Source organism: Macaca thibetana, chromosome 7, assembly GCF_024542745.1.
Source record: "Macaca thibetana thibetana isolate TM-01 chromosome 7, ASM2454274v1, whole genome shotgun sequence".
NCBI classification, from domain to species: domain Eukaryota; kingdom Metazoa; phylum Chordata; class Mammalia; order Primates; family Cercopithecidae; genus Macaca; species Macaca thibetana.
This window is the reverse complement of record NC_065584.1, coordinates 89,128,705-89,260,057: the sequence shown is the minus strand read 5'-3', so window position 1 is coordinate 89,260,057 and position 131,353 is coordinate 89,128,705. Positions and strand designations below refer to the sequence as shown.

The 131,353-nt window shown below is 44.8% G+C and overlaps 1 protein-coding gene across 1 annotated transcript; it reads right to left on the bottom strand.

The window, feature by feature from the left end:
* Positions 1 to 52,603: 52,603 nt before the first annotated feature.
* Positions 52,604 to 127,527, bottom strand: CHSY1 (chondroitin sulfate synthase 1). The gene is made up of 3 exons (XM_050795802.1): positions 127,200 to 127,527; positions 111,433 to 111,928; positions 52,604 to 55,978 (listed from the first exon to the last, which is right to left on the bottom strand). Exons 1-3 carry the CDS (start codon positions 127,517 to 127,519, stop codon positions 54,386 to 54,388), a joined length of 2,409 nt encoding a protein of 802 aa, XP_050651759.1. The 5' UTR covers positions 127,520 to 127,527; the 3' UTR covers positions 52,604 to 54,385.
* Between the last annotated feature and the right edge of the window lie 3,826 nt (positions 127,528 to 131,353).

Below are 131,353 nucleotides of genomic sequence, written 5' to 3'. Positions count from 1 at the left end.
CTGCCCCAGGACCTTTGCACGTGCTCTTCCTCTTGATATGAATACTCTCCCCCATGTCGCATTCCCTCTCTTCATTCAGGCCTCTATTAAATGTCCTCTCCTCTGAAGATGCTTACTTTACAACCGTGTGTGACTATCCAGGAAAATTCTCCTGTTCTTAGGAAATACTTTGGCATGTTCAGAGATCGCAGTGAATGAAAACGCCAGAGATTCTTTGCAGATTCTTTCCAACTTCTCCTATCAAGAGGCACAGGCCAGCTCCCCACCCCTCTAATCTGGCCAAGCCTTGCGACTTGCTGTGACTCAGAGAGAGTGGCACAAGAGACACCAAGTGACTCCAAGTAAGGCCTCAAGGGGCCTTCCAGCTTCTGCTCTCATCCTTCTGGAACTCAGGTCCCTGTGAGAAGCCCGAGCCAGCCTGCTGGGGGGCACATGGAGGAGAACCAAGGCCCTACAGGCCAATTGCCCCAGCTAACTGCTGGGGATGTGAGGAGGACACTTGGGGCCAGTCACAAAGTTTAGGGTGACTTTTTAGGAAGGAATGTCGAACTGTAACAAGAGGGAAAAACAAAAGCCTGCCACTTAAATTTTTTAAAATAAGAAGTTGAGGGAAAACAGAAATAAAACTTCAAGTAGCTACATCTATGGTTCATTGATTTGCAAGAAGGGTGTCAAGATAAGTTGATGAAGGAAGAATCATCTTTTCAAAAGATAGTGCTGAGACAAAAGGATGAATTTGGACTACTATCTCACACCACATTAAAAATTTTACTCAAAATGGATCAAAGAGTTAAATGTAAGACCTAAAACTTAAAAACATCTCAGAAGCAAACAGACATCAATCTCCTTGACCTTGGATTAGGCAATGGTTTCTTTAGAATTAGATACTATCAGCAACAAAAGAAAGCGAACCATCCAGAAAGTGAAAGAACAATACAAATAATGAGATAAAATACTTGCAAGTAATGTATCTGATAAAGACTTCTTTCTAATATGTATAAAGAATTCTTAAACTCAGTAATAAAAAGACAAAATAACCCAATTCAAAAATGACGGAAGGATTTGAATAGACATTTCTCCAAAGAAGACCCCAAAAAAATGGCCAATAATCACATCAAAAGTCATTGGAAAGGCAAATCAAAACCACAGTAAGGCTGGGTACAGTGGTTCACACCTGTAATCCCAGCACTTTGGGAGGCCGAGGCGAGCAGATCACTTGAGGTCAGGAGTTCAAGACCAGCCTGGCCAACATGGCAAGAGCCCATCTCTACTAAAAATACAAAAAAAAAAAAAATAGTTGAATGTGGTGGCGCGTGCCTGTAGTCCCAGCTACTCAGGAGGTTGAGGCAGGAGAATCGCTTGAACCCAGGAGTGGGGGATTGCAGTGAGCCGAGATTGCACCACTGCATGCCAGCCTGCGTGACAGAGTGGAACTCTGTCTCGAAAAAAAAAAAAAAAAAAGAACCACAGTGAGACACCATTTCACACCTACTAGAATGACTGTAATTTTTAAAGGGCAGCTAAGTATTAGTGAGGATGTGGAGAAATTGATTGCTGGGACTGGATATATACTCACAAAAGGACAAATCCCTTGGTGGTTGCTGAAAACGTTAAACACAGTTTCCATATGACCAGCAATTCCACTCCTAGCTCTATACCCAGGAAAAATGAAAACATCCATTCACACAAAACCTTCGACATGAATCTTCATGGGAGCATGATTCACAATGGCCAAAAGGTGAAAACAACCCAAATGCTTAGCAGCTGATGAATGGAGAAGAAAATCTGATATAGCCATATAAGGGAATATTATTCAGGAAGGAAAGCAAAAGGAAGGGAATTCTGACATGCTACAATATGGAAGAACCTTGAAAACATTATGCTAAGGGAAAGAAACCAAATGCAGAAAGTCACCTATTATATGATTTCACTTCTGTTAAATTCTGAGAATAGGCAAATCCTTGAAGACATAGATTAGTGGCTGCCCAGGGCTCAGGGAAGTGAAGAGTGACTGTTCGTGGTATGGGGTTTCTTTTTCAGGTGACGAAGATATTCTAGAATTAGATAGCAGTGATAGTTGCACAACCTTGTGAGTACAGTTAAAGAAAAAAAAACACTGAATTGTATACTTTAAAACAGTGAATTTTATGGTATATGAATTATATTTCAGTAAATGAGCCAAAACATCTGCAAAAGATAAAACTTGGGCACCTACTATATTTTCTCCAATATTTAATTTTCTTGATTTGTTCCTTAGTTTTAAATTAATAATTTAAAAAGAACATGTTTCCAATTTTAAATATATCATTCCAATGTAGTAAAACATTTCATATATGAACTAAAATGTCCCCTCACCTTGTAGTTCATGCTCTTATACTGTTTTGGGGGGTTGTTTATTTGTTTGTTTGTTTTGAGACTGAGTTTCCACTGTCACCCAGCCTGGAGTGCAATGGCGTAATCTCGGCTCACTGCAACCTCTGCCTCCCAGGTTCAAGGGATTCTCCTGCCTCAGACTCCCGAGTAGCTGGGATTACAGGCAGCCGCCACCACGCCCAGCTAATTTTTTGTATTTTTAGTAGAGACGGGGTTTCACCATGTTGGTCTGGCTGGTCTTGAACTCCTGACCTCGTGATCCACCCGCTTCGGCCTCCCAAAGTGCTGGGATTACAGGCAGGCATGAGCCACCACTTCCGGCCTCTTATACTGTTTTAAATGTTAAACACAAACAAGACTTAAGCGGCCACATAGAATGACAGAATCGAAGTCACTCAAGTTCCGAATCTTCCTCTTTCCAATCACTGTGCTATTGTTGCTTTGCCAAATCTGCTGTTTAAATGTGGGAATTCACAGTACCCTGGGGCACTCGAGACATGAATTATGTCCAAAGTGGCTTCAGAGTGCCCACAACTTACTTTCAAAAAGTATATTTCTGGACCAACTTTATACCTGGGAGTTCTGAAATTAACTTTCACGTAGAATACAAAGCTTATTAAAGGATAATAAATAAAATCAAGTTGATTTGTGTGTATACATATAAACCCTCACAATTGTTTAGAATTTAGATCAACAAAATATTTTCCCTGGCAGGAGTATTTAATCATGCCTGGTGATTAAAAAACAAAAAAACAAAACAACAACAAAACAAACAGTAATCTAAGTAGATTTTATTACTGTCACTTCAGTGATAGTGCGTCACCTCCTTGCCTGAACCCAGGCGCACAGCTCCCACTACCTCACTCTCACTTTCTATTTCCCTAGTGCTTTGAAGATTCCACTTTACCCACCGCAGGAGAACATTATGAGGCTAGGTAGTATAATCCCCACTTGACAGATGAGGAGGCGGGGGCCCAGAGAGGTGAGAGGCTTATCCAAGGGCCAGCAGGAGGGGACAGACCTGGAAGCCAGTTCTGCAGGGCTCAGCTCCCACGTCTCAGGGCCTGGTCCCCACTAGCCCCTCTTATTAGTGACGTGGGTGGGTCTACTCCCCACAGTTCTGGCTGTCAGACTTACCCAGGCTGTGCCTCATCCTCGCAGTACCTGCTCTCAGCTTGGAAAGAATCTGGAAATTCATTCACAACCAGGTGCTGAGAGCTGCTAATAGGCTCCTTTCCAAAGAGGTAATTGCCTTTATCAAAGAGGGTGCTCTTTAATTAGCTGAAAGATGCCTCTGCAAGTGTGATGTCGGGCCTCCTCCCTAGGCTGCTGGGATCACATCTGTCCTCCCCCACCTCACCTCAGGAGTAGTTTGCTCCCCAGAGAGGAGCCCTGTCTGAGAGTAAATCCAAAGAGATGTCCCACAGTGAACTCAGCCTCAAAATGCATTTGGAGTTGCAAATTAAATGACATAGTCTCATGACCTGTGTCTGATTCTGTGGAACTAAGAAAATCCAGTTTCTCCCGAACTAACACGAGTATCCTACAGCCTAGCCTTTGCCTGGTGAACACAGACAGCCTCTCCGGGGCCTGGGAGAAGGCGCTGTAAGAGGACAGGGCCTCACAAACTCTAGAAGGAGCTCTAAGAAGATGGGGCCTCACAAACCCTAGAAGTGTGTCTCGCCCTTCTCAGCTCACTCAGATGCTTTGTCTCCAGAATTCTCACATTTACAAAGCTTAATGAGTGCCAGTTTACTCATCATTGTCCTCCCAGGCCTCACAACGCATTAAAATCCTTCTGCACAGACAGATTAGGAGACAAGCCTAAGGAAAATGTACATCTGCTTTTAAAAAAAAAAAAAATACAGTTTCAGGTTCCACTTTACATCAGCCAAGGTTTAGTTACAGGAAACAGAAACCACGCTAACAATTTTAAGCAAAAAGGGGTTTAGACAGGAAATTAGGGGCTTACTATTTTATTGAGAGGCATGGGCCGGGCCTATTGGAGTGGTGCCCAGAAAAAGGCCTGGGGACCAGCCGGCTGGGCTCTGCTAGCTTGGCTCCACTCAGCCAGGTGGGGGTCGGGAGGCTACCAGTACTGTAGCATACCTGCCTCTTGACCCCAAAAAGGGACTGAATGGACCCTGGAACGCTGCCACAGGAAAACAACCACCACAACTTTGCTTGCCAGCAGAAACGGCCAAAAGCAGCAGGAGGAGAGTCTTGGCCTCTGAATCATAGTGGCGTGCAAAGAATTGGCAGGACTAGGGATGTGCTGGAGCTGGCTCAGCCTAGTGACAGCCAGCGGCGCACAGCAATTCCAATTCCGGGTCCAGGGACACCATGGGATAGCAAGATTGAAATTGACCACAGTGGATATATTTACACCATGGAAATCAGCAAGCACTAACAGCCAGGTTGCCTTTTTAAAATTTAATTTAATTTAATTTATTCTTTTTTTTGAGAGCTGGTTGTTAAACATTCACCACTGGGCATAACCCATTTCACATTTAGAACTCTAGCGGCAAGGGAAGCGGGAAAAGCAGTGGTTCACCTTCCAGCCTTTGAAAGAACAGAGAGAAGAGCATACCGAATACTAGCTGCCAAGCCATCTTCCATTACACATACTCCTAGGAATGTATCCTGCAGTAAACTTGCACATGTGTGAGGTGATGAATGGCTGCTGATGCTGCACTTTGCTGGTAATTGCGTGGAAACAACATTTCTTAACACAATTGCTCTTGAGCATATGTGAAGTTTATTAACCCTGGAGCTAAGGAATTGGCAAGGTGACAGAATAGTGGGTTGGTTCAAAGATGGCTTGGAAATTGTTGATTTGTATCTACGGGGGGTGGGGGGAAGAATGCTTGCATAAGCAGCTAATTAAGAAGAGGCAGCTAATAAGGTCAAGCATACAGTTTCATTTAACATGATTGTTAAGACGTAATTTCCTTATCAGCTGGAACAAGTGAGGTTTGAGGCACAGTAATCTTGGGGGTGATTTCCAGAGAGGCCAACTGTTCATCAGAAATAATAAGAAACACATTCAAGGTGCACTTTATCTGTGGCTCTTCATTAAACAAAGTTACAAGATTTTATGCCCCAGCTGATCTGGAGAGAGCCCATCAGCTCCAAGGCAGCAAGCATGTCAAGCAGAGGTTACAGCAAAGCACCTGGCAAGCAGGATCTGCACTGGCCTCTGGGATGCTCAAGCTTCTGGTTCTAAGGGGCTGAATGTGCAGGTCACCTAGCCCTCTGTGTTGTTTTTATTTGACAATAGCCAAATATGGCAATAAGTTGCTGTGCACTGAATTGTGTCCTCTCTAAATCCGTATGTTGAAGCCTGAACCCTACAGTGTGACAGTATTTGGAGACAGGGCCATTAGGAGGCAATCAGGGTTAGAAGAGGTCAGAAGGAGGTAGCCCTGATTCTCTAGGGCTGGTGTCCTCTTAAAAACAGGAGAGATGCTGGGTGCAGTGGCTCACACTTGTAATCCCAGCACTTTGGGAGGCCTAGGAGGGCAGATCCCAAGGTCAAGAGATCGAGACCATCCTGGCCAACATGGTGAAACCCCATCTTTACTAACAAAAATTAGCCAGGTGTGGTGGCACACACCTGTATAGTCCCAGCTACTTGGGAAGCTGAGGCAGGAGAATCACTTGAACCTGGGAGGCAGGGTTGCAGTGAGCCGAGATCCCACCATTGCACTCCAGCCTGTGACAGAGCCAGACTGTCTCGGAAAAAAAAAAAATCATAGAGGCAGAAAAAGTAGGGAGAGACAGTGTTCTCTGTCTGCCTTTGAGGATACAGCAAGAAGGCAGCCACCTGTGAGCCAGAAAGAGAGCTCTCACCAGGAAGCAGCTCTGATGGCACCTTGATCTTGGACTTCCAACCTCCAGAACTGTGAGAAAATAAATGTCTGTTGTTTAAGCGCCCCAGGTGGTGGTATTTGTTACAGCAGCCGGAGCTGACTAGCATACAAGCTAAATGTCCATTAATAGGGAACTAGTTGCAGTAAAGGGACAAGTCACAGAATGGAAGAAAATTTTGTAAATAATATATCTGATATGGGATTAATATCCAGGATATATGGAGAACTCCTAAAACTCAACAATAACAACAAACAACAAAACCCAATTTGAAAATGGGCAAAGGACTTGAATAGATGTTTCCCCAAAGAAGATGGCCAACAAGCACATGAAAAGATGCTCAACTCACCAATCATTAGGGAAATGCAAATCAAAACTATGAGATACCACTGCATACCCATTATCATGGCTACTATTTTTAAAAAAAAAAACAGACAATAGCAAGTGTTGGCAAGGATGTGAAGAAATTGGAATTCTTGTGATGTTGGGAATGTAAAACTTTGCAGCTGTGTGGAAAATAGTATGGCAGTTCCTTAGAAAGTTAAAAATTGAATTACAATATGATCTAACAATTTCACTTCTCTGTACATAGCCAAAAGAATTGAAAGCAGCATCTCAAAGAGAAACTTGTACACCAATGTTCATAGAAACATTATTCACAATAGCTGAAATGTGTAAGCAAGCTAAGCATGCATGGATGAATGAATGGATAAACAACATGATGAATACAGACAATGAATTATACTCAGCCTTCAAAAGGAACAAAAGTCTGAGACATACTGCAGGAGGCATGAACCTTGAAGACATAATGCTAAGTGAAATAAGAAAGGACTATGTGATTCCACTTGTATGAGATAACTGGAGGAGTCAAAATCATAGAGACAGAAAGAATGGTGGTTGCCAGAGGCTGGGCAAGGGACAAGTGGTATGGGGAGTTAGTATTTAATGCTTACAGAGTTTTTGGTTCTATAAGATGAGAGTTCTGTGGATGAATAGTGGTGATGGTTGCACGACAATGGGAATATACTTAATATCACTGAACTGCACACCTAAAAATGGTTGATATGTGTTATAGTTTGGCTTTGCGTCCCCACGCAAATCTCATGTTGAATTGTTATCCCCAGTGTTTGAGGAGGGTCCTGGTGGAAGGTGATTGCATCACAGGGGTGGATTTCCCCCTTGCTGTTCTTGTGACAGTAAATGAGTTCTCACAAGACCTGGTTGTTTAAAAGTGTGTGACACCTCCACCTTCACTCTCTTCCTCCTGCTCCAGCCATGTAAGACATGCCTCCTTCCTCTTTACCTTCTGCCATGATTGATTGTAAGTTTCCTGAGGTCTCCCCAGCCATGCTTCCTGTACAGCCTGCAGAACCATGAGCCAATTAAACCTCTTTTCTTTATAAATTACCCAGTCTCAGATATTTCTTTATAGCAATGTGAAAATGTACTAATACAATATGGTAAATTTTATGCTGTGTATATTTTACCACAGTAAAAATTTTTTAATAGACAGCTGGTTAAATATAGTGCATCTATCCAGTGCCTCATTGAATACCATGTGAAAGGTACTGCCTAGAGTTGTGCAAACAGCCATATTGACTCCGATGATGAAATACCATGCCACCATTAACACAAGAGGTAGCACTATATGCATAACGAATGAGCTCCATAACATGTTAAGTCAAAAGAAAAGAAAGGAAGAAATCATATATATAGTATGCTGCCATTCAGGTTAAAAGTGGTAAAAGAAGTCTATAAATGTATTTGCCTGACTAAGCAAAAATATCTCTAGAAAGATACTCAAGAAAATGACCCCACTGGTTGTCTCCAGAGAAGAGTAGCTAGACGCAGGAGTAGAAAAGGAGATTTTTACCAGATGCTTTTTGGTTCATTTTTAATTTTGTACTAATTTACAACTATTGCCAACTCAAAAATATTTAATTTTAAAAAATGGTTTCAGGAGTGAAAATACACCAGCCATTGAAGCATGCTATGTGGCCCTGGAAACCATGGGTTGGAGTGGATGCCTTAGGTATCTGCTTTGGGGCAGGGACTAACACTGGACTTCAGGGCTTGCAGGGGGCTGGAGTCCTGGGTCTTACCTTGAGTGAGTCAATGACCCCTTTGGCCTCCCCTCTGCCCTCAAGGTCCTCATCTGTGGCCACCCTGCGACAGGAATAGACATAGCCTATGCGTCTACAAATCTGGGCATGAGGTGGGCTTCTCCTCCTAGGCAAGGCAGGGGCTCAGGTGCTCGCTGCAGCATAGCCCAGGTCTGCTTCCACAGCCAATACATCTGCCAGTCTCCACTAAGGCACCCCAGGAAGAGCTACCTCCATCCTCACATGGAGAGCAGTCTGGTCAGGGACGCCAACTGGTCCTTGGGCTCCGGAGGCACAGCCTGGCTGGAGTCCTGGAGTCATTGCGTCCCTGAGTCCTCACCATCAGTGGCCATGTCGGCTCCTGGCCCAAGGGACAAGCCTGGTGCACTCTGAGTGACACTGTGGGGATTGGAGAGGGTGTGGCCTGTGGGGCCAGTGGCACAGGACTTTGCAGAGGCTCAGAGATGCTGACCTGTGCTCTTTCCTGAGGCCTAGCTCCAGCCCAGAGAGGCCACCAGAACTGCTTCATGGCATCCAATGACTGAAATTTTCCTACCTGAAGGCGGTTCAAAGAAACAGCTGGCTCAGCAGTTAGACGTGGGCAAGGTCTCCGCAGAGCATGTGTACGTGCTCAGCTGTCCCTGCTCGGCCCAGAGGCGAGGACTGCTGTGCTGCAGCCCTCTCTGGCCCCCTCTTCCCTTCCTCCCATCCTTCCCCACCAGGAGGCTTCCCTTCCCCCACAGGCCTCCACTCCACACTCGAGGGGAGCACCTTTGCTCACACCTTCTGTAGCTGTCTGCGGAGTGGAGGGGGTGAATGTGCTGGGAGCAGGAGGAAAGGGACTGCCATGTGCTCGTTGTCGCCTGTTCGAGGAGATGCGTCCACTCTGGCCCTTCCCCTGCACTGGGCATGTCACTGTCACCTAACCACTGCCCCTCTTGTGGAGGGACTTGTGAGGTCCATTGTCCCGGGGAGCAGGGTCTCAGAGGCAGAGCCCAGCACCCCGCCTCTCTCATCAAGCACCTTCTCCTCAAACTCCCCTTGAGATGGGGTGAAGGGATGAGGTCACAGCTTCCGGGATCTGGCTGACTGAATGACCCCCTCCACAGCACGAAGCGAGGGGGCCGTGGTTCCTCACCTGCACCATGCACCAGGCCTGCCAGCTCCTCTCCCACCTCACCTAGCCCCCACCCCATGAGGTGAACAATAAGGACACAGAGACTCAGGGACATGAGTCCAAGTGACATGAGGACCACAGACCCCCACACCTGGAGCTGACATAGGGAGTGACCATTCACATTCCAGAATCCCAGAAACCCCAAACTTGGTCATTGTCACCTAGAAAAAGGCTCTGGTCAGCCCCACAGGCCTCTTCAGGGCCAGGCCAGCCATGGGCAGCTGTGTGAGGAAGCGGCTGGTCAGCCTCTGCCCATGCCTTCCTGGTTGGCCAGCAGCAACTCTTCTGTACATGAAAGAGTCTCCATCCGCTCTTGAAAAAGTCTCCCTGTCACCCACCTTTCCCCTCCTGACCTCTGACCCTCCTGCACCCCAGTCCCACGCTCCTTTGCCAGGCCCCAGATGCTTAAGAGGACCCCAGGGTCTGAGGACCTGGGTCTGGCCAGGGCACAGCTGCCAGGTACCTCTGACACCTCCCATCTGTCAGGGCCACTCTCAGTCATATGTTCCTAATTCCCTGACACTCAGTTCCATATGAGCGGTGAAGTGGGAGGGGCGGCTCCACTGCTGAACAACTGCAGCCCCCCAGGCGCCTTGGCTGGAACCACGAGGGGCTGCAGCTCAGGCATGGCCTTGCCCCAGGAAGTTCCTGCCAGGTGGCCCAGAGCCAACCAGGAGCCAGGAATGGCCAGCAGGGCTGGGACTGAAAGCCTTTCTGTAGGCTTGATGTTTCTGGAACCTGTCCTTGAAAGGTTTCAGCAGAATCCCTCCTCAGAGATTGTACTGCCTAAGACCCCTTTAAGCGAATCAAGAAGACAAAGCCATTTCCTGGAGAACCAGGGGGGTGGAGCTAGGCCCAGTGTCTCAGCCTTTAAACCAGGCTTCTCTGTGGGGGCAATCATTTCCTTCCCGTCTCTCACCTGCAGCCACCTGCTGTCCAGGATATTTGTGCCAAAGATGGCTATTGGATGGCATGGCCTAAGGTGTGATCAAGGGGTGAGGTGCATCCCTTTGGGCTGAATTATTTTTTAATCAAATTTATTGCTATAATTTGTATGCAGTTAATTTCACCCTTTTTGGGTATGCAATGTGATGAATTTTGACAAATGTATACTTTCATGTAAGCACCACCATCAAGATAAAGAATATTCCCACCACCTCAAAAGGTTTCCCCATGTCCCTTTTGGTCAATATCCATCCGTCACCCCAAGACCTGGCAACTACTGATCTCTTGTCCATAGGGATATGGTTTTGCTTTTTCCAGATTGTCATATAATTGAAATCATATATGTAGGCTTTTGGGTCTGGTTTTTGTGACTTGAGTTTCATCCATGTTGTTGAATAAATCAGGCATTCATTCCATGTATTGCTCAGTAATATTCCATAGCATGGATGTTCCACAGTCTGCTTATCCATTCCCTAGTTAATGGGCATTTGGGTTGTTTTTATTTTTCAACTGTTATGAATAGTGCTGCTATCGACACTCATGTACAAGGTTTTATGTAGACACATGTTTTCATTTCTCTTGGATAAATACCTAGGAGTGGGATTGCTGGTTATATGGTAGGTATAGTTTAACTTTGTGAAAAGAAACAGCCAAACTGTTTTCTAAATGCTCATACCATTTTACATCACACCACAATGTATGGTAGGTCCTCTCCAGCATGGTAGTTCCTCTCCAGCACTTAGTGTTGTCAGTCTTTTTAATTTTAGCTTTTATGTATTTTATTTTATTTTATTTTTTAGTAGGTGTTTCACACTTGATGCCCAGGCTGGAGTGCGATGGCATGATCTTGGCTCACTGCAACCTCCATCTCCTGGGTTCAAGTAGTTCTACTGCCTCAGCCTCCGAAGTAGCTAGGATTACAGGCATGTGCCACCATGCCCAGCTAATTTTGTATTTTTAGTAGAGATGGGGTTTCACCATGTTGGTCAGGCTGGTCTCGAACTCCTGAGCTCATGTGAGCCACCTGCCTCGGCCTCCCAAAGTGCTGGGATTACAGGCATGAACCACCTCACCTGGTCAATTTTAGCTATTTCAATAGATGTATGGTGGCACCTTATCATGGATTTGATTTGCATTTCCCTAATGATTAATAATGGTAAGCACCTTTTCATATGCCTGTTGGCTATCTGTATATCTGCTTTGGTGAAGTGTCTATTCATTTCTCTCCATCCCTTTCTTTAACAGGCTTGTAATTGCTTTGAAACATGTGTCTTGAACATTGCTCTGATCACTGACCAAGGAAGAGCCCGTTCATTCAGCAATGGCTCTCAGCTCTCAGATGCAACTGTTTACAAGTCATGCCCTCTCCTGACCCCTAGACTCACTTCAGAGGCTACACTAAAGTGAAAGCCACAGACCAGACAAGGGGAAGCCCTACCTTGGGCGGTAGGCAGGACAAGTCACGGCACCCCCCTGCACTTCCGGTGGGCAACTCCCATGGGGGCCCAGAGAGAAAAGATGTGTGAGTCCGCAGAGGTCCCTGAGAGGGTAAAATAATAGTTCAGCCACATATCTCTCAATGATAGGGATACGTTCTGAGAAAGAAGGCTTTGTTAGGCAAGTTTGTCACTGTGTGAACATCCTAGTGTGTTCTTACACAAGCCTAGGTGGTATAGCCTACCATATGGGACAGCCTGCTGTTCCTAGGCTACAAACCTGTACATCATGTTACTATACTGAATACCGTAGGCGAATATAACATGATGGTAAGTAGGTGTGTATCTAAACATAGGAATGGCACAGTAAAAATATGGTATTTTAATCTTATGGGACACAATTGTATATGCAGTCCATCATTGACCAAAACATCATTATGCGGTGCACAGTTGTACCCAGTTAAGATAAACCAGAAAATATACGTAAAGCACTCAGTCAGTGCCCAGAAAACAGTAAGCACTCATTAAACATTAGCTACTGTCATTATTATAATCTCATCATTCCCAAGTTGATAAAAATTGTCTTCAGTTGGGAACATGATGTCCACATCCAGAAACAGCCCCTGCAGTGGAGACCCAGGCAGGGCTTCAAGAGGATCTAGAGGCTGTCACAAGCCCCCGAAGTCCCTCCATCCCTGTGAAGATGAGTTCAGTTCCTACCTGCTGCCCAAGCAGAACTCTGCGGGTTTCTGTTGGCATCACCAGCTGTCCCCTGCCCTCTCTTTTCTAGCAGCCCCCGGCAGTCTTGCATCTCACATGCACACAGGCACACCCCTTCATGCCTTTTGTTCCTCCATCAAGGACGCCTCATCCCTCCAGCCTCCTCTTCCAGGAAGAGGTCTCGGCCACTCCCATTCCTCTGAACCTCTACAACCAATATCTCCTGAACAGTGACTGTGGGCGAGGACTGTATGAGCAGAGACCCACTCCCACATATTTGAGGAGTGGGGAACTGGCACCAGGCGGTGCACTGAGGAAGGCACCGAGAGAGAGAGGAGCTGGGACAATGGAAAGGGCTCACAGAACTGCTAAGCAAGGACTCACGTTTCACTCTAGGTCAATGGGAGGCACTGAAGGTTGAGGACATGAGAAAATATGGTCAGGAAGCCAAACAGAGGTATGGCCAGGAGAAGGGCAGCCGGAGCCTGGGTGGGTTGTGAAAAGAATGAGGGTTCAGGAGAAGTCGTTCCTCACTGTGCAACCGTGGACAATTCCCCAAGGCTCTCCAAGCCTTGATTTTCTCCTCTGTGAAATGGGCTAACAATAACAAGCCAGCCTGCCTCTGAGAGGGGCTAGGGGCAGGTAGCTCAGAGGAGTGGACATCCTTCACAAACCACGAACATGACACCACAGGTTGTGCCTTTGCACGGGTGGGTGTGGCAGGCAACACGGTGGGACTGAGGTAGACCACATGGATGTGATGGGGACTGAGCAGGGAGGGACATCTAACATCCAGGCACATGCAGTACCCTCTTCATACGCCTGTGTTCCAGGGGCCACTTCCCCTTCCACACACATGCACAGCCAACTAACAGATCTGCCTTCTAAGTCCACAAGTAGCTACGAGGACAGACCAAGCCATGCACACATCCTGCACTCTGCTCCTACCCCACCACCCTAACAGTGTGGGCAGGGCCCTTCCTGTTCCTCCATGTTTAGCACACATACACTCGATACCCTGTGTGTGGGGGATGGGGGGCAGTGTCTGCGTTGTGTGTACTTGTGTTTGTGTTGCATGCATGTGTTGCGTGTATCTTGTAAGCATGTGCATGCATGTGCATGTGTGAATGGTTTCTTAGCATACGTTTTGTTCTGACTTGCTTTAACACCAGGACTTGGGGACCTTGGCTTCAGGACATCCTCTGTGGGCAGTGCAGAATTGCAGAGCCACCAGCCGCTGCACAGTGTTTGGGTTATCTCAGACCTCACTTAGCCAAAGAAAGGCAAGGAACAATAGTGACAGATTTCTGAAGTGCGGTTATTTCATAAACTGCAGAGTTGGCGGGGCTGTTGATCTGTGCATGCCAGATTTTTCAGGTGAGGATTCTGAGAGGTCCAGAGGCTGCCCCAAGCCAGTGTGCAGAGGACAGAGTTAGACTCCCAGGGCCATGCTCAGAGGAAGGTGGCACTAAGGGATCTGCTCCCAAAGATGTGGTCTGCTCCTGTCTCTTGGGACCTATGAGTGATCAGACTCTCTACCTGGCATTCCTGAGGACGTCCAGAAGGAGCCCAAAAGACTGGGACTGGAACCTTTGCCCTTTCCAAAAAAGGACATTGAACCACTGCCTGCCAGGGAAGCTCCGGCCCAGTGGGAGCAGAGGCAAGGGAGGGGCCCAGCCCAGGAGCCCCAGATCTTTACCCTAAAGGGCTTTTCCACTTTGCAATCAGCAGATTATCTCGGGGTGGTACTTCAGTGTCCAGTGAACACCCGAGTCCTCCGTGACCTTCCACTGCGTGGGAGTAGCCCCATAGACTGGCTTGGCCTGAACCGGCTATTCACTGAGGGTGTAGATCAGCGATTTTCTACTTTTCTCCTTCCTTCTCCATTAGCAGATGTTCTTCTGTAAAGAGGAGCTTCCCAGGTTCCCTGGGAGGAACAGGTGCTCCTCCCGTGAAGCTCCCCGCAAGTGGGGATCGATGGGCTTTCCTCTTGTCTTCTCTCTCTTTGCTTTGTCTTTTCCTGTTTTGTCACAATGGGCCCATGGACTGAACACACAATGCTTTATGCTCACGTATAGGCACCATGCTTTTTGAAGTTCCAGTTGTCCCGGAAATCTCTGGGCACTTCCTGCTTTCTGGCACGGGATGTCCAGGCCTACCTCAAACCATTCCTGCCCAGACCCGGAACCAGCCAGTCTCCCAAAGAGCCCTGGTCCCTCGGGGTGGGACTGGGATTCAGAATCTAAGATCCAACTATTGTGTTCATGGCTATGTGGTGACCTGCTTCTCCTTACAGAAAAAAGATCTGACTCCCCAAAGAGGGGCTGGAGGTCCCCCAGTCCCACAGGCAGCCAGGGCACAGTGGGGCTGAACTGCAAGACTCTGCCCCGGCTCTTTGGGTGGGGAGAGGTTTCTAGGTTGGTCTCTACTAGCTCGTGGCTCTCCAGAGGGAGGCCTACCCAGGGTCCTTTGCGTATATTTGATCTGACCCCTGTGGTCAGGGCCTGAAACACGGACGATGAGTAATTTCCAGAGTACTGAAAAGGCCAGCCACGGAAATAGAGCTGCCCACCCACTGGCTGATGTCTCAAATTCCACCATTCCTTCCTAAATATGGAGATTCAAATCCCGATCTAAATGCAACATCCCTGAAGATTTCACTGTACGTGTTCAGGTGTTTCTAAGAGCAGATACCACTGATAGGGCAGACATGACCCTGAGGCCCCTGGCCCTGAGGTTGGAGGGAGGGGCTGCCCTGTATTGGAGAAGAGCCTGGGGACCTAAGCAGGCTTTGAAGACTTCACACACACATGTGTCACAGTCTGCCAGCTCCAGCCCCCTGCTCACCCACTGTTTTAGGAAAAAAAATACATCATCCCCGCAACCTCCAGACCCCCAGGGGGCTCCCGGGGCTGGCTGCAGAAAGCCCAGCTTCTGCTGGGGCACAGTGGACCTTTATGGCTGAAACCCGTCGAACCTCATGTGAGTCAGCAAGGAAACACGTGTGCTCTCTTTTCCTTTAGAACCCCTGTGGTCTCCAGGGCCTAACAAGGTACAAATGGAAATGTTATTCTTGCCAGAGTTGAGAGACATGGAGTGGAAATACGAAACCAAGAGCAGCGGTAGGCAGTGTGTGTGTGTGTGTGTGTATGTGTGTGTATGTATGTGTGTGTGTATGTGTGTGTGTATGTGTGTGTGTATGTGTGTGTGTATGTGTGTGTGTGTGTGTGTGTGTGTGTGTGTGTGTGTGTGTATGTGGCAGGGGGTGGGGTGGGCTTGACTCTGGCTGGCATCTGTTTTGAGGGGTGAGCCCCAAAAGACTTTAAAGGGGCTACACCCTTTCAGACAAATTCACCCCACCCCACCCCTCCACTCTGCGCTTCCCCACCTGTCCCCCCATGGGATCCAAATACCTTTCAGGCCAAGAAGCATCTACCCCATTAACAGAAAGACCCCATTTCAGAATTCAAGGTTTGTTGTCAGCTCACAGGGAGCTACTTCTCTTTGTGGCAGAATAATATAATAATTTAACATGTTGACAAAGTGCTTTGCTTTGGGTTTGGGGGATCTTTTGGTACTTTATGCTGCCCCATCACTTAGGCCGTTCAGGTAGAGGTTATTTCAGACTCGTTGTCCCCAGGGTGGGGCCACACAGTAGGGAACAGGGCGTGCACTGTACATTTTCGACTTCCACTGATGGCTACAGAGACTCTGGGAAGTGAAACTACATTAAGAGCCGAGGCCTAAAATTGCAAGAGCCAGGCTTTATAACAGATCAACGTTTTTGGGTTTTTGGTTTTATGTTTTGGTTTTTAGTTCCAAAAGGCTCCGAAGATAAAGTTTGGACCATAAACAATAGGATAGGAGGACCTGTATAACAAGCCAGTGTCCCACCTGGAGAGAGAGAGTCTGCCCCAGCTGGAGGAGAGGCTGGAAAGGAAGCAGGGGAGGCGGATGCTGTCTGAGAAGCTGGGCCGGGCCCCTCAGCGCCTGCCAGGACCACGTGCCAGAGAAGAAAGCCCAGGACCCTGCAGAGCGCAGGAGAGGACAGAAGAGAGCCAGGCCTGGTAAACCTCAGCCCCCCAGGGCTCCTACCCAGGGCAGATGAGCTGGCTGGGCTTGAATATGAAGCTGAGGCTCCCGCCAGCTTTCCTGCCCATAGCCCAGGCTGTCTCCTGGTCCTCACAGCTAAAGGTGCACTCTGGTCCTTGCCTCTGCTCCGAGGAGCAGGATGGAGGAAAGGGAAGATAGGCAGAGGCCATGCCCAGATGGGTCTTCTGGATATTTCCCAGTCACTGCCTACTGGCATTTCTGCTTTCATCCTTATCTCAGGAAAGAGGTCACCTGGTCACACCCAGAGGCAAGGGAGGCTGAGACCTGTGATCTTCATTCCAAGGGGCCCGGCTCAGAGTCAGGAGGTCTGGGAGACAGTGAAAGGACATGGGGCAGAGGACCAGTAACCTCTCTGCAGTGTGTCCAGCCACCAGATGCTCCTGCCTCTGCTGACAGCACAGGGTGCCTGAGTCCCCAACAGCTGTGTCTCCAACACTCCTCCAGAAAGACGACCCTCCATGGCTCTATTTTGGGTTCTCAGGTTTAGGAGTCAGGGGGCTCCCTTTCCTAGGAACCCCCGCTTGGATGAGGCGATTTTACAAATAAGAGTTAGCCCAGCCCACCAGAGCTGTGCTGCCCAAAATGGTAGCCACTACTTATCTGCCACTATCGAAATATAAATTCAAACTAACTAAAATTAAGTATAGTTTGGAAGTCATCTCCTCTGCCACATGAGCCACACTTCAAGTGTTCCATGGCCACCCAGGGCTAATGGTTCCCATATTGCATGGCACAGACCCAGAACCTTCCGCCATCACAGAAAGTTGTATTGGCAGTGCTACCCCAAAGGCACAAGGAACCAGAGGCCTAGGGCTCCGTGTGGGGAGCTGCAGGAGTGACCCCAGCCAGTGCACCTGATTCTTTCTTACCACAGTCCCTGCTGCTGGTGGTGACTGGCACCACCCCATGGACCCATCACTGCTGAGGGGCAGAATGGACACTCAGCTTGATCCCAAAATCCAGCCACATTGTACGCCCCCAGTGTGGGAGGAGAGACCAACAGGCATGGCCAAAGATAAGGAGAAAGACAGGGAGCTGAGGGTGAGAAGGACTGGAGTGCTGTGCCTCTGTGATAGCTGACTGGGCAACTGGAGGCAAATCCCCTCTGCCCTCAACCTCCTCATCCATCCGCCCGCCCACCCACCCCTCTATCCATCTATCCATGTACACGTACATTCATTTACCCATCCACTCATCCATTTATCTACCCACCATCTACCCTTTCACCCACCCATCTGCCTATCCACCTATCTACCCATCCACTCAACCATCTATCCACCTACACCCATCCACCCATCCACATCCATATACCCATACACCCAAACATCCATCCACCCACTCATCTACCCATCCACTCACATATCTATCCATCCGCCCAGCTATCTATCTACTCACACATTCATCCACCCATCTACCAATCCACACACCCATATATCCATCAACCCATGCACCCATCAGTCACCTATTTACCCATCCACTCATCTATCCACCTATCCACTCATCTACCTGCCCACCCAACCACCTATCTACCCCACCATCCACCGATCCACCCACCTATTCACCCATCTATCCATCCATACACCCATCTATCCACTTGGGTACCCATAAACCCAAGTACCCATCTATCCACCCATCTATCCATCCACCCACCTATCCACCCATCAACTCAACCATCTATCCACTCACACATCCATCCACACATCTACCAATCAATACACCCATATGTCATCCACCCATGCACTTATCCACCCATCTATCCATGTACCCATGCATCCATTTACCCATCCACCCATCTGTCCATCCAACCATCCATCCCTCCACTCATCTACCCACCCCTCCACCCACCTATTCACTCATCCAGCTGTCTACCCAACCACCTATTCACCCTCCCATCCACCCAACCACCTATTCACTCAACCATCCACCCATCCACCCAATCATCCACCCATCCACCCACTTAGCCTTCCAACCATCCAACCACCTATCTACTCATCCATCCACCCATTCACTCATTCATCCATCTGCTCCATACTCCTGTCTTCCAGGCATTGTGTCATTGTGGGTACAAAAATGAATGACCCATAGTCTCCCACCTCAATATGAAAATAATTAGCAGAATAATAATAATAATAGCAACAAGAACAATAATTGGTATAGTGGTGTAATACGTGTTCTGATAGATGTGGAGTGAGTGCCCCTTGCAGACACAGTGAGTGGTAAATGCTGGCAAGTGCTGAGGAGCCCTCCCAGGTCCCTCTCCCTCTAAGAGTCTATGCTTCCCTGGGTGGGCTGAGTCTGTCAATCCAAATGCTGGGCCTGACCCAGACCCCCTGAGGGAGGCTTGTGGGAGGCCAAGCTACATCCCCCACACCTGCTCTGGCCAGACCACTCAGCCAAGGTGGGATCCAGGCCAGGCCCCCACCTGCTTGCTCCGTGGCCCCACATTCCCAGGCTGCCAAGTCTCCACCTCTGCAACAAGAAAAGAAACCAGGAACCCCCAAGATGTAACCTCACCTGCAGGGGAACCTGGCAAAGGCCGCCTTCACAGCTCCAACTCTGGAGGAGTTGGAAAAGGTGCAGGCAGGGGCAGGGGGCTTGGCTGCAGTCTTTCTCAGTCTTGAGCTGCACAGACCCACTTACTTGCAGAGCCATGTGAGGATTGAAGATGACGTCAATAAAGACCTAGCTGGGGGCTGGCATGTAGCTGGTGCCTAAGATATGCGACTCACAATTACAATGTGTGAAGAGTTCCCATTCCTCTCTCACAGGCTCTGAAGCTATAAACTAGAGATATGAGGTGCACAGGATCATTCCTATATAACTTGACGAGCCTGAACAAAACTGTCTTGCACACGGGTTCCAGCTTGTACTCAAAAGGAAAGGACAACACATCGTAAATCAAGCCACCTTTGACCTGCCTGGGAGATCTGCTCCCCACACACTTCACCTGAGGCTTTGGAGAATTATCATGGCACATGTCAACAGGCCGGGCAGCCAGGAGGCCTGAGGCCTTTGGGGAGCAAGCGTGTGGATGGCCACAGAGCATCAGTTCATGGCTGGCGGTGATCAGGGCCTGGACCCACCTGCAGGTGAGCTAGTTGGCTGCATTGCACTTCTGGTTATTAATAGGTTTAAGATCAGATTGATTCATTTTAAACGCAACTTGAGAGCTGAATGGGCCATGGGGTTTGCAAAACCATCTCTCCCCCACAAAAACATATCCTACAGGCAACATTTCCTCAGGTGTTCAGGCCAGAAGAGTCAAAAATTTTTGAAGTACCAGATGCTGAGATAAATTTGAGAGATAGTCAAATCATTCAAATATTTCTCTTTTATTTCTTTTTTTTTTTTTTTTTGAGACGGAGTCTCTGTCACCCAGGCTGGAATGCAGTGGCACGATCTTGACTCACTGCAACCTCCACCTCCCGGGTTCAAGCAATTCTCCTGCCTCAGCTCCCTGAGTAGCTGGGACTACAGGTGCACACTGCCATGCCCGGCTAATTTTTTGTGTTTTAGTAGAGACAGGGTTTCACCGTGTTGCCCAGGCTGGTCATGAACTCCTGAGCTCAGGCAATCCATCCATCCGCCTCAGCCTCCCAAAGTGCTGGGATTAAAGGTGTGAGCCGCCACACCTAGCCTCTGTTTTATTAAAAGAGACAGGGTCTCGCTTTGTCATCAGGTTGGAGTGCAGTGGTGCAATCATAGCTCAGCACAGCCTCAAACATCTGGGTTCAAGCAAATCTCTCACCTCAGCCTCCCAAATTGCTGGAATTACAGGCATGAGCCACCACACCTGGCTTCAAATATTTCTTTATAGAGTGTCTACTCTTCCCACTACTAGTCAGTGACTAACACAGGGATGGTCCCTGTCCTCATGGGCCTGGTATTGAAGGTGGGGAGCAGATAAGGAAACAGACAAATAACGTGATTGCAAATTAAACAAGTGTAAGACTATAGTTTCAGGGATCATTTCTATAGTTCATTACAAATCAAACAAGTGTTCAAGTGCTATGAGGAAAATGAAGAAAGGGCTGAAATGATAGTAACACAGGGCCCTCAGAGCCTTTTTGATAGCATGACACTGAAACTGAGACTGGGAGGATGGAGAACGAGCCAGTCACAGAAAAAGTACGAGGAAAAGCATTATACACAGGGAGTCGTGCATGCAAATGGCCTGAGGCAGGACAGCAGTAGCCACATTCGAACCCCTGAAAGACTAAGGCAGTTAGAGCACAGTGAGTGAGCCAGGAGCAGCTGGCACGGGCCAGGTAAGCTATAGCAGAGGGTGTGGATTTTATTCTCATTTAAATGGGAAGCTGTGGGAAGATGGGAAACAGAGAAGCCACGTGCTTCAATTTATACTTTAGGAATACCACTCTTCTGATGCTGTTTGGAGAAAGAACGAGAAGAAACAAAAGTGGAAGCAGAGAGACCTCTGGAAGCAGGAGGCCTCTGGAGCAATCCAGGTAAAAACTGATGGTTACTTGGATGACAGTGCTGATAGTAGAAATAGGAAGATATGGGGAGAAATGGGGTACATTCGAAGACAGAGCCCAATGTCGCTTGCTGCTGGATTGTATAATACATGGGGTGAGAAGGAAAGAAGGAAAATCAAGAATTTCTCATATACTGCTGGTCCAAAAATAGTGGTAGCTGTTGTGAAAATGGGGTACACTGGTTGAGGGTGGTTAGGCAGATTAAAAAGGGAAATCAGGAATTCTGCGTTGAACATATGAAGTTTGAGATGGCTGTGGAAAAACCAAACACAAATATCAGGTGAACTAAGAGCATTAGGAACTCAGAGATCTGACCTGCAGCTAGAAATGAGGCCATCAATTTATAGAGGAAATCACTGAGGTGGAGCAGAACCCTCAGATCTAGGAGAGGGAGGAGGAATAGGAGGAGCAAGTTGAGAAGACAGAAAAAGTGGCCAGAGGAATCGGAGGAAAAAGGGCAAATGGAGTGGACTGCAGCAAGGAGAGGTGAGGAGGTGGAAATAGCATGCTCAATGGATCCTCCCACCCCAGCCTCCCAATACAGATGCAGACTACCGCAACTGGCTAATTTTTTTGTATTTCTTGTAGGTACAGGGTTTTAGCATGTTGCCCAGGCTGGACTCAAACTCCTGGGCTCAAGTGATCTGTCCACCTTGGCCTCCCAAAGTGCTAGGATTGTAGGCATGAGCCACCATGCCTGGCCCCCCTCATGTTTTCTGGCTGCCTCATATCTTTAGAACACACTAGCTCTGTTTTGGGGGCATTTCCCATCTTGAAAGTCCCATGTCCCTGAAGTAGAACAGAGAAAACTTCCCTCCCAGCCTCCTTTGCAGCCAGGGCACAGGCATGTGACCTGACTCCACCAATCAGATTCAACCTCAGGAGACATCATTTGAAAATGAGACTCCAGAGGACAGCAGGGGTCACAAGTAGACCTCCAACCACCAAAAAGAGGCTGCTACCGGAACTGACCACAAAAATAAATACATAAAATTAGAAGACTGTAAGCCAGCCAAGTTTTTGAGTAAATGTGTTCTCCAAAAGAATGCAAGGTTGGTGAGTAATAGCCAATACTTGAAGCCACCCCCAGGACCCCAGACTCACACCAACAGGAAGCCATGTGGCCCCTAGAAATGGTGTGTCCCCTCAAGACCCACCTCATGGAGAATAATGAATAAGGAGAATAGGGCAGAGTTGAGTCTGCAGATGGCAATGGCTCTGGCACATCTTCCTGAGGGCAGAGCAGGGTGCTAGATGGTACCCAAGAAGCCAGGCATCCTCAATCAGCAGGACTTCAGCTGCCTGCTCCAGTGACTGTTGTGTGCATCCCATTCCGTTTTCCTGGATGGAAGCTGTATTGCCGTTTTCCTGTTTCTAACCAACCACTGATCCTGAGTATGTAGGGGCAGATAACTTGTCTTTTAGTTTCAAGGTCACAGGACCACAGGGAGCCCCACCTGCACCTTATGAAGAAGCCTGCCCTGGAAGTAGCAAGATGGGATTTTGGCTGTTTGCCTTGGGAGACACTGATGTTTTCTGTGTCTGAGGGAAGGACTGCATGAGTGTTGGACAGCAAAGGGACAGACTGTGTGGAGTTACTGCTAGCTGCCTATCCAGGACCCATCCCCGCTTTCTTCCTAACAGAGCCCTGATTTGGGAGGGAATAAAAATATTTCCTTCTAAAGTACTTACCTTCTCAGTTAGAGGTGACCATGTGACCCAGGTCTGGCCAAGGAAATGTGGGTGAAAAGCTCAAAGAGAATGTTTTCTCTAGATAAAAAGTCAAAGCTTTATTGGAAGAAAGATCACCTTTGTCCTGTCTCTTCCTCCTTCCTCTTCTTCCTGCCTGGAAAGGAAATGCGATGCAGGTGGGGAGCGGCTGTCTTGTGACTATGTGGAGTGAAAAGATGTCATCCACCAGCAGAAGGGAGCTGGAGGGGTGAGGGAGGTTAGGAAAAAGGGAAGAGTCATGTAATGATGCAGCTCGGGAGAGCAAGCTCACCTGGGAAGTCAGACCTGGCCCCGCCACACAGGCACCAAGGCAGGGCGTGCTGAGAGAGAAGCACACAGCCCTAAGGGAATGTAGAAGGAAGGAGGACAAGGAGGAGAAGGAGATTGGTCTTTCCGAAGAGGGTAGTAGCTCAGAGAAACAGACGGCCTTGAAGGCGCTTTCTTTTCTTTTTTTTTCTCTCTTTTTTTTTTTTTTTTTTTTTTTTTTGGAGTTCTGTTCTCTCACCCAGGCGGAGTGCAGTGGCCCGATCTTGGCTCACTGCAACCTCTGCCTCTCAGGTTCCAGTGATTCTCCTGCCTGAGCCTCCCAAGTAACGGGGATTACAGGCACCGGCCACCAAGCCCAGCTAATTTTTGTATTTTTAGTAGAGACGGGGTTTTACTATGTTAGCCAGGCTGGTCTTGAACTCCTGACCTCAAGCAATCTGCCTGCCTCGGCCTCCCAAAGTACTGGGGTTACAGGCGTGAGCCACCACGCCCGGCCGAAGGTGCTTTCTAATACCACCCATCATCTATTAATAGAACAGGAAAACACCACCTTTACTGACAGTCCCAGTGCAAGGAGCGACACACTTGCAAGTCGCCAGGTCTATTTAAATGGGGTCCAAAAATAAAACTGAAATCTGAATCAGCATTACATTCCTATGACGTTAACCAATATTTCACTATTGCTTTGGCCAGGCAGGCTGACTTTCCCATAGAACATGGAAGTCATGAAGATGATGATGTTCCCATTTTGGAATTCAGAGGTGAATCCAGAGGGGAAACTGATTACTGACTCAGGTAACGTGCCCTGGGCTTGCAGGCTGGATAGTCCCCGGGGCCATCTGAGAGCGGAACATCAGGCAGTGGTGATCGCAGGTGTGAGCGGAATTGCAGGGCTCCGCGGTGCACAGGAAAGAGTAAGGAGAGCATTATTTTTCCCCCTAGTTTCACATCTTCTGAGAGGCCATACACAGAGCATCAGCCTTTTGCAGCACAGTCTTCTGCTATTTCATCCACTTGCATCTTCCAAGAGGCTCCTGTAGCCGGATGAATAGAATCATCACTGTTTTCCAAATGCTGTCCCTGCACCCAGGACAATTACGGGACTTTCTGAGATTATCTGGGAAGGAGGAGGACTGGGGATGGGAACTCACACTTCCTGCATGTCTACCATGGCTGGAGAGGCCACAGTGCCACACATGTTCGAGAATGTGAATGATCTCCTTTCATTCTCACAGCTCCTATAGGGTTTGTTCTCCTGTTTCACAGATGAAGTAACAAGTGAATAGAAGTAATGAGCTGGGCGCAACGCTCACAACTGTAGTCCCAGCATTTTGGGAAGCTGAGGTGGGAGGATCACTTGAGGCCAGGAGTTCAAGACAAGCCTGAACAACACAGTGAGATCCTACTCTACAAAAAGTTTTAAAACTTAGCCAGGCGTGGTTTGCAACTGTAGTCCTAGCTACCTGGGAGGCTGAGGTGGGAGGATCACTTGAGCCCAGGAGGTCAAGGCTGCAGTGAGCTATGATCGCATCGCTGCACTCCAGCCTGGACAACAGTGTGAGATCCTGTCTCTAAAGATAAAAAATAATCAACCAAAGGCACCTGTCTGGGGATCAGCAGTGCTAGGATGCAGTCCTAGGTCTGCTGGCTTTGGAGCCCCGGTCTGCCCGCAGCTCCAGCCTCTGGGTTTCTTTTGTGTGTGTGTGTGTGTGTGTATTTGTCATCTCACAACATGAAAAGCCTGTACAGTGTGCTGATTAAATTCTGGCTCTGGAGTCAGACTGTCTCCCTCTGAGCCTTGGTTCCACTGCTCACTGGCTGTGTGACCTAGAGCAGGTTCCTTGACCTCTCTGTGCTTCAGTTGCCTCATCTGTAAAATGGGAGTAGTGAGAGTAGCATCTACCACAGAGCTGGGATGGGAAAAGTCCTATGTGAGCTATTTTGTTGTTGTTGTTGTTGTTGAGGATGCAGGAGGGGGTAGAGGAGCCTGTGAGCCTGCACAGCTGTGAGGGGCAGTCCCAGGGGAAGCGTCCTGAGCCCTGTTGACCCTAGGAGCCCCCAGAACCCACTTCAGTGGAGGCAGGCATGGAGGGCAGCGGTGTTGGGCTCTGACACCCTAGACACTGTCCTCCCAGGAAGTGGTTTTGGTTTTATTCCACCTTTGTTCTGAGTGAGCAGACAGGCCCTTTTGGGCTCCTGTCCCCAGATAGCCTCCCACCCTGTTATCTGAGGGAAAGTGAAACTGTCCATCCTCAGGTCCTGAGCAGGCCCCTGCTGAGACCCTGACCTCCCTCTGAGGTGGTCGGAAGAATGGGCTTGGATTCCGGCCAAGCACCCAGAGAAAGGTCAGCTGCACTTGCTGGATGCAAGCGGGTATGAGGCCCTGCTAGTGTGGGGACAACTGATCCCTCAGCCCCGGGCCGTGGGGCTCTATCTGCCCATGGAAAGGCCCAGCTCCCAGTGGGAAGGGTTCTGGGCTGGCGGCGTTGGGGGGCCTTGGGGCTTTACTGCCACTGGGCTGGGCATTTCTGTCGTTTGCCTGAGGACACCATTCTATCTACACCTCCAGCCCTCAGGGCCTGACCACCCTAGCTGGGCTGCCAGCCTGAACTGAGAGGTCCACCTTCCCACGGCACCCTCTGGGCTTGACCAAGCCAGTCTTGCCTGCAACCCCTGAGAGGCCAAAGCAAGGCCCTGGGTACATGAGGCTTCCCGACTCTGGTTAGAGAGCACCAGTTGCTTCACTCCCCCGCACCTGAAGTGTGAGCTCTGAGATGGCAGAGGCAGGATCTGAGACAGTCAGAGCCCCCATAGCTCTGTGCCGGGCCCCTAGACCCAAGCCCACAGCAATAAGCACAGAAACTGGTGGTATAGAAACAGTCCCCAGACAACCTTATCAGTCAGATAGCATAAGCCTTCCTGTCTGCTCCAGCCTGGCCCCGTAAAAATAGAGCTGCTGATTAGAGCCTTCCAGACACCAAGGCTGGAGCCTTTCAAGGCCTGGAGAGACCTTCTGGTGAGCTTTTCCTGCCCCCTCTGTCTTTAAAAATTACAAGGGGTCAGGCACTGTGGCTCACGCCTGTGGTACCAGCACTTGGGGAGGCCAAAGCAAGAGGACTGCTTGAAGCCAGGAGTTGAAGACTAGCCTGGGCAATACAGCAAGACGCCATCTCTAATACATACATATATTTCAGGTTTTGCAAATTAGCACCTGTCCTTGAAAAGAAATCTGATGCTGTCTTTTAAAAACCATAAAAATATTCATCATCTACCCAGAAATTTCATTCCTGAGAATGTAGCTTAAGGAAATAACGGAAAGGAAGGAATAAAGTACTAGTTAAAGCTACCCACTGCTGGGTGTGCCTAGAACATCTAACCTGACCCTGGAAATGACCACATGTCCAACGTCAAAAGGATGGCTAGATTAGTGCGTGGCTGCGCACCCGACGGTGCATGGACGGCTGCTAAGGATGGCTATATTGGTAAATGGCTGTATTATGCACTCAGTGGTGTCCTGGATGGCTGTTAAGAATATACGTGATAAAGGTACACAAGCAGCCTGTGCCCAGCGGGTGGGCAATGTGCCTGCACGTGACCAGGCATGAGGGCATATGTCGGGATGCTGGGATTGCAGCTCACACTCCCTCCTGGCCCCTTTTCTTGCTTTCATTCTTTTCTTTCTCCCTTCTTTCCTTTAACTGAGGCCACAAGGTCTTCTGCCTGTCCTCAAGAGGCTGGGAAGACAGCCTCTGAGTGGCACCTTCTGGCACGTGCAGAGGAGGAAATGCATGAAACCACTTCCCAGCTTTCTTCCTCATTTGCAAACCCCTGCTCTTCCTCTTAGCTCCTGTGAACCCCAAAACAACAACAAAATAGTTTCATCATCATCATCACCATCGTCATTGTCATCAAACCCAGAGCCAAGCTAAACTTCCTCCTTAGTAAGTCCGTGCTTTCCTGCAGGCCCTGCCCTGAGACTCCAGCTCCTGAGAGACCTGTCACTGGAAAGTGTCTCAGAAGCGATCTCCACCACTCACTGGGGCTCTCCTTCCCCTTCTCAGGGGAGCAGAGGAGCTAATTGTCCAAAGGCCAAGCCGCTGCTGGGTTGCCCAAGGAATACAGGCCAGTCCAACTGGGGGTAAGCACGTTAGACAGAAAAATAAAACTCCAGACCCAAAGGGGAAGCTGACGGCAGTGCATCAGGGGCACACCCACCCGGGGTGGGCAGCAAAGTAGGCATGGGGGAGCTCCAGGGCAAGTCAGAGCTGAGTGTTCCTGGCAGGTATGGTCAGGGACAGGCATCTCCCAGGGAGGAGACTGGGTGCCAGTCCTTGACCCAGAGCTCACTACTTGAGCTCACTACCTCAAGCCTGCTCTGGATGACGGGGTGTTCAGGACCACAGCTGGGGGAGGATCCTCGAGCACAAAACCAAAAAGCACCAACCCTAAGGACAAGATCGACCAGCCTGACCACGTTACATTTATGAACTTCTGTTATCAAATGACACCATAAAGGCCGGGCGCTACGGCTCATGCCTTTACTCCCAGCACTTTGGGAGGCCAAAGTGAAGGGATCACTTCAGGCCAGGAGTTCAAGATCATCCTGGCCAAGATGGTGAAATCCCATCTCTACTAAAAAATAAAAAATAATAATAATAAATAAAAAATAAAAGTTAAAAAAGACATCATAAAGAGGGAAAAGACAAGTCACAAGCTGACAATATTTCAACAATTATGAGCAACACAGAATTTATATTCAAAATACAGAAAGAACCCCTCCAATCTAATAAGGAAAAGACAAACAAAACACAATAGGAAAATGAGCAAAAGACTCAGAGGGGCATTTACAAATGAGGAAACTCAAATTGCAAAGACATGAAAAGCTGCTTAGCCTGAAATGCAAAAGAAAGTCAAGAGGAGAATGGGAAGCAACAGGAAATACACACCTGTCCTGAGAGGAAGCCCATCCGCTGTCAGGTGTAACCACAGTGAAAATGCCTGCACATGGGCACGAAGGACAGAGAGTGCCTGTACAGCACGGTCCAAAACACAGAACACTGGCCGTGGTCCAAAGAACCCTCAAAAGTAAACTCAATTATTTTTTAAACTGTACAGTCATTCAATGGAATCTAACATTCATTCAATGGTTAAATGTCAAAAACATAATTTTGAGCAACAGTCAGGAGAATACAGAATGTAAAAAGAATATCTGAAGCCAGAGCAAACACCCAAAAGAGGCCTGCAGTCTCAGCAATTTGGGAGGCTGAGGCGGGAGGATCACTTGAGCCCAGGAATTTGAGACCAGCCTGGTCAACATACTGAGACCCCATCTCTACAGAAAAAAAAAAAAAAAAAGAAGACTTAGAGGGCATGGTGGTACATGGCCGTAGTCCCAGCTACTCGAGAGGCTGAGACAGGAGGATCACTTGAGCCCAGGAGTTCAAGGTTGCAGTGAGCCAAGATTGTGCCCCTGCACTCCAGCCTGGGTGACAGAGAAAGATCCCAAATCAAAAAATAGCAAAAGAAAAGAAAAATAAACAAAAATAATACCTTGAATCTGATCTTATTTATATAAAGTACAGAAATAAGAAAAACTATATATTGCATTAATTTGAGATGCATATGTTCACAGATGGTAAAGGCATAAGTGTTCATTTCATGACTACCACACTACTACTATTTATTTATTTAATTTTTTTGAGATGGAGTCTCAGTCTGCTGCCCAGGCTGGAGTGCAATGGCGTGACCTCAGCTCACTGCAACCTCTGCCTCCTGGGTTCAAGCAATCCTCCTGCCTCAGCCTCCCGAGTAGCTGGGACTACAGGCACACACCACCACACCCAGCTAATTTTTGTATTTTTAGTAGATACGGGGTTTCACCATGTTGGCCAGGCTGGTCTCGAACTCCTGATCTCAGGTGATTCACCCACCTCGGCCTCCCAAAGTACTGGGATTACAGGCGTGAGTCACCGCACCCGGCCTACACTACTACCTTAATGGACCTAAAATGATGTCTGTGCAGTATAAAACACCATTGTTTGTGATTGAAAAGACTGAAATGACTTGTGTCCATCTGTAGGAACTGGCTCAATAAACAAAGATGCATTAAGGTTCATTGCGTAAAAGTTAAACAAAAACAACCACTCAGTAGAGGCTCTCTGCATAAACAGATCCCTAGGCATATTGATAAGTGGGAGAAATAAAACCAAGCGTAGAACAGGCCAGGTGACATGCTTTCCTCTTCTATAGGCAATGAGGAAAATAACACTTGTTTGTCTTTGCCTGTTTTTGCTCACAAACCTAGGGTGACCGTTTGTCCCATCTCAGTTGGTGCCTACCTTTCTGGCACAACTTGATCACACCCTTCACTCTTAGCAAGGTCCTGGTTTGAAGGATAAGTTACACGGGCCACCCTAATCAAAATCCATTTCACCTCCATCCCAAGCACACAGCTAGCCTGCATTTCCCCATCTGTCCTGCAGGGGGTCTGGCCATGAGCGTCAGCCCTAGGCAATGGCGCCGCAGTGGAAGTTACACCATGGCTCTCCGGCCTGGACCGTAGAGCAGTGCCCTGTGAGATCCTTCCTCCTCCAACTGGCTGGGCGCCAAGGCCCAGGGCAGCCTCGGAAGCCGTGAGCTGAAGCTGGCAGAGTCCCTGACAGCCGGGTCCCGGAATGACTGTAGGGAGCCCAGCCTCCAGTCCTCCTGGCCTGCCTCTGCTGGTCTGCACTGTCTAGGATTGTTCAGGCAGGTAGAAATCAACTTCAATTGTTTTTGAGCCATCAGGCATTTGGGGGGTCTATTTGTTACAACAGTCACCCTAACTAATACAACTAATTTTATTGTGTTTATTTTATTTTGTATTTATTTTATTTATTTATTTTGTATTCTTACTAAAACACAAAATAAATGTACAAACTTTTCAATATACTAATTTGTAGGATTTATGTATTAATTTGTAGGGTATATTTTACAGGAGCTGGCCAGGACCAGGCTCAAGGCCACAGTGGAAGCTCCGTCCAGGCTCCTCAGGGACCAGGATAGCTGCCTTGATTCATTAGGCTTAGGGTCCCTGGGTTTTCTCTCTGTACCCAGGAGACCATGGGGCTGGAACACTCTGCAGAGGGGGATTGAGAGACTACGAGAGAGGTGCCCACATCTTACGAGAAGAAACTGAGCCTTGCTAGCCAACAGACAGAGAAGTTGCAGGGAGCTGTGGTCTCATATATACACGTATATGCACATACACACACATGCACCTGGTGCACATGTAGACCTGATGCATCCACATGTGAGCTTTCATCTACACATGCGCCTGTGCACCCATACACAAGCCCCTGCACCCACACACAGCTGTACACCCCCACATACACCTGTATATCCCCACACACACCTGTACACCCCCACATACTGTGCACACATACACCTGTGCAACGTGCACCCACACACACCCCTGAAGTCACACACTCTTTTGCATTCACACATGTCTCTGCACACACACATCTGTGCACCCCCACACACCCCTGCACCCACATGCACTCCTGTTCCCACATGCACATCTGTGCACCCACGCGCACACACACCCTGTGCACCTACACACACGCCTCTACACACACATACCTGTGCAACCACATACATATATGTCCATGATATACGTATGTGCACTCAAACACCTGTGCACTCAAACACAAGCACGCACACACACACCCCTGCACCCACACATTCCCATGAACTCACACACACACAGATGTGCACTCACACATACCTGTGCACCTACACACACACTTGCACACATACGCGTGACTCTGCACCCACACGCGCACCCACACATACCCCCTGCCCCATGACTACAGAGGTGACTTGGGCCATTCCTACAGCCCCAGGTGGGAAGCACCGATTGGATCAGCCTGACGAGTCCAGCTTTGGCAGTTGGTCCCCCCTAATTTGAGCTGCTTGCAAACAGGAGCTAGTTATCTCTTCTGGGGTTGGTGAGGAGTGCAGATGAGGGATGTGCAGAAGGAGCCCAGCCCATCTTCATAGGCCTTTCTGGAAGCTGCAGGGACCCAGGTGCTGGCTTTCCTTGGCAGCAGACCCATCAGGGTTGGGCTGGGTGGGAAAGAACCTGCCAGGTCTTCCTCCGGCAGGAAGTGCACCTCCGCTTGGCCCCCCAGTGTCTCCGCCCACCTAGAGGAGACCTGGGCCTTCTGAGGAAGAAGGATGAACTCTGACAACTAACCGCCCGACTCCCACCCTTCTCATTTTCTTTAAAACTCTCAACAGGCCTCCTGCCCGACTCCCCCACTATGAAAGTAATAGGTGTTTTTTGAAGGACATTGGGAAACATTAAGGTTCAAGGAAGAGCATGAAGATATCCAGCATCTCATCCCCAGAAGCAACTAGGGCACTTCCCAGGGAGGCCAAACCCTGAGGGGCAGGCCATTGCAATGCTGGGGTTCTTTTTTTTTTTTTTTTTTTAAAGCAGAGTCTTGCTTTGTTGCCCAGGCTGGAGTGCAGTGGTGCAATTTTGGCTCACTGCAGCCTCCGCCTCCTGGGTTCAAAGGATTATCCTACCTCAGCCTCCTGAGTAGCTGGTATTACAGGCTCGCACCACCACCCCTGGCTAATTTTTGTATTTTTAGTAGAAAGGGGGTTTCACCATGTTGGCCAGGCTGGTCTCAAACTCCTGACCTCAGGTGATCCTCCGGCCTCAGCCTGCCAAAGTGCTGGGATTACAGGCGTGAGGCATTGTGCCAAGCCTATTGCTGAGGTTCTTTTTGGGGGTTTGTGTTTTGTTTTTGTTTCTGTGATGAGAGATATAGAGCACAAAATGTGTCACCATAACTTCTTTAGCTGTGCAGAACCATGGCCTTGAAGTCCATGCACGCTGTTGTGCTGCTGTCACCACCATCCATTCCAGACAGAGCCCTTTCATCTTACCCAGCTGAAACTCCGAGCCCATCAAACACCAAAGCCCCATGCCTCTCCCCCAGCCCCTGGCAGCCTCCACTCTACTTCTGTCTCTGGGACTCTGACTACTCCAGTGGAATCACACGCTATTTGTCCTTCATGCCTGGCTTTTCTCACTCAGCACGATGTCCTCCAGGTCCGTCCATGTGGTAGAGCGCGTCAGAATCTCCTTCTTGTGTAAGGCTGAATACTATTCCATTATATGTATCACTGCATTTTGCTTGTTCTTCATCAAAGCTGGTTTTTTTGGCTGGGCGAGGTGGCTCACGCCTATAATCCCAGCACTTTGGGAGGCCGAGGTGGGTGGATCGCCTAAGGTCAGGAGTTCAAGACTAGGCCTGGCCAACATGGCGAACCCTGTCTCTACTAAAAATACAAAAATTAGTCTGGCAAGGTGGCACATGCCCATAATGCCAGCTACTTGGGAAGCTGAGGCAGGAGAATTTTTGAACCCAGGAGGCGGAAGTTGCAGTAAACCCAGATCATGCCACTGCACTCCAGCCTAGGCAACAGAACGAGACCCTGTCTAAAAAAAACACACACACACGGCCGGGCGCGGTGGCTCAAGCCTGTAATCCCAGCACTTTGGGAGGCCGAGACGGGCGGATCACGAGGTCAGGAGTTCGAGACCATCCTGGCTAACACGGTGAAACCCCGTCTCTACTAAAAAATACAAAAAACTAGCCGGGCGAGGTGGTGGGCGCCTGTAGTCCCGGCTACTCGGGAGGCTGAGGCAGGAGAATGGCGTAAAAACCCGGGAGGCGGAGCTTGCAGTGAGCTGAGATCCGGCCACTGCATTCCACCCTGGGCGACATGGCGAGACTCCGTCTCACAAAAAAAAAAAAAAAAAAAAAAAAAAACACACACACACAACAACAACAAAAAAGCTGGGTTTTTAAATGTGTTTATGTGGAATTTCCTCCCCTCTGACACTTACCCATGCCCTGACCACTGTGTTCCTCTCTTACCTCACAATAAAGTCTTGAAGAAGGTGCAAGACCAAGAAATAGAATAACTTGAATATGTGTTTGCAGGGCCAGGTGAGGCAAAGAGGAGAAGGGAGAGGTGAAGATCTGCAGAGGGGAAGAGGTGGGAGCTGGAGTCAGTCGTCAGGGGAGCAGCATGGAGGTGGTTGGGGGACCTGGCAGGGTCATGGGTGGATTCTCCAGTGACCTGGGCCTGCAGACTACCCACTGCCCAACAGTCTTGGACACCTGGAAGGGACTGGGGTGAAGGCAAGACCTTACCCCTAATCGAGGGTACCAGAACAAACAAACCAGGGAATTTCTCGGGAGTCTCCCTAAGAAAGGACACGTGGACACTATTAAACACTCATATATCTATGGTCAAAACCTCTGGCCGACGGCAGCTGGGTTCACTGGAAAAGACAGTTAAAGTGGCAATCATAAAATGAAACTTCTCTGATAATTTAAAGCTTTTAACTGGAAACACACTTAGTGCCTACACTTGGATGTAGGTTTGAGGCCCAGGAATATTGGGAAGGAGCCACTCAGTGGGATTCTACATTAACTTTTTTGCATAAATCATCTTCGTAATGTATATTCATGATTTCCAGCTTGGTTCTCTTTAAGGTGGAGCCAGAACTTAAAGACTGGTGTGACGTGAGCAACCTGGTCCCCTGGGACTGGGCTTCCCCAGAACTTGCACAGTTGTCTTGACCCCATCTAATTTGACAACGATTTTTGTAAAATGACTCACCTTGAGAAAGGTTTCCAAGGCATTCACTTATATGTCTTAGAAACAACAGTTCATTCTTATTACCCTCATATCTCATTGGTTTACACTAAATTTAATTAGATGACATCACGATTATAGCAAGTACAACTGGCAAGAACAAGCTTAAGAGTAAACCCACAGACTGTCGGGGGTGCCTCTGTGTGCTCTGCAGGTGAGCTGGTGAAGAAGCGTTTGTCACGGCCTGTGCACAGCTGCATAGGTTACCAAACGAGGATTGCTCTCAATAACAACTTACAATAAATTTAAATCTTACCATTGTTTCTTGTTTTTTGTTTTTGTTTTGTTTTTTTTTTTTTGAAACGGAGTCTCGCTCTGTCCCACAGGCTGGAGTGCAGTGGCGCAATCTCAGCTCACTGCAACCTCCGCCTCTCAGGTTCAAGTGATTCTCCTGCCTCAGCCTCCCAAGTAGCTGGGACTACAGGTGCATGCCACCACACCTGGCTAAGTTTTTGTATTTTTAGTAGAGACAGGGTTTCACCGTGTTAGCCAGGATGGTCTCGATCTCTCGACCTCGTGATCCATCTGCCTCAGCTTCCCAAAGTGCTGGGATTATAGGCATGAGCCACCGCACCCCGCCGGGTTTTTGTTTTGTTTTTGTTTGTTTGTTTGTTTTTTAAAGCAAACCACATAAAAGGATATATACCAAAAAGTCAGTCTCTCCCATCCATGGCCCCCAGTTCCTTTCCTGAAGGCACTCAACCGCAGCCACGGGGTTCCATGCAGACTGTGTAGAGAATCATAGATGTCAACACCACCTTAGCATGGTGTTGTAAGTATTTTCCCTGAAGCCATTCCTTGCTTGGAGGAGAAGGCAGCATTTTATTTTCTGCTTGTCCATGGGGTTCACCCAGCATCCCGAGATCACCTCCAAAGCTGTGCTGTCATCTGATACAGTTCTGGGTTTCCCATGAGACCAGGAGTCCTGGGGGCAGCAGCTGGGTCTTATCCATCTTTGTTCCCTGGCTCCAAGCACAAGGAAGGTGCTCAGGAGGGGCAGCACTGGAGGGAGCCAGGCATGTGGGTAACAGGGGTGAAATGAGGGGTGCTAGCCCCCCAAGTACCCAGAGGCATGGGGACTCCTCAGCATCAACACTGAGTATGGCCCAGTGCCTGGTGCAGCAAGGGCTCAGGCACGGGGTCTCCCCAGTGCCAAGTGTGGCCCAGTGCCTGGCACAGCGAGGGCTCAGGCTGAGGCCCCCAGGCCTTATGACCCTACTCTTCACCAGCCAAGGGAGAGGGGAAGGCCCCGATGTGACCCAAACTGGAAAATGCAGCATTGATCTAGCCCCCAGTGCAAAGCTCTCTCCCCAACAATTCCATTCATTTTTCCCAACTATAAAGTATAGCTCTTCCCATTTCACAGCTGGGGAAACTGAGGCTCACAGAAAAGAGGTGCTTGCTCAAGGCTCCCCACATCTGACCAGGTCTGCCTAGAGCGCATGCTCCTCCCCACCCCGCAAAATGCCACTGGACATGAAATGAACAAAGTCAAGGTCACGGTTGGCAGGCATCCGCACCCACCTGCGATCAGGCATCTGGGACCAGGCCTCTGGCCACCATGCTGTCCTGCTGCTCAGAACTATTCCTCCCATTGTTCAGCCTTGTCCCCACTGCTAGAACCCACTGAGCCTCACTCAGTCCTCTGACCCTCACCTAGAAAATGGGGACAATAGTAGTTTCGAACTCACACAGTTGTTGAGATGAGATGAAGTAATACTGTGAAAGTGCTGAGAGTAGTGCCTGATTCTGACTAAGCCGTCTCTAAGGTTAGCTGTTTGTTCAGCATCAATTTCACACCTTCTGAGCATCTCTCCCAGGCTGAGCTCCGGAGTCTGCAGGCAGTTTGAAGCTGCAGAAGTGGCCCTGTAAGAACACAGCTGGGGAATCGGGACATGCATGTACCCAAAACTAACATGGCAACGGCTGACAGAGTAACACGGGGCACGCAACTTCCTGTGCAACACCTGGGTGCGCGAAACATTTGTTTTTCAAATAAACATTTCTAAACTTTAAAAAATTTGTCTCGGACTGAGTAAGTAGTACCAGAATGCATTTCCTCAGTGCAAGGCCAGCTCTGCACAAGTATGGGGAGTCGGTCTCCCCGCACTGCCCCTTCCCTGCCATCCTAGAAGGGGTGCTGTTCACAGTTGTCTTCGTCACCATCCACACACCCCTCCCCAGCTGTGAGCCAGTTCAGCCTCAGTCATGTTCAGGGTCACGCGGGAACTGGGGGCTGATTTTTTCTGTACAGTTTAGGAAGGGTCTGAGTCTTTGTCCACTGCAGCTGCCACTCCAGGCTGTGCCACAGGCGAAGGGGTCCAGCCTTTGGGTATATCATGCACGCCCCCTCTTGGCCCACAAACTGAGGCACCGCGCTTGCACACTGAACTGCACCCCTGAGCAATGCCCAGCCCCTTCCCCTGTCTCAAGTGTCTCCATTCCAGGGCCAGCCGTTCCCCTATATGCACCCCCAACAAAGCGCGCATCATCCTGTTCTCTGTTCCAGTGATCCACCCCCACACCCACCACCCCACCAAGAGACTGAACCACCAGGGCCAGTGGCTCCCCATGGACACCCGGAGGCGGCTTCCCCTTCCTGGGCTGGGGGTGGAAAACCCTCTAGAGAGATCACAGCTGCAAAAGAATAAAGCCACACACTCAAAACCAACAACAAGGAAACACCAAGTCATTTTTTCCATCACCACTCACCTTTTCACACCCTCTCTCTGGAAGCCTCTGCAGATCCCCGTGCTCCTCAGTCAGGGCTGGGCCTGTGCCCAAGGCTGCCCCAGAGGTGTGGGTGGAGGATGTTGTCTTGGGCTGCCCCAGGGGCCTTGGTCAGGGGCTGGGCAGGGAAGGGGATACTGGATGTCTTCCTGGGCAGTTCATATCAGCTGCCACAGGATAAGCTTTCTCTTAAAGAACACTCTGTCACACAAGCCACACACAGAAGTGTACAGTACAGAGGTTCCCAAAGGGCACAGTGGACAGAAGGTTGGAGATCAGAGCACCTGGAAAGCCCCCTTCTCACCCCCTGACTACTAGGGCTCCCTACAGGGAGCAGCTCTTCAGGCCAAATATAAAAGAGAAAAGGGCAGATCTGAGCTTGGCAGGACGAAAAGTGGAAGGACAGACAGATGGATGCATGGAGAGATGGAACTGGAAAGAGGGATTTGCATTAGTCAGAATGTTTTCTGTTACCAGTGACAGAAACCCAATTCAGACTAGCTTAGGTGGAAAAAAAGAGGGTTGGGGGATGTCGTGGAATCTGTCAGCTTATGCACCTGGAATGTCCCAGGGTGGCCTGGTTTCAGGTATGGCTGGATCCAGGACTCAAGCAATGATCTCAGTCTCTCTCTCTCTCTTTCTCTCTCACTCAAATTCTCTCTTCACTTTCCTTATCTTTACTTAGCTCTCATTTGTGTGTTGACCTTTCATGTCTTCCTGCAGATGGGTTATGCTATCAAGGAAGAGACCACCAGTAGCCCAGGCTTACATCATCCCAGCTTAGTAATCCAAGCAGAAGGAGACATTTTTTGAATAGCCACATAAAGGCCTGATTGGCTTGGATCACAGGCCCACCCCTTGAGGCAACCCCTGATACCAGGGTGACGAGAGCACTAGCTCTGGGCAAGCCAGGGTCATGTGCCAGTGATGTGGGCAGGAGAGAATGGGACCACGACCCACAGTCCCACCAGAACTATTGCTGGAGATGGAGGAGGGTGGGTTTGTGCTAGAGGAGGGTGGGTTTGTGCAGACAAGAAAATGTCAGTTTGCTACAGCAATCCAAGCTGTTGGTATGGAATAAACAAAAGGCCAGAGATGGGAACAGCCAGCCAGGGCAAAGCATTCTTGCTGGGAGAAGCGGGAAATGAGAGGGAAGGTGGGTCAGGCCACCCACAGAAGGTCCCAGACACCCCACAGACAGCTCACCCTCTCCATCCACCACTCTCTCACTTTCTATCAAAATCACTTCTGGATACAACTCAACAACAACAACAAAATAAACATCCCAACTCAAAAGTGAGCAAAGGACTTGAATAGACATTTCTCCAAAGAAGATATACAAATGGCCAATAAGCACATGAAAAGATGCTTAAATCACTAATCATTAGGGAAATGCAAATTAAAACCATCTGAGATACCACTTTTCACTCATTAGGATGGCTATTACAAGAGAACAAAAAAGAAAATAACAAGTGTTGGTGAGGATGTAGAGAAATTAGAAGCCCTGCACACTGCTGGTGGAAATGTGAAAAGGTGTAGCCACTGTGGAAAACAGTATGGCATCTCCTCAATAAAATCAAAATAAAATTACTGTGTGATCTTGGCCAGGCGTGGCTCATGTCTGTAATCCCAGGACTTTGGGAGGCTGAGCCAGGTGGATCGCTTGAGGTCAGGAGTTCAAGACCAGCCTGGCCAACATGGTGAAACCTTGTCTCTACCAAAATATACAAAAATTAGCCAGGCATGAGCACCCCTATAATCCCAGCTACTCAGGAGGCTGAGGTGGGAGAACTGCTTGAATCCAGAAGGCAGAGGTCGCAGTGAGATGAGATCTCGCCACTGCACTGCAGCCTGGGTGACAGAGTAAGACCTTTTCTAAAAAGAAAGAAAAAAAGAAAAAAATTACCATGTGATCAAGCAATTTTACTTCTGGATATATGCCCAAAAGAAATGAAAGCAGGATCTCACAATCGTCAAAAGGTGGAAGCAATATGCATATAATATAATATTATTCAGAGTTAAAAAGGAAAAAGATTCTGACATAAGCTATAACATGGATGAACCTTGAGGACATTATGCTAAGTGAAATAAGCCAGGCACAAAAGGAAAAATCCTTTATGATTCCACTTGTATGAGGTACCTGGAATAGTCAAATTCGTAGGGACAAAGTAGAATGGTGTTGTCAGGAGCTGGGAGCAGGGAGAATGGGGAGTTATTATTTAATGGGTATGGAGTTTCAGTTTTGCTAAATGAAATAGTTCTCTGAATGGATGGTGGTGATGGTAGCAAAGCAACGTGAACACAGTTGTCTGAGTCGGCTTGGGCTGCTGTGACAAATACCATAGACCCAAGGACTTAAACAAAAGACTCTTATCTTCTCACAGTTCTGGAGGCTGGAAGTCCGAGATCAGAGTACCAGCATGGCTAGGGGCTGATGAGGGCTCTCTTCCTGACTTGTGGACAGCAGCCTTCCTACCTTGTGCTCATGTGGACTTTCCTCAGTGGAAGCACGTGGAGAAATCTGTCTTTCTCTTCTTGTAAGGGATCTAATCCCATCATGAGGGCTCCACTCTCATGATGTCAACTAAACCTAATCACCTCCCAAAGATCCCACCTCCAAAAACCATCATATTCAAAGTCAGGGCTTCAACATGAATTTGGCAGCGAGACAGTCTGCAACAGTACTTAATGTCACTGAACTATACACTTAAAAATGGTTATGATGGTAAATTTCATGTTATGTATATTTTACCACAATTTAAAGAAAAACTATACAAGTGAAAAAAAATCACCCGTGGAGCGAGTTAAAGATTCAGGTCCTTGGGTTCCATCATAGTGATCTGATGACTGACTCTGAGCTGCAACTTGGGAGAGGTTGATCTTTTATGAGCTACAGGCAAATCCGAGATGCAATACAGTTTGAGAAGCACACTTTAGGCACCAGGGAGCCACGGAAGGTTTTCAACAGGGTGGTGGCAGGATGCGAGTGGAGGGTAATATGATGGTGTGCAGAAAGAGGTTCTAAAGCTGTCCTGTCCACATAGATAAGAGGGAAAAGGTGGGGAAGAGAAGGGAGGAAGTTATGACGGGGATGAGGTGAACAATCTCCAGAGCGGAGTGAATGCTCTCCCGAGCGGCACTGAACAGAAACCTGCTGACCTCAAGGCCATTGCCAGCCCAGCCAGCAGCCCCCTCTTAATGAAAGGGGAGCGAGCTCCTTCCAGCTGGCTCTCTCAGAACCACCCTGACCGAGGTGTCTTGCAGCAGCACCATCTGCAGACACAAAAAGAGCAGCTTCTTCCGCTGGAGGAAAACAGCTGGCATCACTGGGGCCTGGCCAGGGACAGAATCCAAGTTTCGGAGCGACCAGCAGGGACAAAGGCATCTGCACTGTCTCAGCCAACACCTGCCAGGAGGGAAACAAGAAACCCTCGCTGGGAACTGCATGGCTCTGCTCCCAGTCCTCTGGCCACTGATGACCACTTATCATTCAAGGGGACAGACCCTGCGGGGAGGAGCAGAGCTGGGGCCCTCCAGAGGCCAGCTTCTCAAGAGCCATTTCCGCTGCTACTGGAGGAGCGAGGCCCTGTTCTGATCCGGAGACACCGCAGCATCTGCAGAAGGAAGAGGCCTGTGGCCCCGCTCTGAGGCCCAGCCTTTGCCAGGTGAGATAAAGAGATCAGTTTCTCATGGGGCCTCTCTCTGCTCTCTAAACACTTTCCAAGACACCAAACCAGCTCTATCCAGAATGATAAGGAAGTGTGTGAACTCCAAGCCCCAAGGACAGGCACCCTCCTCCCCTCCCAGGTGAGTCCAGCCAGGTGGCAGCTGGATGCAACCAGAGAATGGTAGCAGAGGCAGGGGGCAGGGCAGGGCACCTTCTCTGCCACATAGAGAACATCAGATGGTGGCAGGAGCAGACGGGAGTTTATGTTGGCTCTTGGGTCCCACTGCCAACAAAGCGATCATTTGGAAGAATGATTTCAGAAGGCCGACGTCTGTGCACTTAGTGGCAATCTTCAGCCTCAGATGTGCCCCCGAGGGCCCTGCCTCCAGAAGGCCACTCCCAGAATGGCACCTGTCCAGGCCTCCACGATTTATCTCCAGATAATCTCAGGTTTCCTTTTCTCTCCCCTTTATGCGTGCTTTTTGTAAAAACCTTAAACACTACTGTTATGCATTAAATTGTGTCCAATCCCCTCCCCAATTCATAAGTTGGAGTCCTAAACCGCAGTACCTCAGAATGTGACCTTATTTAGAAATACAGTCATTGCAGATGTAGTTAGTTAGGCTAAGATGAGGTCATGCTGGAATAGAGTGGGCCCTAATACAACATGACAATTGTCCTTATGAAACCGCCTTTGCAAAATTATGACTGAGACAGTGAAAGAGATCTAACTTAATCAACTCCATCATGCTTCTAACTTCCAAGCTGTCCTTGTTCATTCCTGGGCATAGGCTGAATTAACTTTGGGAGAAACTTACTTTATAGTTTATAGTTTGAAACAAAGATGATGGTAGCCTTTTCCCAAGGCAGACCTCCTTCTTGCCTGGGGACTAGATTGCCTTTGTAGGACTAACATTAGTCAAAAGATTAGAAATTATGGTTTAGAAGTCATGCAGCCAGAGGCTACAAGATTCCCACCCTCCCTAAATTGCTCCTAAGATCAGTGCTTCAGATATTTTGCAGACCCTGCACTCGATGGATCAGCTGGCACCACCCAGTTCGATAAACTGGGTCATCTGATCTTGTGCCCCACCCCCCACCCATGAACTGACTGAATGCAAGAAGACAGCTCTGACTCCATTTGATTTCATCCCTGACCAGTCAGCACTCCTGGCTCACTGGCTTCCCTCCACCCACCAAGTTATTCTTAAAAACTGCTCCCCGAATGCTCGGGGAGACCGATTTAATAATAAAACTCCAGTCTCTTGCACAGCTGGCTCTGCATGAATTACTCTTTCTCTATTGCAATTCCCCTGTCTTGATGAATCGGCTCCATCTAGGCAGTGGGCAAGGTGAACCCACTGGGAGATTACACTTACGAAAAGCAGAAATTTGGACACAGAGACATGAGTCAAAGGAAGACAATGTGAAGACACAGGAGCAGATGGCCCTTTGCAAGCTAAGGAGAAAGGCCTGCAACAGACCTTGCAAGACCCTGGCTTGCAGACCTTCCCTCACATCCTCAGAAGGAGCCCAGCCTGCTGACACCTTGATCTTGGACTTCCAGCCCCAGAACTACGAGACAGTGCATTTCTGTTGTTTAAGCCAGAGGTGCCCAGCCTTGGTACTGTTTTCAGCAGCCCTAAATCCCCTTTATTAAATGCCTTAGGGCTGAAAATGTCTGAAGTGGTTTTCATTTCCTGCCCTGGATCCTGAGTGATAGAAATAGTTTGGTAAGTCTTATTTCAAACCTTTCTGCAGAGAACTTAAACACCATTTGTTAGTTCCCTATTTAAGACTATAAAATTGACACCTCTTCATTGTGAAAAATTTGGAGGTACTTAAGAGTATACAAAAGAAAATAATCACTTAGCATTTTTGAGGTTTTTCCATTCAGTCTTTTCTCTGTGGATCTCTGTAAATATATATGTTCTCTTCTAAGCTGGGATCATAATGTGAATACAGTTTTATAACTTGCTTTTTATTCTTTTTACTATGTGAACATTTTCCCATGTTGTAGAATTGTCTTCAGGAAGATAAGTTTGAATGAATACAGAATATTGTACTATAGTTCAGTTTATGTTTTAACTCATTTCTTTTGTGAGGTAGCTCATACATATAAAAGAGGCCATTAACATATGTACAGTTTAAAAAATAATTATAACATGAACACCACGTAAAGAAACAAAACAGGCCAAGAACAGTGGATCAGGCCTGTAATCCTAGCACTTTGGGAGGTTAAGACATGAGGATTGCTTGAAGCCAAGAGTTTGATACCAGCCTGGGCAAGATAGTGAGACCTATCTCTACAAAACAGTTCAAAAGTCTGACCAGGTGCAGTGGCTCATGCCTGTAATCCCAGCATTTTGGGAGGCCAGGCGGGTGGATCACTTGAGGTCAGGAGACCTAGACCAGCCTGGCCAACGAAGCCCTGTACCTACTAATAATACAAAAATTAGCCAGGCATGGTGGCAGGCGCCTATAACCCCAACTACTTGGGAGGCTGAGGCAGGAGAATCTCTTGAACCTGGACAGCAGAGGTGGTCCTTGACTACTTTCACAACAGCTGTTTTTAAGTTCTTATCTGCTAATTTGACCTCCTGGTTCATCTCAAGGTTTACTTCTATTGCCTGATTTTTCTCTTGACTATATGTTACAGTTCCCTGTTCTTCACATGTCTGCTAATAAAAAGTTAATAGTCTTGCATGGCAGCCAGACAACCAGCAGATCTTGGTGAGAAGTGCTAGAATTTACAGGGCTTGGTGCGAAGAGAGTCCAGAGTGAAGATGGGAAGCTATGACTAAAACTCTGTCCAAGGCACTAAGAAAGGCTTGACTGAGAAGAAATTCTGAGCATCATAGATGATCTGTTGTATAAGCTCTGGATTATGTTATCTTCCTCTGAAGAGTATCAATTTTTGTTAAATTCCTTAACTAATCATCTTGATTTTTGTGGAGGCTTGGTTTTCACACTTTAATAGGGAAGATCTGTTTTGTTTTTGCCATTGGTCTTAGATAAATATAAGACCTAGTCTTTGTTCCTAACATAAAACCCTATTGGGGTTTCAGGGGAAATCCAAAGGTGTTTATGAAGCCCCATATAACTTAGTAGGACTCTAACTCCCAACTGACTTTCTTGTAATGGGAAATCTCTGATTAGCTTTTCCCAGTCCCCCAGCAATTACTTTCTTCTGGGTTCCTTGAAGTCTCCCCCATGCAAACATGGTTAGGAGTTAATTGAGGCTGAGAAGCGGTTAATATGCAGACTTGGGAGTCCCACCCTTTAGTCTCCCTTCTTTTTGGGATTTCCCTCCTCCACTTCCAGCTACTGTGGCAACTCTAAACCCCATCCTACAAGATCTCAAGCCAATAATAATGGAACTTTCTGAGTTCTAGCTCCTAAGTGCTGTGGCCTAGAAAGTGCCCTCCAGGAAGGGGCTGTATAAGTAACATGCATCTCACCCAATGCAGTTCCTTTTTATCAAGCATCAAATTCTCTCCATTTTCTGCCTGATCTTCATTATTCTCTAGGGCCTTCAAATAGTTGTTTCTTTTTGTCATGGTGGTTGCTACTTTGTCCATAGTTTATAATTCCTATCTGTGGGAGAAGTAGTCTGATATGAGCTACTCCACAATTCCTGAAACTAGAATCTTCTGAATACTGTGTATTTTGAAGAAAAATGATTTTACTGCATCTATATTGAATAGTATGTTTATGGAATCTTAAAACAATCAAACTTTTACAAGGCAGGGAAAAATTAAATAGGTAAACTATTTATGAGCTTTACAGTAAAACATCCTATTCAAGGAGCTGCCATTTCTTGGTACCCTGCCAGCAGTCTAAATTGAGGATCTTAAATCTCTCTGGCACTGCATTTCCCCTCTCCCCCCAACATGGATTTTGGAATAAGGCTGATCTGGTTGAATTATGGATCTGCCATTTATTGGCTCCGTGACCTTGGGCACATCACCTGAGCTCCCTGGGCTTCCAATCCTCATTTGTAAACTGAGGTCAAGAATTCTGATCTCACAGAGATGGGGGGAGCAGTAAATGAAGTAACCTATATGAAGTGCCTGGCACTTAGTAATGGTTCCATAATTGTTAAGTTTATGATTCAAGAGTGAAAGCATTCCATATCTGTGAAGTCAGGTTCTTGTTCTTACATTGAAAGCTATTTGATTGTTTTCGCCTAAAAACTGAATGTCCCAGGCTGTCTTCAGAGAAATATCTAATTTTAGCTATTATTTTCCTTTGGCAAATAACCCAGCTGAGATGCTAGAACAGAAGTGAAGGGTAACTAATCTTGGCTGTACACCATGCCCTACCAGACCCCTGGCTGGAGGGGGAGGGGGCCACAAAGCTGGGTGTGCATGGGCTTGGCCAGCCTGGTGGGGCAGCAGGAACCCAGTAGATCAAGACACAGTCCCCAGCTGGGAGTGAGATCCAATCATGGAAGTGGAAAGGGGCCTGGGCTGAGGGTAGGGAGGCATGGCTAAAACCCTGCCTAACATGCCCAGAGAGAAGGTCACATTGCCACTGAATCATGAAGTGCACCCAGGGAAGCGAGGGCTGGGCATTCCAGGCACAGGAAGCCCGGGGGAAAAGCATCAGTTCCAAGAAGTGATTGCCTGACTTCCTCTTCAGGAGGAGGAGGGAGTGAGTCGGGGGCTGTGGTGATGGGGTGGGGGTTATGGAGAACAGATGAGGTCAGAAATATAGGCGATGCTGGTCAAGAAGAGCCTCAGCCCAGTTAAGCCAGGAAGTCTGGGCCTGAACCGGTTCAGTCTAAGCAGGAGAGTCCAGATAAGATTTGCTTTTCATTTTTTTTTAAGGAAGAGGCTGGACTGGAGGAGCAGGAAATGGGCAGGGCATGCCCTGTAAATGCAGCTTTGTCAAGAGATGAGGGGTGGGAGGAGCATCCTAGGACCTTATCTAGGAGGGTTTGTGGGACCTGATGACTCACAGGATGTGGGTCTGGAAGGAGTTCTGAGCAGTTGATGCTACCAGGTGGGGAGATAGTGGGGAGGTGACACCAAACTGAAATGAAGTGACAGGAGGAGAGCCAGGTTCTGTCAATTCTCCCATCAGTCTTGAGAGATACTGGTAACTCTGCCCATTTTACAGAAGAGGAAGCTGAGCTCTGGCACATATAACTTGTCCAAGGTCACACAGCTGCAGGCACACTGGCAAAGGGCCTGGCCAACTGTCTGTGGAGTTGATCCAAACCAATGCTATGCTGGTAAGTCCCACTTAAAAAAATAAAAATAAAAAACGGCCTGCTTTGAAGCATGTGCCATTTCCTGTGGTGTAAATACTCCCACCTCAGCCAATTTCAGCGACCAGTATGATGTCACTGAACGTGGAGCTGGGGATCCGTTTTCACGAACCAGTCCCTAGCTGTCTTCCGACCACCACTGACTCAAACTTAGGTCAGCCTGCTTCTGAGGCCCCTTCTCCTTCCACAGTGCCAAGCACACAGTTCACAACTAATCCAGATCTTTGCATTCACTGCCCTTTACCCTAATCTCTCATGGGTTTTATATACAGGTTGGTGTATACAGTGGGATATAGGAAAATATCTGACAGTATGACAGAATCACTCTCTCTCACTCTGTCCCCAAGCCCAGGCCCGCTCTGCTACTTCAGGATGTACAATTTAGTTAATTCTTCTGGAGCCATACTCAAGCATCAAGGCTCCTGCAGAGGGACATTCTGCTGAGGGCTCACAGGAATCACTGCAGCATGCTTGAATTTGGTTTTAGTGCTCACCGAGGTGGCTGCAGCTTGGCAAAACTCTGACATTAGCCATAACAGCTACCTGCTCACCATTCAGAACCCAAACACAGTGAGGTCTTGTTCCAAATAGGAATTGTGTTTCTGATGTCAAAATCTGCAAATGGATTCAATTTGCACAGCAGCTGTCCTCAAAGTTGGCAACTCGACATCCTCTCAGACGATTCGTTTTAAGACAATGTGCAGCGTTTTAGTCCCAAACCTACAAAAGTCCACATGCATCACATTTTCTCCCAAATCCTGTGGTCTGCAGATATTTTACTTCTAACTTGAAACTGACTGCTGTGGAGGCAGAAGAAAGGCAGATCCACGAGGCCAGGAAATGTGGCAAAGTGGAGCCGTGCATGGACAGGGCCCTTGCGTGGGTGAAAAGGGACAGGGGAAGGGGGCAAAACGGAGCCATTCTGTGACAAACTCACCTACCAAAGTCACTCAGGGTGGTTGGCTGCAACAGCAGCGACTCAGAGGGAAAGGCCACTGCACCAGCCCTCAGCTCAGGGAGAAGGCGGCGAGATGATACCATAGGGCATTAAGCTAGGGCCCCAGATCAGGTGTGACATGGAAACCAAGCATTCTTCAGGGAAGGCCTGGCAACAGAGACTCGGCTTCTGGGCAGGCAGAGCAGTCAAGGCTGCCCAGCAGCTGCTGGTGGACCCTGGGAAACCAGCTGGGGCTACACAGGGCCCTCCTCTCCTGCTGAGCTGATGGAACATGTATGTCACCTCCTCCTGAGGACGCGGCCCAGATGGTGAGTGCGCTGACACTTGCCTCCGAGAAGTTGAACTGCTGAGTTCTTGCTGGAAGGCACATCCTCTTGGTAGAAAGGCCCATCCCCAAATCTAATTTTAAAAAAGGCCCATGAATCATTATCCTAACTGCTCATTACCCAGGGGCTGCGTGGGGAGCCGCCTCAGACCTTTGGGCTGCTCTAGCCCTGGGGAAGCCGCGAAGGCACGTGTTGTTAACAACTGCTCTCCTCCAGCCTATGGCCCTCTCTGAGAAACCCCCAGCTCACTGGCGCTGCCCTTTCTGCCACGAGATGCACAGTGTCTTCCCTTCATCACCTGATCCTCCTACATAAGTGCTCATTCACAGCGTCCCCAGGCCCCTGGACTCCAGTCCACCCCACAGCCAAACATTATCTTCAGATCTAATAATGTGCAGTGCCTTCCAAGTAGCACAGAAGCCACATAATGATAAATCATAACTAATATACATTTTTTCTATATGACATTATATAAAATATAATATCAATCCTCAAAACTTGCCTAGAACATAGGTAAAGGTGGTCAGTAATTCCATCTTTACCTATCAAAATGTATTCCCATCTGTTTGCAAATGTACACTTTTCCCACTAGGAAATCACTTCGTCTGGCTGCCCAGACGGAGGCCCCTGTCCACGTCTCGTCCAGCACTTCAGCCGCTTTGCCAGGTCTGAAAAGAGCTGCTCTTATCTCAGGCTAGCCACTTCCACTCCATGCCCCTGCCTGTCCCATCTCTTGGAATGAGCACCAGCTTCCTGGGAGTGGAGTGTACCTCATTCCCGAACAGGCCCTCTGTCTGGAACACGCCTCTTCTCGTTCCCTGAGTCATCAATAAATCTGTCTCACTTTGTCCTGACTCAAGCTTTGCAGTCATAGAGTTAGGTCTGTGGAGTTGCCATTTTGACAGGACGAGGGATCCAAGACACTGTGTGCGATATTCTCATCATGTTTCTTAAAGGTCATTTCACTTTTCAGGCTTATTTTTAAAAAGGTTTTATTAGAACTAGCTAGTAGGTACAAAATGTCAACGTTGACCAAATAAAACAAAAAGCCAGACGACTTAGTGTTGTGTCAGAAAATGGCCAAGCCCCAAAGTCCCTCAGCCCTGGAAGAGGATGACCCAAAGTACGAAAAGGGTGATGTGGAAAGATGCTCACTGCATCCTGTGACTCAGCATGGAACCACGGGACGCTGGAGATGGCCAGCAGGAGGGAAACGCCCGATTCTAGGAGAGAAGGCAGCCTTCCCGGGCAGTCTCACAGTACCAATGTGTTTTAAATGGATGGAAAAAAAGCAAGATGTCAAATTGTATGGTACTGGCCCCCTACATCAAATGGTACCTACCGCAGAACTTGACGGGAACTCGCCAGAGTGGGAACCGGGTGGTACAGAGCAAGGGCCTGGTCTTTCCTTTCCCTTCTCTACTTCCCTATATGGATATCCTCTGCTGCAGTTACATTGTTATTTACCATGGAAGAAATAGAATCCATTCAAAAATCTAAACTGCAGGCCACGCGCTTGCTCATGCCTGTAATCCCATCACTTTGGGAGGCAGAGGCAGATCCATCACTTGAGGCCAGGAGTTCAAGACCAGCCCGGCCAACATAGTGAAACCTCGTGTCTACCCCGTAGAGGGTTTCAACATAGTGAAGCCCCGTCTCATTTTCATAAAAATATGAAAAATTAACCTGGGATGGTGGCACATGCCTGTGGTCCCAGCTTGGGAGGTCCCAGCTTGGGAGGCTGAGGCACAAGAATCACCTGAACTTGGGAGGTGGAGGTTGCAGTGAGCTGAGATTGTGCCACTGCACTCCAGCCTGGGCCACAGAGGGAGACTCTAGAAAAAACAAAAAACAAAACAAAACAAAAAACAACATATATATATACACACACACACACACACATATATATGTGTCTATACTTTTAGAAATGATTTGTTTCTAGCTTCAGACCTCGGGGTGTGCCCAGGGCTTTTGAAGCTATAAATGAAATTCCCCTTTCTGAGTTTTTGCCTAAAACTCAACCCAAACTTAATTCAAACACAGAGGTGGCTCTGAGGCTTGGCTAGAAGCATTTCTTTTCTCCAGTAGGGTCACATGTAGAGCAGCGAGCGTGGCATGTGGAGGGCTATGGCATGAGCCAAGGGGATGAGTCGTGGCAAGTTGGCAAGGGGAAGGGGGCAGCGGCAGCCCCGGAGCATCGCCGACTTAATTGTGATGGAGAATTCATTACAGATAAGCCAGCTTCATTTAAGCATTTTCCAGAGCTTGCCCAACCACTTTGCTATTAAGTGATTTGATCAATTTCTTATTATATTTTCTCATTAAAAAGCAGTCAGGCATAACCGACTACTCTTACAGTTTTAAAAGAAATGTAGCTAGAATGTTCTTTAAAGGACATTTCATTTTTGTCTGTATTAGTAAGAAATGAAGACCCTTATAACTGAAATACCATGAATGGTAAATTAAATGTATTAAGAAATATCTGACAAAAGACATTTAAGTGTTTTGACTGCACTGATGACAAGCCATCCCCTAATCTGTTTGACGCGATGGTTTCCGGTGAAGATCTACACCCCCTCTCTCACCCCTACACCCCTGCAGAAAACCAAACCGAACTCTGAAGCATCTGCTTTCTACTGGAAGCCATTCAAAATGAGTTACTGTGATTTGATCCATTGCATTGTAATCTTTACATTTTCATTGCATTTATAACAAGTTAGACTAAGCAGATTTGGTGCAAGCATTTTCATTTCAAGCAGAACAGAAGGGGCCATCTTTCAAGGGTTTAGCAAGCACAGCGGGACCCACTGCGGCAGGTAGCAGCTCTGTGCAGCCGCTTGAGCTGACAGACCACCCCCGCTCCAGCTGAAGCACATAAGCTCCTTTGCAGCAGAGATTACAGCAAGTTATATAGCAGTAATGCAGCCTAATACCCCAGGGCAGGCGTCTGTGCAGGCACAGCGAGGGCTGGCCCTTGGCTTCCTCTGTGATGGAGGGCACAAGAGGAAACCTTGCCACCCGGGGCCTGGGCAGGAGCCCCTCAGTGCAGTAGGTAGGTGTGTCACCTTCCTGGAGGATGGGTCTTGAGAAACGAGACCCTAAACAGCTGAGAGAATGCCTCTGAAAGCTACTGGTTCCCATAACCTAAGTGTTGTCCTTACGAGATGGACTGTGGTGCTGGTAACTCACTAGCATGTACATTTGACTTGGTGAACACACTGAGTAGTGAATGGAGGTGGCTGCAGGAACGCCCAGACCTCTAGGTGATCCTTCAAGGGCATGGCAAGGAGGCAAATATGATGATCATTTTGCTTAGGTCAACTGCTATGTAGATGGCCGGTGAGCGCTCTGAGCCTGCTGGTCTGGGGGGAAAGAAACCCATGTCCACTTCTGGGCTCAGTCAGGGCCTAGGCTTTGATGCCTTTGTGAAATAGCAGGAAGGGGCTCAGACAGACTTTGCCTATAGGCCTCAATAACTTATCAGCAGGCCACAAAGGTGTGTTTGGGACGGGGGCGGGAATAAGATGAGACATCAAGGGTCAGAGTTCCTTCCATTATCTGAACTATTGAAGGGCCCAAGCTGCGAGTTCACAAACGCCCTCCCTGGCCCTCCCATCCCGGAGTGAAGGGAATGCGCCGCCTTCGCTCCCGAGGCCTTCCTGCTTTTGCAGCCAAGAGGGACTGTCTCAAGACCTTGCGACACATGACCTCGCCTCCACAGAAGACCATGGGATGCTAGGCCCACATCCATGCTCCGGTCTCATCCCAGCCTAGAACAGCAGTGCAGGGAAGGTGACCTGCCTTCTGGAAGCAAGCTGCAGATTCCCCTGGTCTGCCAGTGCTGTCTGCCCCATAAGGCTCTCCTGGTCCCACTCCAGGCAGGGCCCCTGGCATCCAACCACAAGGCCAGGATCCCACTGGCAACCCCTCCCCACGCACCATGACATGGGTCATGAAGCCATGTCCATCTTCTGCCCTGAGGCTCCCCATGCCCAAGAGAGAAGGAATTCCCTTTCATTTGTGTGCAAAGTTCAAAAATGTTGTCTATGCATCTATACATATACTTCTGCCTTCCTGGCCAGGACAAACTTGGTGGCTCTTTGTGGGAAGGTCTGAGTTGGCGCTGGGAGAAAGGAGCGAGGTTCTTCATGCTTTTTTGATTGTGCCCTTCTCCCCTTCTTCGGCCATACTTACACACTACAATTTTAAAATACTGTTCACAGGAGTCGACAGGAAGCAACAGTGAAAGGGTAAAGTAGGAAGCTTCCTGAGTTTCAGGGGGTAGGGATTATTTCCAGGCCCACTAGGGGCCGCAGGTCTCAGCCTGTGCAATGGCATGAGGGCTCACTGCGGAGGACAGGAGGGCATGCCTTTGGCAGGAGGCACACGTGGAGAGGGCACTGAGAGAGTAGGGCAGTGTGGTTCCCAACATGCCAGCGGACTGGCAGGAACAAGAGCCCCAGGCCTCCTTGAGGGGCTCTAGTGAGGGAGACACTGCCACATGGTCACAGGAGGTCCAGCTGTTGTCATATCCCACAGAAGGGTCCAGGGTGGCAGCAGAGTGGACAGTGGGGTGTTTCAGCTGCGTCCTGGGGAGTCAGGTTGTCCAGATGGAGGGAAGTGTGCGCCAGGGCCACAGACAAGGAGGCCCCACAGTCATAGGGCCCAGTGGCTGGAGGAGGTGCCCTGTAGAATGGGGGATGAGAGATGCAGGGACAGTAACCAGGCTAAGGAGGACCCAGGTGCCAGTGGAACTGTTGAGTTTACCCTCTGGGCAAAAGAGCACCAGGTGACCGAGAGGCGAGTGGAACCTGGAGGCCAGCATGCAGAGTGCAGGCACACCACTGCCAGGATGGGGAGCCAGGGGAGGGGTCCCACCGCGTTTCTGGAAACCGAGCCTGGAAAGGAGGCAGTGCTTCCATGAACACCAACACCGCCATCGGGAAGAGGGACAGACCTGATCAGGAGTGGGAGCAGGGAAGGAAATGGCAGGTTTAACCAAGGGTCACCGAAATGCTGGATGAACACTCAAACGTGTCACTCAACCACATCCCCAAATCCCCCCCGTCTGTTACTATGGTAAATAGGAAAGAATTTATAATACTTTGTCATTAAGGTGCATTATTACGCTCTTCCTTACCGAAGAATAAAAATGTCTCTGCTTTTTCTCCAAGAAAAAACTAAACACTCCCACAGAGTAAATGGCAATTAGGCTGAATTACGGCAATTCTTTCTGTGAGTGCAATGTCATTATGCTGGGACTTAACTGTCATTACACTGTAAATATACCTGTCCTGGGGGCAATGCTTGTCCACACCAGCTTGCTACCTTGGCATCAAACATCTCACTTCTTTTGATTCTTGGGTTATACTGCAACTGTGCTGATTTATCCTCTAGCTAGATTGATCCCGGAACCCCGAATTGTGCCGCAGCACCACGCGGGGCACTTGTTAAAATGCAGATTCTGTGGGGCCTAGGAGGGGACATTTCTATCAAGGAGCCAGATGGGGCCTGGGCCTGGTTTGAAGACCTTTGTTTTGGAGAACATGGAGTCAGCGAGTTGATGAGGAACAAACAAAGGACGAGCTCATTCGAGGAAAAAACAGAAGGAAGCACTTGAATCTGGGTTTCGTTTCACTCCCAAACTGCAGTCCACATAAGTATTTCCCTCAAATAACTTGAAAAACTTTATGAATCGTGTTTAAGTTTTTTACTCTCCAAATGTAATACAATTCTTCAGCTAAAACAGGAATAATGAGACAAAATGGTTCTGAAAAGTACAATAGAAAAATATTGTTCACTGGTTTATTTTTCCAAATGAGCATCAGGCTATTTACAAATACGCAGATCTCCAATGATGTGTATTAAAATGGCAAGTCTATCACTGTTTGAAATCTAAATGAAAAAAAAAATTTATTAAGGCACATTTGATCTGAGAGTTTAAAAAACTAACTTTCTGGTATAATGACAGATTGATTTCACTTTTGTCCCCAAAACACATAAGCACCAAAATTGTCAAAGAACACTTAATATTTAGTAAAACAGTAAGGAATATAAAAATTAAGGAGAGGAAAAATCGTTTCCAAAAGGAAATCTTTGGAGATCGGTTTACTGCAAATAAAAGACTAAACACACTCCTGATACACATAAATAATACTAACAGGTACTTAAGAAATGGCAGAGCTCTGAACAACAGATATTAAATAAATTAAAGGTATTTCAGATATAAAGGATCAAACAAAACAGTAATGAAAGAATGAAAACCATCTCCACCCACATAACACAGACAGGATGAAAGGAACAAAACCAAATACGTTTTTCCCCAATGTTTTCATTAGGGGGTATGTGTGTGTGTTTCAGTTTGTGTACATCATCAGATTTATTGTAATAATTCATCTTTGTCATTTTAAACACTAATATTATACCCTTTAAAGAGAAGGGTCAAGAAGAGAAAATGCCAAATCCTTCTTGAAATTTCATGCCAGGTCCATTTAGGCCAAATGAACTACCACGAGAACGGCCACATATCTCACTGTGCTTTCTTTATGCCCCTTGTTTTAAAACCTACGTGGCCAGCTGGGCATGGTGGCTCACCCCTAGCACTGTGGGAGGCCCAGGTGGGTGGACTGCCAGAGGTCAGGAGTTCGTGACCAGTATGGCTAACATGGTGAAACCCCGTGTCTACTGAAAATACAAAAAAGTTAGCCGGGCGTGGTGGTATGTGCCTGTAATCCCAGCTACTCGGGAGGCAGAGGCAGAGGAATTGCTTGAACCAGGGAGGTGGAGGTTAAAGTGAGCCGAGATTGTGCCACTGCACTCCAGCCTGGGAGACAGACCGAGACTCTGTCTCAAAAAAATAAAAATAAAAAATAAAATAAAACAACCAACCAACCAAACAAAAACCCAAAAACCTACGTGGCCATGCTGAGCAGAGTACCATTGAGGGGAAATGATCAACTCTGGAAAGCTCTCCCAAAGACAATGATGAAACAGCTATTATCACATTTCCTTATCTTACAACTGGAACATGAAATGGCTTTAAAACAATTGTAAAAAAAAAACCAAAAAACAAAAAACAAAAGGTAGAATCTGTGGAATGTTAACAATCACAACAGAACATTTACCAGAGTTACAGTGTTTTGTTACAATAATACTTTGCAGGAATGTTCACGTTTTCTGCCATAGGACTGGCGAAAGGGTCTCAAAAGAAAACATTTCTTTAAAAAAGTTTTGTTCACCAGGTACATTTCAAGTCAGAGTTAAGCAGGTCTGCTACATAATGTTCAGCAAGAAGATGTGTTCAAAGGCAAACATTGATCACATTCTTGTTCAGAAAGCTCAATCTTAAAGGAGTCCTATGTAAGAAAACCACTTGTAAAATATATCCTTGTATACGGACTTCAAAAACTGATCATACAAAAAATTTTTGAAAAATAAATTAGATAATTAAAAATGTCTTTTCCAGCAATGCTGGACATTAGGCTGTCCTCACTGAGCCATTATTATTGCTGCTTTTACTGTAACTTGGATCATTTTTTTCTAGCCACATCTCAGCCAGCTGCTGTGTGGACCCATAGGTCGATGCTTTGGACCCCAAGCACATTTTGTACTGTTTGGGGTCAAGATTGGGATCACAAAAGACAGGATGGTGGACGTGGACTACTCCTACTTCTTGGCTCCTAAACGTCTTCAAACCTGCCTGGACAACCTTGTTGAAAAGGTCCACATCCTCCAGCCCCCAGCCTTGGATGGAAACATCAAAGCCGCCCGCTCGGACAAGATCTCCCTTATAAATACACGTGATGCCAAACCCATAGTTTCTCCAGAAGCCAGTTTTCTGAGTAAAGGCAAAATGGTTGTCACTGGGAACTTTCCCACTATAAACAATCTTTGGGTCATACTGGCTGAAGATGATTGGAAAATATATTTGTTGGCCCAGAACTGTATTTGCTCGACATCGCTGAAGGAATTCTGTAGTAAATACGAGGTCGACGTCGCAGAAGAAGAGCAAAGATTCATTGCTAAACTGGGAAGATCCTACCTCCAGGGCCAGGGCTCTTGAAAACTCTCCAGACACAGGCAAAATCTGCATGTCGGCTTTAGGATACTTAATGCGGTAATCTCTCATCAGTTCAACTTGTTTGGCCTTGTCAGGGTTGGAGTCAGAATTGAAAAGCAGAACCACGAGCTTGACGTTCTGATTGGGGATAAGACACGTCTTCTCAAAGTTTCCCATAAATCTCACAAACATGTCGAAACGCCCAGACAAAGGAATCAGTATGTTTATCTTTTTATCTTTGGGTTCTTTGTGCTCATTCTTCGACCCAGGGAGCTGAAAGGGGACAAGCTTCTTCAGGGAGTTTGAGAGAAAGGACAAGGATCCAGATTCCTGATTGATTCTCTTGGCCAACTCCTGTGCATCCAGCTCCTCATGCTCCACAAACTGGATCTTGCTGAAAGTCTGCTGTAAATACGCATGCCTTCTCACAGGGACTGTCATTTTCTTCCCTTTGTGCTTTTTGTACAGAAGCAGCAGGTCCAGGATGTACTCAGCCCCGTACATGGGGTTCACCCGGCGGTAGCCGTACTGGATCTCCTTGAAGTCAATGATGCGCCCTCTGGTCTTGGCGTTGGCATTGATCATCTCCATGACCTGCATGACAATGTCGTCCAAGGCTTCCCTCTGAGCGGAATCCATTCCTCTTCGAGGGGGCTGGCCGTCAACTGCCGAATACAAGTATTTTCCAGTCAGAAACTCCCATTCCAGAATCTCCTCTCGCTGGCGGGGCTGAAACCTCATGAAGGAGGGCGGGATTCCCAGCTGGAGGTCCTCTTTATGAATTTCTGTGTTGCTGTATTTGCTCATCAGGACAATCTCACGGTGCAGCTGTATTGTGCGATGGCGGAGCTCGGCGATCTTGCGGCTGAGCATGTAGCTGTGGAGCCTGTACTGGTAGGGTGGGTTTTTGTTGGGGTGTAATGTGATAGCTTGGTGAATTTTACTGTTATGGAGATCTCTAATGTACCCCTTTTTGTTCTGTTCATAATTCTCATAAAAAAGCTGCTGCATCTGTTACGGGAAAAAAAGAGATCACAAATTTAGTATTCTATGATTGAGTGCCAGCACATGCTAAAGAAAACGCAAATATTAGAAATGTTTCTGAATGGACCACAGCACACAAAAGGCCCTAGATAAGGCCCAGTCAACAGCAGCCCAATGTGGTTAGAAGAATTCATACATAGAAACTGCTTAAGAAAATAAGGGTTAATAGCCAAAGTTGGCCAATATAATTTTACAGGCAAACAGAGTGATGAAAAAGTTGTCCCATAATGAAAAGGTATAAAATTGAGATCACGGTGCCACCACATGAGCATGCCTGAAAGATAATGCCACCCCCGTCCCACTATGCCTGTGAAAGGGGCCCACAGAGTCATGCGTCCCTGGCTGAAGACCTGAATAGCAGACTCTGCGGCTTCTATCTATGGGAATAAACTTCCTCCTGAGAGCCAGAAGAACTCCAGGCAAACAACCTGAGTGAACGGTTACCCTTCTTCCGGGGAGCTAAGGGAAAGGAAAGCCAATCAGGGCAGGAGGAGGCCTGGCCCTGCAAGGACGCTGTCAGGATGAAACAAGGCTCTGTGAAGTCTCTGGAAGGAAGCACTGAAAACCCTCTTCATGCTGCTGGCCTCCCTGTGTACGAGGAAGGTGCCCCTCTCCCAGGGCTTCTGTGGAGGCAGGAGCGGGCCTGCTTGCTCAGCATGGGGTCTCTGGCACAAGCACAGAGCTTGGAGCCTGGGGGCTCAGAAAATGCTGGCAAATGGGAAACAGGCAGGATGCACAGGGCTCACTATTCCGCCAACTCTGCCTCCGCCCCGTGGCGCAGGTTTTGGGACACCATAAGCTTATGGGCCATCAGCCAAAATGGGTTCCCTCAAGTTAGGAAGGGAATGTGCCTGATGCCTCAGTACATCTGAGCAAGGAAATGAACGTTTTTACAAAGCCTGTTGGAAGGTAGAATAATAGTTTGCAAAAAATGTTCAGTGAAAGCATTTGATGTTGGTATCCGGTAAATTAGTTCTGTTTCAAGTTCATGGTGGTTTTTTGTTCATACTGTTAAACACTAACTCTTGATAAGGGATGATGCAGATTCTGGCGGACTGGTTTATTTGCCTTCCTGAGCCACTGCAACTACCATAATAGTAGAGAAATATAAATTGGCACTTTAATACCTTATTTCTTTTTCTCATAAAGTAAAAAGAAAACAGGGAGCCGGCATGCCTGCCAGGCCCCACACAGAGCTGGGGTCCGAGGAGTGCTGACCTTTACCTCCTGGACACCTGTGAGTCTGGTCTTAGAGCAAGAATTAGAGCAGAATTACAGGTTCTCCAAAGTGCCGCCGCTGTTTCCAACTTTCCTTCCCACACTGCTTATGCTTCCCACATGGGAGGTGCACACATGGACTTACCACTGAAATCCCTACCACACTGTACAATTAATTAGAAAAGGTGGTCAGGTTTTCTACAGGGGTGGGAAGCAGGGCCTCCCTAGGATAGGAGGAGAAACTCCAACTCTGACCCCCATGCAGCACACAGGGCATACTTTATATGGAATTTTACATGCCTCTTCTGCTACCTACTCTCAACTTTACTATCAACTACAGGAAAGCAAATCTCAAACTCTTGTTTTAAGTAAACTGAAGCAAAGAAATAACCTGGGGCTTGCTGAGAGAAGGCAGTAAGCAACTGGCGCCAGAATTCCTTCAAGTCCTGGATGGGCAGGCCAGATACAAACAACATGAAGATATAGGCCCTGCCACTAGGCTTGGATTAACCACGTTCTTATTTTTTTTTTACTTTGCTTCTTCTGTGGGTCACAACAAAAGAAGCCTTATCAACTTCCTGCCCAAAGCATCCTTACTGTTCACTTTCCAGCTGGGCTGATTCTTGGGTACAAACAGCAGGGCTCTAAGGTGGCAAATGTAGTATGAGGACTCAAAGAGAAGAAAGGTTTAGAAAGATTTGTTGCAGGCTCTAAAACCTTGAAGCAGCTATTGGTACCTTGTTCAGGGACTGCCACAGGCCTGCACCACTGCAAGCCCAGGTCCAGAAGTCTTTTCTGGATACCATAGATACCTAGAGTCTGCCAACAAAAACATCAACCAAAAAGCTGGATCGTTACAGCAAAGACACTAGTTTTAAAAACCTCAGCTACACAGCTTCTGGTCAGCTTCTCAATGCTTCACTCTTAAATGAGAATCAACAGTCAAGGATCATCAGGCAGCTGAAAAAGGGTTCCAAATGGGAATGATGGAAACAAAACAAAAGCAAAAAACCTTGGTGGAACAGAAACAACGCAGTGAACAGAAGAAAAACTCAAAAACAACAACGAAAAGCTACAATATAGTCAAAGGGAAGATAGTGCATCCATGCAACCAAAACAGAAAACTATAAACATGAAAAATCAGAGGAAAAAACCCTCGAAACCAAACACAAAACAGTGAAGCAAAGGAGTAGAGTTTGAAGATAAAATTGAAGAAATCCCTAGAAGATCATTAACGATAAAAAAAAGACAACAGGAGAGAAAAGTAATCATTCTAGGAACAAAAAGCACATAGGAGGGAAAACAACAATATAAAAAATGGATCCAGAATTAAGGGAGTCAGGTGCCTGGGTTAAACTCTAGGTATCCAGTATAAAAAGTACAGTATAAAAGTATCCAGTATAAAAACTACAGGATAAAGCAATCTAAAAAGTTCCAAAGAGGAGGAAAAAGGGCATATACAAATAATCAGAAATGGAAATGGCACCGGACACAGATAACACCACCGGAAGCTGAAGAACAACAATGCCTTCAAAAGTGGGAGGAGTGGAAAATTATTCTCAGTGTAGAATTCTCTTCCCAAACTATCCATCAAGTGAGTAGAGGGAAAGATGTTCAGATACTCAGGACTCAATTTTACCTTGCATTCATTCCTTCCCAGGAAGTTATTAAAGGATGTGTTCCTCTAAAGCGAGGAAAGAAACCTGTAAAGAAGATGACAGGATCCAGGAAACAAGATGCATGGGCCAGAATGACCGTGCAAGGAGGTACCACACGGACAGCCCTGCGGCAGCTGCAGGAACATATGCAACCAGGGGAGGGCATGGGTGCTCACTGCCTCCATCTCCAGGGTCCAATTCAGTGCTTGATACATCGAGTTCATAACAAGTGAGGTCTTTAAGCAGAGCAAGTATGGAGAGATTGTTGAATGACATCAATACAGAAGGAAACAGCCGATGAGGACAGACACGGTATCTTATACATGGTAAGAAGCATACAAGGACAAGGCTGGGCTCCTCTGACCAGGATGTGTTTTAAAATGCAAAAATCAGTAGCATATTTAAAGAGAACATATATACTACTCTGGAGAGATGATGTAGTGGTCACCTGTTTTTACTCCCTAGACCAAATACGACTGCACACTTTATTCCTGGCTGTCCACACCCCACACAGGGAGGGCCGGTCCCCATGGGAGGCCTCTACATGACTGATTACTTCTCACAGACCCACTAGGACACCACATCCCCACACATTTTCAGGAATCCATTTCTCAAAATGTTTTAGAAGCTGCCTATGGTCGTTACTTTCACAGAGTGTGTGTGCTAAGGGGGTAAACATGGAGAAAAGTATTGACTAACAGGCTGGTAGAAGCTGTAAAACAGACTGAGGGTTTTAAACGACAGTGAAAGGTGCTGTAAGTACCTTCTGGCTAAACTCTAAAAGTTTGAAATAAATGTGTTATATATATCTTTTTTTTTTTGAGACAGGGTCTCCTTCTGTCACCCAGGCTGGAGTACAGTGGTGTGATCTCAGCTCACTGCAACCTCCACCTCCCAGGGAGCTGGAACTACAGGCATGCACCACCACATACAGCTAATTTTTGTATTTTTTTGTAGAGACGGGGTTTCACCAGGTTGCCCAGGCTGGTCTTGAACTCCTGGGTTCAAGCAATCTGCTTGCCTCGGCCTCCCAAAGTCCTGGGATTACAGACGTGAGCCACCAAGCCGGACCATTTTCTTTTTTTAATGAAGAAATCTGTTATAAGATTAAAAGGTGTGTGTGAGTGGTGCGCATGCACATATGCTTGGAGGAGGGAGCACCTGAGACAAAGTGAACATAAAATAAAGCCAAGTCTATGCCCAGACTGCCTGGTGGCCCCTGCTCTGTCCCCGAGGATTTACTTTCATTAATTACATTTATTAATGTTGCTACGATACATAAACAATTCAGACAAAGAAGTTCCTACCTGACAGACTGGGTAGAACACATACCTGTAATGATCTTTAAAAAAAATCTAAACTGACGTCAAGGAAATAGCTCACATTCTAAAAGAGGTTGATGCAGGTTTAAGCAACAGGTGAGCAGACACTCTGTCACAGCTAGGGACAAACACCTCCACCTTAACCAAGACCTGCCCAAATGGGCTTCGGATGGTGCCCTTCAGCCAATTTCTGTACAAAGCCTTGTAAATGGCTTTGGTGCAGAGGTAGGGAAACATTTTCTTGTTACCCTCAGTGTGTGGAATGGGAGAGGGAGAGGCAGAAATCAAATATGCTGTCTTTAGAGCTCTTTAAGAACAGGAAATGTGAAGTATAATTCAAAGCAAAAATGTCAATGAGATATTAAAGCCAGGTTAGGAAAGAAATCCATACATCATCTGTGATTTCTGAATGGAGCAGGAAGGAAAACCTAGAGAAGCTCGGATCCACCCCACCAGGCTCCAGGGCCATGGGGCCTCCAGGCCAGGCCTTGCTCTGAGTGTGAACGCCCCCCATGAAGCACCCTCTATCACCCTTCCCATCCTTCCCAGGTGCCCCTCCCATGTGACCACATCAAGAGATCTCAGTGCTTCTGGATGGAATCTTTGCCTCTGTGGCACTGCGGCCATCTGTATTGAACTTTGGAATACCCTGCAAGGTTCTCCTTGAAATATCTTTTTTTTTTTTTTTTTTTAAAACCTCACCAAGTTTCCAGTTTCTCTGCTGTGATTTGGGTTTTCCCTACTTCCTACCTTTTATTTTTCTTTGAGGATGCCTATTTAAGAGTCATGCTATAGGTGAGATGAAACTGAATCATTTTGCTCTTAGGCACATCAGTGAGAAATGGTGGTCATTAAGCGTTTAACACCTACATCTCTAACCATCTTCCCGCTTTCCCTCATATTATGGGTTTTCCCTCATATTATGGGCTACGTCACTGCTCACCACTGGAATGCTATTAAGAAAGAAAAATGCAGGTAACATTTAATTACTGAGCTCCAGGCAATTTCCTGCATTCAACAGGAAATTGTTGAAATCCCTGACCCTTAAGTATTATGGTCAGGTCAGGCATGGTGGCTCACGCCTGTAATCCCAGCAATTCGGGAGGCTGAGGCGGGTGTATTATTTGAGAGCTCAGGAGTTCCACATCAGTCTGGGCAACATGGTGAAACCCTGTCTCTGCCAAAAAAAAAAAAAAAAAAAAAAAATTAGCCAGGGGTGGTGGCACATGCCTGTGGTCTCAGCTACTTGGGAGGCTGAGGTGGGGGAATCACTTGAGTCTGGGAGGCGGAGGTTGCAACAAGCCGAGATCGTGCCACTGCACTGCAGCTTGGGTGACAAAGTGAGACCCTGTCTCAAAAAAAAAAATAAATAAAATGTATAGTCACATGACTAAATCGCAATTTTCTTGTAACAGAAATAAAGCTACTATTTCTCTGGAAGAAAGTTTGGAATATAACTATTTCAAGAATAAAGCTGTAAGACCTTGGACAAGCTACTTGAATCAGTCGAGTCTCAAGTTTTCTCATTTATAAAATGACTGGGCTGGGCAGGGTGGCTCACGCCTATAACCTCAGCACTTTGTGGGGCTGAGGCGGGAGGACTGCTTGAGCCCAGGGATTCAAGATGAGTGTGGGCAAAATGGTGAAATCATGTCTCTACAAATAATTTAAAAATTAGCCAGACGTGGTGGCACATGCCTCTGGTCCCAGTTACTCAGGAGGCTGAGCAGGGAGGATCATGAGCCTGGGAGGTTGAGGCTGCAGTGACCCATGATCGCACTACTGCACTCCAGCCTAGGTGACAGAGCAAGACCCTGTCTCAAACAACAACAACAACAACAACAACTAAAAAACCCCAAAAAAAACCCACAAAAAAGTGACTGCACTGTACTAGACAGAGGATCTATCAAGGTAAAGAATTCAAAGATCTTATGTGACCATGTCAGAACAAGCCACAAATCCTCAAAGCCCAGCTCTGACGTTCTTCTGCCCACTCACTCCTGATATGGCTGAAGCTGCAGTAATATCTTCATTGACTAAAACTATATTTGAAGCATTAAAGGATAATAACACATCCCTATTAACTGTTTCTATTCTGTGAAAATAAATCTCCAACTCTTCTATAAAATTAGTCAAGAATATGAGATTCTTAACAGTTCATTTTAGTAACTCCAGGAATAACAAATATGTAATGACATTTTTGTTATAAAGAATATTTTGGACTGGGCCAGTGGCTCATGCCTGTAATCCCAGCACTTTGGGAGGCTGAGGCAGGCGGATCACTTGAGGTCAGGAGTTTGAGACAAGCCTGGCCAATGTGGTGAAACACTGTTTCTACTAAAATTACAAAAATTAGCCAGGCGTGGTTGCGTGTGCCTGTAATCCCAGCTACTCAGGAGGCTGAGGTGGGAGAATTGCTTGAATCTGGGAAGTGGAGGCTGCAGTGAGCCGAGATGGCACTATTGCACTCCAGCCTGGGCAACAGAGCAGGACTTTATCTCAAAAAACAAAACAAAACAAAACACCCCAGAATATTTGGAATAGAACCAAATTCAAAATTTAAGATGATTTTATTATCATAAGGTATTTCAATAATCTATAATTTGGCACATCACTTAGAAGAATATTATAAAACAGAAAGAAGTACTGCAGAAGAAAACACAAGTCAATATAGACAGGTTAATTTAATAATCACTAGAGTATTCCTTGCTTAAAAAAAAACTCAGTAAAGAAACCTTCTTAAGATGCTTACAATAGCACTGATGACTTCATTCAATTTCCATTGTCCATGAAACAACCCTTAATCTTTGTTATAAAAAGTGCCTCCATATCCTTCAACTCCAGCAAAGCCATCTCCCTTCCTGTGAGATGTTTCAGGGCCCTGCGTCATTCTCCAGTAAATCTGAGAGGGGCTAATACCAAGGTCACGCTATTCCCAGGAACTTCTAGCCCAGCTGGGAATAACCATCAACTACCCATATCTAATCTTTGGTTAACAAATACCTTCCACAGTCTTCATTAGCAAATGTCCTTCTTGTTCTCTGCAAGGAGAGCCAACATTCTCATTAAGTCCTCGCTCTTCCTGTTAACTGTTTACATGACTGTCCTTAAGCACATACACAGTTCAGCTTCAGCTACAGACCATCATTGCTGCAGAGCAGCAACTTCCCATTCGGACCTAGGCAGTGTTTCCATTCATTACAGAGAAGTGGTTTTCTTACCCTTTTGTCCCGAAAGTGGTTCAAAGAAAGTAACCGTTGTCTAAATGTCAAGAGACCGTAACTGCTGGTAGCCAGAGTCACAAGTTTTTAAACATTTAAATTACATTCTCATACGCTTCTAGGTAGGTTTTACAGGTCATTTACTGTCCCAAGCAGGATCTTTTGAAATGAAAGAGTGGGTCTGTTAATAATTAGGCCAAGACCACCAGCATAAACTGGGCCTGTCCCAGACTCTCAGGACATATGGTTACCCTACTGTCCCTACTAGGTCTTTCCTAATTAGTTTTGGGTAGGCTTTGCCAATTTTCATCTAATTAAGTTCAAGGATTAGGTTCTTAGTATTTTAAAGACTCCATTCAAAAAACTAAAATTGTCATGGAAATTAAGCTGAGACTTTAGTAGTTAAAAAAAGAGAGAATTATATGAATGAGTCCTGAATGGTTAGTGACTAATTCTGAAACCTAAACACCTTTTAGAGAAGCCTGACTCATTTCAAAATAATTGAGAATTAAGCTTAGTAAAGTAAAAACAAAAGCTGTTGATAGTAATTTAAGGCTTCTGCATAAGACTATAAGTAAAGTGATAAAACTGAAACAATAGATTTTGCAAGTGAACATTCCGTGGTCTAAATAATCAGCAGAGACTGTGGTAGGAGACCCTTATCTGCAGTCAGAAAACTATCTAAACTCCCATTTCCTCCCTTCACAAACATCTGATCTGGTGCAATCAGTTGAGTGCAACAGGCATCACCTTAACAAAAAAAGTGGCAAACGTGGCAGCATTATGCAGGATAAATACATGCAGAACTATCTTTAAATGGATAAAGCCCTGTGCACATGTGGCACTCAATATTTACCGAACACTCCTGTGAAAGGCGCTGTACCAGGCAGTGAAAGCCCACGTCACGTACAAAGACGAAACAAGTGTGAACACAAGATAGAGCAGGCGAGCGTGGCGTTAACAGTCCCAGCCCGGGCCTGCCACGAAGCAGCTAACAGGCTTCTCTCCAAAGGTGTTTCTAAAACCTGGCTCACCCAAGTACCAGTGCTCCTCTCAGCGCCCTCTCCACTCCAGTCAACATGGACCGCACACCAACGTCACCCATGACCCAACATATCTCTATGTGAGAATGTGATGTAAGCTCTAGTCTAGGAGATTGCCAAAGCACAAACTAAATCAAAAATAAAATTAAATACAAACTTACAGGGACGAGGCAGATGTAAGCCAGAAGGGATGGAGCTCGGGGGGACCAGGACATATCACACAGGCCTAGTGCAGCCAGATTTAAAGGGAAGCTAGAAATTCAGCTGTTCTGTGTCAAGTCTAACTGAAGTGCTGGCAACCAGTTCAAGTGAGAGAGAAAGGGAAAGGGACAGAGAAAAGGAAAAGAGAGAAAAAAGAAATATAAGCCAAAATACATCTGTGGGTCAAACATGACCTACAGATTCATTTCCTTTTAGGATATTTTTTCATCTACACCTGACTTTTTGTAGAATCTTATTCGACATAAAGATATTCAACGCTGTGTTAACGCATAGCATTTAATGAAGTAGTATCTTACTTAAAAAAAAAAAAAAAAAAAAAACCAACCACCACCACCACCTAAAAACTGAAGCACTGCTGGGATAGTGGAGGCCTGGTGAGTGGGGACAGCACAGTGGCACTGTGGGCAGGGGGCAGGCCAGCGCAGGGAGCAAGGGCTCCTGTAGCTCGGCTCCACCACTTGAGTCCTCTAAAGTAGAGCAACTGCTCTAGAAGCCCCGGAGTGTCTAACCCAGCTTTGGGTCATGCATTACACTCAGAACTGTCAGTGTTTCTGTCGTTTACACGGTGTTGAGTGGGGTGGGGGTTAAATGCCACAGGTTTGGACCCTAGGTTTTGAGCACGACCCCTATGAGGCTGAAGACTCCACGTCTGCCATCTCCAGTTCATATGAAGTCTGAGGGGGGACTCTCACTTCACACCTACCTCACAAAGGCACCATTCTGAAAGTTTTCTTTCACAAAAGAGGGTAAGAAAAACACTAGAGAGGGGACTGAGGGAAGAAAAGGGAGTGAGTTTGTTTTTTGGGGGAAGGGTGGGTGGGGAAGGGAAGCTAGCAAAGCTTTAAATTCCATAGTGTCAAATTCCCAGGGAAGGAATACGGACAGTTTTCAAAGCATAGGCAACCAACAAAAGCAATCCCTCGGAGAAGAGAGAGGCTTTTCAACCCTTGGGGCTGGAACAACTGGACGTCCAAATGCAGGAAGATGAAACGAGACACAGACTTTACCCTTCACAGGATCACAGGCCTAAATGCAAAAGGCAAAACTACAAAACTCCTAAAGAAAACAGAGGAGAAAATCTAGATGACCTTGGGTTTGGTGATGACTTTCTAGACACAACACCAAAGACACACTGCATGTAAGAATTGATAAACTGGACTTAATTAAAGTTAAAAATTTCTGCTCTGCAAAAGACACTGCCAAGAGAATGAGAAGACAAGTCACAGACTGAGAGAAAATATTCACAGACTTGTAAGACTTATCTAAAATATACAAAGAACTTCTAAACTCAAAAATACAAAAACAATCCAATTAAAAAGTAGCCAAAGGCTTTAACCACCACCTTGCCAAAGTTATACAGATGGCAAAAAAAGCATGTGAAAAGTCATCATATGTTATCAGGGAGATGCAAATAGAAACAACAATGAGATGCTACTATACACCTGTTAGAACGGCTGAGAGGACTGATGCGAAATGCTGGTGAAGACATGGAACAAGAGGAACTCTGACTCACTGCCGGTGAGAACGCAAAATGGTACAGGCACTCGGGAAGACAATTTGGCAGTTTCCTACAAAACTAAACATACTCTTAACAGGATCCAACAAGTGAGCTCCTTGGTATTTACCCAAAAGAGCTGAAAAGTTAGTGTCCACACAAAAATCTGCATATGGGTGTTTCCAGCACTTTTATTTATAATTGGCAAAACTCAGAATCAACCAAGATGTCCTTCAGTTGGTGAATGAATAAACTGTGGCACATTCAGATAATGGAATACTATTCAGCATTTTAAAAAAATAAGCTATCAAATCATGAAAAGATATGGAAGAAAGTTAAATGCACGTTACTAAGTAAAAGAAGCCAAACTGAAAAGGCTACATATTGTACAATTCCAACTATATAACACTATAAAACAAAACAAGGCAAAACTATGAAGAAAGTAAAAAGATGAGTGGCTGCCAGGGGTTGGGGGGAAGGAGGGATGAACAGGCAGAGCACAGAGGATTTTTAGGACAGTATCTGTATGATACATATATGAGGGTATTTGTTATAAACTTGTTTAAACCCACAGAATGTTCAACACCAAGAGTGACTCCTATTGTAAACTGTGGAATTTGGGTGATAATATGTCACTATAGGTTCACTGATTGTAACAAAGGTACCACTCTGGTACAAGGTGTCCGCATTGGGGGAGACTGTGCATGTGTAGGGGCAGGGGACACTTGGGAAATCTGCACATTTCACTCAATTTTGCTGTGAACCTAAAGCTTCTCCAAAAACTTAAATTTTTTTTTAAAGCAACCTATTAGGGAAAAAATGTCCTCAAATTATCTATGTTAAGTAGATTCTAGGGGGAAACTGGTAGTACTTTTTCTGTGGCTTCTTATTTATAATAAATTCATTCATTTTCCTTCATTTATCCATCTACTCACTGCTCTAAGCCAAAAAAAAAAAAATTACGGAAATCCATAAAATACACTAAACTTCAGATCCTTTGTGGAAAAAGGTAGGTGGAAATAAAATGCAAGTAATTAATAATAAGTAGGATCGTTTGTTCTTTAACACAGTATTCTAAACTAAAAAGCCCTATATAAAAAGAAGAGAGAAATATTTTTAAGCATCTACTATGAGATACCATACTTCTTTCTCTCAACACACTCATTTAATCCTCACAATTTTAAACTCCTTGAGAGCAAAACTCACTTTGTTCTAGGTACCAAGCACCAGTAATTGCCCTATAAGTACTTGCTGAATAAATGAATGAGTAGGTATTATCTCTCATTTACAGGTAAGGACAAAAATATTAATCACAGATAACAATGTAAGTGGCTCCTGTCAATACTTAAGAACATTATAACAGAAGAGAATAAACAAGAGCTAAGAGAACAACACTCTGCACAGGGCCTTTGCCTGCTCAGAAAAGACATTCCCATTCCCACCCCCACCTCCTATCCCTCAGATTCCCAAGCAGCCAGGAAGGTCTGCGCAGACCAGCGAAGGCAAGACAGCCAACCTCAACCCAACTCCCTCCACTCCCAAACAATATGGCAACAAGAGCTAAGACAAGGGGACTTTCAAATACAGAAGATCAGTATCTTCAGAAATAAGAGAGGAAAAGCATCCTTCAAAGAGGATCAACTAGAATTCTCAGACTTCAGAATTCAAAACGCCTCCCTAGTGGCTCCACAGAGGTTCCTTGAAGGCAGGTCTCACAGATTCTTTCCACACCCATAGCACACAGCAGAGCCTGGCATTAATATATTTCCTTAATAAACATTTATCCAAAGGATAAGATGTAATAGCTGAGAGTAATCACTCTACATGTATTTCCAAAATAACCTACTTCCCTGCACAATCATTCAACTATCCTTTTAGCTAAACACTAGGCAACACGTTTAAACTTACAGCCCTTTAACCCTTCAGAGGCATCTGCTTTTAAAAAATGCTTATTACTGCTCCTCTCCCATTGAAGTGAAATAATTTATGTGATTTTATATAATAACATTAACAACTAACATCTCTCGGAAACTATACCAAGGACCTCCCTGTATGCACTGATATAATCCAACGAGGTAGCTCTGTTACTATCCACATTTTACTTTTGGGGATACTCCAGTTTGTGTGTTCAGCAACTTGCTCACACCCCACAGCCACTGCACACAGCAAAGCCCAGGCTGGCTCTCAGCTCTCTCTTGGGCTGGTTCTTGACAAGACAACTAGAAATGCCTGCCCAGCAAGCAGGCAACAAACAAGGTGTCAGACAGGGATTAGAGCTTTGGAGAACCATGAAGCTGGGGAGACAGCAGCGAGGGCAGGGCTGCAGCATCACATCCTTGGGTCAGGGAAGGCCTCTCCAGCAGGGAAAACCTGAGGCAGACCAGACAGCAGTGAGGGGGCCAGGGAAGCTTTCCAGAGGGAACTAACTTGGAGCAGACTGAAGAATACGCTGTGCTCCTTCAGAACATTCATTTCTTCCTCTGGGCAAAGGGCCACACCCTGGAGCAAGGAGCAAGCATGACGGCTGAGCCACCAGCCTGACCAGCTGCCCGGGAGCAGGTGCACGCTCCTTCCTCTCCAGTTGCAGTCACACTGCATGCACGCACATGTGCGTATTTTAACGGCATCATCAGCAAGAAAGGTTTAAAAGCTGGAAATGATTATTCACAGTTTCTGACCAAGTATATTTACTCCATGGAACCAAATTTGGGTCAGACAATGCATAAGAGCAAAGAGAAGAGTGGGAAAGTCCTCTATCTAATGTGCACGCAATACCAACACTCCTGGCACCAAGGAAGACAAATTGGGGATAGCACCATGCTCCACACCAGGAGGGTGTGCATCTTCACGATCCTTCCTTGCCTGACAAGACCTGCTCTCTTGGCCATGGAGACTACTCTGAGATCACTTCTGCTTGGTGAGCAGGTGGGGCGCTGAGTCCCAGCAACAGAGGGCACCAGCAAGGGTAGGGCCATCAGCGTGGATTTCCACACCTGCCTCTACCACCTCCTTCCTCCATGGGTTTAGGGGCAGTCAGATGCCCTGGCCTTTGCCAAGCACCAGGGCAAAGTGGGATCCAAAGGCCACCAGCATCTTTTAAAAGTGAAAGTGACTCAAAAGCATCAAGTAACTTTCTCTGTGCCCTCTTCATGTAGCTATGGAGCACCTTCAGCAGGAAAGCCATCACTACTAGTGATAGTAGAGTTAAGTAATCTAAGAATGGGTAACTTTTGTTTTATTATTAACATTAACACATAGACCACCAAGTGCTACAAACTGAAAGAAAAGAAAAATTTCATTGGAGGTAAACCTGTTTCAACTAATTAAATGTTTCTACTCCTGTTTCTTTCTTAGTCTATTCATGTGTACATGTGTACGCACACATTTTACACGGGTACCTCAATTGAGAAACATTTCAGTAGGCTAGGCAACATTTTACAGTATTTCAAAATGATACTTCACGATTGCATTTTCAATTGTAATTTCTAAACTAAGTTTAGATCAGAATTATGTAGCCACAACAGCTATCCAGTCATTAATTTTCCCCTTATATTCCTTGTTCTCTATTTGGTATTTTGCACCATTAAATACAGCTACATAATAATCAGGTGCTGAATGGAAAAGGATGGGACAGCTGCTTCTAAATAGTACAGTGGTCTTCACTCACTCACAACCAGAGCTTCCTACTCCTCCTAGAACAGATCTGCCATATGCTACATGACCTCCAAGTCTCCACACAATTCCATTTTCTAATCTTGCCTCTATTTCTAAATTAAATCACAAACCCTGACTTTTCGTATGCATGAATTGGGGTTGGGAGAAGGGAGACAGGGGAGCTGTGAAGGGTGGGAGGATCAACAGTTGTGTCTCAAAAAGTCAATATTCTATTTTCAAGAGTACACTTCTCATGCCAAGAAGGTAAGATCTCATGCACTTCTTCCCCAAGTTTTGAACAGATTCCACAGGATATGTCTTATAATAGACTGGCTACAATGAAATAAGGGGGGATTCATGAATGAAAAGTCGTCTTACAAACAGCATTTCATAAGCTACACCCATAACCCACATGACTCTTAAAATGCCGTCTAGTAGAAACATTTACATCACTTATGATTAACTATTTTTAAATCTTCTTTATTATTATAAAACAATATATACTTATTATAAAATTCTGGAAAAGGGAGGAATCACTCATAATCCTACTCTGACATTTGAAAAATATTCCTTCTAATGCAACATATTCACATATAAGATCACAAAACTAATTATACTTTGCAAACTATATAGCACTTGCATATATATATATATATCACATCTGAGTAATAATCTTACTCTGGATCATCATATTTTCCTGAAATAGTTAACAACATTAATCGCTAAATAAAATCAAGCTATCCTACCATTTGTGTCAGGATTTCAACCAAAGAAAAAGAGACATGAAAATTATAAGCTATAAGAACAACAAAAATTTCACAGACGTGAGAAAGCTTAAAGGCTAATGGTAAAGGAATAAGTCATGTGTCAACCAAAGGCTAAAAATTTTTTATTAAATTTTTTATTAAAAAGCTGGCTGGGCACGGTGGCTCACACCTGTAATCCCAGCACTTTAGGAGGCTGAGATGGGCGGATCACGAGGTCAGGAGATCAAAACCATCCTGACTAACATGGTGAAACCCCCTTTCTACTAAAAATACAAAAACAAAATTAGCTGGGCATGGTGGCGGGCGCCTGTAGTCCCAGCTACTCAGGAGGCTGAGGCGAGAGAATGGCGCGAACCCGGCAGGTGGAGCTTGCAGTGAGCCAAGATGGTGTCACTGCACTCTAGCCTGGGCAACAGTGAGACTTCATCTCAAAAAAAAAAAAAAAAAAAAAAAGGCTGTTTCAGGGGAGGAGGTAATTGCAGGAGAGACTATCAAATAGATTCAAATTCCAGTTACATAGTGTTGACACCCCTGTTAGTCAATATAAATTATATATAAATATTAAAAATGGACATACAGGCCGGGAGCAGTGGCTCATGTCTGTAATCCCAACCACTTTGGGAGGCTGAGGCAGGCGAATCATTTGAAGTCAGGAGTTTGAGATTAGCTTGGCTAACATAGTGAAACCCTGTCTCTACTAAAAATACAAAAATTAGCCAGGTGGAGTGGAGGGCGCCTGTAATTCTGGCTGAGGCAGAAGAATGACTGGAACCCGGGAGGCAGAGGTTGCAGTGAGCCGAGATCACAGCACTGTACTCCAGCCTGGATGACAGAGTAAAATGCAGTCTCAAAAAAAAAAAAAAAAAAAAGGACATATATGTAAAATAAGTATACCCTAACTAAACAATGTAATTATCATGAGATCCGTAAGTACAAATTATGCTAGAAGACATGAAAACATTTTTCTTTCCTGGCTCTTATTCAGGCACTTTCTGGTGTCCTATGCTGATGTGAAGGCCAGGTGTCAGAAGTGGGAAGGTTTACTACACAACCCATGTTTACTGGCAGAAACCAGGAAAACTTAGAGAGGTAAAAAGAAACACTGACCCTATTCTGTCTACCTAGTGATAATCACTTTTATTATCTTAGGGTACAACTAATGTCAAAATAACTTGAGAGAAGCCACAACACCATAATGCCACCAAGTGGTATTACACCTGAGATCCATGACTAAGACTATAAACTATATACACTAGGAACCATATACACTATGCAAACTATAGGATGATTAGCCAACATGAGCAATAAAGCCATAATTTAAATGTAAATGCTCTGGCTTCAAATGTATTTGTCAAACATTCAATATAGGCTGGGCATGGTGGCTCATGCCTGTAATCTCAGCACTTTGTGAGGTCAAGGCAAGTGAACCGCTTGAGCTCAGGAGTTCGAGACCAGCCTAAGAAATATAGCAAGACCTCATTTGTATTTGAAAGAAAAAACAATTTTTAAAAAACCCTCCAATATACCACATTGGGTGTATGTGACCCCAGCAATTCAGAGTGAACTACTGGTACATTCCTAGAAAAAAAAGGGGCAAAGCATGTTTAGTTTTAGTTCTTTTATTCTTTGTTTACCTAATTCACAAGTACACATCTATACAGATATTCAAGAGTCACAAATTTTCTTATTTCCCACAAAAATTCTTCCCAAAGAAAGTGGCATTATGCAATTTGAGATTTTCAGGCCAGGTGCAGTGGTACATGCCAAGCTATTCAGGAGGCTGAGGAAGGAGAATCACTTGAGCCCAGGAGTTCAAGGCCAGCCTGGGCAACATAGTGAGATCCCCATCAGGTGGAAGGAGTGGGGAGAGGCAATGCCTGGCAATTTAAGATTCTTCCCTCAAATTATTGATATATTTGACTGGAAGCCCATTAATTATGTTCCTTCTTTAAAGGTCATGTTAAGCTTTGGAAACTAATCACAAGACATTTCCCTACCTGCCCAAATGTAAGTTTAATCATAAATGCATTCCCAAGCTCACCTGTTAAGGCAGAGGTAGAACTAAAAGCCATATAACACAAATTTAAAGGAAGGAACCCTAAGGGAAACGTTTCCATCTGGACTGGTCTGCTGGTTTATACTCTGAGAAGATTCCCAAGTCCTTATATCTACTATTACAGCCAGAATGATTTTCCAGAAGAGACAAATTCAGGGCAAATATTTAAGGACATGCCAAATTATGGCATTTATATAATATTAAATTATAAACAATTTATAATGTTAAATGATAAATTCCTTATATAATGCAAAGCTATAAATTTATATAATGTTAAATTATAATACAGCAAAACCAAAACTACAAATACTGATGACCCATTTCTAAGAAGCCAGGATTCTTACGAACGGAAATACTTGTTAGAAGCCTATTTGAATCTCAAATTAGGAGCTTTTTAACCTAAAGGTCAATTAAATTACATTGTACAATTGCATTTCTTAAACATCTGACCCTTGGTATATGCTAAGAATTCCAAAAGTGGTATTTGGACGCCTTACATCTGCAACCTGAGAAAGAAAAACCCAGTCCACCAAAGAGAGGAAAGGCTGCTGGGGACTCACTTTGGGATGTAAGGACTTATTTCCATCATGTCGCACAGACTGCGACCTCGTCGCCAATGTATCTGTCCCCCTTCCCCTGTGGTGACAGACTGTGTTCTGGCTCCGGCTATCAGGCCTTCTGTCCAGTTAGGTGTGAACCAAGACCTCCCCAGCAGAGTGTGAGTGAGAGACCTGCTCCCCTTTTCGACTTGTGCTTAAGGCCTGGCTCTGAGTTCTGTGTCCCCAGGTCCTCTTTCCCCTCCTGCAGCTGTCTGTCACCTGAGCACAGTAGCCATGCTATTGATCGGTCGAGGACAATGCCACAGGAGATGGCAGTAAAGCAAAATGGAAGACCCTGGATCCCTCAATGACCACAAGGAACAGAGTCCCCTGACATCCTGGAACAGCCATCCTGCTACTGGACAAATTAACATCTACCTCTGCTGCATCCTCTCAGGTGTCTGTCTGTTACAGTGGTTTAGCCCTCTTGTAAGTCATAAGTTGGCTGCTATATTAAACACAGGAGCCCAGGAACAAACTATGATTTAAATGCCACCTTTCAGAATCACATCTCACAAAAAACACATTAGTAACTTCTACTTTTAGAGTGGTATTTTACGTATCATTTCATGTCATCGCATGCCCAGGCATAGGTTTTATAAGGTATTGTTCCCATCTTACAGCGGAGAAAGTGTACTTTGAAAAACTGGGTAACTTGACAGAAAACAGCAGCGAGTAGTACCAGGCCCAAGACAAAAAACACTTGTATCTGTAACTCAGGGAAGGGGTCGGCACACTACAGCCCACTGGCCAAAATCCCCTATTAAAATGTTTACTGGCACACAGTTACACTCACTTTTGTTACCGTCTACAGCTGTTTTTGCATTACTGTGGCCAAGCTGAGTAGCTGGGAGCGAGATCCCACAGCCTGCAAAAACCCTAAAACATTTACCAGCCAGCCTTTTACACAACACAAAGAGTCTGCTGGCCCTGATCTGGAGCTTTCACCTTTATGTTGGGGCCCCACTTACTGGAGGTAAGCCAGGCAAGTGTAGACTTTGCCTAAAGAAACTCATTCCTAAGCGTGGCATCCTCCTAAGCAGTTTGCCTTCCCATCTACTGATGAGCTGCTCCCTGCTCCCACTCCTGCTGCCCAAACCACTGCGCCTGACCTGCGCCATGCTGTGTCTTCCTGACACCAAGACACTCTGTTACATTTGTGGACGCTGCACCTCCGGCTTCCTACCTTTTCAATTCTAACAGAACTCCTTCAAAAAACATCATTTCGGCCGGGCGCGGTGGCTCATGCCTGTAATCCCAGCACTTTGGAAGGATAAGGTGGGGGGATCATGATGTCAGGAGATGGAGACCGTCCTGGCTAACATGGTGAAACCCCATCTCTACTAAAAACAAAAAAAGTAGCCAGGTGTGGTGGCATGTGCCTGTAGTCCCAGCTACTTGGGAGGCTGAGGTAGGAGAATCGCTTGAACCCAGGAGGCGGAGGTTGCAGTGAGCCGAGATTGTGCTATTGCACTCCAGCCTGGGCGGCAGGGCAAGACTCCGTCTCAAAACAAACAAACAAACAAACAAACAGAAAAAACACATCATTTCAGATGAAACAGTTCTGGAGACTGGTTGCACAACTTATATACTTAAATGACTGAACTGTACATTTATATGTGACATGTATTTTACCAGTTAAAAATAGATTTTCTGAAAAGTAAATTCAAAAATAAAATTTTGTGGAAATTCTGTAAAAAATAAACACGTTTGATTCAAGTTAGATGAAAAACCTGGAAGTGGCAACGCCGGAGCAGGAAACACGATGCATCAGATTCTGCGTGGCTCTGCGGTTATACATTCAGTCTACTTTGGTTTTGTGCATAAAAGGCAGTTTCAAGAAACTAAAAACAGACATAGCACTCCCCAAAATAGAACCCCCAAAAACCACGAACAGCAGAGTATGTTCATTTTATCCCTGTGTCTAACAGCATTACAGCTGCATCAGCAACTGGAGCTCAGTGAGTCACAAAAGCCCTCCGAAGCATCATTCTGAATAAGGTACGAGAAAAAGTGACTTCTTTCACACAATTCGTTTCACACAACAAATGTTTTGTGAATATTTGCTATATGCCCAGTACTGTGGCACAGTTATCCAATAGTCTACAACATAAAATAAATATTTCATTCCAAATATCCCTTATCATCCAGGAACTAAGATGTCATTCTAGACTGAATAAGACAAAATGTTGTCACCATATGTTGTAATTTCATGAGCCAGTTTACTTCTAGAGTAACTTTTTTGATTTTCATTTTAAAGAGTATCAACATAGGCCGGGCGCGGTGGCTCAAGCCTGTAATCCCAGCACTTTGGGAGGCCGAGGCGGGTGGATCACGAGGTCAGGAGATCGAGACTATCCTGGCTAACATGGTGAAACCCCGTCTCTACTAAAAATACAAAAAAACTAGCCGGGCGTGGTGGCGGGCGCCTGTAGTCTCAGCTACTCGGGAGGCTGAGGCAGGAGAATGGCGTGAACCCGGGAGGCGGAGCTTGCAGTGAGCCGAGATCACGCCACTGCACTCCAGCCTGGGAGACACAGCGAGACTCCGTCTCAAAAAAAAAAAAAAAAAAAAAGAGTATCAACGTAAAAAATGAGATGTCTTTATGCAAAAATGCTATCTATCAACAAAATGATTCAGGTTTGCAGTGCTAACACATTTAACATGACTGGTAAGCACAAGGCGAAGACGACATGGGCTGGAGCCTACCCTGCTTCTCACAGGCTGTGTCCTTGAGCAAGTCTCTGGACTAATTTGGTCCCAGTTTGTCTCCTGCCTGATTTGGACCCGAAAACACACAAAAGTCTTTTCTGGGGTTACAATTCAGGGGAAACTAACGGTACAAACAAGGTTAGGAGAACTGTTCAAGAACTGTTCTTAAGTACCATGAAAAGATGCACTGAGGGCAAGGTGCAGTGGCTCACACGATCAGGAGATCGAGACCATCCTGGCTAACACGGTGAAACCCTGTCTCTACTAAAAATACAAAAAACTAGCCAGGTGTGGTGGTGGGCGCCTGTACTCGCAGCTACTCAGGAGGCTGAGGCAGGAGAATGGCGTGAACCCAGGAGGTGGAGCTTGCAGTGAGCTGAGATTGCGCCACTGCACTCCAGCCTGGGTGACAGAGCGAGACTCCGTCAAAAAAAAAAAAAAAAAAAAAAAAAAGAAATGAAAAAAAAAAAGAAAAGATGCACTGATAAGAACACCTGGCTGCTCCCTGCCAGCCCCTGCACCCCTAGATGGGTCAGGGACCAAACTCTTGCAGATGCAGCTCCTGAGTCTCTCCGACATACCCACTCTTCTGCAGCCCGCAAGCAAGCCCTCTCAGCTATGATTCTCTTCATTTCTTACCTGGCTGTTGCAGCAATCTCTTATACCTCCTCTGCCCCAGCCTCACCTTGCTCTGAACCTGTCAGGGTGGTCTTTTAATATGAAACCCTGGTCACGTTGCTTGCTGGGAATAATTCGATCCATTCCAACTGCTCTGCATACCCCCTACGTCTCCTCACATTCCAGCCACCCCTCCTCTCTCTGCGAGGCCTGATGCTGCTAGGCCACAGTTCTGTGGGTGAGGCAGTAGGTTCTCCCTCACCATGTGTGCGAAGTCAGCCACCCTGGGTAAATCCTGTCCGTCTTCCCTCCCTGAGCCAGGGTCTGCGGGAGCCTGTACACCTTCTGAAACACAATATCCAATATTCCACTGCCCATTGCCCTCCCAGGGGATCCCAGAGTGTGCCTATAGGTGGGTGTGGAGGAGGGGAGGTGGTCAGGGGTGGCGGGGAGAGACAGAGAGTGAGCCAGAGAGAGAATGTGAAATATCCTTTAATTCCTCTTAGAGGACAGTGATTCCCCACAAATGGGTATGGAGTAGAATCACCTGAGATTATAATGCATGTCTGGCAAAAATCTACTATATAAAGAAAATAATGAATAATGAGACTGGTGGTTAAAGAAGGAGTTGCCTATTACTCCCCTGACCCTCAGCCTTCCGTGAATATAAACGTTAAGGCACCCTGGCAGGAGGAACCACCAAGAATCCTATAGAACAAGGTGGGGACGAGTGAGCAGAAGAGAAAGGCTCATATAAGAAAGATGCCTAAGAATGAGGAGGAAGTCGATGAGCCCACCCAGCCTAACTCCTTCACATCGTTTTGGGGCTAATCTGATCCACTGATTGGTGGAGCAGCAGGACTCCTTTTCCAGCAGGCAGCTGGGCAGGGGGTGGGAGGAAAGGAGGCAGGAAGACTCTAAGAGGAGTTAAATCTTAGCTAGGGTTGCAGCTGTGAGTCACTTGACAGAGAGATGACAGAGGCTGGAAGTACCAGCAGCAGGGAAGAAATACAGGCAGGCGTTCCCTGGCAGTTCTGGTGGCCCTGGGCTGGTAGGGCCTGCCCTTCTTTCATTCCAGCCACTGTTTCTTAGAGAGATCAGCCTAACCAGAGGGAAAGGAAGGCTATTACCTTCCACCTTTCCTGAACTGTGTTCAAAGAGAGAACTGGAGGCTGCCTTCATGTTCTCCCAGTAGGTTGTCCAAGAGGGTGTTAGAAGGAATCTCAGGCCAGCAGCAAGCGAGCCAGGGTAGGGCCCACTACAGTAGCTAAGGAGGACAACCCTCAGCCCTCAACACACTTCAGTTTTCAATCGGGGCTAAATTATAGGTCAGACTGCATTCCATGAGCTTTAGCAATTTCAGAAGCTGCTGATGACAAGCTCTGGTCCTATCAAGTTTGCCAGGGTGGAAGCAGCAGGGCTGCAGGAGGGGCAGTGGGATCTCAGACACAGCAGAGGCTGAAGGAGAGGATGGAGGGCATTTCTGACCCCTTGCAGCACTCACTGGCAAAGATGGAATAAGGTGACTCTCATTTAGGAATTTTTTTTTTTTTAACTTTAGAAGGCTAACATATACATAGTAGTTGGTAAATTTACAGATTTTGGGAGAGGTGGTTAAGACTAAAAGATTATAAAATGAGGACTAATAACTTAAAAGGCATTATGTAATGGTAATCAAACAAGAAAAAAAAATATTTTACCATCATGAACCAGCTATAATTTGGGGAGTATACCACATGGTCTTTGGGTTTCATACTGGATGTAGACCTAAATTCCACATTTCTTAAAATCCATCCTGCACTGCTATAGAGAAGTCACTTGTTTCCAGAGAAAAACATTACTAGTGCTGGTTAGCATATAAAAATAAAAATGTGACAATGGGATTCAGTAACAGCTATTTTCAAGTAAACAAACAAGAAAACAACCACAAATCAATTTTATTAACAACTGATTATACCTAAAGCCAAGCTTTAAAGTAGAAATGTACTGGGTTGCAGAAACCACAAGTCCCTGAAATGGAGGGGGGAGGGTGAGGGAGGATAAAGACAGCGTGGGCACCCACAGCACAGCCAGTAGACCCTGTCCACAGTTCTGACAGGCCATGTACCTTCTCCCTTTAGGCTGCCCATTCCACAGGTCAAGGCCACACATTCAAGTGTACAGGAGGACAGAGGAAAAGACACACACTAATTTTAATACAAAAGCTTCCCACAACTACAGTCATTCATACTACTTCTAAGAATGGAGAAACAGAATTCTTCTAAGAATTACCAAAAACCCCCATATACGGCGGCTCAGTATAAAAATTACCATCTGGTGCAGTTAACAGTATCATCATTTGACAAACATCACTAACTCAAGTAAAAATCATCAATGGATGCCAAAATTAGTGGACGATACTTACAGGAGGAATAGGATATCTCATGGGCTCAAAATATTTCCCTATATTTATTAATAACAAAGGGAAAAGTAGTGATTTTACAGAAGAGAATTGTGGCAAGAGATCAAAGTTGACACTGCCTGTGTGGATCATACACTGAAATCATGTGCTCCTGATGTGAGGCACTGAGGACACATCATTTAGCCTGGGGAAATGCCACAAAAACCCAGACTGAAGGACAAATAACTACAAAATAACTCGTCTATACTTTTCAACAATGTCAAGGTCATGAACAGCAAAGACAAGGTCAAGGTTAAAGGGCACTTAAAGAGACATACCACATAAATGCTGCATGTGATCCCAGACTACACCCTGGAACACCTCAAGTTTTTTATTTTGCTATGAAGGACATTACTGGGACAACTGGCAGAATATGACTAAAGTCTGTAGATTATGTAACTGTGCTATATCAATGTTAATTTCCCTGATTTTGATTACTGCATTGTGTTTATGTAAGTGTATGTCGTTGTTCTTAGGACATACACACTGATTTAAGGGCAAAAGGAGCATTATATTTGCAACTTCCAAATGGTTCAGAAAAAAATAATGTAGGCTGGGCACAGTGGCTCACACCTGTAATCCCAGCATTTTAGGAGGTCGAGGTGGGTGGATCAGCTGAGGTCAGGAGTTCGAGACCAGCCTGGTCAACATGGTGAAACCCCGTCTCTACTAAAAATACAAAAAATTAGCTGGGCATAGTTGCATGCACCTGTAATCCCAGCTACTCGGGAGGCTGAGGCAGGAGAATCACTTGAACCCGGGAGATGGAGGGTACAGTGAGTCAAAATCGTGCCACTGCACTCTAGACTGGGCAGTAAGAGCAAAACTCCATCTCAAATAATAATAATAATATTAATAATGTACACTTATAGAGAAAAAGATAAAGCTGATGTGGTAAATATTAACAATCAGGGAATCTGGGTGAAAGAATTATAGGAGTTTTCTATTAAGTTATATTTTTTTCAAAATAAAAATTGTCCCCCAAAAAGAGTGGTTAAAAATGACCATCCAGCTGGGCATGGTGATTCATACCTGTAATCCCAGCACTTTGGGAGGCCAAGGTAGACAGATCACTTGAGGACAGGAGTTCAAGACCAGCCTGACCGACATAATGAAACTCCATTTCTACTAAAACTACAAAAAATTAGCTGGGTGTGGTGGCACACACCTATAACCCCAGCTATTCAGGAAGCTGAGGCACAAGAATTGCTTGAACCCAGGAAGCGAAAGTTGCAGTGAGCCAAGGAGGTCATGCCACAGCATTCCAGCCTGGGCGATAGACTCCATCTCCCTGTCTTCCCCCACCCCCACCAAAAAAAGACCATCTGGCAGAGTTAAGAATACTGCCACTTCACGAACATCATAGTAATTAATTTTTCGCAATACTACATACTCTATCCACCAACAAATCATGAAATTATGGCTAAGAGATTTCTAAACAGTTCTTTAACTACTCAGAGAAATTTTCAGAAGCATAAAGCAAGAAGTTTTTCCTCTGTAATCTGTTTTTATTAAGTTTAAAAAGTTCTAATATTTTATCTTTTTTTTCCCTTTTTTTAAAGTAATCAACATGGCAATACCTCATCATATGCTTGAGGTTTCCTGGACAAAACCCTATTACTATTTCTGTCTCTAATTCATCCTTTTTGCTTGCTGTGCTGTGAACATGACATCAATTTATCATAACCAATAATTTACAGTGCCTCCCAGTCACTAAATTGCCACCACACACACATGATTCAGAGCAAAGAAACTAGAACCAGCATACTCTTCAGTTGTTTAAGAAAAAGCCTGGTCTTTGTATTTCCCCACTTATATAAACAAGCTAGTAATCAATCGACATAGACTCCACAGTGTTTCCTGATAACTAGAGAAAACACACAGGTCTACCAGATGTTTATAGCTACTTGTTATAAGACACATACCCAAACCTGAAGAGTACTATAATCACAAAACTGAGCTTGACATTTCTACTAATGACTATTAGTATTAGCAGCCTGACATTTAAACACACAAACCCATACATGCTTATTCTGCTTTAAGAGAAGAACTTTAGTTTTGAAGACTGTTTATTAATTTGCTCTACCCCATGATCCTGGTATGGTAGCGTTTTCTATTTCAAGTTCCTATAGACAGTAATATGCTCCATCTTTAAGGCAGTAGGATTCAATGGCATTTGATTTTTGATACATGCTTCATAAAGTTTGCAATACTAAATGAGAAGTTTAATTTCAAACTGCAATCTACATCTGCTCTCCTTTCTCTCCCCCTGGGTGAGCCTTTGAGGCAAGAGGTTTGATTTAGGAAATAGAACTAAGGCCGCACAGGCATGGTGTCCCTCATGGGCCACGGAGCGAAACTAGACAGACAAGGGAAAACCTACCAGGTCTCAAGTCGGCAGGAGAACTAATGACCAGGTATTTGTTTTTAAAGACTCATCTGATCCACTGAAGAGAGCCACTGAGTCACAGAGGCAGGGGTGGAGATCGCAGTGCGGGAGGACATGGTACACTATCCCCAGGCAGGGGCAGCAGCTCCCAGCGTGAGGTTAGTCATCAGCTGGGGCTCTGAAGGTGGTGGCATGCTAAGTGACAGATCACAACCAAGATCCATTTCTCATGAAAACAGTTTGGAAAGAAGCTTTTATGTGGGCTCACTTTATACAAATAACACTTCAGAAAATAAATGAACACTCATTAAATTATGCACCGAAAGAAAGTAAACTGTGGAAGCTAGAAGAGACAGCAGTGTTAGATATTAATTAATAGGCTACAGAGAAGAAGAAATACATTTATCATCTGTGAGAAAACATGTAGGTTTGTCATTTTATTTTCCCTGCACAGAAGTAGCCGTAACGGCAGAGAGTGAACAAATATTCCCAGGGCTTTGGGGCACAGTCTAAAACAGTCCTCCAAAAAATACTAAATTTTTCTCATTTTTAATCTTAAAACTTCACACTAATTTGCATGATACTCTAGGACACCCATGTTTATCTCATTAAAAAAGTCTCTCTCCCAGATCTCAGGTAAAATTAATGTTCTAGGAACATATGCCACGCATTTCCACTGGCTACCCAGTACCACCCTTGTGTGTCAGCACACTCCAAAATTAGTTTTATTTAAAAGAAACAAGACCAAACAAAACAAAGCAAAAGGAAACAAACAAAACCTAAAAGGGGAAAAATCCTACTAAGATAACTGAAACAAATATTGTCTAATATATTTCTCAGGAAGGGTTTACTCTTGACAAATGTTTTTTATATTAACACAGCATCTGCAGTCAAAAGAAAAATAAGCCACTCACTACCCAAAATGGGAATAAAAGTCTTTTCTTCTATACCTCATTTTTGGAAATAAAAAGTCTTTGGCTTAAAGCAAAGGAAAGAGTTACACCCATATAAACCTTCAGAATGGGAAGAATTAGCATCACCAAGTGCTTCTCAACTTCGCCAACTAACAACAGTATTTTAAAAACTGTTCATTCCAATTTTTGGAGCCAACTCATGATGCTGGCTATCTGTGAACAACAATACCTTCTAGTACTTTATATAATATTTCATTTCAATGTTAACAGAACATTTTTCTAAAATTTCCAGGTACCTCTCTCACATGCTCTGTATCTGTTAATTTATCAAACATTCAAGTGCCTCCTATGTTAATCTCTAAATGGAATACAGAAATAATTAAGACAAGACCCAATCTACTAGAAAAAAAAAGTTGAATATTTAGTACAAATAAACACTCAAAGAAAATAGATCTTCAAGAATATACTATCCAAACAAATATTCAGTCTTGCTAAATTTACCAATAGGTTTTAAAAATACTCTTAAAATGAGGACTACGTTGCCATGTGACACAGTCAGGTAGTACCTGGAATCTAGTAACTAAAATTAAAAAGCTTATTTCAAGATGGAGTTTGGCTTCTTGCCCTCACCCCACCCACTGTCCTGAAGTAAAAAGCCACTAGTGGGGTTAAGCAAGATAAGGTCCCCAAATGGGGTGAGGGTGGGCTAGCGCAGTGGCCCAGCCTTGGGGCGTCACGTAGGCTGCCAATCCTTGAGTCACGTACGGAAAGCACTGGGAAGGAGGCATTGCAGCAACAGAGGATTGCTCACTTATAGCAGAAATTGATGCAATAAGTAAACGTAGCTGAGGCCAATGGGGAGCCAGATTTCTCAACTGTCAAAAAAAGCAATTACAAATATAGAAAGGGATAGAAGAGGAAGAACCCTTTGGTGCTGAAATGGGATTTGGAGTATCAGGGGGAACCCAAGGACACACACACAGACACGCACATTTTCCCTTGGTCAGCCCACTGCTCAGGAGTGGGCCAGCAAACACCCACAGCAACGAGCACACCCACAGTCTAGATCTTGGCTTGTAAATGTTTTCCACTAAAAAGAACCAGAGACTCTTCGAGAAATGGCAGACTGCAGGGCTAGGGCAAGGAAAAAATAACAGCCCGAAACATCTTAGTATGCCAGAAAGAAATTGCTCAAACAATTATAGGGGCATATCAAAAAGATACATAAGGCCAGCCGTGGTGCCTCATGCCTGTAATCTCAGCGCTTTGGGAGGCCAAGGCAGGTGGATCACTTGAAGTCAGGAGTTCGAGACCAGCCTGGCCAACATGGTGAAACCCTGTCTCTCTTAAAAATACAAAAATTAGCCAGGTATGGTGGCAGGCACCTATAATACCAACTACTCGGGAGGTGGAGGCATGAGAATTGCTTGAACCCGGGAGGCGGAGGTTGCAGGGAACCGAGATCGTGCCACTGCACTCCAGCCTGGGCGGCAGAAAAAGGCTCCATCTCAAAAAAAAAGATACAGAAGCCTGCAAGAAACAGCAGCCACTGGACAAGTCTAAGGTGATGTAAACATGGAAATATATAATAATGGTAAGAGATTATAATCCATTAAATAGGAATACAAGAGTGTATACTCACACAAGCACATACATAAATAAATGGGAAAAGGAACAAGCTTTTCCTCACTTTCAGCTAATAAAAGTAAAAGGAATAACTGGATTAGAAAATCACCATTTAGCAACCATCACAGTATTCATTTATTCTGCCAAGAAACATTAATTAATGCTAAAACTATTGGGTGTGAATTTGATGAGGAACAGGATATTTACAGTCTCTCCACAATGACACTCACTAATTATAAAATGACAGAGAGTAATCTTACAGTGGAAAAATCTGGCCAGGTTTTCCTAATCACTCTACCTTAGTTAAATGATCAAAGTTAATACTACCAATAACAGAGCAAACCAAAATCACAAACTGCTAGGATACAAAGAGAACACAGCATCGCTTCTGTAATATCTGCATACTTGAATCTAATCATGAGAAAATAAATTCAAACTGATGAACATTCCACTGGCCTGTAAGTTCCACAAGTGTCAAGGTCATCAAAATCAAGAAAAGACTGGAGACCTGTTTCAGACTGAAAGTGACTAAAGACATAATACTCAGTGCTTGTAAAATGCCATCCATTTTAATAAAACTTCAACTTATACATAGACTTACATAAGAATAATAAAGCGATATATACCTGTATGCCATAAAGCTTTCTGTCTTAAGGAAAAAGGGTTAAGTAAAAACCTTCATCACTGAGCTTAAGAGACTGGAAATTGTGATATGAATTCAATATTCCATGGGGGAAAAAAAACTGCTAAACAAAAATAACAAATACAGGATCAGTTGCTATGCAACAATAAGAAATGTTTGCATGAAGTCAACAAAGGAGGAGAGAAGGCAGTAAAAATGAATCTTTCTATATTTTCTATGTTAAATTCTCAGGGCAGGTTATAAATAGTGAATCAGAAACTGTTCCAATAGACAGGTATTTTCTTAGAAGACACATAGTGGCATTCCTCAGTTTCTTACTGTGGAAGATGTGAGGGCAACATTATAATGCTAAAAAAAAATCTACTGGCATGTGACTGAGCTGTACTGAAAGACAACTGAAATAGCAAGTTCAACACAGAAAGTATACAAGTGCCTTAAATTTTATAATGAAGACTCTCTGAGGTTACTACAAGTTAGTGCCATTAAAATACTGAATAAGTTTCTTAGTACTTGCCTTCAACTCTTAGTCCATTATTTCTGTTTCTGCCTACTGATTAACCTCGGTAAAACTTTCTGAATGTTTCTAGGAAAAAGCATGGAAAAGAAAAAACAAAGTTCAAAAACAAGATCTGTAACCTTGGTATATGATTTGATTACAATTACTCACTAAACAGTGTGAAATTAGCCAGTACCTTTTATTGTCAGGTTTTAAAAATACTTGGCCACAGGGAATTAGTAAGGCATATTATAGCCACAATTTTGCATAACGTGTAAAGCAAAAGTGCTTAGCAGAAAAAGAGGCTGAAGGCTCCATCACACCTTAAATACAAACCTCTTAAGACTTTATGTTTCTGTCACTGCGAAAACACTACATTTAATAGAAAAACGAATCCCCATTTAAATAACATCTAGAAGAGATGCAGAGATACCTAGATGGATATTGGAAAAGTAATGCTTTGAATCTCAAATCCTATTTTCTTGAGTTTTAAAATTACAAATAGTTTTTTTGAGTCAAAGAAAACTAGAATCTAAGTTGTGATTTTAAAGAAATCATAATCAAGAAGACCGCAAAATGGAGGAAAGTGGAGGGAGAAAGAGAGGAGAACTGCATCTTAAAAGCAGGGGTGGACCAGAAATAGACCAAGTCCTAGAAAAATGAAGCAGCTGATTCAAAACTCAGCTCAATACCTGACTGGATTAAGGTGACGTGGTCCATCCAACCTGTCTGCCAGAAGCAAAATTATATCCTCACTGGAGGACAGTAATCATATCCAAAGACATTCCAGTTTTATTTTAAATACAATGTTTCTGATTCAGTCAAAAGCTACCAAACATGCCAGCTGTTTAAGACCAAGTGACTGAAAACCAAGAAAAACAGACAAGAGAAACCTATACTTGTCAGATATGGGCTTTGAAATAATGTGATTAATATGTCCAAGAAACAGATGATAAGATGTAGAAGTTTAGCAGACAACATTAAACTATTAAAAACATCAAATGAAAATCTAAAATTAAAATATACAGCTAAAAGTTAAAACGCAATAGGTTTAGGTCAGGCGCAGTGGCTCACGTCTGTAATCCCAGCACTTTGGGAGGCCAAGGAGGGCGGATCGCCTGAGGTCAGGAGTTCATGACCAGCCTGGCCAACATGATGAAGCCCTGTCTCTACCAAAAATACAAAAATTAGGCTGGCGTGGTGGCGGGCACCTGTGATCCCAGCTAGTCAGGAGGCTGAGGCAGAAAAATCACTTGAACCCGGGAGACGGAGGTTGCAGTGAGCTGAGATTGTACCACTGCACTTCAGCCTGTGCAACAGAGTGAGACTCAGTCTCAAAAAACAAACAAAACACAATAGGTGTGATGGCAGATTAGATACGACCCTTGAAGAGACATTAGTATAATGAAAGGTGTGTCAGAGGGAAAAAATTCAGAGATTTTAGAGTAAAAAAGAATACTGAAAATAGCATGAAACACATATAGGACTCAATGAAAATGTGTAATATATATGTAACTAGAGACCCAGAAATAGATGCAAAAATGGGACAGAAGCAATATTTATAAAAATAATGGCTGAGAAATTTCTTATACTGATGAAAGATTAAACCCACAGATTCAAGAAGTTCAGTGAATCATAGCTGAATAAATACAAAGAGAGTATAACTGGGCACATCATAGTAGGACTTCTCAAAATCAAAGAGAAAAAAAATTTCTATTATCTGACTATTAAGGGAGAAATAATCCTAAATACAGAGAAAAGATAAAATACCCTCAAAGAAAAAACAATATGACTTGAGAGGTGATTTCATCAGAAAATAACCGAAATCAGAAGGTAACGGAATAACATCTTCCAAGTGCTCAAGAAAATCAAAACGAACAAACAAAAAAAGACCCTGCCAATCTGGAATTCTATACCTAGAAAATACATCATTGAAAAAAAAAAGGAGGTGGCTTAAAGATAGAATAACTTCAAAACTTAGGGGTAGGCAAAAGTCATGGACAAAAGGTGTGAACAGACATTGCACAAAAGATATGCACATGCTCAATAAGCACATGTAAAGGCACTCAATATCACTAGTCATAGGGAAAATGCAAATTGAAATCATAATGAAGTAAATACACTGCACATCCATCAGAATGTCTAAAACCATACAAGACTGAGAATGTCAAATGCTGATGAGGACATGAAATAATCAGAACTCTCATACAGTGTTGTTGGGAGTTAATAAGATAGAGCTACTTTGGGGAAAAAACACATGGCAGTTTCTTAGAAAATTAAGTATATACCTATCCTCTGACTGAGCAATTCCACTCCTAGGTATTTATTCAGAAAAAATACTTAAAAATGATCACAAACAAAATCTTGTTCAAGAATAGTCAAAGCAACTTTGTTCATAATAGTAAAAAAACTAGAAATACTCCAGGTGAACTTTACTAAGCAATAAAGAATGAGAAAGGCCGGGCGCAGTGGCTCACACCTGTAATCCCAGCACTTTGGGAGGCTGAGGCGGGTGGATCACGAGGTCAGGAGATAGAGACCATCCTGGCTAACATGGTGAAACCCCGTCTCTACTAAAAAAGACAAAAAAACTAGCCAGGTGAGGTGGCGGGCACCTGTAGTCCCAGCTACTCGGGAGGCTGAGGTAGGAGAATGGCGTGAACCCAGGAGGCGGAGCTTGCAGTGAGCCAAGATCGTGCCACTGCACTCCAGCCTGGGCAACAGAGCGAGACTCCGTCTCAAAAAAAAAAAAAAAAAAAAAAGAATGAGCAACTGATACACACTACCGTATGGATGAGCCTCAGAAATATGCTCAAGTGAGAGAAGCCTCATACAAAAGAGTACATACATACGATTCCATTTAAATTAAGTTAGAGGACCGAATCAATCTTTGGTAAAAGAAAATCAGAACAGTGGTTGCCCTGACCTGGGAGATTCATTGGGAAGGACAGGAGGAACTTTCTGAGGTAACAGTAATATACATCTTATAAGGAGTCTGGGTTACTACATGTGTATGTACTTATCAAAACTAGGTGAATGCAAGCTTAAGATTTGTGCATTTTGTTGAATATAAACACGATCTAAAAGAAGAGCAAACTGTAAGTCAATATGCAACTCTAGGTAATAATAAGCATGTTGAAAACACTTGAAGTGTATCAATTAACTTTGAAATGCATCAAAAAATAAGATGGTTGGACAGATATGTAATAAAGCAAGTATAATAAAATATTACTGGTAGAATCCAGGTGGTAAGTATATAAACACCAACTGAAAACGCTTTCAATTTTAAAATTTTTCATAAATATTGAATAAAAAATAGGAAGGTGAAATTAACATGACAAAAATGAAGAAATCATCAATAGAAAACCTATATTAAAGGAAATCTGAAAGAGTTAATTCTTCTGAAAGAAGGAAAAAAATCCAGATGGAAGAACGGAGATGCAGTAAGGAAAACAGAATAAGAGGAATGGCAACCATGAATATAAATCTAAATAAAAATCAACTGTATGGAACAGTAACAATGATGTCTTGTAGGAAACACACACACTTGACAACTATATCAAACAAGGAGGGAGGACTTCATTGAGCTACAGTGTTGTAAAATCCTTGCATTTTTCTGGGAGGTGATACTAGTTTATAGTCTTTAAAAAGTCAAAACTGCATGATGTAATCTCTAGAGCTTACCATTAGACAAATGGTAGAGGAAGGAAAAAAACGAAATAAAAAGCATCTAAACTGGAAAAAAAAAATTAGAAGAGGCTGACCAATGGAAAACAAATAATAAATATGGTATAATTAAACCCAAGTGTCAGTTGTTATACTAAAAGTAAACAGACTGAATACTCTAAGACTATTCTCAAATTTAAAAAAAGAAATGTGCTACCTGACAAAATACTGCTGAAACCACATAAACCCTGTTTATCAAATGTACTCCACACAATAGCTAACATAAAGACCGAAAAGAAAAAGCAACTAGGATGGTATAAATTATGCAAAAGTCACTCAAACTATTCCAAAATACTACAGCAGCACAAAATATTTCTTTCTGATTAATCACACCTTGAAGCAAGATGAAACAGAAGATATAGGTACAAAGAAAAGCAAACTCCCACATTACACATTTACATAGTTCCTACTGTGTGTAATTTCCTAGACTTGGTGTTTAGGTCTTACTTAATCGTACCTGAAAAATCATGAGGCTTTTACTTTTCCTAATGTGGTTAAAACAAAAATACAAGAATGTGGCAGACCAGCTACTGTCTCATTTTCCCTCCAATGAAAACTGGCTCCTTCAACCTTAAACAGATAGCCCAGGTATGGAAAATTGGTTAAATCTGGGCCAGTCCCAAGCGACCTGGATCCATCACCTGTGGGGCTGGTGGGGCAAAAGCCTGTGAAATGGCATCTGGCCTTGTGCAGAGAGTCCCCATTGCACAAACTGTTTTTGTGCTGTGTACAGACATCACGGTGTGTATGTGTGTCTGTTGTCTTTCTGTGCAGAACTTACACCGTCTATTTGCCAAACCCAGCCTCATCTTGCATTTGGGAAAGACACAGCAGCTTCACATTACTGGGTGCAGCACATCTCACCACCCACCGACCCTGTCCCTCACATACGCTGAACACCTACTCACCAGGGCCTGTGTAAGATGCAAGGATACCCATTTCACTACAGTTTATATCATAAAAGTACCTTACGTCCTTTTTTTAGGAAGACATGGACTAAAGTAACATCTGTATCAACCTCACCCCACAAGTTGTGTCTGCATCTGCCATCTTAAAATAATAACTGAATTTTCAATTGTTTACATCCTCTATAACTGTAATAGATGCTTATATACTTTGGTATATGAACGCTGTGTGATATGGCTTGGATCTGTGTTTCCATAAAATCTCATGTCGAATTGCAGTCCCTAATGTTGGAGGGGGGACCCGGTGGGAGGTGGCTGGATCATGGAGGTGGACTTCTCATGGATAAGGTTTAGCAACCCCCCTTGGTGCTGTTCCTGTGACACTGAGTTCTCATAAGATCTAGTTTTTTTTAAAGGTGTGCGGCACCTCCTCCCTTCACTTTCTCTTGCTTCTGCTCCCACTGTGTGAGACATCTCGCCCCCACTTTGCCTTCCAACCATGATTATAAGTTTCCTGAGTCTTCCCCAGAAGCCAAGCGATGCCAGGATCATGCTTCCTGTACTGCCTGCAGAACCATAAGCCAATTAAACCTCTTTTCTTTATAAATTGCCCTGTCTCAGGTATTTCTTTATAGCAATGCGAGAACACACACAATGTGTAAAGATCTGAGAATACTAGATACAGACTGTAAGTTACAGAGCTTAAAACCTTAAAAGGTTTTCCAGAGTATACTATCAGTATGAGCCTACATCATCAGATACAGTAAACTTAAGTTTTCAAGGCCATAAAAAGATGAAGGGGTAGGATACAAAGTTTAACAGCTACCAAGTAAGACCTTCAGAGTTGCTATGGTACAGAATCTTGTATAATTTTTAAATATAGGCCAGGTGTGCTGGCTCATGCCTTTAATCCCAGCATCTGAGGAAGCCAATGTGGGTGGATCACCTGAGATCAGGAGTTCAAGACCAGCCTGGCCAACATGGCAAAACCCCATCTCTACTGAAAATACAAAAATTAGCCAGGCATGGTAGTGCACGCCTGTAGTCCCAGCTACCCAGGAGGCTGAGGCAGGAGAATCGCTTGAACGTGGGAGGTGGAAGGCTGCAGTGAGCCGAGACTGCACCACTGCACAACAGCCTGGGTGACAGATCGAGACTCTGTCTCAAAAATAAATATAGAGAAAAGTAAATTCTTCCAAAATAATATTTTAATCAAAATAATTTTTATATTATAAATAGAGCATTCTTATGCCAGCATTCTTATTACATGCTTCTAAAGCGACTACCCCATGACCTTGGCCCTGTCTTCTCCTCCCCGTGGAAGGCTGGTCTGCTCTTCTTCCACAAGGCTCTGAATAAGTCACCACACACATGAACTTCTCCCTACCACTCCAGGCAATCTGTCCTCGGTTTCCTGCAACTCTGTACCTAGCCCTGTCAGTACTTCTCGCTGAAATGTCTTATTATATGTGATTTCTCTCCTATGGGACAAGCTCCTTGAAAGTCGGGTTCTTGTTAGTTCATCTATGATCCACTTTGATTGGCTAAAAGGAGGGGAATGCTTTTTATTCTATATTTCTCTGTACTGCTTCTATTTTATGACAATAAAAATGTAGTCTCAAAAAAAACCATTCTCTGCAAGAGTACACTGACCTATAACATCAGTACTTTATTTACCTATGAAGGGAAGGGACTGGGATAGGAAGCACAAAAACAGTTCTTGCTGGGGGAGGACTATTTTATCCCAACTAAAGCAAGCTGATGACATAATATCCACAGGCTCTGCCATCTGACCACTGCCTACATTTATTATCCTCATTTCTTTCTACCGCCAAGTCAGCCACCTTCCACTGTCACGCTCCTCCTCTCCACGCCTCTTCCCCTCAGCTTCAACCTGTCTCACTGCACTTGTCCTTCAGACCGGTTGCTCTCGGAGGCCGGCCTGCCCTTGTAGTCCAGGACACCCGCACTCACAAGCTCACAGCTCTTTGTACTTTGTCTTCCTAGGAGTACCAACACTGAAATTAATGAAATAATCCCCTACAAGGACATCAGCTAAAGAGAGGCAGGGACCTAGTATGTTGTTCCGCACTGACTCCTCTAGGGCCAGGCCACAGTGCCCAGCACAGAGCAGGCACACAAGTATCTGTTGAACGTTGATTCTGCTGGGTGCTGAGTGAAACACAGAAATACAGGTATCATCTGTCTCTCCCATTAGATAAACCTCACAACAGCAAGGATGGGTATATGCTGCCTTACCTTAGTACCCTGCCACACAGCACCACTACCACATAGTAGGCATTTAATAATTACTTGCTGAAGAACAAATGAATGAACAATTCATGTACATGTCTTCAAGATCTTTTACAGCTTAATATTCATCTAGGTAGGAAATATGGAATGTGATAATCTTCTGTAAGTTGTTCAGGCTTGTCTTAAAAACATTTGCCATTACCATTAAGGTTAAGTAATCCATATTATTAATATTCTAGATGCCTGAGGCACATGAACAATCATAAAAAGAACATTAAAAAAATCAAACCCATCCTCAGAGAAGATCAGTTCAACAATTTTCCATATGCTCATTATAGTCAGGCGTAAACATGCCCAACTTTAATATTATTAAAATACAAAAATGGAAAGAGCAACTTGCCTGAATTATAAACAGCTAGAAACACAGTATCAAATAAAAGCACCTCAGCCTGGACTAAGCCATCAAGAAGGCATTAAAAACCTCTTCCTAAAACAAAAATGAGACACCACTATATAACTATTAGAATGGTTAAAATCCAAAACACTGATAACATCCAGTCCTGGAGAGGATGCAAAGCAGAAACAGCTCTCATTCATTGCAGCTGGGAATGCAAAATGCTACAGACACTCTGGAAGAAAGTTTGACAGTTTCTTACAAAGCTAAACATAGTCTTATATACAATCCAGCAGTCATACTCCTAGATATTTACCCAACTGATTTAAAAATGTATGTCCCCACAAAAAAAAAATGCACACAAATGTTTATAGCAGCTTTATTCCTAATTGCCCAAAACCAAATGTCTTTCAGTGCGTGAACAGATATGGTATATCCATACAATGGAATAATATTCGGTGATTAAAAGAGAAATGAGCTATCAAGCCACAGAGAGGTATGGATGAATCTTAGATGCATATTCCTAGATGAAAGAATCCAAACTAAAAAAGCTATGTATGGTATGATTCCAAATATATGACATCCTGGAAAAAGTAAACTATGGAGACGGTAAAAAGATCAGTGGTGACAAGGAGTCAGCAGTTGGGAAGAAGGAGGGAGAAGCACTGAATAGCTGAAACACAAGGATTTTTAGGGTAGTGAAATCATTCTGCATGATACTGTAATGGTGGATACATAACACTGCATTTGTCAAAACCCATGAACTTTACAGCACAAAGAGCTAACCTGGATGTATATAAATTTTTACAAAAACATTTAGGAGGTCAGGAGCAGGGGTCCCAGGATGGAATGCAGAATGTGACAAAACAATCTAACTGCATTACAAATGTAGGAGACAATCTCACTGAAGTGGGCAGGGCAGAAGGTGCTGACCTAAGTAACTGTGAAAATGAGTGCAGACTGTAAGACTAAAGGCAAAAGAAAATGTACATAAGCACTGTACTCTATTTGCTAAAGTTGTTTCCCAAACGGATATATGTTAACAATTCTGAAACCACTATACTTGTACACTGAAATTAAAGAATTAAGTAAATGGATGGCGGGTGGTGAAAGCCAGGTTTCTCACTGTTTGGGAGGTTACAGTTTAGCAAAGGAGGAGGCTAGAACGATCCATATGGTGATAATTAGAGCTGGAGACATCACTATCAATTCATGCTTAGCTTAATATGAATACAGATCGTCACATACAGAAATATTTATAAATATGTGTACACACATGGGTTAGTGTACACACAAATATTTCCACGCTCTGTCATCTGAGGGGGCCTAGAAGCAAGTGACACCCCAATAGCAACAAGCATACCTAGCACCCAAATCTTGCTTTCTAATACCATTCTCCAAGGGAAGAGCCTGGATTCCTTGAAGAAATGACTGATTCTAGGCCTTGGGCAGGAAATATACAAGATGAGCCTGGAGCATCTTCTAATACCAGAAAGAAAAGTAGTGCAGAAGGAAGGGATGGAGGGACGAAGGACCAACCATGAAAGAGCACCCAGTGGACAAAGGTGGAACAAGTTTAGCAACAAAATAAAAGTGTATATAATCCAAACTATAAATATGCATGAGACCATACTGACATAAATATATAACTGAACAAACAAATGAGGAAGAACAGACAAATTTCCCTCCTGAACAGAAGAAATCACAGATATTCCAACCTCAAGGAAGTAGAGTGTAAGTCCCCACCCATAAGTGTGAGCTGCATATTAGTGACTTTCTCTTGAAGAGCACAGCATGTAAAGGAGGGGAAAGAGTAACTCTGCACTGAAGAAATATGACAAACATTCCCTTCAGCCAGGTGATCAAGGTCAACATCAACAAATTATGCTGACAGTATGTACCTTTGATATGATGTGATGGAAATGGCATTTTATCTCTCCAGTCTTCCCCTCAGAAATCCATAACACCAATTTAATCATGAGAAAAACATGAGACAAATCCCAAAAGAGAAAAATTTTACAAAATACCTGACTAGCACTCCTCAAAATTGTCAAGGTCATCAAAAACAAGGAATGCCTAAGAAACTGGCACAGACAGGAGGAGCCTGGAGATATGACAATAGAAAAAAGACAGCAGGTCAAATCTAAGGACATCTAAATAAAGTATAAATTATCTTTATAATTTTTCCGTAAATCTAAAACTCTCCAGCTGGGCACAGTGGCTCATGCCTGTTAATCCAGCCCTTTGGGAGGCTGAGGCAGGTGGATCTCCTGAGGTCAGGAGTTTGAGAACAGCCTGGTCAACATGGTGAAACCCCGTCTCTACTAAAAATACAAAAAATTAGCCCGGTGTAGTGGTGTGTGCCTGTAATCCCAGCTACTAGGGAGGCTGAGGCAGGAGAATTGCTTGAACGCAGGAGAATCGCTTGAATGTGGGAGACGGACGTTGCAGTGAGCTGAGATTGCACCACTGCACTCCGGCAGTGCATAAATAAAACTCTCCTAAAGTTCAACTTATGTTAAAACTGGCAGGGCATGGTAGCTCACGCCAATAGAAGGCTGAGGTGGGAGGACTGTTTGAGCCCAAGAGTTTGAGGCTGCACTGAGCTATAGTCATGCCAGCCAGGGTGACAGAGCAAGACCCTGTCTCAAAAACAAACACCTCTATGAGGTCCAACAGCTGTCACTTGAATATATTCTTAAACATATGAGTATACTAAAAGTATCCCACCAAATGAAGAAATGTAGGAACCACGAAAATTTTCCCTTTGTCAAAAATTCTCAACATTTCAACTTTAAATTGGTTCTTTTCAAACAAATACTGGCGGTATTCACAATAAAAAGGAACAGTGCAGTATCATACAGAAAAAGAAAATGTGATCATTAGAGTTCAAACTGCAGGCTCTACAGTCAGAGTGCCTGGATTAAAACTCTGAATCTATCTCTTTACAAGCAGTACAACCTTGGACAAGGTTAAATAACCCTGTTTTAGGGAAGAACTGAAGCAGAGGCTTAGAAGAACGCAGTTTAAAATGGGGTTTCTCTCTATACCAAAAGTATAAGATATCCTTAAAACTCATCCACCTCCAAAAAAATCTATCTATTACAAAGGCTTAACTGAATCAATGTTCAATTATAACTGTCTCCTGAAATTAATAGTGATTTCTGCTAAGTTAAGTGTCCAATTGGAAATCTTAAGTATTACAAAAGGCTTAGATCACCAAATGATCAACAGCATTCAGTCTCTTAAAAGTTGATAGACTGAAGACTGCAAAACAAAGGCTGAGACCCTGGTACACGTCTATGCAACTGGTAAAGGTATGAAGCAGCTTCATGAGGATGCATCCCGTTCCATGGTAGAGAGGGGTGGATTATCTTTTAAAAAATAAACAAATCATACATTTTTAAATCAATATAAGCAAATGTGAAATTTCATGGTAAATAAAATCTCTGTAACACAGGGCGCACACTCCACAGCTTACTTCTCCAAACAAACACCACTCAGCTCTGCCCAGGTGCTGACCACCAGTCATCTGTGGTCCACTGGTTCTTGGGCTGCCATTGGGGTTTATTATTTTCAAGCACTGTCTCGTACACCAGTCATCAGCAGAGCAAAAAGTTTCCCATTGTTATGCCAGCACATATCCCATCCTTGTCCACCCATACCAGAGGAGTCTCTTTTTTTTTTTTTTTTTTTTTTTGAGACGGAGTTTCGCTCGTTTTGCCCAGGCTGGAATGCAATGGCTCCATCTCGGCTCACAGCAACCTCCACCTCCCAAGTTCAAGCAGTTCTCCTGCCTCAGCCTCCCAAGTAGCTGGGATTACAGGCATGTGCCACCATGCCTGGCTAATTTTGTATTTTTAGTAGAGAGGGGGTTTCTCCATGTTGGTGAGGCTGGTCTTCAACTCCTGACCTCAGGTGATCCGCCCACCTGGGCCTCCCAAAGTGCTGGGATTAGAGGCGTGAGCCACTGTGCTCAGCCTAGGATTCTCTTTTCAAACATAATATTCACTTTTGATAAGAATCTCCCAAATACCCACCTTCCAAATCAACTATTAATGTAACAAGTACCCAAATGGTGAGTGTTCAAACATTGCAAGTGCAAACTAAGCAAACATAAATCAGTTTCCTCCTACTTCACTGGCCTTCCCCGTTCAGTCTCCTCAGCTGGTGGCCCCTCATCTCTGACCTCTAACCCATTGGAGCCTCAAGGCTCAGCCCTCAGACCCTGCCTCTATCTCTCTAACTCCCCATGTACTCAAATACCATCAATATGCTGCCATCTCTGGTCTTAAATACCATCAATATGCTACGGATGTTATTTGTATATCAAGCCTGAACTTCCTCAGTCTTTCCCTTCACCAGGAACTCTATTCCTGTGAGTTCATTGGGAATTCAACTGCTCAGGCAACCTGTCTCTCTCCCCACATCCTACCAACTCTACCTGCAAAATTTATCCATGTATCCACCATTCAACCACTTCTCATCATTCACCTGGTCCCAGTCACTTTCCCTCGCCTCTTCTCAGACTATCAGCATGCCTGCCAACCAACCTCCCTGCTCCAACTCTGCAGCTGCTTCTCCATGAGCTGAGCAGAAGAACCCTCTGGAAATGGAGACTCGTCTGCCCCAACTCTCAGGGCCCTCTCAGCTCACTGACTGTAACCCTCAATGTTCTTATCACAGAAGGGGACAGGCCTCACAGGACGCTGCCCCTCTCACTCACGTGCTCTAACAACTCAGCTTCCATGTTTTCTTAGTCATGAACATATTCCACTGCCTCAGGCCCTCCGCACGCCCTCTGCTTGAACTGCTCAAAAGGTCTTTTCCCATATATGACCATGGTTTGCCTCTCACTCTCTCAGCTGGACAAGCAGCCCCGTCCCTCCATCAGTCTACCGCCTTATCATACTTGTATTTCTTCAGACTCAGTGCCACCTGCCATTATTTATTTATTTGTCTCCTTATTTTCTGACATCCCCATAGAGAAACAAACACATCGTGAGAACAGGAACTTTGCTGTGTTCACTGTGGCAGCCCCTATGTCTAGAGCAGGGCCTGTCACCCACAGGTACACAGACAATTTTTTAAAAATATATATTAACAGGCTCGGTGCGGTGGCTCACGCCTGTAATCCCAACAATTTGGGAGGCCGAGGTGGACAGATCACTTAAAGTCAGGAGTTCAAGAACAGCCTGGCCAATGTGGCAAAATCCTCTCTACTAAAAACAACAACAACAACAACAACAATTAGCCAGGTGTGCTGGAACGTGCCTGTAACTCTGGCTACTCAGGAAGCTGAGGCACAAGAATCTCTTGAACCCAGGAGGAGCCAAGCTTGCCCCACTGCACGTCAGTTTGGGTGATGGATTGAGAGTTTCTCTCTCAGTCTCTCTCTCTACATATATATGTGTGTGTGTGTATATATATGTGTATGTGTATATATGTGTGTGTGTATGTGTGTGTGTGTGTGTGTGTATATATGTGTGTGTGTATATATGTGTGTGTATATACGTGTGTGTATATGTGTGTGTATGTATATATATAAACAAAGTTTTAAAAATTAAGTTTGTATTATCTGGGATATTCAATATCCACGCTCACCCTACCCTAATAAAGTAACCAGAAATCTAAATTATTACAGCATCAATATATAAGCACCTAAAAAGCAAACAGGCATGCCTTGGGTGGTAAAAATAAATGAAACCGTACTCAACTTTCTACCTTAAATAAACCACATCATTTTAAATGAAAGTTTTTTCTTTAAAACCAGTGTATCTGTTCCAGGAGAATGCACAGACAAGTTAACATATGTGAAAGAAAAACTAGCACCTATAGTACTTTTTTGTCATAGGGAGTTTTTTGTTTTGTTTTGTTTTTAAAGAAAAGGCTGTGGAAATAAGTGCTAGACATCAAAGAAAATAGCTTTGTACTTTTTTTGTTTTTCTTTTAAATCCCTACAAGAGTTCAATGAGAGAAAACACAGAAGCCAAACACTACAGGGTTAACCAAGATGATGTCAGCAAGCCTGAGCGTTAAATTGCGGAGTGAATGCTGAAAGACCTTTTTAGCCAGGGAAACATTTTGCTGTAATGGTACCATTACAAATTTTTTACAGTAATAACACAGCACATTATAAGCTTGCTCAACTGATAAGCTCTTTGTAAGGGTTAGAAGTCTACAGCCCTCACACACAAAGACCTTTCTGTCTGAGGGTTCTTAGAAGTCAATAAGCTAAAAATCACATCCTGCACAATATCCACTTAGAGTCACAGAGGATCTAGTCTTCTATTGCTTTGCCTAGTTTCCCCTTGGCATAGAGAAGCCATTAGGACACAGAGGCAGAGAAAGCGACATCACTTTTGTGTCCAATTATCTCTTGGTTCTAGCCACTTTCTACTTTGAGACGATTTTAGATTTAAAGAAGAATTGTAAAGATGGCAGAGAGAGTTCCCACAGCTTCACCCCACTTCTTCTGATGTTAACATCTCACTTTACTATGCCACACAGAGCAAAACTAAGAAACTGATATAGGTATACACTATTACTGAAAGTGTAGACTTTATTCAGATTTCACCAGTTTTCCCACTAATGTCCTTTTTCTCATCCAATCTAGGGCCCCACAGTACATTTAGTAATCCCACCTCCTTGGTCACCTCTAACCTCTGATAGTTTCCCTGTCTTTCCTTGCTTTTCGTGACCCTGACACTTTTGAAGAACACGGATCAAGTATCCTGTGGAAAGTCTCACACCTTGGATTTGTCTGAAGTTTTCTCCTGATTAAACTGGGGTTGTGGATTTGGGGAAGACTATGCAGAGGTGACATGTCTTTCTCATGCCATCACATTGAGGGGGTACCTGATACAAATGTGACCCACTCCTGTGATGTCAAGGTGGTGTCCACCAGATTCCCATTCTCCATTAAGGAGACTTGAGTCACCCTGTTCCTCCACAGTCAAGAGGAGGGAAATTAAGCTCCACTTCCAGGAGGAAGATTATCAAAGACTTTAAAACAAGCATTAAAACCACCACAGTGATTAACAAATACTTTGTTAACTACTTTATTTGAGACAGAGTTTTGCTTTTTGCCCAGGCTGTAGAGAAGTGGTGTGATCTCGGCTCACTTCAACCTCTGCCCCGCCAGGTTCAAGTGATTCTCCTGCCTCAGCCTCCTGAGTAGCTGGGATTATAGGTGCTCACCACCACGCCCAGCTAATTTTTTGTATTTTTAGTAGAGACAGGGTTTTGCCATGTTGGCCAGGCTGGTCTTGAACTCCTGACCTCACATGATCCACCCACCTCAGCCTCCCAAAGTGCTAGGATTACAGGCATGAGCCACTGTGCCCGACCAACTACCTTCTTTAAACTATAATTTGTTTGATAAATAAATCTGGAGTTACAGTTCATGGCAACAAAAGCTAAGACTTAAGAAGGCTTTTATAACCAGACCACATGAATATTTGTGAAATCATCAATTACAGAAACAAAAGATGTTTTAAAATATCATTTAGTTTTAGCTTTAAGGTGTTTGTCGGTTTAATCCCTGGCCAAAAGTTCTTTGTTTTCATCGTCTCATCTAATACAGAATACTTCCACATTGTGACTCAGGATTTAGTGCTGACCACTCATCTGCTCACTTTTACAGTCATGGCCCCTGTAACGACGTCTCAGTCAACAACTGACCCCTTATACTGTGGTCCCGTAAGATTGTAATACCTTATTTTTACTGTACCTTTCATATGTTGTGATATGTTTAGAAATACAAACACCATTGTGTTCCAGTTGCCTACAGTATTCAGCACAGTAACATGCTGTACAGGTTTGGAGCCTAGGAGCTGCAGGCTACACCATACAGCCTAGGTATATTGGAGGCTGTACCGTCTAGGCTTGTGCAAGTGCTCTCTATGATGTTTATACAACAAAATCACCTGAGGACATACTTCTCAGAATGCATCCCTGTCATTAAGTAACACATTACTGCATCTGGTTATACAACTCATTGACAGTAACATGGCTCAGAGGAGAGAAGAAAGGAAAAGAATACATATATATAAAGCATTAACCTATCAAATATATGACTGGGGGCATTTGTGTGCCAAGTCTGGCCTCCCACCAACCTGACTTTATAAAAGTTACTTACTAGAAAGACCCAGGGCTAAATGGCAATGATGGTTCTTAAACATTAGCAAGTATAAAATTTACCAGAGAAGCCTGTAAACAATGCAGATCACTGGACTCCACTTGCCAAGTCTGGGGCCTAGAAATTTGCCCATTAGCAAGCACCTGAAGTGATTCTCTTGCAGATGGTCTGCCTCTAAGAAACTCCCACCTGGTCTAAGACCCACAGGCAATGCTAATACTTGAAGTCCACACATACACTGACTTACACTTCTAAACCTTACATTTTACCTCCGATTTTCCTATCCCAGACAACACTGCCTTAGATGAACAACACTGCCACCACCAGATCCAGTTTCACCTTTGTTCCCTCACCTGTTCCTTTTCAAACAGCAGAGGGTCTTATTAGTTCAATAAAGATGATTAAATGTTAGAACTAAAGACTCAAAAGCTTTGCTGATGCCATCTTAAGACCTCTTAAAAATGTGAAAGGATGCCTTCGTGATTGGTTGGAACAGTCCAGAAACCCAGCCACCTTTACAGAAGGGCATGGCCCAGGCAACCGGAGTGCCTCCCACAGCTCCCCAACTCATCCTGTCTGCTCTAATTGATCCAAGCACCCACCCTGTGCTTTCCCTTATAGCTTACAGTATCCTGCCTTGGTGTGCAGTGGCACAATCACAGCTCTCTGCAGCCTCAACCTTCCAGGCTCAAGCCATCTTCCTACCTCACCTCCAAAGGAGCTAGGACCACAAGCGTGCAACAAAATACCCAGCCAATTTTTTTCTTTCTTTTTCTTTTTTTTTTTGACAGAGACAGGGTCTTACTATGTTGCCCAGGCTGGTCTTGAACTCCCGGGCTCAAGTGATTCTCCCATCTTGGTGCTGAGATTACAGGCATGAGCCACTGTTGAGCCTTGTTTTATTTTTATCTCAAAATGCTTTGAATATTGATGTATGTTTTAAAAGGCAGACTACCGCTGATACAGTTTGGATATTTGTCCCCACCCATATCTCATGTTGAAATGCAATTCCCAGTGTTGGAGGTGGGCTCCAGTGGGAGGCAACTAGATCATGGGGGTGGATCCCTCATGAATGGTTTGGTTGTGGTGCTGTCTTCCTAACAGTGAGTTAGTTCTTTACAAGATCCGGTTATTTAAACATGTATACCACCCCCTTCCCTTGCTCCCATCTGTGCCATGTGAGATGTTTGCTTCCCCTCTGCCTTCCACCATGAGAAGCTCCCTGAAGCCTCCCCAGAAGCCAAGCAGATGCCTGTGCTATGCTTCCTGTACAGCCTACTGAACCACCAGTCAATTAAACCTCTTTTCCTTATAAATTACCCAGTCTCAGATATTTCCTTATAGCAGCGCGAGAATGGACTAACACATCAGTTCTATTATGGGAACTGAGGTGATAACAGCTGTGATCTCAATCTCTTCAAATGTATACAGGAAATGCCACTGTGCTATGTCTTAAGATAAAGAAAATGATATGTCGATCCCACCTCCTGAGAATGTGCTAATAGGCTCTCACAATCACAGGACTCTGATATAGCCAAGGGTGAAACCATTTCAGAGATGTCCACGTACCTGGAGAAGGTTTGTTCTGCCAACAAAATAATCACAGATTTAAAGCAGCTAACACATCCATCTTAGGTAAACTATGATTGGTTCTGTCAAAATAGTCTTCCCTAAATTGTAAAAACAAACACATGGGATTCCAAGACTATAATATTACTACAAAGCATATTCATGTATTTGTTTATATAGATCAAAATCTATGTGCGGTCTCAGGGAATGAGTTCTGAAGGGCTTTGCTTTTCAGATACTTGAGGATAGTTTCCGGTAGCCCTCACATTTCACAAGCATGTCATCTCACATGGCACAGATGGGAGCAAGAGAAGGGGGGTGGTACACATGTTTAAACAACCGGATCTTGTAAAGAACTAACTTACTATTAGGAGGACAGCACCACAACCAAACCATTTATGAGGGATCCACTCCCATGATCCAGTTGCCTCCCACCAGAGCCCACCTCACATTTCACAAGCATGTCCCAAACATGAGCTATGGTAATAGGCAACATGCATCTTCTCAATTTATCCTTGGAACCATCCTATAAGGTAGACAATTTCTACCCTCACCCCATTTTTAAGGAAATTAAGGTTCAGGGGAGTCAGGTAACTCGCTGCCCAAGACCACACCGCTAGTGAAGAACGAAGCCGAATGAGGCAACATGATTCAAGTCAGGCCTATTTGTGCCCAAACCAATGTCCTTAGCATTCCCTGCATCCCCTCAACTCTGGTGTTGTCTGGCCTTACCCTTCGCCCCGCTCTGCCTCATCATTCCACTACAGTCATGCTGACCACTATGCTATGTCCTAAACATACCACACATACTCCTCTGCACTGTCTGTCTCACTGCACCCCACCTCGCTCCACCAGCATATAGGAGACCATGGTCTTGGCTTTCTGCACTGCTGTGTCTCCAGCTAGCACAGTGTCTTGCTACAGATGTCCAAAAATTTTTTTTTTATTTTTGAAATTAATGTATGTGAATATTGTAACTAATTGGTTGAAGTCTTTCTAATTTTTAGAGCACAATACCCTGACTTCTTAATCAGAGTGTAAGGGGACACTCAGCATAATTCATTTAATTATAAAAAGCAAAATTTAAGCTGTGGAGCTAAGGCCCCATAATGGATGCTCCTAGGTGACATCAGTGAAAATGGCAGAGTGAAGACCTCCAAAAATTCTGTCTGCCCTAAAAGTAAAGAGAATGCTGGCAAAAATGGGCAGAGACAACCTTTTCAGGACTCTGGATATTAAAGCTTTGCAGTAATCCAGACAGCATTTATGCAAGAAAAAGACAAAAATTTTGGTAATAGTAAGTTTTATGGCATTTTAATTTGCCCTATTTCCAGTCTGTTTTCTACCCTAGCCTTGAAAAACAACAGTCTACAATCACAGCAAAAACCAGCAGCCTGGAAGCCACTAGAGGGGTCATAAAGCGGCTGCAGCTCCTTCAAAGCCCCATTCCCAAAGAACTGTCATTGTCTGACCTATCTGGTTCCCTGGAAGACCTTGCAATGTTGTATTTGACCTGACTCAGAATTTTTCTATTGCAAACAGCTTCTTGGAAGCAGAAGGGGGGCTGGTCAAGAACAATCACAGGCAATTGCTGAATATTGCACTGCCCAAGGGGATGGCTAACCATAAACCTGGCGGGGGAGGAGAGGTAGGGGAACAAAAAAAACAAAAAAAAAAACAGGCTACATAAAAAGCTTAAAAAGAAAAGCAAGGAATAAGATGTGATATGGGGTTTTGAAAAAGCTTCAGTATATTACTCCTGGGAATCTACAAGGCCACATGCATGTGTGGGGGTGTGTGCAGGTTCAGCAAAGATCCAAGAAGGCCCTAAGCTCTCTGTATAAGCAAGTCAAGTGAAGGTTAAGGCAGAGTTGTCAACTGCCTGGTGAGTGTTCAGGGCAAGCACCAACATGTACACATACCCCTCAGCAAAGAGTCAGAAACTTTTTAGTTCCAGGCATCTAAGGAAATCTCTGTCCAGTCATTAGCTAAGCACTAAACAAATCATGGAGAGACTTCAGTGGCCACATACAAAAAAAATACACTGTACAGAACTGGTTCTGAAAAGACACTAAACAAACAACAAAGCCCAGCAATAACATCCCTGAAGAAGGGGTAGAATGTGATTTCAAGAGCTGTCACATTTAAATAATAGTAAGTAAATGTCCAGTTTCCAAAAAAAATTATGAGATATGCAAAGAAACAAGAAAGTAAGGCCCATACAAAGGGGGGAAAAGTAGCCAATACAGAGACAGAAATTATTTGTATTTTTAATGAGCCAAACAGAAATTATGGAGTTGAAAAGTACAATATCTGAAATGAAAATATCACAGCAGATTTGAACAGGCAGAAGAAAGAATCCATGAAACTGAAAGTAGGCCACTGCAATTATCTAGAGTGAGAAAGAGAAAGAAAACAGGAGTAAAAATGAGTAGAACACAGCATGATGGGCGTTCCAAAGGAAAATAGAAACAGAGAGAAAGGGGCAGAAATACTCAAGAAATAATAAGTGAAAAATCTCCAAATTTGATGAAAAACAAGCCACATATCCAAGAGACACAACAAACTCCAAGTATGATAAACACAAAGGAATCACCTAGACACATCCTATCAAACTGTTGAAAGCCAAAGAGAATCTTAAGAGTAGTAGCAAGAAAAGCAACTCATGACATACAAAGGCTCCTCAGTAAGATTAAAACTGATTTATCAAAAACCATGAATGCCAGATAGCCTCCATTCAAAGTGATAAAAGAAAAAGATTGGCAACCAAGAATTCTATATCTAACAAAGATGTCCTTCAAAAGTGAAGGAGAAATTAGGAAAAAAGTGAAGGAGACATTAGGAAAAAAGTGAAGGAGAAATTAGGACATTCCAAGAGAAACAAAGAGAATTCATGTCTAGCAAACTTGCTCTATGAAAAATATTTAAGGAAGTCTTTCAAGCTGAAATGAAAGAACATTATACAGTAACTCAAATAGGCATAAATAAAAAGCCCAATGAGGGTAACTACATAGGTAAAAAAGGATATAAATGTATTTTTATTTATAATTCCTTTTTTCTCTGATCTGATTTAAAATACAAGTATATAAAGCAATTATTACAACTCTCTATTGACTGGCATACAATGTATAAAGATATAATTTATTTGATAGCAACCACACAAAGAGAGGAGAGAACACAGCTACACACGAGCAAATCTTGTGTTTACTACTATTAAGTTGGTATTAATCAGAACTAAATTATCAGGTAAGATGTTCATTCCCAAGGCAACTACTAAACAATACAGTAAAAGAAATGACAAGGGAATTACAATGGTACACTAGGTAATAAAAAAGGCAGTATTGGAGTAACAGAAAAACAAAGATATGACATACAGAAAATAGCAAAATGGCAGGCATAAGTCCTCCTCTATCAGTAATTATATTAAATGCAAATTAATTAAACACTCCAATTATTAGGCAAAATTGACAGAACGAATTTTTTAAATGATCCAACTATATGCTGTCTTCATGAGAGACATACTTTACATTCAAAGACACAAACAAGTTGAAAGCAAAAGGATGAAAAAAGATATACCATGCAAATGGTAACCAAGAGAGCTGGAGTCGTTATACTAATATCAGACAAAATAGACTTTAGACAAAAATTGTTACTAGAGACAAAGAAGGAATTTTATAACGATACAAGTATCTATCCATCAAATATAAACATATATACATCCCAAAACACAGCCCTGAAATAAAAGGAGAAAAACCTGACAGAATTGAAGGAAGAAACAGACAATTCAACAATAACATTAGAGATTTCTGACTAGGTGTGGTGGTTCACAGCTGTGATTCCAGCATTTTGGGAGGCTAAAGCAGGCAGATCACTTGAGGCCAGGAGTTCAAGATCAGCCTGGTCAACATGGTGAAACTCCATCCCTAATAAAAATACAAAATTTAGCTGGGCATGGTGGCACACTCCTGTTATCCCAGGTACTCAGGAGACTAAGGCCCGACAATCACTTGAACCCAGGAGGCAGAGGTTGCAGCAAGCTGAGGTCATGCCACTGTACTCCAGTCTGGGTAACAGAGCGAGAGTCTGCCTTAAAAATAACAATGGTATTACAGACTTCAATATCCCACTTTTTTGGGGGGGGGTAGGGGCGGACGGAGTTTTGCCCTTTGCCCAGGCTGAAGTGAAGCGGCATGATCTCGGCTCACTTCAACCTCTGCCCCCCAGGTTCAAGTGATTCTCCTGCCTCAGCCCCCTGAGTAACTAGGACAACAGGTGCCTGCCACCATGCCCAGCTAATTTTTGTATTTTTAGTAAAGACGAGGTTTCACCATGTTGGCCAGGCTGGTCTTGAACTCCTGACCTCAAGTGATTCATCCACCCTGGCCTCCCAAAGCGCTGGGACTACAGACGTGAGCCACCACGCCTGCCCTAATACCCCACTTTTGATAATGGATAGAACATGCAGCATTAGTGCTCACTCTTTGGGACATCTATTCTTGCCACTGAGGGTCTGCCTGGTTCTCAGGCCTGCGAGTTTAACGGGCAGCCTAAATGAGTGAGGAAGCAACTACTGTAACACAAGCCATCTCCATGACAACCCAAAGTCAAGAAAAATTATTTCTTTGTGGAGAGAACATTCAAAAACCTCTCATGAGGTGATGGACATGTTAATCTTCCTGATTTGATCATTATGCAACATATACATGAATACATTAAACCATACTCCACCAATACGTACAACTGCAATGTGTCATTTTTTTTTTTTTTAAAGAAACGGTATTTCTTCTATTATTAAAGGGAAAAATACCCCAGGCTTCTGGTACATGGATGTTCAACATTCCTTTATAAGACAGTCAGACTAACCAGGAAGATTTTATCTTTTTACATATTTTGCTGCAAACTCCAATTTCCCTTGATGATATGCCTTCCCAAAGAAAGAACATTATCCATTTCAGCCTTCCCCGCACTGTTTTATATTTAAAATCAGTATCATAGGGTTTCATATTTTTAATTTCTCTTCAACTGTTTCATGAACATATGGTCTTTGTCTCCTCAACTACTCTAAAGTCCTTCAGGGAGAAAAAGGCGGCCATTCATGTTTCAATCTTTTGCAATTTCCCTACCAATTCAGAGGGCAGTTCTGGGCTCATTAATGAGCCTTTAACAAGTACTTACTGGCTAACTCAGAGCTTCATAACTGGTATATTTTGGTGTGCGGGTGTAACACAAAGAAGTTCCACATGTGCCCAGATAATAATCCTTCCAGGCCTAGAGTAGTATGGGGCTGTAAGGGTGGTGGAGGGGACAGCAGTTAGGGATTGGGATAACAGCAGCTAGGGATTGGGGTAACAGCAGCCCCTGGAGACAGGCTCCTCAGCGTGAGTGAACGGAGTCAATGTCATGACATGAAAAAGGTTGGGGAGCCTTGGGTTAAATGACCCCCTAGCAACAGTGCTGAAAGAACTGGAAATAGCCTGAATGTCCATCAAAAAAATGAAGTTGTTTTATTTACCAAATAGGCAAATAGGAAATCTTCCAAGACATAGATAGTAGTATTACGCTACCATTCATGTAAATGGGGAGAGAAGAAACTTAATTGTTTGTATATGATACGATAAGACACACAGGAAACCTCCATAAGGAGGCACCGTGGTGGCTGATTCACAGTGGAAGCCCAGGGGCTGGAGGCAGAGGAAGGAAGACATATTCCTAAAAGCCCTTTGCACTTCTGAATTTTGAGCCACATGACAGTATCGGCTATTAAAAACAATAAACATTTTAAAGTTGTCAAATCCACCTTTGCCTATCTCCAAATTTCATTAATAACGATTACTCTCTACACCTTCACCCCTAGTCAAATATGAGAAATAATAAAAGAAAGATCCGGGTACTGGTTGCCTGCATGCAGTCTGTGAAAATCCACTGAGCTCAACACTTACGACCTATGCACTTTTCCATAGGTATAGTACACGTCAACTCGAAAGTTAAAAGACAAAATGAATAGGTTACTTAAGTCAACTTTCTTTTTGTTCCCTCTTAAGAGTAGTATAGCTTTTAATGCACTTGCCTTGATAAAATGAATTTCTATTTCAAACCTTTCAATAATAATTCTCAAAAAAGCCTCACCTGAGTTGAGTCAATACTGCTGACACCATGTGGCAAGGGGAACCAGGAGCCGAGCTCCTCTCAGCTCTTCTCCAGCCTCAAGGCCTACGCTCTTACTCTCTTGTGACTTTTCTGTGAGTTTAACATTATTTCCAAACAAAGTTCTCAAGTCTATTTATTAATAACCACCAATAATTATCAAAACAAGTTTAGAAATGAATCTTGACTTTGATTTTGATAGTTGTTCCTTTCCTCACAAGTCATTTTAATTACCTAAGTGTTATCCCAAGGTATTATTTCTACTTGCCAAAAAAAATTATACCTTCTGGCTAGGTTTATAATAGGGCAAAATAAGTACCTTCCAAGTCCCAAAGCTTAACATAATTGACTTTAACATAAGACTACACCTCAATAATTTCCCATAATGTGAGCCTTAATGGGGAAACTAGATTTACAGGAAGTTTAATAAAAAGTTCCTCATCCACACGAAGGATTAATTTTACCTGAGTGGTAAACACAATGATAAACCCTAATAACAACTTAGGTTAGAAGCACTTAAAGTTTTATAAAAAGAAAAAGAAAAAAACATAGAAATCAAAGGTCTAATAAGATGGCAAGTATTCCAATAGATGAATTCTTAAAATTATAATGAAGAACTACACGTGAAAGGCAACACTTTAAACACAAGAAAACATACAGGAGAAAAAATATTCGTGACCTAAGAAAGGGAAGAATTTCTTAAACAAGGCACAAAAGCATAAACCGTAAAAGAAAAGAATGATGCATTAGATTGCACTTAAATATTCACAATTCATGTACAATAAAAATCCCACAATTAAAGTGAAAAGATAAGTCATAGTCTGAGAAAAGATACTCCATCCAGAATAAAGCGCTTCAACAAAACCCTAAGACAGACATTTCAGCAGAAATATGGGCCAAGACTATGAACAGGCAAGGCAGCTCACAGAAGAGAAAAAGAGAACTCTGGGCACTGCAGGTGGGAGGGCCCTGTGGCACAAGCCCCTGAGGAGAAGCCTGCAGCATTGAGTCAAAGCTCCATCACCACAGGGCATTTAAAGAAATGCAGAGCTGCAGCAGGCCCAACTCACCACACTCCCAGGGAGAGTCTTGCTGCTGCTGTCCCGGACCCACCTCCCAAGGCAGGGAGACAGGGAACTACCCAGGTTGGGGGCCTTCTCACCAACCAGGTCCCTTTAGCTGATACGAACACTGACAGGATGCATCAAGCCTAAGAGGAGGCTTCAAGTGTCCAGACAGGATAATTCCATGTACCCCATGCACCCCTTCATAGGCCATCAGAAACCTTTTGTAATTACCTCATATCAGAGGAAAATCATCTCCAAAATGGCCTCCCACCCCTGCAGCCCCAGGATGACACTTTCTAACTACATCTTGGCACTAATGCTAAACCCAAGTTCTTGATCAAACTCAAGAGACTGGCTCCATTGGTGTCTGTCCAGCAGTATATAACAACATGACCACACTAAGACACACTTTTTCTCTCCCAAAAGAAGGTCTGTTTTCTATGATTACAGCAAGAAAGGTTGGCTTCTTGGAGATGATGGTCAGGGGAAAGTGTTCCAAAATACACAACGTGTTACATGTTTTAACCATAATGAAATGTGTTAAGGCTATAACTACTTAATTAGGATGGGGAAAATGCAGAAATACTGCCAGCTGTATTCTGCTTAAAACAGCGTGAAATCCTCAGCTTTCCTCACTGCAAAAATCCGTGACAACAGAGAGATCCTGCAGGCCCAGTGAGCCATCCCCTATGTGCTGGGGTTGGGGGGATAGCGTAAGGCACACAGGGATTAAAGCGTTCACCCAAGATCACATTTAGGACTTAAAATGTATTTGTGACTTTATAATTAAAAATTACATGACCACCCCGTGTATGCTTGAAAATGTCCACTTCCCTAAAGTTCAAACAAACAACAAAAAAATGAGTGATTAGCAGACATTTAAAAGCAAGTCTGGGGGTAGACAAGTACAGGCAAGAATACTACTCTTTCACTCAAGTACGGGCTTTAGAAAATTAGTTCAGAAAAAAGCTAACAGTTCATATCAGAAAGTGTATTCTTTTTCTTAGGCAAAAGATCTAGCAATTCCCTCTGCTCCTCACAACTGCCAATAGTTTATTAATCTAAAGACAACACAACCTAAATAATTTCTTTCACCCTAACTGATACCAGATTCTGCAAACTGCAGGCAAAGGGAGCACACTGCCAATAACAACAGAGGAAAGTCCAAAGCCAACTCATCTTCTCTAGAACTGCTACAGAGAAAACATCTACAATTGGACTTCCTTCGGCAATTTCATTTATGTGTCACAGTAACTCAGAAGCTGAATGACACCTATTCTAAAGCAATAACTATATTGTAAACTCACAGATTACAGTCACTATCTGAAAGTCAAGGTACACAACAAATGCAAAACCAAATGCTATTGGCTTTTTTACATCATGATTCCTTTTATAAATTCAAAACAGATAAGTTTCTAATCTGTGTAGGTCATTATGACCAGATGACAAGAGCCAGGCCTTTGCAAAAACAAATAGGGAGATATCCTGCATTCTTGCAATTACATCTGTGGAATCAGAAGTCAGACAAGATGATTTTCTGGATAATCAAGAAAATATCATCGTGACCATTAACAAACCATTATCTATTCTTTAGGCCCCAAATGCCATTATTTATTAAGTATTAGGACAAAAGTATGGAAGAGCCAGGCGCAGTGGCTCATGCCTGTAATCCCAGCACTTTGGGAGGCTGAGGCGGGTAGATCACGAGGTCAAGAGTTCAAGACCAGCCTGCCCAGCATGGTGAAACCTCGTCTCTATTAAGAATACAAAAATTAGCCTAGTGTGGTGGTGCATGCCTATAATCCTAGCTACTCGGGAGGCTGAGGCAGGGGAATTGCTTGAACCCAGAAGGCAGAGGTTGCAGTAAGCCGAGATCACACCACTGCACTCCAGTCTGGAAGACAGAGCAAGACTGTGTGTGTGTGTGTGTGGGGGGGGAGAAAACGTATAGAAGCTGAGAAAAGGTAATAAAGGGGAACTGAAACTTTTAATCTAAGGCTAAAAATGTAGAATACCACCAACTTTAACCCTCAAAGAGGATATCATCTCTTATTTCCTATGATACACTGAGAACTAATGACAAAATTGACAAAATTAAGTTTTTCCCGTGGTAAAGAATTCTGTTCTTACCTCATAAGACCATACACACTGCACCCCTGCAAACCTCCGGACACATCTTCCCACCTCCACGTCCTCATGGGTGGTGTACATCTCCCGGAGACACTTGCCAATGTGCGGCACCATTCTCCGAAGTACCTCCCGGCTCATGATCACGCCAGGCCCCCCCATGCAGAAGTTCTCACCAGGCTCGAGGGCCAGTTTTCCCATTTCTTCCGTGGTGCCCAGGCCTGTCTGCCCAAGAAAGAGGGGCTCGCTGCTATTCAAACTCCTCAGGAAATTCTCCAGACGGTCTCCTTTGATGTACACGTCATCATCTGCTCTCATAAACCATTCATACTTGTCCAAGTAGTGGTCGTGCATGTACTTGAGCATCATGAAGGACTTCTTCTGGGGCGGGTAGGAGTCATCCACACCCCGTAGTGGCACTATTGGAATTGGTATAGATGTGTCAGAACCCTCACTTGAGAAGAACTGCACTTTCCCAGGAATTGTCTTGGACCATGTTCTGGAATTAAAATAAGTATCAGTTAGAGAACAGTTTATTCCAAGCTGATTTTCAGGAATTCACATATGTGCTCATTTTGCATCGCCATGTTCAATGGAATGATAAAAAGCTACCTGGCCTGCTTGATTCCTCTTAATGAAAGGCCAGGTTACTGGGTATTTCAAAGTCTAAATTAATTTTCAAAAGAACCCCAATAAAAAATGAAGAAGTGGTAAAACTGTTCTAGGATAACTAGTTATGGTTGAAAACCAAACTGCCAGGGGACCAAGATCTGGGTATACAGATTAATTTTGTGATACTATCAACTCCCTACCTACAAACTTCTCAGCTCTATAAAACAAAAAACAAAATCAAATGGTTCACTCAAAAAATTTTCTTTGAACCAAGCGCCAAGTATGTGCTAAGCTAAAGGGATGTGATGGTGAACAAAAACGTGGTTCCCAACTCATAGAGAGGACATAAGCTAAGAGAAGTACTTACAAAGAGCAGAGCACAGGACATGAGCTAGACCAACAGAACAGGGAGCCTTCCCCTGAAACAGGGTTAACATCAAGGAATGCAGGGCACGAAAGTGCTGTCATGAGGCGAGGAAGAAGGCTGATACAGTTTGGCTGTGTCCCCACCCAAATCTCATCTTGAATTATAGCTCCCACAATTCCCACATGTTGCGGGAGGGACCTGGAGGGAGATAAGTGAATCATGGGGGCAATTTCCCCCACACTGTTCTCATGGTCATGACTGAGTCTCAAGAGATCTCATGGTTTTACAAGGGGTTTCCCTTTTAGCTTGGCTCTCATTCTCTCTTGTCTGCCACCAAGTAAGACGTGTCTTTCACTTTCTGCCATGATTGTGAGTCCTCCTCAGCTACGTGGAACTGTGAATCCATTAAACCTCTGTTTCTTGGCCGGGCGCGGTGGCTCATGCCTGTAATCCCAGCACTTTGGGAGGCCGAGGCGGGCAGATCATGAATGAGGTCAGGAGATCAAGACCATCCTGGCTAACGTGGTGAAACCCTGTCTACTAAAAATACAAAAAAATTAGCCAGGCCGTGGTGGTGGGCGCCTATAGTCCCAGCTACTCGGGAGGCTGAGGCAGGAGAATGGTGTGAACCAGGAAGGCAGAGCGTGCAGCGAGCTGAGAGCGACAGAGCGAGACTCCGTCTCAAAAAAATAAATTTAAAACAACAACAACAGCAGCAACAACAAAACCTCTGTTTCTTTACAAATTACCTATTTTGGGTATGTCTTTATCAGCAGTGTGAGAATGGACTAATACAGAGGCAAATGTGGCCAGGCACAGTGGCTCACGCCTGTAATCCCAGCACTTTGGAAGGCTGAGGCAGGAAGATCACAAGGTCAGGAGTTCAAGACCAGCCGGGTCAACATGGTGAAACTCTGTCTCTACTAAAAAAAATACAAAGTTTAGCCAGGCATGGTGGTGAGTGCCTGTAATCCCAGCTACTCGGGAGGCTAAGGCAGGAGAATTGCTTGAACCTGGGAGGCGGAGGTTGCAGTGAGCCGAGATCGCACCACTGCACTCCAGCCTGGGCAAAAGAGCAAGACTCCATCTCAAAAAAAAAAAAAAAAAAAAGTACAGAGGCAAATGTGCAGGGCCTGGCAGAGTACACTAAAGATGCAGGACTCTATGTTGCAAGAGCCACAGGAAGCTTCTAGAGGGAATGTGGCAGAAGACAAGATTAAGGCCCACACATTTTGAACTCCCTAGGAATGGAGAAGAGGACCGAAGGAAGCCAGAGTGGACCCAGGAAGACCACTGAGTAAACTACTGCAGCAGCCCAGACCCGGGTTTAAGAGACAACAGTTGCCCATCAACAGAGGGAGGATGAGTGGTCAACTGCAAGGAAACCACATAAAGGCTGCTTCTGCTGAGCAGCTAATTTAAGGCTATCATGTCGCACTTTCCCTCACATTTTCTTCACGCTCTGTATTAAGATCTAAAGTTGTTTGGCTACAATAATTAATTTATACAGACTACTTCCAAGAAAAAGTATCGTGGAGAATAAATAAAATAGTAAATTTAATCCTAAGATCAAAAAAGCACAGTTATCAAAGGACGTTCTCTCAAATAATTTTTTATTTTACCTGTTACAACTGTATTTATTATAGTGAAAAATTACTTGAAGGATCAATGAAACCCCCACACATCTTTAAGGAAAAGTCTTAGGAGAGAAATATCTGAAAAGATACACACCAAACCTCTGGGGAAGAGATACCAAGGAGGAAAATTGGGAGGAGCTGGAATGTGTGTGTGGACAAAGGTGACTTTCACTTTTTATTCTATGCATCTCTCTATCGAAGGACAATGGCGTTAAGTATCATATTACTTTTTGAAAAAAACTGTGATAAAATATACATAAAATTTATCATCTTAACCATTTCTAAACGTAAAGTTCAGCAGCATTCAGTGTTGTGAAACCATCATCACCATCCATTTCCAAAACTTTTTTCATCTTGCGAAACTGAGATTCTAAACATTTTGCTTTTGTAATTTTAAAAAGAACTCACAATGAAGTACTTGGAAAACAAATGACTGGCTTTTATTTCTCTTCCAAACCCAAAACAAAACAACTTCAAATGTATCTTTCAAGTAGAGGCAAAATTTAATGGAATTCAACTTTCTGCCAATACGCCTCTCAAAAAGTGCAAGGATTAAATATATACCATTTTTCATCAAATTTAGGATGTTAACTGGAAGATGCACCATTGTTTTATCTATCAACAACAAATTAAAAAAATACTGCCAATCATAATCCCATGATGCCAGTAACTATAAAATCCATCCTAATTTCTGAGATGTCAAAATCACAGAATGGATATAAGATGGCGTTGTTAATCTTTTCACTTAGTGCCTATGGATTTAAAATGGACCTGTATTCTTATGCCACTTAAATAACTCATTAACAAAGAACAACAGTAACAACGAAGAACAACAATAACAACACAAACCAAATTCAGCTCATTCATTTCACAGTATTAACAGATACTGTACTAGGTACTGCACTTCATTTTCACAAAGGATATGCTCCTGAAGAAAAAGGATGTAGAATAAACAGAGATGTGGCAATTAATTTAAAGAAAAACCAATTCCACCTACAAAGGGACAAGTCCTTTTGTAAATGCGACAATGTGTGAATGCGTGACAAGCTATACACAGTCTTCTGATGTGGTGACATATGGAGGGGAGACAACTTCTCAGAACGCCTCCAGCCTTGAGAAGTTAGGACAAAATTGTAGTGTAATGACCCCCCATTCAAGTTGAGGAGCCCCTGATGATGCTCTCTTTATAGAGAAATTTTTTCATTTGGCAGTCACAACAATTCTTTGAAAAGGTAAATAATTTCAGTGTTTGGCACACAATAGAGGTCAATAAATGTGTGGACTGAATACTGCCCACTAGTGTACTATAAGCGACTTAATGGTGCCACATGTGTTTACAAAAGGTCAGAAATAATTTCTATCTTGTATCTTTGAGAAATTTTCAACTTAGGAAGCCATGAAAATACTAAAACACTATAATGTTATTTGGGAGATGGGGTGGGTGAGACAATTCCTGCCTTCAAAGAACCACCTACTAAGGACGCAATCTACAGCATCATGGTCAAGAGCTGGCTCTGGAATCAGGCCATGGGGGTGAGAATCCCAGCTCCACTTTGGGTGAGTTACTCTGTGCCTCAGTTTCCTTATCTGTAAACGGTGGTTGCTGTGAGGGTTAAATGAGTTCTCTGTGAAGTGCTTAGAAGCCTGCTTGGCACTATGTAAGTATGACTTATTATTAGGTAAGGCAAGAGTTTGCAAATCAAATAAGGCAGTGAAAGAAAAAGTAAGGAAGACAGGAAAGTGTGGGTTCAACATGGACTAGTCAGTCTCAGGAATACACGGAACAAAGGTAATGTGGAAAATGCTTCTTATGTTTCTGGCTAAAAACCTGAGCCTCAAGCTATATACTGAAATCTTGTTTTACTATCAACTTCAGACAATGTTACAGGATAGAAGTCTAAGACTTGAAATTTCACAAGTGTTTTTGCTTTAGAACACCAGAAACTTTCCTATTAGACTGAGGATGAAACTTCATTTTAGTTTGGCCCTGCTTCCCATGTGCCCCACCAGGAAGAACACAGTGAAGGAGGCCCTAGCAGTACAACCAGCACGTACGCAATTAATGCCTCAACTATGACTTGAAATGGTGTAATTTGCTCAAGAAGAGAAACCAATTAATTTCAAAAACAGTCTAACCTCAACCCTATGGTTTAATGGTAACTCCACCCAATTATTATCTGTTCCTTTTTAGGTAATTCAGGGAAAAACCTCATATTGTCCTTTTCTGTTCTAAATGACTGGTGGTTGGTTTTGAGGGAAATCTCTCAATGTCAAGTCTTTGTAAACCCTCCAATCTTAAGAAATTATAATCTTTTCAATTAGGGTCCTTAACTTAAATAGCTCCACAAAGTGAACGAGTTCTGGAACATAAATCGTGATTCACCACCATCCTGAGGAAGGAGGAGGGGATGCATTAATAATTTCAAATAATTGAAGGGAATGCTCCTGAAGAAGCAAGCTGTCCCCTCTTCTGCAATATCAACAGGTCCAGTTCCTTCATTTTCATAAGCAAACGTCAGCTTTGCCATCAACATATTTGTTACCAGGAGCAAAGAACTCTCACTTAATTGAAACGACAAAACGTTTGCAGAGGCCTTGCCAGAAAAAGCTCATTTTCAACGAACTGATATCCAACTCTTGCTCAAGCCCAGATAAGACAGCTGAAACTTGAGAGTGCCAAGTGAATCTTCCATCATTCTAGGTTTCTAAACGCTATTCCTACACTGAGTTAAATCACAGTTAAGTAATTCGGCTGGACCAATATTAGCTTAGCTAAGGAATGCCTTTGCTGGTTAGGACTTAACCCATTTATGCCGGAGGTTGCGATTTTTTTGTGTGTGGAAAAAATCAGACCTTGGTGATGACCTTGAGCAGGATAATAAATAACTCCCACAAGCTTAGTGTTCCAATAATGGAACTCTAGGCATAAAATGGGTTAATATTGGTCTCCATTTCTATTCAGTGTTGTTTTAAGAAAAGCTACATAAAACACACCTCTGTACAAAGTTGCATCTATAGCATGACTCTTGTGCTCGGTAAATATTCATAATATATGGGTAAGTTTAAAAAGCAGGCAACAGTATATACTTGTGATGTGGCTTACCAAGGGAACAAAAGTACATATAAAAATTAAATAACGTACAACTCCACCCCCAAAGTATTCACCGTGGTTATTCTTGGATGGGAAAACCAGAAAGGATTTAATAGTCTTTTTTTTTTTTTTTTTTTTTTCCCTGAGACGGAGTCTGGCCCTGTTGCCCAGGCTGGAGTGCAATGGCGTGATCTCACTGCAACCTCCGCTTCCCGGGTTCAAACGATTCTCCTGCCTCAGCCTCCCGAGTAGCTGGGATTACAGGCACCTGCCACCACGCCCAGCTAATTTTTATACTTTTAGTCAAGATGAGGTTTTACCATGTTGGTCAGGCTGGTCTCGAACTCCTGACCTCGTGATCCGCCCACCTCGGCCTCCCAAAGTACTGGGATTACCGGTGGGAGCCAAAGTGCCCGACCAATAGTCTTCTGTATGTTTTCTAAATTTTCTAAGTTTTCTGCAACAGGTATATTTAGAGTTAGAAAAAAAAGTTTTAACAGGGCAAAAGCTTTCAGGCTAACAAGCAACCAAAGAAATCAAAACATGTAACAACAGAGAATTTTTACTTTTGTAATAAAACATTTTTTTATCCAACAAGAAAAACTGAAAGAAAAATGGAGTAAGATTGAGTTGTTTCGATTGTGATTTTTAAACTTTAATAGTTATTCTACTATTTACCATTAAAAAGGTGGGGAGATTTTCCGTGAGTTCCCCAAAATTACTATTATATGTGCTGTCTGATGGTTACACAGCAGTAAGTGTGAAAGGACTCATGATAAAATCATCTTGGAAGTTAAAGAAGGGAGGATATGGGTTTTTCTCTTTGTAGAACTGATGGATAATAGGAATTAAGTGTATATACAGCTGTTCCTTAGTATCCAAGAGATTGAATGATCCCAGGACCCCAAACTCCACAGAGGCTCAAGTCCCTGATATAAAATGGTGCAGTATTTGCTTAAACCTTCACATATCCTCCTGTATACTTTAAAGCATCTCTAGATTACTTATAATACCTGATACAATGTAAATGCTATGTAAATAGTTGTTATACTATATTGTATTTATTTGTATTATTTTTATTATTGTGTTCTTATTTTTTATTGGTTTTCCCCCCAAATATTTTCAATCCATGGATGGTGGAATCCACAGGTGTAGCAGATAGCAGGGCCAGCTGTATTTACAGTCTCCCCTGTTACAGAAGGGATTTAAGACAACTTAACCAAAACGCATACAGGATGAGAAAAATCAGCAAGAAAATGAGACCAAAGAAAAGTAAGAGTAGGAAACCCTTAAGCAAGGAACAAAACGCAAATCCTGGTTGGGGCTGTCCTGCCCCGGCAAACCCTGAATCAGTGAGAGCACTCTCAGGAGTCACCACTTCAACTGCAAAGTGCTTATGTGCTGAGACCTATCTGCCATCATGTGACCGACGGATTTACTAGTGGTGGGCCCAAATTCAGCTACAAACTTTCTAGCAGGCAACCATGGGAAGTCACAAGACCGTGTTCTACTGTTCAGGGCTAAGTGTAAAAACTATTTCAGATACTAAGGACTGAGGGAAACTTCTCTCTAGGTCAATGACGGAGGTATCCTTACAGGAAGCATAGGGTGATGGAGCAGCAGTCCAAGTTTATCCTCCCAAAAAAGTACACGGAGGGCACTAATCTATGCTGCCAGTCAGAGCCATGGCCTTGAGAAAAGGCAGAGTCCTTTCAAGGCTACCAAGTGATGCTACGGGGCTCTCCTCGGCTGGAAGGAATCCCCTCTGGCAAGATGTTGCAAACACTGTTCAGTCCCTCATCTCTGTCTTCTGCCTTGGTCCCAAAAGCTCTGCAGCAAATGCATTCAGTTGCAGTTTCCCACTTCTGTGCATGTGGTTTCCGGGTATGTGGTTTCCTCTTTCAAAACCTTTAACCGTCTCATCGTGCACGTCCTTATGACCTGTCCAATCTCAAATTCTTTTTGAAAGGAAACGGGAAAATATAACAGAGGTTGTGAATGGTTGGAAAATTATTTTAAAAGAAAAATCAAATTATACTCTTTACTGTCCATCCTAAACAATAGACTTCAGGGGAAAGCAAGCAGTAAAGAGCCCTTTTTCTTCTTAATTAAGCTGTTGGCAGGGTGGATTACAGCTTCCCACTTCAACAATGGCCTGGGCACAAGCCCAGAGGGCATTCCAAGGTATTAAAGGCTAAGAGGAGCCTGCCCTGTGAGCCCAGGTTCACAGCAAACAATGGGAACAGAGACCACAAATAGGACACTTTTGAAACATAAGAATTAAAATTTGGAGTGTAAATGACAGAAGGCAAATTCTGATCTCTCGAGACATTTCCAAAGCTTCAAAGTTTTGGAGAGCTACTTTATATAATTTGCATATCACTGCTGTACCCTTAAAAGTATAAATATGCAACTAATACTTAATGATCCACATGAACCAAAAATCAGTATTGTTTAATGCAAACAATTAAACCACACTGAACTTATTCTGGCCGACCACTTTGCAAATCACCGTCTTCCTGGACTGAGGCACTACCCCGTATGAAGCCCACCTAACAAGTCACCAGCCACCCTGGCTCTACAGCCTCCACTGGCCAATCCACTGGCTTTTCCATCCCACACACGTCTCCCAGGTGATCACCTACATCACTTTCCCACTCTCATGGACACTGTTAAGGGTGGGCAAACAGTCATCGTGGATAAGGAGACCAGCCTTACACATACTTCAACCACTTTCAGACCCACTCTCAGTGTGCATGGCTTGGCGACTTGAAAACCTGGACAAAACCTGCCGGTCAAGGACACCTTTGCAGTGCTTGGGCTGGATTTAACTGAAGGCCAGAAAACTTGATTCCAACATTAGCTTCTGAGGCTACATTCTGAGTCTGGATCCATGTGCTATTCTAAATTCTGCCCAATTATCTGTGGACACTACCATCAGAAACACGCTGAGCAAAGTGTAACAGCCTTTGCACCTATGGTCCACCTAGAAAACCACAACTTCAATGGCCTCAACACCTACCTGTCAATAATCCTCAGGTTTTTGGTTTACAAGCACCAACCTGACACCAAATCAGAGCAGACTGTACCTTATTTTTAATAATCCAGAAAATGTACTTGTCTACAGAATAAATGCTGTAGCTATAAATGCTTCAGAGATGACACTGAATTCAGGTGAGAAGATGGACTGCTTTTATACTTGTAAACTGTAACTAGGTTTTCTTGTTCACCCAATGCCATCCGGAACCAGAAGCCAAAAAGGCATCAACAACAGGTGGAAGCACTTAGTATTTACATTAAGATACAAAAGCTGGGGCCCCTGCATTGAAAATGCTGCCACCAGATCCTCCCTAGTATCACCTGGAAGCATGAAGTTACAGTAACTGAGGAAAACAGTCGTTACACTAACCAAGTAAATGTGTGCTAAAATAACTCTGTCACTTCAGGACAGAATTAATGATGGTAACTGACTGAAACAAGAATGGGCTGTAGCTCTGTGCCTAGCAGACCTCCAGGCCAACAGCCTAACGTGCTCAAAATGGAATGCACAGTTTCTCTTAGAGCTGGCATCTTTTTGTGGTTTTACTGTAGCTTTATTACAAAATAACTGCTTACTGTAGAAAAACTAGAATATATAGAAAAGTGCTAAAAAGAATATAAAAGATCATTTGGCATCACAGTGAGTACATCCTTTTATGTGTCCTTTTCTATGCTACACAAATACTTTTGTTTTACTTTAAACACAAAGGGACTTGTACTGACCATACTGTTTTACAGCTTACTTTCACTTAAGTATATTCTGAACCTCTCTTCATGTTAATAACAATATTTCAGCCACACCATCTTTACTTGTCAGAGATGCAGACCACAGTATGGATGAATCAGTTAAGTCAATTTTGGTCCTTATCTCCTAAAGCAGGACACCTAAGATACCTGAAATTTCCACTTCATATGTACACCTTTAAGCACACCTTTAAAACTTCTTTGGAAAAAATTCTAGAGGAATTGCTAGACCTCAAGAGAGCTGCATTTTAGACTTCTAGATAAATGCTACCCAAGCGCCCCTCAACAGGTACCGGTCCTGTCCAACTCTAGCTAGGTACCAGTACTTGATGAACTCCAGCCACCCTCTGCAGTGGCAACACCGCTGGGCTGATCTTCCAAAATACACATCCCATCAGGCTACTGTCCTGCTGAAATGTCACCAACAGCTCTGGACACCAACCACACGAAGCCCAAATTCCTAAGCCTGGCGCGCAGACTTTCCCTCCATGTCCCTGCCCACCACTCTACCACCCACAGCCTACACCCAGCCCCAAGCAGCTGGTCTTTCCCATCGCTCCTTCACTAATTCCTGCCATTTCATGTTGTAGGAAACCTGTAGTTGTCTCTGCCTCAAAAACACCTCTTCATCTTCCAAGACTCAGCTAGTGGGTAAAAAAAGGGTAGGAGTGTGGGTGAGACATTTCTTCATCCATTCACCCACTGGGTGTAAGCCTTTCTTCTGTTCCCCCACAGCCCACAGTGACTAGTTCAGGCACCTTGACAGCCCTCTAACCAATACCGTCGCTCGTTTCCTTCTGAGACTATGAACTCTGCAGAGACTAGGGCCCTGTATTAGCAATCTACTTTTAATAAACAGCAGCTTAGTTAATGGACAGATGACAGTGAAGCTGCCAATGCAATGAAAACAGTCATGCACAATCCCCTATTGACAGCCATAGCTATCCCTGGAATATTCTGTTTGAGGGCATCAAGATCTTGAACCATGACATAAAAAACTACACTCATTTTCAGGGCCACACTGTTCACTAGTCTCCTACAGGAAATTCATAATCTGAAATGACTTGGCACGCCAAAAGTTCACTTACAGGTTGATTATTTGGATTTTATATGGAAAAGCTTTCTGTATAAATGTTTGCCAAGTTGAATTCTATCTAAGAGAGTGAGCTTAGCTCAAGAAATAAGGAAAAGAATTCAGATTTATAAAGTAGGAGGATCTCATTAAGGTTGGTAAAGAACAGTCCGCCTTCATCTAAAGCATTGGGAAGAGATCATTAACTGATAACAGTATCTTGAAATAAGATTCCTATATCTCAAGGTAATGCTTCTCAAACTTTCTTCCCACAGTCCCCTACAGACTGACGCTGATCTTTAATGCTGCCCTTGTTCAATTTTGGTGCAAAGAAAGGAAACCATCCACCTCTTTCTTCTGACAACATAAAAAAAGAACAAAACTATTCGCCATCTTCAGCCCAGAGAGGGTAAGAACCAAAACAAACAAAAGGTGTTGGATTAGCTCAAGGTTCTGGGCATAAAAATGGACAAATAAGCAAAATACGTGTGGCTTTTTCTTTTTATCAAAACGTTGATTAAAAAAAATTTAAATAGCATGAAAACTCTCTCAGCAAGAAAAGGTAAGTGTAGCCAAGAAATGTTTGAAGCAGATGAATAACAAAGGAGAACTTGTCCACCGGATATTAAAATATTATTCAACCTCCAATAATTTCAATGGGTGGTACTGGCACAAGAACAGACAGAAAGATCAATGGAACAAAACATGAAGTCCAGAAACATACCCAAGAATTCTGAGTATGATGAAGATGGCATTTCAAATTGGTAGGGAAATGAAAACTTAGTCAACGGTACGTGGTGCTGCGACCACATACTATTTGGGGAAAAAATAAAGTTGAGATGATTTCTACCCTTTCCAGAATTAGGAAGGAAATGTTACCTTTAAAAATCTCTCCAGGGCAGTAACTGTGAACCTGGGGTAGGGGAAACTAAAATCAAAAAGGCAAAGACATAGACTGAACTACATAAACACTTCCCTTCCATATGTCACAGAACACAACTAAGAAGAAAATTTTTAAATATGGGAAAAATACGAATTGCAGCTAGTAATGCAAGACACAAGAAACCCAGAGGTTCTGACAAGCTGTCCTTAATTCGCATAATAAATGACGTCAGAGAAATTACAGTACCATTTTAAAGCGAAATTACCTAGAATACGAATAATTTGCAGATGAGTCAAAATAAATTATTTGTGTTAATTTACAGAACCCCAGCTACCCACCTCCTCTTCCTGCATAAACTCTCCAGTGGCTTTCTAATTCATTTAGAATGACTGGACACTAGCGAGCCCCTTCCCTTTCTTTTATTGGCCTTCTTGGTGTTCCTTTCCAAGCCGGTCCCTGCCTTGGGACTTCCCAGCGCTTCCTTGGCCTTGATGCTCATCATTGATATTCACACAACTGGCTCTTCATGATCAGATCTCAGCCCAAATGCCACTCTCTCCAAACTCTTCCCCGATCACCTAACACAGAGAGGACACACGTGCCCTGCCCCAACCCTGTTCTGTTTTCTCTACAGCATCCATCGCTAGCAGAAACCCTCTTTTTAGCGTTGTCCCTCTGACTAAAGAACACGAGAGCAAGCCATGTATCGTAGTCTCCCCCAGGACTCAGGGTCTGGGCCCAGAGGGACCATGCATGCATGTGCTTTACAAAGAAATGGATCCTAAGTAATGAATCAGGATCACTCCTATGAACTTAACAGCTACGGTGTCACTCAGGGCCTCCAAAGGTCAGTCTGGCTGGTTTCTCACCTGCTACACTTTGAGTTTTGTCTTGCCTGCTGTGAAAAATCTGTTTCTTGCCTGCTGTCAGCTGTCACTGCCCTGCTATATCTTGGTGGCCCCCATCCACCCCTCAAGCAGATGGTAGGTCTAGAAAGTAAAAATGTGTAATGATGGAGACGTTCTGTCATCAAAGTGCAGTGCCTTTAGTGTGGACGGGCATATCTCCTTGGATTTTCAAAAGCTTTTTTAGCCCCTTTCTGGATGTCAGACAGTTGTTGGAAAGAAGTGGTTGCTAGCTACTAGTCCCTAGACCTAAATTCTGACATTTTCAGTATTCTACACCAAAGTATCATCTTACTGAAATTGCTGGCATCTCCTTCATCCATAAGCCAAACAACAGTTGCTTTTGTTTTTTTAAAAAACAAAACTAGAGTTTTCTCTAAGATAAAGACTGAATTTACCTTTCAGGAGAAATGTAAAACTCAGCACATCGATTTCCAAACTAGAGTTCTATCTTGTGCTAGAAGAATCAAGCTTACTTTTATACTGAACTGTGCATGCAATTTCCAATTTAAGAGCTCAGTGCAGACTTTTGGCCTGGGCTGCAGAGTACAGTAAAACTGTAATCATATGTTATACCCTATAACCTCCATCCCAATTGAGGCCTTCTCCAAAAGTTCCTTAACTTTTAGCCTTAAGGCTAAAATCGTCTTGTGCCAACTCCTGCAGTCAGTCTAAACACAGTGTTGGCAGGCAAGAGGAAAAGGACCCTAACTGGCAGGGCAGGTCCACCTCCAGGCTCCAGGTACTCTGACTTCTTAAGATCTGGGAGATAAAAGGAAATTTATGTGAGAAAGCTGGAGTGACACTAGCTGGACACTACCTCCTGGTAGGCGTTTTCCTTTCTCAGAAAGGCAGAGGTGTCACAATGAAGGTAGAACCCGGCCTGGGGGCAAACTGTGTTTCTGCTTCCCCTAACTACCTGAAACAAACAAACAAACAAACAAACAAAAAACAAACAAAAAAACAAATTAAATCTTACATCCAGAAAAAGATGAGGGAGGAGATGTGGAAAGGAGGCCAAAAGTAAGAGTAGCTCGAGTTTGGGAAATCATCTCCAAGTGTGAAACAGTAGTTCTAGTTTGCATTACCTTTCTTTTTTGGAGACAGTCTCGCTCTGTCCCCTAGGCTGGAGGGCAGTGGCGCAATGTCGGCTCACAGCAAGGTCTGCCTCCCAGGTTTACGCTATTCTCCTGCCTCAGCTTCCCCAGTAGCTGGGATTACAGGCGCCTGCCACCAAGCCCGGCTAATTTTTTTTTTTTTTTTTTGCATTTTTAGTAGAGACGGGTTTCACCGTGTTAGTGTTAGCCAGGATGGTATCTATCTCCTGACCTCGTGATCTGCCCGCCTCAGCCTCCCAAAGTGCTGGGATTACAGGCGTGAGCCACCCCACCCAGCCTGCATTACATTTTCTGAGTATTGCTGGTGCATTAGGCCCCCCATTGATTTGAATATATTCATACTGCAAACATGAAAATGCATTTGCTCAGGGGCATGGGGGAGATAAGGGAGTCACCTAATTTACTATTTGTACTAACTAGTTTGGTAACTGTCCCCAAAATTGTTATTTTACATGGTCTATCACCACACTAGAGTCATGCGGATTTACTTTCAAAACCATGCTGTAAATAATTTACGCAGCTCATCCTTGATTTCTGATGCGGCTGTTTCTCCGGTCAAAAAAAATGCCATAAAACCTCAGGTAATGCAAGGTAGATCTAGGAGTGAATTCTGATCAGCTGGTTCCCAAATCGCTGCATTAGCCCATGTATCTCTATCTATCTATCTATCGATAGATACATAGATTTTTTTTTTTTTTTTTTTGAGATGGAGTCTCGCTCTGTAGCCCAGGTTGGAGTGCAGTGGCATGATCTTGGCTCATTGCAACCTCCGCCTCCTGGGTTCAAGCGATTCTCCTGCCTCAGCCTCCAGAGTGGCTGGGACTACAGGCGCAGGCCACCATGCCTGGCTAATTTTTGTATTTTGAGTAGAGACGGGGTTTCACGATATTGGTCAGGCTGGTGTCGAACTCCTGACCTCGGGTGATCCGCCCGCCTCGGCCTTCCAAAGTGCTAGGATTACAAGCGTGAGCCACAGCGCCCGGCCTGCATTAGTCTGTTTTTACACTACCTGCATTCTAAGCTTTTCAGCCACTCAGGACCCTTCCTGGCGGAATGTGGGCTCTGGACTTAAGCAGGACCCTAAAGGAAATGTGCAGGAATGGGGATCAAACCATTCAAGGGGCAGTCACTGAAGACCGCTTTCACCTTCTTTCTCAGTCCTTTACTTCCTCCCTTAAAGGCAAGGGGGACCATATATGATTTTCCCCTCACAATATATAATGCTTGAAAAATCTGACCAAGACTGCATTTAAAAACTGAAGTGTAAAGGTACTGGTTATAAGAACAAACAGCAACCAGCTTAGCCTGGCTCAGCACTGGCTGCTCTGAAATTTCATTCCCAGACCATTCAGGCTCTAAAACCACTCCCCACATTGGTTTGTTCTGTGGCTGAATAGGACCCAAACTTTATCCATACGGTGTTTCTATACTTCATACATACAGGGTTTCAATCAAATTCCTTTATTGAGTCTACAACCCTCTCCAAGTTCAAATTCACTCCAATACAAAGCTGATTCTAACCATGCCAGCCATTCCAAAATCATCTCCCTTCAAAAGACTACATTGGCTAATCCCTTTGTTAAACCTGGACACGATTCCAGCTGCTTTTATGACTCATTTGGCCAACTAGAGCCCAGTTACTGGATAACATGCATACACCACTAAGCTGAACTAATTACCACCAGAATGCAGTTTTCCACTGTATCTACCAACGGCCAAGAACTGCTTTTCTCCAAGGTTCTCTCCCTCTTTACTCAACAGACTGGAGTGGTCCAGTGTGCTGCGGGCATTCTCTTTCATTTATAGGAGTGCCTCCAACTGCGAAATGTGAGAGTATGATATGGAAAGGTTCTAGAACTAGATTAATGTACACGGGCTCTAGTTTTACAAAGACAAAGGTGCACATTTTAGAGAATCCAATAACAGCCCTAATTGCCTCCACTATCAGGTACTGTGCTATGAGTTTTCCAACATCATGAGGGAGACCCGATATGTCGGGCCCTTTTAACGAGAGGCTTCGATTTGTAAAGGCTAAAGTGCCTTAATCAGGGTGAGAGGCACACCCAGTGAGGCCACACTAGTCTATTTGACCCCAAAGGCCATGTTCTTGAGCGCTGCGCTCACTATTCCGCCTCTGATCTTTTCTCCCTCGGCCCGGCATCTCCCGAGAGGCAAGCCGATCCCACCGGAAGGCCAGGAAGGGCCTAGGAAGCGGTCGAACGCGAGAGCCAGGAGAGGACCCGGGATGCCAGCCGACAGGATGCCGGACGCAGGGGGCGGTGCCCGGGAAGCAGGGGCTCACCTGTAGGCGGCCACGGCGCGGGTCTGCAGGTATTTCTGGGCGGTCATGACTCCCACGAAGAGAAAGTTCCTGTCGCGCGGGCCGCCATCTGGGTCCGAGCCGGGCGACCAGAGCTGCGCCCCGCGCGCATCGCCGCGCGCCCCGCCGGCCTGGGAAGCCGCCGCCTGCCCGGACCGGCAGCCCTCGGGGCTGGCGCGGCGCCGTGGGCCTGCTCGCTTCAGCTCGGAAGCACGGGGCAGGACGAGCCGCGAGGCCAGCACGAAGCCCAGGACGAGCCCGAGCAGCACGCTAAGCCAGGCGCGCCGGCCGCGCGCGGCCATGCCCGCGCCGCTCCGCCCGCCGGGCCGCCGCCGCCGCAGGCTCCGCGCGCCCTCAGCCCGCCGCCCCCGCCCGCGGAGGCCAGCCCGCCCTAGCGCCGCGAGGCCCGGCCCGGGCAGCGCCGCGGCCGCCGCGGGCCCGCCGCGCCCATCGCGGCCCCCGAGCAGCCCGCAGGCCCCGCGCCGGCGCTTTGTTCCGCACGCCCGCCCCCGCCGCCGCTGCCTGCGCCTTTAAGAAGGGACCATGCCCGGCGCGCGCTGGCGGCGGCTCGGGCGCGAGGCGGCGGCGGCTCCTCCTGCTCGCGCGCGGGGGCACGGGGCCGGCACGACGGCGACGGCAGCGGCAGCCAAGTCCGGGCCCCCGTTTCGCCCTGCCCGCGTCCCCCGGCTGGCTCGGCTCGGTTCGCACGGCGCCTGCCCCCGTCCTCTTCGTGGCCGGCACCGCCGCCGCAGCTGCACATCCTCCGGCTTAGCTCGCCATTGCCACAGGAGCCCCTCACGTCACGCACAGCGCGTTATGAAGTGGCCCCGCCGGCGGCGAGCCGTGGCCCCTCTCGGGATCCGTCCGCGCCGCGCGATTGGCGCAAAAGTGAATGAGGGGCGGTTCACGTGGCCAAAGTTTGACCAAAAAAAAAAAAAGCCCTCTTGGGCGCCCCGCCTGCGCGGTCTGCGACGGGAGCTGGCGGCCGGAGGGGGCGTGGGCTCCGGCCCGGCGCCCGCGGGGCCGGAGCTGCCCGTTATCCGCGCCCAGAACCCGGCGCAAGGGCGTCCCCGCGGGGGCGGTCGGTTCCTGTACCGCGGCGCCGGGGCGCGAATCTCAGGAGCCAGCCTTGCAGCGGGGGCTTCTCGGCCCCCAGACTCCACGCTGCGCACGTTCGTCCCGCACAGACCGTCCTCTCTGCACCCTACGGCCACACCCTTCCTGCCGCGGGGCCGGCCTCCCGCTCCCGGCCCCGCGCTCCCGACCACACTGCAGCTTTGTCCGCAGTCCCGCGGCCGCTGCCGCACGCAGGGAACGGCCGTCCCGGAGCCCTGGGGACGTGTGCGCCTGCGAGTGGACCGTGAATTCAGTTACCTTCTTCCCTGTCGCTAGTTTCTACGCTAAATAAGAAGAAAAAAAAAAGCCATCTTTAATATTTAAGGTCCACGCTTCTCATACAGTACTAGCATTTAATGGATGTTGAAGACATGGAAAATGATGTTAATGCCCTGGATGGTAAACCCTACTTTTATTTACATACTGTGTGGGCAGATAGCCGGCTAGTACCCCCAGCCTGGGACTTCGTCAGTATTTTAATATGGCCTGTCTGTAAAAGTGCCGTTGATTTCTAAATATGGATTTTGAGTCCCAGATCCTCTACCCTGGATTTTAAGTTTTATACATTTCCTCTACAATACTTCAGCTAAGGCAACAAAAGCGGAGGTCTCCATACAACAGAAGTTTGTGTAGAGTTTCAGTCTTGTTACTTAGTCACCAGTATATTGGGGTTTTCTAATGAAACTTTTGAAGGGCAAAGTGTTTCCCTGGGCCTAAGAAGTTACCTTCATTGAATCAAATAAACACAGGAGTTAGGACCGAAAGTAAGCATGCCTGGGGCAATCCTTGGATCTGTCTTCATTGTTGACCAAATGGTTGAAATACTATCACACAGTTTAAAATGCCGAGCTGTGGGAGCTTCAGATAACTTCTCGGCACCTGAATGGTGGTCACTCTTGTTTATTCTTTGGATATTACCACTTTCTTTGACACTTGTGATTTATATTAAAAATAGTTCATTACCCACCTTCCCACAGACTCCCTCCCTGAGAGGTGATCCACATCTAAAAATAAAATACTCATTATGCAGTGAATACAGGATTCCAGCAGTGGTCTTGGGAAAAATACAGAACATACAACCATGAATTACAGGCTCGAAAACCATCGAAAGAGGTTTCCAGTAAGACCATAAACCACAAATGCCGAGGAGTCACCAGATCCCCCAAATTCGGCAGTAGCCCCGTCATTCACAGTGATTTACATGAAGCACAAATCTGGCAAGATTCAGATGTTCAATTTTGTGTCATATTCAATGATTTCAATATTTTCTAACCTGCTTTAGACTAACCTAGTTTTCTTCTAAACTAGTGTCCAGTGAAAAGTTGGCCGGGCGCGGTGGCTCACGCCTGTAAACCCAGCACTTTGGGAGGCTGAGGTGGGTGGATCACCTGAGGTCAGGAGTGCGAAACCAGCCTGACCAACATGGAGAAACCCTGTCTCTACTAAAAACACAAAATTAACCGGGCGTGGTGGTGCATGCCTGTAATCCCAGCTACTCGAGAGGTTGAGGCAGAAGAATCGCTTGAACCCAGGAGGCGGACGTTGCCGAGAGCCGAGATTGTGCCATGGCACTCCAGCCTGAGCAACAAGAGCGAAACTCCATCTCAAAAAAAAAAAATATATATATATATATATGTATATATGTGTGTGTGTGTGTGTGTGTGTGAGATGGGAATAATATTTTGAGGATGCCAAATATTTTGTCCTCCTCAATATCCTGGTTCCTAGTTGTCCCTCAGTTCCTAGACAGCCTCACCTGTCTCACTTGCAGGCTCAGTGGGGGTCTTTCGTAATGTGGAAAGGATACCCTTCGTAAAGGCTGAGCCTGAAGGCTTACAATTCCCTGGAGAAGGAGAGTAAGACATAAGGGAATCCCTCTGGGAGAAGAGGGATATGCCAGGCCAAGAGAGGGTTGGAAGGAGAAGAGAGAAACTGAGGTCCTATAGAAGTCTGCCAGGGGCAGGGACCAATTCCAGCATGCAGCCTGGGAGCAGGAAGGCAAGCTCTAGCACAGCTGGAAGGAGCAGCTGGATTGTTGAGCTGAGGCAGTTCTCCTGGGGAGGAATCCAAAAGTGTCCCAGCAAGGGGCCTGGCTCAGGAGACTATCATAAGTGGGGATTTCACAGCCAGTAGCAAATACCTAGAATCAAGAACTTCAGTGACAGCCAGAGGCCTAAACACCTGGATAGGACTGGTACCCCCAGTATGAAGGCCTGTCCCAAGCCCAGCCCCACTAGTCAATACCAGCAAGGAGCCAGGGAGGACAACGAGGGTCTGGAATATCTGCCCCCAGTGCACACACATGCATCCTTCCCCGAAGCCCCCCGGGGGCCAAGGCTGCTCCTCATCCTAAAGCTACCTCATCCTAATTTATTTTTAAAGGTAAGGAGAAGGCAGGGATTTCACTGCAGTGAGCTGAGGAAAGACTTTTCATGATTCCGGGTTTCTTGATTTCACTGTGCTACCATCCTTCTCTGTTGAGGGAATGAATCATTGACCATTTTTCTCATCATAAAAGAAGGGGAGGTATTAACTGTTACCAGGAACACTTGTAAGGGAAGCCCTTAACTGTAGTTATTCCATGAAACTCCCAGTGGCACAGGACTGGCCCAAGAGGTGGGCTGTGATGGATCAGGGATCAGGAGTGTGGGACCGAGTCTGAGCACTGCATGGAGTGAGTTCCACCTGGAGGGGCTCCGGGAGTCCAGCTCTGTCTCCAAATGAGTCTTTCTGCTGGATCACATTAAAGGGTCCTCCATAGTGATTCCAGACCAGTATTCAGAAATGTGTTCAAAAGTCCCAGATCACTTCACTTCCCTTCTGTATTCATGAGTGTGACTCTTTATGACACATCATTAAAATTCATCGCCACCTACCTTACCGAACATTTTCTCACAGATTGCAACTTTGTTCCCACACACTTTACATTTTTTTTTCTGTTGCTAATACATTGAACGTCTGTTACCAGTATAACATTTCATATAATTTGCAGCAATTTCTTGGAAACCCTTGGTAAATAC

Excerpts from the sequence above, each read along its gene's own strand:
- CHSY1 (XM_050795802.1), bottom strand. The coding sequence starts at position 127,519 with ATGGCCGCGCGCGGCCGGCGCGCCTGGCTTAGCGTGCTGCTCGGGCTC. Across the intron at positions 111,929-127,199 it reads CGCGCCGTGGCCGCCTACAG|AACATGGTCCAAGACAATTC; the intron begins GTGAGCCCCTGC and ends TTTTAATTCCAG. Across the intron at positions 55,979-111,432 it reads AGTGTGTATGGTCTTATGAG|ATGCAGCAGCTTTTTTATGA; the intron begins GTAAGAACAGAA and ends TTCCCGTAACAG.